This window comes from Capsicum annuum, chromosome 6 (assembly GCF_002878395.1).
Source record: "Capsicum annuum cultivar UCD-10X-F1 chromosome 6, UCD10Xv1.1, whole genome shotgun sequence".
In the NCBI taxonomy this organism is placed as follows: Eukaryota; Viridiplantae; Streptophyta; class Magnoliopsida; order Solanales; family Solanaceae; genus Capsicum; species Capsicum annuum.
The window spans coordinates 227,392,269-227,506,121 of record NC_061116.1 but is presented as its reverse complement, the minus strand read 5'-3'; the positions used below and the strand labels follow the sequence as shown (position 1 = coordinate 227,506,121).

The window sequence follows — 113,853 nt, the reverse complement described above, 5'->3', positions numbered from 1 at the left end:
TGGATTCAAGCTGAACTTGTCTTGGTTCTCCTGAAAAGATCAGGTGTAGATTACCACGTACCAGTACAGAGGTTGAACGTTCTTCTGCCTTTAAAGCTCACTCTGAAAACAGTGCTTTAAATGTGAATTACAGACCCCATCCCTCTCAAGAAGAGTACCGATAAATGAAAGATTATTTCAGCAAAGGGATTTGAAGGAGTCAAAGAACTTCTATCCTCAAGTTATAGTGTTCGTAAAGCAAAAGTAAAAGAGTATAAATACTTATTTTTGGGTATGGACTGTAAACAAGGATTTCTTTATCTTGAGCCGGTTGTCTATGGGAAACAACCTCTCTACCTCTTCGGAAGTAGCGGTATGGGCTGCGTACATTTTACCCTTCCCAGACCCTACCTTGTGGGAATACACTGGGTTTGTGTTTGTTGTTGTTGACTGTAAACAAGGAAGTTCACGAGCCCCATCTATGATACAAAACAGCCCAAGAACACAAGAAAACAAACACCAAAACAGTCCACTAGTTCAAGGAACTATGGACCTTTTTGGTGACCTCTCTCGGATTTAAGAACACAATAAGAAGACCATGTAATGAGGTGTTTAACACCTATTTTCAAGCAGCAAACCAAACTATATTATGACAATAAAACTGAAGAACAACAATGTTACAACAACAATAACCAAACGGCTTGAACAACAACAACACAAACTACAAGATTAGGACAAGACACAAAGATAGATAGTTAGACAAGTGTTGATGTAGTCTTAACAACCCAAGAGCATATTCCACTCCTGGACCTTTAATACTTTATACAACAAACACCTAACTTTTACAATGACACAAGAGGGGCATCCACCTATCAAAGCACCAAAGTCTCAGGCTTTGCAACACACAAGAGAATCCACTCTTATGCTATGCCCTAATTTCAGTTTTGAGAGCTCTCTCTCACAAGAGTAGTGTTCTTCAATATCAAGCATACTCTAACACAATAAACCCTACCATATTATATTTATATTACAATGCAAAATAATAGATAAATGACAAAAGGGCCCTTCCATTAAAAAGGCCTCAAGGCCGCCCCATGGAGTGCATTCAAAAACTGATTTAGGCCTCATCCACACTTGGGCTTGTGCATTCTTTAGTTGGTCTTCAAGTTGCTCAAAAAATATCTAAGGTCATGATCATTCCCGTATCATTCTCTCCATCTTGAGAAGAATTTGTCTACAAATCACGACCTCACCTCTTTAGAAAGGTATTTCATACGGCCCCTCACACGGCCACGCATCTTCTACTTCCTCCTCAACTTGAATCCCAACCTCTTCGTGCTCTCCATCTTGAGGCTTGCCATAAACCTTAGCCGATTCAATCACCACTTCCTCTCCTAGGTAGTATAACTTCCCCTCTCTTAGGATCACATTCCTCCGATTTGGACACTCACTAGCCTTGTGCCCCCATCCTTGACACTTGAAGCATTGAAACCCCTTGGGATTGGAAGTAGAATTCAATTTACCTTCATACCTTGGAGGATGTTTTTGGACAGCCTTGGGGATTTCGGGTTGGGCAACCACGAAAGAGTTCTCTTTGAGCTCCCTCTCCATCTCTAAAGCCGCTTGGAAGATGCCGTCTATGGTGTTGAATTTGTGAAGCGTCATGCGAGTGGAGATGTCCTTGTTTAACCCAACCTTGAACCGGATGATGTCGTTACTCACTTGCTCTCCTCTATGATCAAGTTTCAAGATGAGTTGTTGAAATTCGTCATAGTAGGTTGCCACATTTTTGTTTCCTTGCTTCAAGTTGTACAATTTTGCAAGGAGTTCATGTTGATAGCTTTTGGGAAGGTACCTTTGCCTCATAATATACCTTAACCAACACCAAAGAGGGGGCTGCCCCTCAATCAATATATTGCCAACACGTTTGACATACTCACACCACGTGGTAGCATATCCCTCAAAATGAGCAATGGCGTAGCAGCTCTTCTTCTTCTCTGTGAGATCATTCACTTGAAAGACTCTCTCGTATGCGGATTCCCATGCAAGAAACTCTTCGGGATCACTTTCTCCCTTAAAGATCGGAAGCCCCATTTTTATGGTGTTGAGGCCAACATCCCTTTCCCGAACACCTTGGCTGCCCCTACCTTCAAGACCTCGATTATCCTTAGGTTCTACCCTTCTACCTCTCATCCCATCTTCCACTATATAAGGATCACCATACATTCCATACCCTCCCTTTCGGTTCTCTCTTACAAATCCCTCTTTTGCATTGGTAGGTTTTGGATATTTGGAATTTGGTATGGGGGATTAGCATTTAGTGGTGGAGGTCTTTGGATTGGCTGATTTTGGTTTGGAGGAGTCGGATTTAAGGGTGGAATTTGGGTTCCAAATCCGTCATGTGGGGCTTGGTGATGTGTAGAATGGCTAGGTACTTCAAGGCCTCGGCCTTGTGAATAATAGTGTGCTTGAGGTATGGCATTTAGTAGGTACATTCTTTGGTGTGTGGCTTCGGGGGTAATGGTTGGATATGTGTTTTGGGGAGTTGAGGGACGAGAACTCCGTTGACTTTCTACCCTTTCCATTCGGCCACTAATAGAGGCCACTTCCACTCCCAACGTCTCAACCGTAGCATTCACTCTAGCCACGTCCCGAGACAAGGACTCAAGACTAGCTACAAGGGCATTCATAATATTATGATCCACGGTTTGTGCATTCGAAGTTTCAGGTTCCATGTGTGGTGGTTCCATTTGCAAATGTACCTTACAAGTGTGCAAGTTTGATGGAGTCTCGTACTTGAGAGGTGAACCAAGACTCTACGACGACTCAAGGAAACAATAACAAAAGAACACACGAAGGATAGTAAACACGAAGAATGGTTACAAAACTAACTTACAAACTAGTAGGATATTACTAGGTTGTCGATTAGTGTCGAGTCAACAAACGAAACTATACAATAATAGGAAACTAAGAAAAATCTAAAATTTGAGCTTATTAATGACGTGAACAGTAGCAAATGGGTGATGTGGCAGCATGTAATTGGTCTTGGTCCCACACAATTTAATCACAAATTCTGAAATTTAAATCTCCACACAATTTGGAAAGGATGACAATTTGTTTTGGAGGGAAAACATAAGTCTTGAATCTCTACAAGTCCACTCTCAAAAGGATGACTTTTGTCTTGTACTAGTCCCACAAAATAAGGTTCTTGAAATAAGGAATAATAGCTTGTCCCACAAAACAAGGTTCTTCAAACAAGGAAAATAGCTTGTCCCACAAAACAAAGTTCTTGAAACAAGGAAAGTTAGCTTAAAAGTAGAAGTCAAGTCTAGGGAGTGTTGGGTTAAAGTCTTCTCAAAACAAGCTTTACAACTTTCACCTTCACTTTTTGAATCTATATTGCACCCTTTTTTTTTGGTCTTAAGTTGTAATAAAAGATGAAGAACTAGATGAACACCACAACAACCTTCAAGAACACAACACAACACCAATCGGCCTCCAATCTTCAACAACAAGGCCCAACACACAGCCAACTCAAGTTCACAACAACAATGTCAATATTATATGCTCAACCTTTAGATATAGACACTTGTAGTGTTGGTGAGAAAGAAACCAACACTTGAAACACTCTAGACAAGCAAAATACTACAAGATCTAGTCAAGAAAACAAGAAAATCTCGACCCATACAACAACACAATACAATTTTCGGCCAAGAACACAGAGATGGATAGATTTGACTGTTTCTGGAATTTTTCAGTTTTCAGTTTTTTTTTTTTGTTTGTAGTTTTCAAGTCTCAAGCCCAAGATTGATCTTGTTAGAACAAAATCAAACCTGACTTTGATATCAAATGATACAAAACAGCCCAAGAAAACAAACACCAAAACAGTCCTCCAGTTCAAGGAACTATGGACCTTTTTGGTGACCTCTCTCGGATTCAAGAACACAATAAGAAGACCATGTAATGAGGTGTTTAACACCTATTTTCAAGCAGCAAACCAAACTATATTATGACAATAACACTGAAGAACAACAATGTTACAACAACAATAACCAAATGGCTTGAACAACAACAACACAAACTACAAGATTAGGACAAGAAGCAAAGATAGATAGTTAGACAAGTGTTGATGTAGTCTTAACAACCCAAGAGCATATTCCACTCTTGGACCTTTAACACTTCATACAACAAACACCTAACTCTTACAATGACACAAGAGGGGCATCCACCTATCAAAGTAGCAAAGTCTCAAGCTTTGCAACACACAAGAGAATCCACTCTTATACTATGCCCTAATTTCAGTTTTGAGCTCTCTCTCTCACAAGAGTAGTATTCTTCAATATCATGCATAAACTAAGACAATAAACCCTACCATGTTATATTTATATTACAATGCAAAATAATAGATAAATGACAAAAGGGCCCTTCCATCAAAAAGGCCTCAAGGCCGCCCCATGGAGTGTATTCAAAAACTGATTTGGGCCTCATCCACACTTGGGCTTGTGCATTCTTTAGTTGGTCTTCAAGTTGCTCAAAAAATATCTAAGGTCATGATCATTCCCGCATCAATCTATGAGCATGGTCATTCCTCTACCTCAGGGTGTATTGCTTTGTCGATAAATGTATCCGTTGTGAATGTCATTCCTTGTCGTGTTCACTTAACTGTGTCTCTATACCTGTCTCGTCCCTGCTTTATCATTGTGTCCATTAATCTCCCTCCTTTCTCGCGCAACAGCCCTATATCCGTTGTAAGTTGGTAAGGTGTGTCTGTTTTTAATTACTCAGCCTTGGCTATCTTCTTCGGTCTTGAGATGGTGGTTACCTCTATCTGGAGGTTAAGCGCCTTGCATGCATTCATTTTTCTCTTTTGATCAAAGTTTTGACTATAAGTATGCTGATAGAAGAGCCGTGGAATTAACAATTGATGCTCGTATCACAGTAGGTTGTCTACACCTTATACACCTTTGGGGTGTAGGTGTGTCGCCTTTCCTTGGACCCTGCCTAAACGCAGAATGCTTTATGCATCGAGTTCTCCTTTTCCATATGTTGATGGAAGACTGATTACACTGTTTGCCATTTGAATATTGAACTCGAATTCTTGAAGTTGATAAATTTTTTGTTTCGATCATCTATAGCTCTTTTTATTATGAACATTCAAATTTTGAATTCGTCTCTGCATTTTTGCTTGGAAAGATTAGAATTCGAGCAATGTTAACCATAAAAATACAAAATGGAGGGTGACACAAACTATAATAAGACATTCATTCACATTCAAACCCAGTATATAATATATAACTAGAGAATAAACATGAAAACCAAAGGGCCTTGCAATTCTACTAATTCCAATTGACTGACTGCACAGAGTTTCATTTCACTTCTTCAATTTCATCCAATGCATAGTTGTTGGTTGAAACATTTGCATAATTCACTTTGTTAAATCTTACAACAACTGGGTAACGAGTTTTTGGATCCTGAAACATTAACAACACAATCGAAATCATTAAAAGCTACACACCATTAATAAAATTTGTAATTAGACATAGATTATGTATAATTATTTTTGACCTGATCAACAGCTACAACTGAACCAGTGCCCTTGTACCAGTAAGATTCCTTCCTAAGAATTTTCACCTGTCAAATATTATATCAGTAACATATTAGAGACTTTTCGTTGAAAACATTTTTCTTCCTAGCAAACTCGATTCACATGAGTCAATCAATGCAAAATATCATGATATTCGCTACTATTTTGTTTCTCAGATTCCTAGTGTGCTGATTCGAGAACAAGCTCTCACTTTCGTTCACTTCTAGAGCACTCTAATATTATATCAGTAACATATTACAGATTTTTCATGGAAAATATTTCCCTTTGGAGCAAACACGCCCTCCAACTCGATTGAAATGAGTCAATCAATGCACAATATCAAGATATTCACTACTCCCTCCGTTTCAGAATAAATGAATTGTTGGGGTATTTATTAGTGTTTCATGTTAGGGTTTTTGCTCTGATTTTCTTACCAAAATTAAGTTTTAATTTTTCTTATAAGAAAAATAAAAGTAACCATAAATATTTTTATTTTTTCTTAAAAAAAATATATATTCTTTTCTATATTTGTCTAACCTCTTTCTTGGAGGAAAAGTTTTAGACGTCTATAAACAAAAAACACCCTTCTCATACCATAACAAAAAATAGCAGTTTTAATTTTTCTTGTAAGAAAAATAAAAGTAACCATAAATACTTTTACTATATAATTCTTTTCCATACCTCTTTTTGGGTAAAAGTTTTGAACGTCTATAAATAGAAGACCCCTTCTCATACCATAACAAACAATAGCATCCACAATGTAGTCTTTAAAGAGTCTTTGTTTAGGAGGAGGTTTTCCCAATAAGTTTTAAGATTTTCAATTTTATTTTTAATATGTAGGCCGTTTGGCCAAACCATATCCAATAATTTATTTTTAGTTTAATTTTTCATGTGTCGTCTGATTTATCGTCTTATGATTTGCAAACTAAAAGTTTTCGCATGACGCCCTCTCGATTTCGAATCCAACATTTCAAAATAAGTGAATCATTGAATATCTTTCCAAATTTATCCTTATGATTTAACAACGAATTAACTTTTGAAAATGTAATATAAAGTTAATTTTTTCTTTTTTTGGGTAAAAATAGAAAGTTGTGTTAAATTTATGTCTTTAATGTTTATTTCTTAAAATGTGTGCCAAAATCCAACAATTTATTTATTATGAACAGAGGAAGTACTATTTTATTTCTTGGATTCTTAGTGCGCTGATTTGAGAACAAGACGCTTTTGAAATTCTCCAATTCAGTGGAGTGGGGCTTACCTTTCTCAACATCTATAGAATAATTTCCATCTTGAAAGTTATATGTTTACTTTATAAGATATTTGCAATCTCTTTTTATATCATGTCGGTCCATTCATATTCATTTCGACCTAATATTATTATTTTAAATAAAGCACTTATATAAAATAAACAGACTAACATGACAAGCAATTTATCTCTATCAAATTATAACCCAATACAAAATTCAATAGGATCTCTTTAATCTTAATTACTATATGATGTTGTGTACTATTATATACGTAATTAGAGGCAAGATGATATATTGCGCAACAATATCACACACGTAGTTAGAGTCACTAAATCATTTTTTATAAAGAAAAAACCAAAAAAAACTCAAGTGTCTAAATAAATGGAGTTACCTTGGCTCCTCTCTTGGGACCAATTGGAGGTGGCTTAGCAGCTTTGGTTTCAACAGCTGGTTCAGCAGTAGCCGCGGCCGCTGCTGGTGCTGGGGCAGCCTCTTCCTCGGCCGCCCTTACGACAAGTCTCGGGGTGGTCTTGTTGCAGGAGAAATACAACATATTGGTACGAGAATTGGTTGTGTTATTAGAGACAACATTAGGAGTTGCAACCAAAAAACTTGATGCAGCAGAAGCCATGTTACAACTTGCCATATGGTTTAATATTTTCCCCTTACTTTGTTTTTATGAGAATTATGAGGGTGTTTGATGAAGAAAAAGGCAAGAAAAACAAGAGTGGATTTAGAGTTGATGGGGATATCTTTTTCATGGACAACAAGTGAACTTAGCTATTGCTCCAACCACTAGGAAGATGCCATGTACTTACCATTATCCTCTTCTTTTGGATAACGTTTCATTTGTCTTTTGTTTTTATTTATTTATTTACTCTTTATAAATATTTGAAATGGTGATCATTGTACTTAAATACAGCTTCTAAAGTGGAAAGTAAGTTAAATGATGTTGTAAGGGGTGGTTTGGTGTGAGCTACTAAGGTAAATTATCTCGAGATAAAAAAGTAGTCCCGGAATAAACTTTTTTATATATTGTTTGGTTGGCAATACTCGGGATAACTTATCCCGGGACTAATAATAATCAGAAGCAGGGTCACAGTGAATTTCGTTACTTTGCTTCTCTTGTTTTGAATGGAAAAATGGGATAAGTTATACCACATATTTGGTGGTATAAGTTATTCCAAGTTAATTTATCCTTGGATAAAATTGTAAATATATATATATATATATATATATATATATATGTATAAAACCTAGTTTAGGTGTACGCGCCTCGCGCGTGTACCTCACTATAATGAATTTAAACGCTACACTAAATACGATATTTATTCAAATAGTAAGAGAATTTATTTAATTGGATATATAGTAGTTGTAAATATCAAAGATACAAATGAGGTATGTGTAAAATATATTGACAACCCCTGAAATTACGGTTGGTGTTTTAGAAAGAAAAAATAATCATAATATTTTATATGACTCAAAATTTTGATCATTAATTGTCTAGATCATCATAATCATCATTCATCTTCAAGATACCTACAAAATTGAAAAAAAAAAAAAAAAACTACGAAATCAATGCATCTAAGTAAATTAAATATTACAAAAATATATTTCTTTGACGTATCTTGGCGACCAAAAAGAAGAAGAAAATTCAAATCAAATAATAAAGAATCATTTAAGAACAAAAATAAATATATCTTGTTCCATATGTTCATATTAGATATTATTGTATTTTTCTAAAAGAATTCTCAATTTATAGAAGTTCAAAACTTTTTTCTTCAATAAAGAAATTATATAAATATGATTGATTTTTACTTTTTTCATTAATTATTTATCAATAATAGAATATTTTAAATCCCAAATAAACTAAACTAACACAAATAAGAATAATTTTTTTTTAACCCTTTTTAGTTTTTGATAGACTTTTACTTTTCTTTTATTTAATACAAAATAGAGTTCATGTAAAAAAAAAATACGCATAGTCCTAAAAAAGAACGGGGGGGGGGGGGGGGGGGAGAATTCGATTTTAGTTGGGTTTGAAGTCCTAAAATTAATTAAATATTATTAGGTAAATAGTAAAAAGACGCTTTTATCTAAAGGACAATCTTTTAATGAAGGGCAAAAAGTTCAAATCATTTTTCTAAGGGTCTTCACACTTTTAATATATTATAGATATAGATATAGATTATATATATATATATATATATATATATATATATATATATATGTATGTATGTATATATATAGTGCAGTAAAATTTATGCCGCTTCTGCTTGCTGCTGCTAGACTCTTGATATCTACTAAATTGATATACTGAATCATGGAATCAACAAACCAGTTGAGATAGGCGATGAGAATCAATTGCCATAGTTACGGATGGGAAAAAGAGAAAAAAATATATATATAAATACAAACAATATATTGATGGGAAAAGAGACATGAATTTCTAGTTATGTAAAAGAGACATGAATTTCTAATTTGATGGAAAAAAAAACCCATATAAATACAAACAAAAATCATATAAATACAAACATAAAAATAATTAACTAAAGTGAGGGTTATTTTTGTAAACAAACAATATATTTTTACAAACAATGCACTGTATATTATTTTTAGTACCACAACCAAACAACCACTAAAAAATAATACCAGCATAACTTATCCCAGCATAACTAATCTCGGTATAACTTGTTTTCAAACCAAACGACCCCTAAGTTGTTTATCAAATTAAATTTGAAAATTTTATGATCAACATTGTTTTTCACATAAACTAAAAGCTTATTTTGAAAGAAAGTGAACAATTTTTATGAGCAAATGAAACCTTTATAATTCAATGTTAATTATGTGTGCCGATTACTCCGTTAATTTTGAAATGAAAAATTTCATAAAACCACAACTTTAAGTTACCTGGGGGGTTGGGCCACAGGTGACAAAAGAGTTTTAAAATGAGGTGTAGGTGACACAAGTCTTAATTATTAGGTGGAGGTGACAATTACTTTATTATGAATTAAGAAAGTTGGGGAAGTTTGAAAATAACCTACAAGTTTTTAAATTTACACTTTGATCCAAATGTTAGCCTATATAACGAAAAACGGAGGGGGAAAAAGGTGTTTTTCTCTCTCTTCTCGCCCTTTGTTGATCTCTCTCTCTTAGCGATTTTTGTTGTTCATTGTTGTTGTTGCTTCATTCATCATCTTCTGCTTCATTATCACCATCTTCTACTTCATTATCATCTTCACCTTGTTCTTGTTGACCATTTGTTGTTGTTGTTGTTACCGCTACTGTTGTTATTTGACCAATTTCTTAGGTCAAATTTTGTTTCTAACATCACTTTCCACTCTGGCATTACTTCATAGGAGACATTGGTAAGTCAAATTATGATTTTTAGTTGAATTTGTCATCTGGATAACTGCTATTGTGTTGTTGTTTTCCAACAATGGATAGAACCCAATCATGAATCCAACATAAAATCCATCTGTTTAAACAGATAAATCATCTGTTGCGACAGATAAGACATCTGTTTCAAAGAAAGACTAATATGTTGGATTCATGTTTAAACAAATGGCTCATCTGTTGCAATATTTGACATATATGTTACAACAGATTAGTTACCTGTTGCAACAGAACCTGAACACGATTCCAACATAAGTTACAGCAGATTAATAACCTATTGCATCAGGTAAGTCATCTGTCGCAACAGGTTAATTATCGGTTGCAACTGTCACTCATCTATTGGAATCAGCTTCAAAGGTGATTTAGTTATAACACAATTCCAACAGGCGATTCATCTGTTGCAACAGATATTCAGACCCGTAACATGAATCCCAACAGGTAAGAATCTGTTGCGACTCATCACTTACCTGTTGCAACAGATAACACATCTGTTGGGATTCATTCACAGCACTATGAAATCACTATCAATTTTTTTTAACAAGTGACTTTATTTAGGTACCACTAATGGAGGGATTAATAACAATAGGGATGGAATGCCATGGTCATTAGGTCGAGAAGAGCAATTGATATGTATGACGTTGGAAGGAGGGTGAAATGTTAGAGACGATAGCTATGATAGTCCAAAGTAATGTTTCGTATGATGATTTTGTGAACTTAATCATCAGTTTTTGTGGACTGAATTGTCAACCAGAAAAATTCGCCATCAGCTACATGCATAACTCCTTTGAAAATCAGAGGATACTGTCTTTCAAGATAATCGATCAGGTTTGATTGTGTTCTTATCTAAGTGATTCAACCAGGCCGGTGTTAAGAGTGTACATGGTTGAAAAGACGAGAGAGAATGAGAACCAGAACGTAGAAGACGAAGAAGAAAAAGAAGACTTCTTTGATGATAGGTTGGATGATCTAGACATGAATATTCCAGATGATGATCAAACACTTACGTCCGTTGATGCGACCAATACGATGTGCAGTTCTTCTCAATCGACACAATCTGGAAATCTTCAAGACGACGGGACCGACTTTTTTATTGGAATGTCATTCAAGGACAAGAATGAACTATCTAACACTTTGTTTATTTCTTGCGTGAAAAAAGATTTCAGAATAAAGAAGGTGATTAATTTGAGCAGTGTCTTTTGCTTCAAATGTGCTAATTCGAACTGCAAGTGGTGGTTGAGAGCGGTGAAGTATGCAAGTTCTGACAGATTCGGCATTCATAAACATGAAAAGCATCACACATGTGGTTCGGAGCACATCTCGGGCCAAAATCCTCACGCCACGACAAAGGTCCTCGGTGAATATTTCAGGAGTAGTTTCTTCGATGACAAAGGCCCTTCAATAAGGCTTATGGCCAATCAACTCCTTACGGATTTGGATGTCCTGGTCAGTTATTGGAAGGTATATACGACCATGGGGATTGCCAAGGACCTGGTTCGGGGGACACTCGAGCATGGGTATGAAGTCTTTGATGCTTACCGTTACATGATTGAGTCCACAAATCCCGGAAGTAAGACGACATTGCATCTGGATGAAAACGAAAGGTTCAAGTACTTTTTTGTATCCTATGGTGCTTGGATTCAAGGTTTTCGACATTTGAGAAAAGGCATAGCCGTCGACGGTACCTTCTTGAGGAGCAGGTATAATGGAGTTCTGCTAGCAGCGGTGGCGTAGGATGCGGAGAATCACATCTTTCCTATCGCTTTTTATGTAGCGGACAAGGAATGTGATGCCTCTTATGGATTTTTTTGAACAACTGCGACACTGCGTCGAAGATACCGAAGAGTTGTGTTTTGTATCGGATAGGCATCCAAGTATTCCAAAGATGGGTTCACTTTTCTTCACTTCAGCTTACTTTGGTTGTTGCATCAGGCATCTTGGAGAGAACATTCGAAACAACTATCACAACGAAAGGGTCGTCACCCTTTTTTATAGAACAGCTAAAGCATATAGTAGAGAAGAGTTTTTAGACCATTTCAATCAAATAGCGGATGTGAATCCCAAGGTAGCAGTATTTCTTGCACGTGTCGGTTTTGAAAGATGGAACCGGGCATTCTGTCCAGCAAATAGATACATTCTTATGAATTTAATGTCTTGTTTGATTTACAAGTTTAGTTTGATGTCGTACTAAGTGATTCTTTTCTATAGGTATAATATTATGACATCAAACATAGCTGAATCGGTGAATTCATTGTTTGGCGATTAAAAAGAATTTTCCATCAAGGCTATGTTTGAAAAAATAAGCAAGAAATATAGCAATTTTTTTAACGAAAGGCGTGTTCAGTTCAAGAACCCGATTTGTTTTCGAAATCGAAAAGAAAATATCAACGAACATCAGTTTGGGAATAGGTTATTCTCTCATAAAATAGTAGATTACAAATTCCGTATCACTGGTCATGGTGATGCTGCCACGGTCGATCTTCAAACAAGATCTTGTACGTGTAGAGTTTTTGACTTGGACAAAATACCTTGTCCACATGCTATGGAATCCTTTCGAGCTCAATACGGCCATAAATATGGACCTGAAGTTTATGAGCACTTCTCTCAATATTATTCGGTGAAAAAATATGAAATGGCATATAGTGGGCATATTACTCTGGTGCCTCCCGAAGAATCTTGGGTTGTTCCAGTAGAGCTTATGGGGAGATTAATACCTCCTCCATATATTGATCCGGGCACTATCAAACAGGGAAGAAAGCCATATAAAAGGAGGCGTGGAGTTAGAGAATTATTTTCATCAAGAAGAAACAAGTGCTCCATATCTAAGTACGCTGGCCACAAAAGAACTACATGCCCGAATCATAATCCACCATGATCGTTGTAATTGTAGAAACTTGTGTTTTGTTTGTTTGTTTGTTTATTTGTTATGGACTTTTATATATTTAACTCATTGTTGTGAACCTAATGTTATCATTTATTATATATAAAATGTCTTTTTTTTAAATAACTTGTGCATCAATAAAATGAGGCAAAACATGAACTTAAATAATACAGCACACCACAATTATTCTCAACAGTTGCACAAACAACTGGAATGCTTTCCTCCAGCAGATGAAAATCTGTCGAAACAGATGGATAATCTGTTGAAACCCAACAGATGACCAATCGGTTTCAACTGTTGAAAGAACTCAAAATCCAAAATTGCTAGTGCTACTGGATTCAACATTGCCTCCAACCGTCGACACATTAACATGTATTAGATTAGAAGAAAACAGAATGAAAATTGAATAAGAATTAAAACACCAAAGTCTGACTAAAAGTAAATTTTTCATTAAATGAAAAATAAAATACATTAGGTATAGATCCAATATAGAAAAATTAAAATACATACGCTAAAAGAGAAAACACATTCTAATTATTATTATTATCATCATCATTAATGACAGCCGACCAATCAACTCGCAGCAGCAGGGCTCTCATCGTCCTCTACATCTATCTGAATATTGTCGCTCTCACAGCGACCAACTCGTCTGCAGGTCATTAACCTGCCTTTGAAGTTCCCACACTGTGTATCGTAGAATAGCAATGTCCGAAAAAGGATCAGTCATATCTAGAACACGCATGAATTGACAAATGTAAAGAAAAATGTTCACAATGTAATACAACATATACGACCAACTGGTAAATTTACGCCAGAAAAAAACTTACCTCAATAAGAAAGGAATATGCTCTTTGAAGAGAAGTGGTTGAAGATGTCACACGAAAGGAGAAAATGCAAGAAATAAATAGAGTTGAATGAAGATTGAGGGACCTATAATATAATCTGGACGTGTCAGGCCAAAAGGCAGGACTGTTCAGCTCCATTATATTAATTACATTCAAACTGGTGGCATTTTATTTTCTGTAAAAAGTCGCGGCTTTTTCTTTTACACTAATTACTTCTTATCTTTTCATAGCAGTTTGAGATTCGATAAAAGTCGTTATTATTGAGTTGTTGCAACAGATCGTCCATTATTTTAATAGATTTAGCATCTGTTACAATAGATGGATGAATTGAATGTGCAACAGACGGCTGTCAAAACAGATTTACCATCTGTTGCAATAGATGGTTTGTATATGCAACAAATAAGACATATGATGCAACTTATGTATTATCTGTTGCAACAGATGGACAGTATGTATAAGTTGGAGGAGATGTTTTGATATCTTTTGACAGCTGATTTATTAGTTTCAGTTTCAACGGATGGAGTATTCGATTCATTAGCTGTTTTGAATGTGTGAGATAAAAAGTCTTCACCTCTTTTTAATAGTCCCTCAGTTACGTATTAGTTGGGGCCCCATGGTCTTGGCACACCAATTAATAAAAATATAAATTAGGTGATTGTTTTACCAAATTGACCTTATTAATTATGATTAGAAAGTATCAATGTGAATAATATACTTTATGTAGTCATTTAATAATAGGGGTAATCTTGAAAGAATATAATAAAATTTTCTTGATTTTATAAATAGGAAAACTAAATTGAAACAAACATATTTAGAAAGAAGTAATCACATGCGTGCAGATTAATTAACAAAAAAAGTCAGGTCTATCGCAACAGATTTACCATCTGTTGCAACATATAGACTATCTGTTGCGACAGATGGACCATATGTTTGGAGGAGATGTTTTGATTTCTTCCAACAACTGATTCGTCAGTTGCAACAGATGGAGATTTCGATTCATCGGGTATTTTGAATGTTTTAATATAAAAAGTCACAACTCTTCACACCTCCATTTTAATAGTCATCACATTCGTGCAGATGAATAAACAACACTGACATGTCCTGATGGGGTAGGAAGAATAAGATGCGTGCAATGGATCCCATTTTCATGCATGAGAGTTATGTATATTATTGATCAGGCTGCCGTGAAGACACATAAAGTGCAATGATTTTGTGAATATAGTTTTTTACCGATGATTAGACACTGATCCTTCAAACAAGATCCTGAATTGTACAGTTTAGTTTGATAGGTGCGAACTGATAAGGCCGAAGGGTTCCAAGACGGTGGTTTCGATACCACGTTACAATTTAATGACACAATTCATGCACATGTTTTTGTGTTTGGGGAAGGGTTCAAATTTTTGGCGGCAGTGTAAATATCTAATAGTGATTGGACCAGTTTTAATGACATAATGGACTTCTTGAAAGGCCTCCGAAGCCTTGCAATGCAGCAAACAACGATAGAACCAATAGAAATTTCCTTGGTCCAAATTTATATGGATGGATTGGTAGAGGAGACTATTATACAACAGAAGGTGTTTGGGAGAAAACCTGTGTGGGAAGAGGGAGGTTGAGAAGACCATATATCATCTTAGTACTTGTTTAAGAGGATACACAGGGTCAATTCCTCTTGACCATTCTTCTTTTTTCTTCAACGACTGATGGATTTTCATTTTTGGATACACTTTCACATTCGCATCTCATCCAGTTTTTTCATTTTTATGTCAATTTCATAAGCTAATTTCGCTACACTTTCCTTTCGACGTTGTGTATCCTCTTAAACAAGTACTAAGATGATATATGGCCTTCTCAACCTCCCTCTTCCCGTACAGGTTTTCTCCAAACACTTTCTATTATATAATAGTCTCCTCCAATAACCCATCCATATAAATTTGGACCAGGAGAATTTCTATTGGTTCTATCGTTGTTTGCTGCATTGCGAGGCTTTGGAGGCTTTTCAAGAAGTCCATTGTGTCATTAAAATCGGTCCAATCAGTATTGGATATTTACACTGCCGCCAAAAACTTGAACCCTTCCCCAAACTTGACACAAAAACATGAGCATAAACTATCATTAAATTGTAACAGGATATCGACACCACCGTCTTGGTCCCTCAGCCTTACCAGTTCGAACCTAACAATCTTAAAGGTAAAGAACAAACATTCACAAAATCATTGTACTGGATGTGTGTTTTCATGAAAGGTTGATCAGTAATACATACCTCCCACATATGAAGTGGTTCCATCTGCAAGCAGCTTATTCCTCCTAACCCATCTTTACTTTAGCCTTTAATGCTGGCCGGGCAAAAGTGGATCCAATTTCACTTCCTTTTGTCTGCAAATAAGAGAAATACATTTGATGTCAAATAAGAGAAGAACAAAAAGAATATTACAAAAGGGTAACACAAAATTGAGTGAATCAACAGATGACCAATATGATGCAACAGATTACCCATCTGTTCAACCGATGAAGCATTATTTGCAAAGGATGGATGACATGCTGCAACAGATGGGCCATCTGTTGGAATAAATCAAACCAACCTTGCTACTGGTTTGATTTCTTCAAAAAGTTGCTCCGTCTATTCCAACAGTTGATTCATCAGTTGCAACAATTGAGGAAACGGTTGCAACACCACCACCAACAGCATCAACAACAAAGAAACAAACAAAACAACACCATATGTTCCAACACCTTCCACAACACAAACATCACATGTTCCAACACAACCACCACCCCCAACACCACCACCACCAAAGTACCAAACAAAAGACATAAAAAAAACTATACTGATAACAAGGATTTTTAAGTTCTCCCAACAGATAACTTTTTTTTGCATATTTTAATAAAAACAACGGTTCGTTCACTCAAGACTTAAAAGTCATCTTTCCTTTAATTTTCTCAATAAATAGCAAACTGGTAATGGGTAAATCATTGATAGCAACAGATTTAAATAACTAATTTAAATGACATACAAAGAAGAAGACGAGATGAAAAGAGCAACTTTGAACCATACCTGCAATGTCAAAGTTATACCGAGTAATATTTTTTACTGCCTTAGTATTCTAACTATTTTATCTCGGACAGAAAATATCTAAATTGCTTTATATAAAAAAAAGGATAAAAAAATATTTAAGTGGAAAAGATGACTTAATCTGTTTGATAGTTTACAACAGATTCGTGATCTGTCACAACAAATGACGTAATCTGTTTGATAGTTTACAACAGATGCGTAATATGTTGCAACATATTACCTAATCTGTTTGATTTGATCCAACAGAAAAGACATATATTGCAACAGGTTGAACATTTGTTTATATATAATTTCAATTGAGTTCATATGTTAGACTAAAACCTTAATTGAATGTGAGTTCTCATAGGGTCAGATACAACTTTAATTGAGTCTTTTGGCAATTTCATGATGAGACGGTACTGCGTTCCTCCGACCAGAGTCGTCGATCGATCACTCTGAGCCGAGCCGATTCTTACTACCTCATATGTTAGATAATACCTTCATTGATTAATCTAGGACTAGGGTACTAATACCTTGATTGAATAATCTGGGACTAGGGGTGAGTTCTCATAAGGTCAACTACAACTTCAATTGAGTCTTTTGGAAATTGCATGATGAGACGGTACTGCGTTCCTCCCGACTAGAGTCGTCGATCGATAACTCTGAGTCGAATCGATTCTTATTACCTCATATGTTAGACTAATACCTTAATTGATTAATCTAGGACTAGGGTACCAATATCCTAATTGAATATAGCGTCAACTACAACTTCAATTGAGTCTTTTGTCAATTGCATGATGAGACGGTACTGCGTTCCTCCTGACCAAAGTCGGCGATCAATCACTCTGAGCCGAACCGATTCTTACTACCTCATATGTTAGACTAATACCTTAATTAATTGATCTAGGACTAGGGGTGAGTTCTCATAATGTCAACTACAATAGATGACAACGCCTATTTGATAATTTACAACAGAAGGGTAATCTATTGCAATATATGATTTAATCCATTTGATAATTTACAACAGATGGGTAATTTGTTGCAACAGATTACTTAATCTGTTTGATAGTTTACAACAGATTCGTGATCTATCGCAATAAATGGCTTAATACGTATGATAGTTTACAACAGATGTATAATATGTTGTAACAGATTACATAATCTGTTTGATTTGATCCCACAGAAAAGACATCTGTTGCAACAGGTTGAACATTTGTTTATATATAATTCAATTGAGTTCATATGTTAAACTAATACCTTAATTGAATGTGAGTTCTCATAGGGTCAACTACAACTTTAATTGAGTCTTTTGTCAATTGCATGATAAAACGGTACTGCGTTCCTTCCGACCAGAGTCAGCGATCGATCACTCTGAGCCGAACCGATTCTTACTACCTCATATGTTAGACTAATACCTTAATTGATTAATCTAGGACTAGGGTACTAATACCTTGATTGAATAATCTGGGACTAGGGGTGAGTTTCATAAGGTCAACTATGGATTAATCTAGGACTAGGGGTGAGTTCTCTTAGGGTCAGCCACAACAGATGGCAGCACCTATTTGATAATTTACAACATATGGGTAATCTGTTGCGACATATGACAATTCATTTGATAATTTATAATAGATGGGTAATCTATCGCAACAGATGACTTAATCTATTTGATAATTTACATCAGATTCGTAATCTATTATTACCTAATCTGATTGATAATTTACAACAGATGAGAAATCTGACGCAACATGTTGAACATTTATTTTTTACAATTTCAATTGAGTTCATATGTTAGACTCCTAAATTGATTAATCTAGGACCAGGGGTGAGTTTTCACAAGATCACCTCCTAGAGTACTCGGTCAACTACAACTTCAATTGTTTGTATAAGATTTTAAAAATTACGCATATATTTTATGATTTTAAAAATAATTAAGATCATTTAGGACCAAATTAACATTTTCAAAACTACTTGTCATTCTTTTCCAAAATACAAATCAACTCATACAAAATGTTTCAACATTTCAAATCTCGAGGTCTGACTCTTTCTCTCTCATTCTCACTCAATAATACAGTATAGACAACAACTACTCAACAAATTTGCTCAACCCTCCGCAACAAATCGCTTTTCTTCTCATTTTTGACCACATAGGTGTTATTTTCGACATCATTCTTGCTTGTATCAGTCATTTTCTTTGTCTTCATAGGCAACAAAATTCTAGAAGAGCTCTATATTTGTTTTTTTTTTTCTAAAAAATAAGGGCTTTTAAGTTAATGATGAAACATAAAACTTTTAGTTGTATTATCTTCGAGAATGGGTTTACAATTTTGAGTTTTGATGGTAAAATCGTAGGAAGAACTCGAGAAATTCCTAGTTTTCATCGCAGTGTTATGTTGACTGTCGTGGTATAGTTGGATGGTGTTGGTGGTGGTGGTGGTGGTTTTAGTGGTCGTCGTGGTGGCACCGGTGGTGTCATTGGTTGGTGGTGTTTGTGGAGGTGTCGATATTCTTGGTGTTTGTTTGTTTGTTGGCATTGGTTAGTGGTGTTTGTGGTGGTGGATGTTGGTGTATCGGCATTTGTGGTGTTTGTAATGTATTTCTTAAAATCTATGCATACATCAACTGTAATTTAATTTTTGTTTTTCTTTGTCTGTAGGTAAAACATGTCTCCTAAAAGAAAAGAAAGTGAATGTGGATCAACGTCTGATCACTCAAAAAAAAGGCTACAGTACAAAGGGATTCGGAGGAGCTTCCTAAAAAATCTCAGTCAAGGAAAAGTGAAGCTGAGGAGAGATGTAAAAACAACGTTGAGGGAGGTGGACAAGGGTCCGTAGATGGTGATGAAGAAAATAAAAATGAGAAAGAGGAGGAATTGGAGAGTCAGAAAGAGAAAGAGGATGATCATCCACATGATTATAATGGATCACCGACGGGGCGTGAGTTAATATCGACATCCCAGCATGATCTTGTCAAAACTTTTAGTATTGACAAGTTTGAAGTTGCGATGCCGATAAATGACCAAGAAGGAAAATAACTAACTGGTCAAATTGTACTTAAATGTCAGATGGGGAAATTTTTTGAACATTTTATGAAAATTATGAAGAACGAAAACATAGGCGGACTTTTTAAGAAGAGCTGCTTTGGACGCTTTCTTGAGCTTCCTGAGGGCCCCTCTGCCCATATCCATTTCCCTATATGATAGTATATGGTCTTTTCAAGCGCAGGATCAAGTACATGGGGGATGATGAAGATCTGGAGGAGGGGGGCAAAAAGAAAATGGATGAAATCTGGATCAACTACTATGGCATGCCAGTTTGTTTTGGCTTGCAAGAGTTTGCCATAGTGACGGGCTTGAGATGTCATCGTCCATAAGGACCACCACCCCGCAAAATATCCAAGGCAAGAAAATGCAAGGGAAAAATAGATGGGTTGTTTGACATTGCTCGACGTGGCTACAAAGCATTAGATTTGTTGACAGATCTCGAGGATAAAACCATACCAGAGCTGTACAGGGAGCAATTGTGCTTAGTTTAGATTGCCCATTCGGTTATATTGGTAAGAGACGTCAACAAGGTCCTAGAAGATGATTTGTTGACGCGTGCTGAGGATTTTGATAAATTCAATAATTATTCCTGGGGATATGACAGTTTCTACTTGACTGTCCAATATTTACTGACAAAGCTATCCTCAGGGACGACCACATTATACAGCTTTTCTTGGGCTTTCATGGTAAAATTAATCACTAATTTTACTCATCCATTAATTTATATTGAATATAGTTATTATGATTTATTTATTTTTTTGCTTGCTTCCTGTTTACACTTTTTAGGATTGGGCATTTGAAGTCATTCCTCCCCTCCAAAAGTATTTAATGGATTATTCGGATGAGGTTTCTCATCCAAGGATGTTTAGGTGGTTGGCTACAAAGAGCAACACCAATATTAAGGAGGCTGGTCTCTTTAACCCTCCGGATAATGCAGTACGTCTTCTTCAAGTAAAATATTTCTACTCAAAGATAAGAAAGATATTGAACAGATGTTATATCTGGTGCATGAGATGTTATATCTGTTGTGATGGGGTATATCTTGCATCAGATTACCCATCTGTGGCTTTGGTTCTCTGAACCCGACTCCTAAAAGATTAACCATCTACTGCAAATTATGCAACAGATGTTTAATCTGATAACTTATCGTTCATCTATTGCGATGGACAGATCATCTGTTGCATAATAGATTACCCGTCTTGTGCAGCTGTTGCAACAGATGATTGATATTTTGCATCAGATTTTCCATGTGTTGCTCTGTTTCTCTGAACCAGACTCAAACGGATTTTAACCATATATTGCAAACTATGCAACAGATGGGTCTTTTATTTAAAAAAAATGTAGCCCAACTATGAAAATTATTATATTATATGATTTAAATGCATTTGTCTTTTTTTTCTTTTTTATAGGTTGCGCATCCATGGATTGTGACTACTGAGGAGGAGTCGGTGATGACTTTTTATATTACTCTAGGTCATGTTAATACTATTGCAGACCTAACGGTAGAGTTAATAAAGAAGGAATTGGCTGGAGCAACAGCCATAAGAAGAGCAGTTACACAAGGTCAGCCTAATGTTGAGGCTCTTCATGACCAACCTTTTACTAAGGCAGATCTGGGTGTTTCTTATGGTAGAGTTGTTGGTGTTGGTGGCAGGAATGTTGATGTTGCTACCACTCGTGATGATGAGCATGTTGATGCTCAAGAAAGAATAAATATGTTTGAAAACACCCCTTTTCTCCCTTACACAAGTCCCTTTCACCCCTATTCACCCTCGTGTTCTCGTTGCGAATGCGATGAGTGCAAGGACAGACAGGATAAACTCTATGAAAAAGTAGAGGCTATCTCTAAAGCTATCGAGGAATTCAAATTCAAGAGGTGTGTCATACCATCCAAGAATGTGAGAGAGCCACACACTCCTACAACGTTGGTTAGGAGAAAGAAAAGAGCAATTAGAGACGTACTCTCCGCTCGAAAATCAAAAGAAATTGCAATTCCTTCATCTTCAAAAGCTGTTGAAGTTCAGGGGCCAGTCAAGAAGGTGGACATATACGCGGAACTTGGCGCTGAAGAGAAGAAGGATCTGCGACAGGCCAAGAATGCCAAGCCAGGCGCACCAGATTACCCCAGGCCTCCCTTTCCCCCCCAAGACTTCCAGACTATGACTGATATGCGTATGCCGTACGAGGACAAGGCAAGTTTACTTTTCCTAACCTAGCCCTTCTAATCTACCCCATGAAGAAGAAGCTACGCAACAGATTTCACATCTGTTGCAACAGCTGGGTATACTGATGCAACTGGTTGTGGTTCTGTTGTAACTTATTATCCATCTGTTGCATAAGTTGCGTTAGATTATTGATTCAGAGAACCCTATGTAACAGATGGACCATCCGTTGCATCTTTACAATTACTAACCTATTTAAAAATTGACTTCTTTAAAAATTGACTTCTTATCTCACAGCATGTTGACATAATTCTCTACCTCATAAGGAAAAGGTAACGTACCGGGAAGCTTATGACACTGCCAATAGGATAATGGACCTCGACTTCTGTAAGAAGCTCAAGGATAGGCACGATCAACTCAATAGAGAGGCGTCAACCCTTGGAGGGCTGTTGAGATACTACTCGAGGAGGGAAAAATCAATGTTTATGACTCCAATGTACCTCTCGTCGATGATTTTAAACATTTTCTCATCGTGGAGCCACTGATGGTGTTGTTGCCCATCTTGTTGAGGGAGAGTAAACTGATGAATCCTTTGCCAAAGAAAGTGTTGATGAAGAAATCATGTGATTTTGAAGGTCGAAACAGGGGAATGATCCTTCCAAAAGATGATGCCGCTAAAGCGAGCGGCTCGCACGCTCTTGCGCACATCGAATATTTGCTGACCGGCACAGAAATGGCCGAGCCAATAACTTTTCTGTGCGACAACGCTGTGACAAACCTGCAAGAGGTCCGGGCTTATGGGGTACTAACTGAACGCTTGAAACCTGTGTATATAGAAGAGCCTGTGAAATAGAAGTTTTTAATTTCAAGTCACCCTTTACTTTATTACATGTACATGTAGTGGCAATAATTTTTTTCCGATGAAAACTGAGTTTTTTATAATGCAATAGATTAGATTGTCAATCTGTTGCAACAGTGGGAAGACCTGTTTGAATAATCTAATAATCTAAGTGTAATATGTTGCAATAGTGGGAAGACTTGTTTGATAATTTCTATGAATAATCTAATAATCTAAGTCTAATCTGTTGCAACAGTGGAAAGTCCTGTTTGATAATTTCCACAGATGACCTAAATTTTACAACATATGCCTAAATCTTTTTGATATTTTTCAACAGTTACGCTTGAATATTCATGTGCTCATCGACAACAAACCAGTAGCAAATACACACACCACCATGAAAATTTCAGCAGTTAGGCTTCAATATCCATGTGCCCAACAATACCAAACCAGTAGCAATAACGGCAACAATTTAGTATCTGCTTGCTCAATTTTGTTTCACTTCAGAAGCCTTGACTTTGTTCAACAAACCCCAAATTACACGATTTGCTTGTGAAAGGTGTCGTTCTTCATACCAATCAAAGTAATCGCATCCACTCAATTTCTATAAAAAAGAGAACACAATTACAAAATAATTACAAGTCAATAATTAATCAATTAATTAAATTAAAAAATATTACCTTTGAAAGCTTACAAGTAAAAAACCTATGACCCGGATTTTGTTGAGTCCAAGAAGTCTTTAACAGAGCTTCATGACCGCACTTACAATATCAAAAATCTTTATCACAAAAAACAGTGGAAGATGCACTCGACATTATCAACGTCCGTTGAAAAAAATGAAAGTAATAATTTGAAGAATTTGGATAGATAGAAGAAGAAGATTTGAGAATTTAGGATTAAATTTTAGGAGAAAGATGAATATATAAGACAATAGGGGGGGGGGGGGGATAACCGTTGGGGGCCAAGTGACAGCAAGTCAGCGAAATGTGTCAGGACTGACACTAACACATTTGATGCCTATTTTATTTTACGTGTTTAAAATGAACATTTCTACTTGATGCCTATTTTATTTTAGGTCTTTGAATTGAACACCGTCGATGGGTTGCGCCTTTTTTATTTCAATTCACTTTAACCTTTTTACACGTAGTGGAAATTTTTTATTTCCAACAAAAGTTGAATTTTTATAATGCAACAGATTCTCCATCCATTGTAACAGCTATCCTACCTGTTCTGACATATAGTTTATTTGTTGCAATAGGTTGGTCATATGTTGCATTATCTCGATGTTTTTATCTAAAGTCTATCTGTTGCAATAGTGAGAAGACCTGTTTGATAAATTCCAACAGATAACCTACCTGCTGCAACATATGTATAAATTTGTTCGATTATTCCAATAGATATGTCATCTGTTGCAATAGATAAAGTCTATCTGTTGCAACATATATCTAAATTTGTTCTTTTTTTCTATAGATGTGTCATCTGTTGCATTATCTTGATGTTTTTATCTAAAGTCCATCTGTTGCAACAGTGGAAGGACCTGTTTGATAAATTCCAACAGATCACCTACCTGTTGCAACATATGTCTAAATCTGTTTGAATTTTTCAATAGATATGTCGTCTGTTGCAACAGATACATTATCTGTTGCAATATTTGAATCTAGTATTTCTTTTCAATTAATAAGTTCAAATCTAAAGAATAAATCAAATTCGTAGACAAAATAAAATAAATCGAAGCCTTCATAAATTAGTTGAAATAAGTCAACGCAAAAATGAAATATAAAAAAAAAATTTGGGTACAGATCTCAAAAAATACATCAACAATAATTTAAGTATAATGCCAAGGATTGCTTTGACAGGCTCAAGCTATAAAGATCTACTCAGTATGGACAAGTTTTTTTCATCCGGTGCTATGAAATTCGGCTTTGCTCGTCGTGGATCTTCATTGTCACTTGCGTACGATTTCTGTTCTACGTATTTCGATAAAAAGAGTAGCATATTGTCAATATTGTTCAGCAGTATCTTCTTCTACATCTACCTAGAAAGCCAGAATTGGTCAATGCTAATCACGGAAATACAACAAAATGGAAAAGGATAACTCATCTCTTCTAGAAAATCAAACAGGTCTTTCTCCCATTTTAAATTGTCCCAAACATATTATATTTCTGTTGCAACAATGAATCAACTGTTGGAACAAATTTCTACATGAGGAACACCCTGTGTGATAATTTCTAACGGATGAACCATTCATTGCAACATATGAATTATCTGTTGCAGTAGATAGGTCATCTATTGGTACAAATAAAAGTTGTACGAAGAGCTATTTGATTTGCTAAAATAGACGAGACATATGTTGCACCAGATAAAGTATCTGGTGCAACAGGTTAGTCAACTGTTGCAACAAATGTATATATCTATTTGATAATTTTCAGCAGATGTGTCATATATTGAAATAGATATGTGTTTGTTTGTTTTGTCAGTTGGAAGACATATAATATATTCACCTTCTTCAGCTCGTGCTGTTCTCCTTTGGACATTGTACGTTGCTCAGTGCAACACGCAGACAGAAGAGTTGCAATTTCACTTTTTTGGATGTCTGATAATGCCCTAGAAAACACTCTCCTTCTCCTCGTAGCCCTAATCTCTAATGGAGCATATAGAAATAAAATCCTCTTTGATGGAATGAGACCCCTCTTAGATGTCAATTCTTTCACAGAAGCAGTTAATGCATTAATAGCATTAATCACTACATCATATTTCGCCCTGCAGTCTTGACATTTGCATGCAGAATATTCGCTGGGAGAGGCAAAATTTGTATAACCAGTATGATCATACTCATAATGATTTTCTTTAAATACTGTAAGAGGAGCATCATTAGCACCAACAGCAGTACCACTACCACCACCAACAACTCCATCAACAATAACAAGCCCACCTTCTAAAATTATTTTTTTTGTAATGGTTGTTGCTCCAAACAATTCCATTTTCATTCTGTCGATGATCTTAGGGTCCGATAAAGTTTGTACAGACCGTAAAGTAAGAAAAAATGGCATCTTCAACTCTCGATTGGTCAGAACTAGCGACGGATGCACATTCTAACATAAATCATTACATATATTAGAATGATGATTAGATCATTCAAAAAAAATATTAATTAAAAGAAAAAATTAATCATAATTATACTTATTGCATCCTTTGGGGATTGAAAAGATCAAAAAATTTTGCATTTTTATCAGGTTTGGCAGACAACCATCTCAAGATTCTTGGACAGGGAACTCCTTCCTGGTAGTTCACTTGTTATCTCAAATAAGAAATGGCTTCAGACGCCCAAGCCTATAAAATAACGCTAATAAATCAAAACCATTATTGAGCGAAAAAAATGAATGATATCATAATAGAAGAAAGAAATATTTACCATGAAAGCCCATGACTTATGAATAATATCATAATAGAAGAAAGAAACATTTACCATGAAAGCCCATGGGAAGCCATATAAGTTGACTGTCTTTGGCGCTAACGGAGTCAACAAATATTTGACAGTCATTTTGAAGCTTTCATACTGTAAGACCCCGTAAAAATCGCATGTCAAATTTAGCTCGTAAAGCTCCATGAGAGATTCCAACACTTAGAAAAATTTTTTTGCTAAGTGTTCAAATTCAACACTTACTCTCATTTTAGACCTCCTAACTTCGGGGATTTATTTGATAACCTTCCCGACCTCCGTTTTTAGATTTTCAAGTTGAGTTGTGATGGAGAAAGTCCCTAGTACGTATTGGACACATTCCGGGCGCATTTCAGTGGCTAACTCACTGATTTGAAATGCTCCCGCATTCCGGGCGCATTTCAGGTCAAAAACTTCAGTAAACTTCAAACTATCATAACTTCTTGCATATAATGAACTGCGAGAGATGCTATATATCAATAGAAAGATCTTTGAGTATTCTTTCCAATGCAATTGGTTTAATCCAATTTGAACATTGGAGCAAAAAGTTATTATCAATTTACTTCAGTTTATTAGCCTGAAAACAACAGAGGACAACTGCGTCTTTCTCTCTTTCTCCAGGGGTATTTTAGTCTTTCCCACCTCTATATATATATACACAAACACGAGATTCAGCATAATTTAGTAACATATGCTTGATTTCTCTTAAAATTCATCAAGAACAAGAAGAGGGTTTGCAATTGGGGATTTAATTTCAAGAAATTCTCTCCGTCGATCTTCGTAAAATGAAGAACTAAGGTATCCATAGTGTTCATCCATGGATTCCTTTCATCTATGGAGCTCAAGAATCAAGTTTTAAGTTATGTATCATGAATATTTTGTGGTTGGATGATTATGTTCATGTTGATGATGTTAAATTGAGTTTTTAATTCCATGAGTTATCTCAAGAATCATGAAAACTAATTTATTTTGTAATATTATTCATATGAACTTTATGTTGAGTTCTTGAAATTGCAAGTTGGACGTTGATGATCATGTTGTTGGTGTTGAATGATTCCCAAGTTGGGATTTTTATGTGAAATCATGAAACTATGTTGAAATATAAGTTAAAGTCCATGAATTTGGTGATTTATACTTTGTGAAATTTTATGATTTCACCTATGCCTAAGTAGTGCATGAAAGGTGTTTGATTAAATGTTTAAGAGAATCAAGAAACATGTAGTATGGATTAATATGGTCTAAAAGGTGAATTCATGCCATTAACCTCATGGTTGAATGGCTTACATGTTATTGTTGTACAATGAATATGTTGTTGGAATGTCATGATGTTAGAGTATGAAATTATGATCTTGATTATATACATTCCTACCATGAACAAGATTACGTTAACCATGTACTTCATGAAATCACCAACTTATTTTATTATGAATGGTTGATATTGATCATGTATTCAAGAATGTCAAGAAGTGTCAGTTTCCTTCTATCGAGTCCTGGAGGTACTTGTACCCGAAAAATATAGTTGTGTGCCTAGAGCCATGTCATGTTTTCACGATACTCTCAGTCAAACCATATTCAGTAGACTTCAGTCAGTCTCATGACTCAGGAAAACTCATGTAAAGGCAGTATCAGTTCAGTTTTACTCACTACTCAGTAATCTACGTAATCTCAGTAATATTTCGTCAGTCTATGGAATTTAGTAAATCTCAGTATCAGTACAATTTAGTTCAGTATTCAGTAAACTCAGTCAACTAACAGAACTCAGTAGCATTTAGTCAGTTAACAGAATTCAGTAGTGTTTCGCTAGTCATCGGAACTCAATAAACTCAGTCCATATTCAGTTCATTAAATAGAACAATCAGTAACGGTTCAGTTAATTCTAGTATAAACTAGGAAATTAGTTCAGTATAATCAGTTCAGTGTCATTTATTTGGGAGTAGGATTCAGCACCGAGCGAACCCAAGAATGGGAACTCACATGCCAGTAAAGGGTGTGATTCTTAGAAGCAGTCCTTGCATTCCAGAACTATGTAGCCAGCATAGGTTGAGACATCAATACCTGTCAGTTGAGGATAGATAAGGTGGCTTAACCTGTTAGATGAGGGTTCCCACCGTTCTCATTAGAGTACCTACCAGATGAGGGTCACTCACAGCTTGTCCTTACCAGTGGCGCAGTATTGACACCCTTTCAATTAGGGCAGAGATTGGACCCCAGCTTAGCTATTATAGCATATTTGGGGCATGTTGGTTAGATAACTACTTCCCACAATTTCAGTATCAGTCTCAGTAAAAGAATTTAGATAGTTCTTCAGGATATCAGGACTGTCAGATACAGTCAACTCAGATATAGTACGAAACTCAGCTAGTTCCATCAGATTTAGGGTTGTCAGATACAGTCATTCATGCTATCAGTTATTAGAACTCATGTTATCAGATATATCAGTTATCATTCATAATATGTTATCAGTAAATACATGTCATTAGTATTCATACTCATTAGTCATGTTATCACGAGCTCAGTTTCAGGACTGTTATATACGGTCAATCAAATCAGTTCTTCATAATGAGAACTATCAGAAACAATCATTCCTTTATCAGTAATATAGTATCACTCTCCCAGTATTCAGTAATATAGTATCAGTCTCCCAGTATTCAGTAATACAGTATCAGTTCCTCACTTATTAGTGAATTACATATCAATATCAGTAAACTCAGTCATTCAGTATCTCAATATCAGTAAACTCAGTCACTCAGTATCTCAGCATCAGTAAACTCATGTTGTCAGTATTCAGACTCAGTAGTCAATATCACCACGAGTTTAGTTCCAGTTATGTATGTATGTATTCTCACATTCATATAAGTCAGCATTGTTCATGCATATAAAACCCTTTGCATTTAGCCTACCTCACTCGTATACTCAGTACATTCAGTCGTACTGACGCATTCGTGCTATGGTGTTTTATTTGACACCATAGGTACAGAGGCACGAGTTTCAGAGCAGCAGTAGGATTGCAAATTTCAGCAATCAGTGCTTCTATTCATTCGAGGACAATATTATTATTACTTTATTACAGTATTTCAGATTAGTTTTTCAGTTCATGGAGTTAGTTGGAGACATATTCCTTCAACTTCTTATTCAGTTCAGTTAGAGGCTTTCGGACAAGATATCAAATTAGATGTTCAGACTTTAGTATTTATGTTTTTTTTTGGTATTGTTATACCATTTTTTTCAGATATGTATCAGTATTGAACCTTATGGCCTTACAGTTCATGTTTTTGCATATTTTATGAGATATTATGCAGTTTATAGGTACAGATATCAGTCATGGGTTAGTTTGTCGTCCTTTGGGGTTATGAGCACCGTGTAGCATTTCGGTTCAGATTATTGGGGCGTTACACATACCCCCATGGATAGCTGTTAAATGCCTCAAGATCCTCGAAGAGCTTTAGTAAATCGAGGCTTATGTTGTTGTTAACATCTCTCGCCCAAAGAATATTATGTACAAACCAAACCAAGCATAATGACTTCTTGTGCTTCTTTGAAAGTCCTTTACCTTTCAACGTTTTTATCAAATTTTTATTTTTGAATCTTGGACCAACAATGGACACCAGGTCATCACGATCACATGACTTGCTTTTGCCTTTTTTGGGTGTGCGGGGTGCTTTTTTGGGATTAGAATAGGTATAACTTGAGAAGGAGGATAACATTTTAGTCCAGTAACTATGGCAAACTCCTTCCAACCAAAACAAACAGGCATGCTACAGTAATTTATCCACACCTCATCCATCTTAACTTTGTTTTCATACATAAACCTACACTTGATAAGTTCATATACCATTTTCATTTGGAAACGAGCATTGTTGTCCTCTGTCAAATCAAGATATTTCCTAAAGCATCTGTCCCTGAAATAAGCATCCAATTTTTGTTATCGAAGTATTTTTCTGAAGGTGTCGAAAGATTTTCCAATGGATGGCTTAACCACGAAATCATCCGTTAAATCTACGGCACCATCTCACTGCATTCTCACAGGATAACGATCAATGCTGAAGGCTTTGACCAGCTCTTCGGTGGAAGGGTTATTAGCATCAACATCATCTCTTTTGAAACATTCCTCCTCCCCGTGTTCATCATGTTCTGCTCCCGATTGAGATAACGCTTATAAAGCAAGCTCATAGAGTGGTGGATGTAGTCTAGCTGCTTCACTTGTTCCTTTACTTGAACTTGATTCAGTTTCTGTTCTTTTGGAAACCATATTATCTAAAATTAATAGGAACATAAAATAATATATTACTGTTGATTAATGCATCGTTAAAAAGGATAATAGTAAATCAGACAAGCAAAATAGTAAAATAAAAGTTGCAACAGATCACCGATCTGTTGCACCAGGTAGTATATTTGTTGCATCATATAACCAAACTGTTGCAGTGGATGAGTAATCTATTGCAACAATACAAAATATACCATTCATCTTTTAAGACAGATGAATGGTCTGTTCAACAGATCACACAACTGTTGTGACATCATCTGTTGCAACGTATGAGTGATCTGTTGGAACAGTTAAATAATTCGTAGCAACGGCTGAGTAATCTGTTTTGACAATACAAAACATATCACTCATCTGTTGGGAAAGATAAATGGTTTGTGCAACAGGTCAGATATTTGTTGCAAAACATGAGTGATCTGTTGGAACAATTATCAACGATCAATATTATTTAGATTTCTTCCAACATAGGGTCATCTATCGCGGCAGATAAATAATCAGTTGGAAAAATCAAGTCTTGGACTTTTCCTGTAGGAAGAGTTGGTAGGATTTTATCCAACAGGAGGTTCATCTGTTGTATCAAATCATTAATATGATGGTTCTTCCATTGCACCAGATGGTTAATTAGCTGCATCAGATTTTTTATTCGAAGCCTAATCTGTTGTAACATATGGTAAAGCTGTTGCATCAGATTATTAATTTGTTACATCAGAATTATAATCTGATGGTTCCTCTATTACATCAGATGGTTGATCTGTTGCATCATATGATAAATCTGTTGCATCAGATGGTTAATATGTTGCACCAGATGGGTAATTTGTCGGAGGAAACAGTAGCACGATTTTGTTAAACAAAAAATAGCAATTTCACCATTTTTACCAATAACAAGTACAGAACAAATCAAACCAAATTGTCCTTTTGTTTTTATAAATACAAATAATAAAAATCAAACTTCAAAAAAATGTAATAAACAAAAAATATCATAATTCACTTCGAAAAGAGAAGAGAAGAAATACCAGAAATTAGGATTTTATTCAGACCGCATTTCAAATTAGTTCAACAAATATTGAAATTGTTAACCAATACTATAAGAGAAGTTGGTTCAAGTTCCTCTTTTCTTCAAAACTAAAAAGGCCATAAATTTTTACCTGTGAAAGAAGAAAAGGACCGATGAAGAATTCGAAGCTGTTGTGGTCGGAGAGCAAGGCTGTCACGTCGATTGAATCAAAAAGGAACTCAAAGCCCAACTATTTATAGTCGGATATTAAAGTCGCCAAGGATTGAAATGAGAAATTTGCAGAACAGTTGGTTGGGAGATTGTTGAGAGAAGTTATCGAGAGAGGGATGAGAGACAGGTTGATTGAATTGAAGAGGGGAACTCGAAGCCCAACTATTTTTCGTCGGGGGTTGAAGGGAGAAATTTTACAGAACTGTTGGTTGGGAGAGAGTTGAGAGAAGTTGTCGAGAGAGATGAGAGAGTGGTTGATTTGGATTGAAGAGAGTGTGGGTTGGGTTGATTTGTATTTTTGAAAAGATTAGAAAGTTTTGAAAATATTAATCAAGTCCACAATTAACTTGATCAAGTTTCCTAATAATGTTTGACCCTATCTTGGTAAATGTCACCAATCCTTCATTCAAGACTTAAAAGACACCTATTCTTCAATTTTCTCAAGTTACCTAAAATACTAAAAAATTCTTCACTTAGTAAAACTAATTTACCTTCTCTCTCTTTAAATTTTTAAATGCATAACTTTATCCTAAAAATTAAAATTAGGATATATTAATACCTAATTTACATGTTCTCTCTTCACCAATTTAATATCATTAATATCTACTCTCCTCCTTCAAAGTATTTTCCAAAAAACTTTTTGCCCCCTGTCCTCCCGCCCTCTCTCTCCCCCTTTCTCCATATTTTACGCTTCTTTCTCCTCCTTAACGTTTTCTATAGTTCTTTTGTTAGTTTTTCTTGTATAGAGGTATAAGTTTCATTGTTTAATCTTCTATTTCAACCTCAAACAATGTCAAGAATTTCATTGCTTTTTCTTCTATTTCAATCCCAGACAAGTGAAGTTGTGCCCATGAAAAAAGATATTAGGATTACATCAAATAATTTTTCATCTCATATCTATGTGTATGTTACATAAGTATTTTTATGTATCTCTCTATAGTTATGTTACATCTCAGATCTGTGCATATGTTAAGTGCATCAAACACATTTTCATCTTAAATCTCTACATATGTTATATAAGTATTTTTACATATATCTTGATCGCCAACTCTGGTAGGTTGGTAAAATATTCTATTTCTTTCAATAATTATTAGGTTTGTGTTTAATGTTTTAATTTAATGTCTTTTTCTTTTTCCGATCGAAGTTTTAATTAACTAAAAATTACATAAACACACAACTTATATTTTCAATATTATAAAAAATCTCAACTCCCTAAACATATTACAAAAATCCCAACATATACACAAAATGCTATGTATATGTTGGCTATATTATCTATAATATATTAAAAGTGTGAAGACCCTTAGAAAAGTGGTTTGAACTTTTTGCCCTTCATCAAAATACCCCCACAATAGACAAAATTGTCTTTTCACTTTTTTAAAAAAAATAATTATTATTAAATTATTATTTAAATATCTAGGATAGATGAAAAAAAATGGAAGAATCCCATATCTAAAAGGAATCAAATATAGTGTGTCAAATTTTTGGTTAGAAATCCTACACAATATTTTAGGAAAAGAAAAAAAAATTAAGAACCACATTAAAAAAATGCAGGAGAGAAAAAGATTCCTAAGCAAGTTTCTAAGGAAAATTTTTAGGAACCAAAATATATTTTTTTAAAAATATACATAGAAAAAAAAATATTTATGTAAAAAATTATAATATTTAATATTTCTAAATCAAAAGATTTTTACCTTATATAACAAAAAAGAAAAACAAAAAAAAAAGTAAGAACCAAATTTAAAAAATGCAGGAAAAAAAAAAAGGATTCCTAAGCAAGTTTCTAAGGAAAAGTTTTAGGAACCAAAATATATTTTTTTAAAAATATGCATAAAAATAAAAAATATATTTTATTTAGCTAAAAATTATAATATTTAATACTTCTAAATCAATTAGATTCTTACCTTATATAAAAAAGGAATATCTACAATTCTATTTAAGTTATTATTTGATCAAATTTTACTAGAAAAACTTGTGTATTTCTTCTACTTCTACATTTTCTTCTTATTCTTCTTATTTTTATTTTTTATTTTGATTGATGATTAATTAAAATTTTCTTCTTGGATTCTTTGGGGTTTGCTAGCTTTCTTCGTTATATGAATTTTCTTTTAAATTTTTGTTGATAACAATTATCTTAATTGTGAATAAATCATGAGATTTAGCATATCATCGTTATGTTTATTAATAGACTTTAATGATTTTTTTTGAAACAGGCTCTAATGGTTGTCGCACATACAAAATATGATGAAATAGTCTTTCTAGAGGTAATTTTAATTTCTATTATCAATTTAAATAACTTTATCTGATATATGATGCTCTGTAAATTGTAAGCATGTTTTTTCATTCAAAGTAATAGTTCAAATTGGGACATACCTTATTCAAACAACGATTATTTTTACAGATAGATGAAAAGTTTAATTTTTGCCAAAGGATACTAGGTGTATATACTATTAGATCACTATAAAATCTGAACTACATTAGTATACCAGGGGTGGTGTTCTTAAATATAAAGTAAATTGAATTTTGATTTTAAGGTTAAATCATTTGACTACCCAATTGTTCTGTTATGTAATATATCCATATTATACTAATGAGGATTTTGTCGTCTCAAGGTAAGTTATTTGGATTCGGGTGCAGATATCCAGTAGAATCTAGATGTTGAATCCTTCATGATCTCAATTTTAAGATTCGAAAATATGAATTCAGATGCGTAATTCGACTCACAATAATTCAAATATCTAAAATACAATTACAAAATCAAAATTATAAATCTGAGTTTTTCGTTTTCGTAATTTTACAAAAAATATAATCAAAATATCATGAAGTATCCAAAAATTCAAATGTGTATTTTGATTATATAAATTTTGTTTATATATAAGTTTTTCGTTACAAAATCAAAATTATAAATTATTAATTTTGATAAATATCCAAATTACATATTATTTTAACGTCAATTGTTATTTTTTAAAATGTTATTCTTTTATGTGAGACACATGCGCAAAACATGTATACTAAACTAATGTATATTAATAGGGAGAGAGAGTAAAGTAATTAAAAAAATGGGAGAGAGTGTAATTACTTTGAAAAGGATTGATATTTATGTTAACTAATGTCAAAGACACTTACGTAACCAAAAGCCCAAAACATTTATACTTCCTCCGTCACAAATTATATGTCGCTATTTTTTTTTTGGTCTGTCCCAAAAAGAATGTTGCCTTTCCTTATTTGGTAAGTTTTTAAAACACAATTACAAGTTTACCCTTAGTGATCCCACTTGATTTTAAACACTATTACTCCTTTATTTATTTATTTTTTCAATTAAAAGTGGTTCCACTTGATTTTACATACTATTACTCATTTTGTAAGAAGGGTAATTTTATAACTTTAACAAAGTAATACTTATTGCTTAAATATCGTGTCCGATCAAATGATGATATATAATTTAGAATGGAGGGAGTAACATTTATTTGCCCAACAACTAGCACTAGTACTATGACATGTGCTTAACATATACTCCAGCAGTGTATATCTTTACTGAAATTGACCTCCAGTTTTCTTTCTTCAATTGTATACTCCTTTTGTTTTTTTTAATTGTTTTTCTCAATTTTTATGAGTCAATTTGATTAAGTTTTAAAATTAAATTAAATTTGATTTATTTAATTTTTTAAAAATTAAAATTTAAATATACAATAACTACATGAAAAGTATTATAAATTATAATTTTCATTTTTTTTTCAATTTGATTAAGAAATATATCCTAAAATACTGATCAAAATTTATATTATTTGACTATTAAAACAAAAAAAAGAGAAATTAAAAAAGAATTGAGGAATTATTTTTAAAGCATTTAATTGTTATCTTAGCCATTATATTTGTCTCCATTCTTGTCAATCCTATACTTGTCACTTTTTTTTTTGTTTCCCATCTGGTGTCTGGTGTCCGGTGTCCGCATTGGAGTCCCAACTAATTCGGATCGCGCGTTGCAGGGCCCATTAAGGTAACAACGCTCCCAACAGAGTTTTCTCCATACCCAGGGTCGAACCTGTTGAATAAATTGTTGTTCACAATTTATTTGACCAAGTCTTTTGTTTGTTCTAGTCTTTGGGTTAGTTGCTGATTATCAGCAGATTTTTTTAGTCATTCGGTTAGTTCCTATTTTACTGTTATTTCTTCGTTGTAATCTAGCTATTTAAGCAAGTCATCTTCTTTGCTTCATATATCTTATTTTTGGTGTATTTAATTTTTACTATCAGTGGTACCAGAGCAAGGTTAGGAGAATTAAACATGTGGGGTTTGAACAAAACACGTAAGGGAGAGAATTTGAGAGCGAAATACGTAAGGGAGAATCTCCATGTATATACCATACACATGCATATACAAATATATAAAATATAAAGAAACATATTAAACATATTTATATATTTATGGTATATGATATAATATAGAGAAAAGACATGATTTCCTTCCTGAATTTGTCCGCTCAATTCACTTTAGCACTTAAACTAAACTTCTATTTATTTATCCCCTTAATATCTTTAAAGTGTATTATTTTTAGTGTATTATTTTTACCCCTCAAAACTGAATATCACTCTCACAACGGAGAGTGTGTTACCTCCACATCAACGCCACGTCAATGCCACGTCATTGCCACGTAAGAAATTACTATTTTTCTAAAAAAAAATTAATCCCCCATACATTATTTTTATATATATATTTTTTTAAAAAAAAAATATATATGTACTATTTTATTTAGGAACGAAAAATAAAGGAAATAAATTAAATAAATTCCTGAAAAAATAAATTTATTTGAAAGATAATAGTTGTTATATAAAAAATAGAAAGCAGTGATCTATTAATATAACATTCATATTTAAAATTTTTAAATATGAGAAAACGGCTATTAATGTAAATACTATATATGTCATAATTAAAATTCATTAAATATGACCATGTATATGTAATTATTTTTATAAAAGTGGTTAATTGTGTTTTTTTCCGTTAATAGGTAAATTTTAGTTCGATAATTTTAATAGTTTGTAAAAGTTGAGGCATAAAATTATATTTAAATATTTTTTTCAAAAGTCAAAAAAAAAAAGGCATGCCCAACTCCAACTCCAACTCTAAAAATTTTTAATTTTCATGGCCATAGCACTGCTAAATCTAACAAACTCAGTGTAGTTTTTTTTTGGTCAATTAATTATTACTCCATTAGTATATTAACTTAAAGACATGGAATCTTTATAGAAAGTAGAAACCAAGAGACGAAGCATTAATTGAAGTAGTGATGAATGTACATTGATTAGGAAGTTTCACTTTTTGCCTACACTAAATTAGTTCACTAGCTGTCATGATCTAGTTTTCTTTATGACAGATTTGTTATATTAGGATACACTTTTACTTCATACCAGGAAAAGAAAATGTTCTATTTTAAAAAGAATGAAAATGATTTACTTTTTAGAAAGAATGATCTTTTTTCATTTTTTTGGTAATAATTTAATTTCAACTTTCCACGTGATATATTTAAAACTACAAGATTAAAATTTTTTTTAATACATTTGACATAACTTTAATTTAAGACCACACAATTTAAAAGTTTATTTATTTTTTTGAACTACGTGTCAAGTCAAACTAGACGATTCTTTTTAAAACGAAGCGAGTAGTTTTATGAAATATGTAGTTTAACGTGATGATTAATAGCATCTTTATTATTCCCTCCGTCCCAAATTTTCTAATTTAATGTCTCATTTTACTTGTTATTTTTTACTTATTAAGACTAGACAATTTTTTTTCCATTATACCCTTAGTTTAATTGATTAGTCCTTGTTATTAACATTCTTGAAAAATGTTATTTAAGAGGATTACCATTAAGAGTACACCATTAAGAATATAAATGGTGCTTTGGTATTAGCCATCAATCAATATTGGAACTAATAATAAGACACAATTAAGAAGGGCAAAATGACAAAGTTACATCACTAATCATTGTTTTCTTAATTGCTGTGTCATCCCAATTGGAACGGGTAAAATAAAATGGAAGGAGTACTTATTAGGCTATCAATTGATGTTTAATTCTTTACTATAAATATTTATATGTAATTACCTTACAAGTAATGATATGATTGAGTAAATTTATTTTTCATCGTCAGTACATAGAATCCAACTCTACATTTGTGCAACAGGTGCATGAGAGCACACTTCGCATTGTTGCTACCTTGGCCTATCATTACTTGTAAGGTACTTAATCAGTTGCAGAAAATTTTAGGGTTTAGTGATTTGGCTATGGAGGCTTCAAAAATTTCATTGAAAAGATTTGGGAATACATCAAGTAGCTCGATTTGGTACATATTGGCTTATGTAGAGGCTAAGGGAAGAGTCAAGAAAGGTGATAAAATTTGGCAAATGGCTTGCCATAAAGAATGTTGATAGCAATGACATGAAAAATCCATGGAATGAAGAGAGTGAGGCTCTAATTGATCTCAATTTGGACAACAATACGCCATCCCATGACTATTTTAAAATGGGAAAATTTCAGAAATAGCAACTCTTTAACCTTAATTATAACTTTTATAGCAACAGTTTTATAATTACAAAAAGTAGTAAATTGTATTTTGTATTTTAAGTAAAATGTTGCTATATAAATACATATACAAATATATATATATATATATATGTATTACTCATAAATACATATGCACAACTGAAAAATACATATTCTTCCATTACTATGAAGTGGGTAAAATATTACTACTTTTGCTATAGGCTGTAATTTTTAAAAAGTGTTGCTATTTATTGTAATTATAGTTTTAAGGATGCTAGTTTCTGTAATTTTTCCTTTTAAAATTTGAGCCAGAATTATTGAGTTCCACAAACTGTAGTCGAACTTTATTTTATCTTGTATTTTAGTCAAGATTTATAAGTTTAATTTAATTGCATTTTAGCTAAGGTTGTCAACCGGGCCGGTCAGGCTCAACCCGACACCGGCCCAATTTTTTTCATTACCGAGCCCGGGTTCGATCAACTTACTTAATGGGTCGGTCCGTTTCGAACCTAACAGTAAAATAATTACTGACGGTCCAGCACCATCCCAATTGAGGTTTTGATCGGTCTAACCAGTCCTAACCCTAATCAACCTGGTCTGGTTTGTTTAATGATCTGGTTACCGATTCAAATATGAAAAAAAAGAAGGTCTAATTCAATTTTTCATGTTTTTTTTTAATATAAACTATTTAAAATGCTAGTTTACGGATTATGCACACATACATTCAATAGTTGACTAGAAATTAGTTAGAACAACTTAATTTGTTGTTTTAATCTGTGCTTATGTTATACTACTTTTGAAAATATGCACACACATATATACATACAATGTATACTACTAAAAATACTACTTTAATCAATATACCTACAATATATATACATTACATATTATATTAATTTTAAAAATATACACATATATATACACTGCATATTTACTACTTTAAACAATATGCATACAACATATATAGATTACATATTATACTACTTTTAAAAATATACATAAAACATATATACATTACAAATTATACTACTTTTGAAAACAAACATATATATATACACACAATATATACTACTTTAATCAATATACATACAATATATATACATAACTATTTATGAAAATACACACACATATATGCATACAATACTTAAAATACTACATTAATCAATATACATACAATATCTATACATTACATATTATTATACTACTTTTGAAAACACAAATATATACATTCAATATATATTATACACATTTTGATAAATTGAACAAGGCATATACCTTTCAGAGCTCAAAGCATTTTTGGTCCTCATTTATTGGGTTTTTTCAATTTGAGTTTTAATGATATTTTATTAAATACATTTAATTTTTAATTAATTGGAATATACACTTTTGATTCTTTTTTACTACAATAATACGCTAGTGTAATTCACAATAAAACTTAAACAAAACAGTGTGTACACAACTCATCTTTACCTTACGAGGGCAGATAGATTGTTGATAAGATACTTAGCTCAAGTAAAATTGTAAAATGTAAATTAGGAACAATAAATAATTGTGGTTATAAGGTGTTCCAAATTGGAAAAATAACATAAACATACACCTTAACTTATCATATTTACACAATTTCTTACCCTTGCAAAGTAATTTACAAAAATCTCAACTAATTATGTATCTTCGTTGAATGTATTGGGAAGCTAATTATGTATCTCGACAGACCCATAACAACAACAACAACAACAAATCCAGTGAATTCCCACCAAGTGGGGTTTGTGGAGGGTAAAATGTACGCAGTCCATACCGCTACTTCTGAAAAAGTAGAGAGGTTGTTTCCGTATCTCGACAAACCCAAAATCAAAAAAATTGTATCTTCGATGGATATATCAGGAGCTAATTATGTATCTCGACGGATCCAAAATCAGATTTTTCAATAATTATGCAAAATATCAGGATTTTCTGTAATTAAGTTTCAAACTGTCTGGATTTATGCTGTTTTCCCATTCCTTTCTTTTTCTTTCATTTTAGAAAGAAATAACTGGGCTTGAATTAACATGGTCCAAGTCCAATCCACAGGCCCAAGTCCCAACCGCGCAAATTGAACCAATTTGGCGCCCACCTTTTCTTCTTTTCTTCTTCTTTATAAATCAAAGGGTTTCAAATTTGAAAAGCTTGGTCAAATTTGACTTTTAGCAGAACAATCAGCTCAACGTAATGAGGCGAAGATTCAAATCCGCTGTTAAAAGTCCACCTAAAACCCTAAATTCTTCAGCTGGAGGCTTCAATGATGATGACCGATTTGGTACTGACAATGAACTTAATTGTTTCCGTTTTTTTTTTTTTAAAAAAATATCATTGATTGTGTTTCTCGTTTGGATCTTCTGCAATTTTAGTTTCAGCTACTGGTTTATAATGTGTTGATCCACCTTATAAATATTGGCGCGATTGATTGTGAAATGGTATGCGTATGATGATCTGCTACTGCAGAAATGTTGGCAAATGGATCTGTTTCTGAATCAAACACTAGTAATATAGTTACAACTTATGTCTCTGCATGAATTGAAATAATAATGACTGTGTTTGTCTTTTGGTTCTTCTACAATTTTATTTTCAGCTACCGGTTTATAATGTGTTGATTCACCTTATAAATATCGGCGTGATTGATTGTGAAATGGCATGCGTATGATGATCTGCTACTGCAGATAATGCTGGCAAATGGACCTGTTGCAATTGCAATAATAATTTCTTACGAGCTAAGTTGCTTGTACTCTTCACGTTTGGTGCGGCATCGGTGACGTGGGTATGGGTGCGGCATCCGCAACGAATTTGGTCAACTGATTTTGGGTGCTTTTAGCAAAATCAACAGGGAAATTCGGGACGGATACATATGATTATCTGGTATCAAAACAAAAGCTAAGATGAAATTGAAGAAAATGAAATAAGCTTGTATATAGAAATTTATGTATCAGACTTTTTCCTTTTGGAATTCTCCTCTGATCAATATTTTTGCCTTGGAATACCTTTTGTAACTTTCCCACACAATGTCCCATAATCTGGATATATTTGAATTATTTTTAGCCAAATCTTCCTACTTGCATCCATACCTGGATCTGTGCCCAGAATCTTAAAATTTAGGTCATGGACGATCCAACCAGTAGATTCATACCTGTATCGGACACACGAGTCCGAGCGAATTAGCTTACGAGAGGCGGGTTATTGTGGACTTTTCAAATCACAAAATAGGTTATACATATTGAACAGAATGACTTTGGTTGAGTCCCATTGAAGTTTTCAATTTTAACTGTTTAACTCAAGGCTACCTCAATTGATCATAGTCCAACCATGTATGAAGAAGGTCTTAGATTCTACCTTTTTCCTTATTCTTGCTGCATTTTGCTTGCACTTTCAGAATTGATACGTTGCTGCAATATGTTAAGCGGAACATCGAGATACTAAGAATGTGAACAATATGAGGTCCTTCAGCACCATGAGTCTGAGTTGTTTTTCAGCAATGATGTATTGATATGTATATGTCATATTGCATGTGTAGCTTCACCTATTTGTTGGATTTTATTTGTTTCATTTTTTGAGATGGTTTGGGCATGTGAAGAGAGGAGAAGTGTAGATGCCCCAGTGAGGAGGTGCGAGAGGTTGGATACAGTAGGTACGAGGAGAGGTAGAGGTTGGCCGAAATGTATTGGGGAGAGGTGATTAGATTGGACATGGAGCAACTTCAGCTTATCAAGGACATGACCTTAGGGAGGGTATGGAGGTCACATATTAGGGTAGACGGTTAGCAGGTAGTGGAGTATTGTATTGCTTTTCGACGGGCATAGGCTTGGCGGCGGCTGTTGTACTGTTATCCTTATTCTTGTAGTGTCTTGCTTTTGATTTCGATTAGTATCTAGTGTTTCAGTTATTGCACTATTTTGTAGTGGTTACTGTTTCCTTATTAGTTGCTGTTTTTTCTATGACGTTTTCCTTTTCATACCTTCTATGATTTGCTATACTCGAGCCGAGGGTCTTTCAGAAGCAACCTCTCTACCTCTAAAAGGTAGTGGTAAGGTCTGCATACACTCCACCCTCCCTAGACTCCACTTGTGGGATTTCACTGGGTATGTTGTTGTTGGCTCCGTATAAGCTTCAGTATCTTACTCTTAATAGCAGTAGAAATGTGTCTTGAAGCAAGATTTCTAAGAAGAAAGTAGCTTATTTCCTCTGCCAAACCAGATGAATATTGGATATAATTGATTTGTAGGTGATTACAATAAATTTCTCTGATTACCCTCAATTGATTGAAGTTCTGATGTAAGCACAGGAGATTTTATAAAACTTCTTCCTTATTCATGAAGTCTCTTTTTTGCCCTTTTTTATATTGATGTGTTTCATGTGGACGGTATTTTACTAGCAGTAAGATGATATGAACCTAAACCATTTGAGATCCTGGCAAGTATCTGCACTCAGCATCCACATATGAGTTTTGCTTTTGGATTAAATGGAGAGAGCCAGACTTACCATGGATATATTATTAATTCATTGTCTTTGTATAAGATATTGTATGTCTTCGTTAGTTTCTTGCATTTTGATTTGATTTGTTTGGACATTTTTTCCTATATCTTATTTATTATCATGTTAACATTTTGTGCTTGATATTTGACCTGTACCCACCCTTTGCCCCCCTTACTATTCATAACATTTGTAGTACTTCACTGTTAGATGTGATCAAGGAGAAAAAGGTCACATCCCCAGATAACGAAGCAGATCCTCTTCCAAATGCTGGAAGAGTTGCATTATCCAAAAAATATCGGACAGCTCGCAACCCCAATTGTAAGATTGTTCTTTTCTTGACGATCCCCTTTTATTACTACCCATGTCCTAATCAGTTTATTATTTCAGAAGATGTTAACTGCTTCATCTTTATCCCTCTAAATTCTGTAAGAAATAATAGTATCGTTAGTGCAGCTGATACACCCAAAACTTCAGAGTATGCTTTCTTCAAGAAGTTGAAAAAGAACATTGGCCCTAGCAATCCAGATCTTCTCCATAGAGGGAGTAAACTTCCAAAGATCTCTCAACCTAGTAATTGTATCTCAGGTGGTTTGCATTTTGATTTGTAAATAGTAAACTTTCTTGTTCCCCAAAAACTCTAAGCAAATTCAACTTTCTTTATTTTATTTAGGAACCACCTTCTATTTGAAGGGTTTAACTAATTATGCTGAATATGCAGACACAACAAGCATATACAACGTGCTGAAGTACCCAAATAAGGACCTTAAAATCCCAATTCAAGCAGAAAAGAAATATCAGAGTAATGAATGCCTGTCCTTTTCACCTGTTGATGGTGTCATAGGTAGGAAGCAGATTATACCACATACAAGTAGTACAAGCATCTGACTCTGTATGGTCAATTACTAATTTTGACGATCTTCGCAGTACACCAAAATGCAGGCATATCAAAGGAGACAAAACTTAAGTACTTTTCACTCCCAACTGCAGTGACTCGTGTAGATTCAGATTTGCAGCTGTCACCCCTTGCGGGTCCATCAAATCATTCAGGTTTTCAATTCTTTCTGAAAAAATGATACTGAATGCATAATTACACTATCATCCCTCACCTCTCACTTTCCATGGGTAAATATCGCCTTATGAGGTGGATTGGGGAAGAACTAGAATGGCTGCTTCATTACTGAACATTTATATTTATCCAAGAAAAGAAGGAAAATGAAGCACTAGGGAACTATCTTGCATGGACTCTCTGAAAATGGTGCCGCACCCATGTCGGATCCTCCAAAAATACTACTTTTGGAGGATCCAACACACGCTTTATGACATTTTTAAGAGTTCGAGCAACATAGCCAGGGAATGATATTACTGAATCCTTGACACTAAGACCAGAATCTTGCTGTTATTCTTTCTTTCTCAACATAGTCTTTAAGTCGTTCGAGCTAGATTAAGGTCAATCTACCACGTTCCTTATGTTAGCACTCTTATGGCCATAGTTTTTTGCACAGCAGCAAGACCTCAAGAGGAGGCTTTTTTATCCATGATGAAACAAGAATGCGAGCTTGTCTGTTTGAATATGTGCTCCATTGTTTTTATAAGGTGGGGAATCATATCTGTGTCTTGTTTTGTCTGTGTTCTGTTGTTATGTTATTGTTAGCTGACTGTTTTTGTTAAACTCAGTCAACTGGTTATGGTGCTTTCTTTTTATCAGTTAACGGGCATTTGATTAGACTTAGACGAAAACATAAACATCTGTTCAGAGACATTTACATCTTATCATTCTTAGGGACTCAGTACTCTGGTAATGGGATTTTTGCAGCAAAGAGGCAGAAACTTTGTCAGCGAGCAAATGAATTGTTTCTTAACGTCGAAAAACTCAATTCTGAAAGGTCATCCATATTAAGGTTTTCAGTTGCTTTTGTATCTTGATAAGTTCCATCTCAAGTTGACTTAGGTTTCCAGGTTTGATTTGGTTTCTGCACTTCTCAAGCGGCTGTTCCCTGGAAGGAAGGAGGATGAAGTATGATCTCTTAGCTTTTTCAGCAACCATATAAGTTTAAGTTATTTTCTTTTTCTTGACTTCTGTTGAAATTTCAGGGTTTCTGGGATTCACAGGTCAGGAAAGGGGAAAATGCAAGTACTAGCTCACTTGCATATGCTAAGCCAGATCATGCAAACTCACGACCTCTTTCAAGGCACATAGAAGATGTTACAGCACCAGAATATAGGATGAGCGAGGATGATTGCTGTCCCAGTAATTTCTTTGGTAGGCCAGAGGAGAGAGTTACCCCAGAGTTGGATGACTTCACTTCTTCTTTTCATCCCATTGGCTTTGATTTGGAAGCTGGTTTGCACTATGAAGATGCAGATAATAGTCAAATTTCAAACAACAAAATAACTATAAATTTGTGGGATCAGAGTGATTCATCGCCTTCCTTATCCTTTGAGCGTCATGGGCTTGCTGATCATTTCCTACCAGATAGACTTCATAGTGCATATGTACCTGTAAGTAGAGGAGCGCAAAACTATTTCTTGGATTGGGATTTCAATGAAGAGGACAATGATCCTGTATTAGCCATTTCTACTATCAGAGGGAATAAATTGTATTCACCAATAGCCACCTCACGGCAAGTTGATTACCAGCAGAGTACAGAAAAGAAGCTTGATGCGCTGGCATTGTGTTCATCCTCTTTATTTACAAACTCTGAATATTCTGATGTGCAGCCATATTTTTGTTCAACAAGCTTTCAGCAGAAATTCTTTCCAACTGATGTCTGCTCCAAGGATTTTGGAATGATTCTTGAGCATGAGGACTATGCAGTTGCAAGAATGGACCGGTTTGATCTACCCTTGCTATGTTACTCAGAGGAGCAAGGTCTTCTGGAATATTGCAATACTGAGGATCCATTTGCAAGCGGCACTGCTATCGTCCCATATCTCAGTCATCATGAGAAGAATCATTGTGATTCTGATGCCCTCTTGCCAATGGCCTTGGATACTTTTGGCTGGAAGTTCTTGTCAGCAACCAGTTCCCCGTTGCAGAGGGGTTTATCTACTTATCAATCTTTAAGACTGCCTCATAGAGAAGATACAATTGGTCTAACACAAGAGGAGATCAAAAACAGCTTGTATAGTTTAAACCCAAGAGAACTTGCTCCGCAATCAGTTGACCATGCATTAAACACTGACATCTGGTTCTCTTGCAACTCTGAAGTATCTTGTGACAAAGCTGGTGGCAGATCGCTATTACTTGCTAATGCAAGCTGGATTACATCTGTGGAAGAAATTTCCCCTGATCATTGTGATGAATGGACATGGAGCTGAAGATTCTCATATATTTCTGCAGGTCTTATAATCATAGTAAATAATCATATGATGGAATAGCAGGGTTGCCCCCTATCCCACTAAAGGTATGTTCTGTCTCCGTGATCATCCTTCGTGTGGCCCTGTTATACTTACGTCGTATTTGAGATTCAGGACCATGTAAATACATTTAGTTCAAAACCAAATAGAGTTTCTTCTTTTTTCCCAACAGAATGGAATTCCACCTAGGAAAACATTGTTGATATCGGGGCGTTTCTTGCACTATCTTGAAATTAACTACTATGTGCAAGCCACCATTTTCTGGAAGCATTCAACGCCATATACACAGTGCTTTATGGTAACATATGACTTTCCTGGCTTGGGACCAGGCAATTCCCCAAATTAAGGTATGTAGCTGGACCTGTAGTAGTACATTGTTTTTTGAGGTTGCAAATAGAAAATTTAGTAGTTCTGGTATTTTGATGTCCCATATTTCATTCACTAAGTAAACAAATGTCAGATAGGTATCTATACATTCATCCCCAAGATTTCGGTCTTGAGATAAAAAACGCAACGCATGATGTGCAGGCAAGGCGCACATTACGGGTTTGAAACCTGCCATGGACAAAAGCCTAGTATTTTAGTGGAGAAGGATATAGGGGCAGGTCCATTATCCACTAAGTCTCGTACCGTGTGATACTAGACCTCGTTGAATTCTTGATTCCTTTTAAAAAAGGTATCCATTATATACAGTATTTGCTGATGGCACTTTCTGAACAACATTGCTGCAAGACCCCATTAGTTTTCTTTTTTCCATATAACGTGACACTGCATAGTGCATACCATGTAGCTGGGAAAAGGCAAGGATAGCGAAAGCTAAGAATAATTATATCCAAGTTTAGAGGGTTGGCAATCTCTTATGACAGTACTGTTTGTATAGGGAAACTGTTAGGAGACTTCGAGTTTGTTTCTATACCATTTCACACAAATAGTTGTACTCTTACTTCTCAAAAACATTTTTGTCTTTTCTTGAATTCGTATTCCTTATTCCCATAGTAGGACACTAATATCTAGCAATAGAATAGTCAAATATCTTGAATTATCATGCAAGGGTAGCGAAAGTTACGAGTAGTGTTATCCGATTTGGAGGTTCCTAATGATAAATTTATATTGGGAAATGATTAGAAGCCTTCCAACTTTTTTTGGTTTCCCACCCGGCATGAGGTACCTGCTTTGGAGCCTGAGACATCTAGATTTGTGCCAAAAAGTTCCACTTTGAAGGTAGAATGCTCTCTATCAAAGACGACTTCATGCGTGGAGTTAAAACCCAAGATCTCTCGTTAAGCCTTCAATATATACACCACTTCATAAATTAGTGACACCTTTTCGGTTCTCAAAATCCTATTTGTCTTTGCTTGAAATCCTTGTTGCTGACTCCTGATGGGGTACTAGCTTGCACATAGCAAATGAATAGTCAAGTGTGTGATATCATCCTGTAGTGTGCTTTTTGTTCGTTTTCCTTCGTAAAAAGTTTGTACAAGTACCGAAGGCGTGACCTAGTGGTCAATAAAGTGTGTTGGAAACCGTGAGGTCTCAAGTTAAGATGGAAAAAACACTAGGGTGATTTCTTCACATTTGTGACATGTCTAAGCCTTGGTGGATAGAGTGAGAGGTAGCAAGGTAGCGAATATCTCGTAGAATTAATCGAGGCATTGATAGAAGATAGTAGATACCTTGTAAAATTAATCAATATGCATGCAAACTAACTTGAACATCACGATTATTAAAAATAGTTAGAAGCCTTCCAATTTGATTATCCACCTTCCCATAAATTTGTGACTCCTTGTTGGGGCAGTAGCTAGTATATAGCAAAAGAATAATCAAATGTTGAATATTATCTTGCAGTGCGCTTTTTGTTCGTTTTCCTTTCCAAAAGCTGAAGGTCATCAGTGAAATGTCAATTACTACAAGGAATATAAGCATACCCCTCAAAAAATAAACAATAAGAATGTGTATAGACAAAAAAAGATGTGTAAGAACATTTGTGGAGTCTTACAATGGTCCCCTTATACAATGTCTGTCAATCTCATTTGTCGAACTTATCAACTCTTATTAATTTTGGCTCTTGGCATTTAAAGAATCTTTTCTCAAAATGACTCCTATCACTGTGCCTAAACATATCTTTAGTCAGTATTAATCCTAGTGCCTCGTTTAAAGCATGTGAACAAGCTGGACCTTTATACTTACTATTCTTTAACAATGAACTCTTTTATTCAAATTTCTCTTCAGTTCCTAGCAGTGCATCAAAAGGTGTTTTTAGCTTTGCCATTTTTTGAGCTTAAACTGTGATTTTTAAAAATTTAGGCATGTCTTTCTGCCTATTTCGTTTTCGTCCTTCGAAGAAATAAAGCTTTAAGCTCTAGAGGATAATAAAACTTTTACAACTTCCTCTACTCCACTATACCAACAACACACTATGTTTATGAGTTCCCAATTTATAATTCTTATACTAGATTTCTTTATATAAATACTAGATCCGCACGAAAGTTATTGGATTTCCGGGAACTCCCACCCAGTACCATGGATCCGCCCTGCCTGCTTAGTGCGAGAAGGTCAAGGAAGCTGGTGCCCTGATGACTGGGAGCTGGCGGGCGGAGCATCGGAGAACGGTGGTTGTATAAATAATGATCCTAAGGTAGGGAAATTCCTTGTTGGGTAAGTTTTTATCCGCATGAAAACCATAACGATCTGAGCACAGTGTCGGAAAGAGGCTCGGTCAAATTCCTTGCTATTTAGGCCCGTGAGTGATATATTTGTTCATTATAGTCACCTCTTAAGATTCTTTCCACTTGGATAGCATCAAGATCCTTGTGCCCCTTGGCTCCTTTTGCTGTTTGAACTATGTTAATTAGTTCTTCAAATAGCATGGGTGTCAAAATGGACTGAACCAAACTGATGTGTATAAAATTAGAAAATCACTCATATGGGACCAAAAGGCCCTAATTCTTTTTGAAATGCAATTAATTTATTGCATTAGCTAACATCATCTCTATTTAGGAAAATATTTAACGTCATTAGTTGCATGCGGCAACACGTATTAATAGGAAAATACGAATTGTTAATTTGCATTAAGAAAAAGTCACGGCTAATCCGTGACAAAGGGACACACATATCTTTTGGCCTTAATTTTCCACTAAAGATAAGAGAAAATTAAATATTACCTTAATGCAAATTATTAAAAGTTAGCTAGCAGAAAAGACAGTAATGCAATTGTTTCACTTGCTCGTGCGTTCTGTAATCAGTAGGTACTCAACTACCTAAGGTAAAGTTAATTTACCCATAATTTGCACACTCAATGGTATTTTTCGTCGAAATAGTAAAGAAAGGGTTTGGACATTATTAAACACGGGAATATAGAAAGTAGAAATACATTAACATCACCGAGGACATGACCCTAGATAGGAAGGTCTGGAGGACGCGAATTACGGCAGAGGATTAGGGCCAGTTTGGGTCGCTAGTGTAGGGAATTACTTGGTGGGTGTTTTGTTCCTATTATGATTCCGTGTTCCGTGTTCCATGTTTTATTACGAATCTGGGTGCTTTCGTCTACTTTTCTCTGTTTTATATTACTTATGGGTGCCGTATTTATGTTATGTAATCTGCTTTTGTGCTTTACTATGTGTTTGTGTGGTATCTCGTGCCTTGAGCCGGGGGTCTATCGGAAACAGCCTTTCTACTTCATCAGAGGTAGAGGTATGGACTGCGTACATCTTACCCCCCAGACCCCACTAGGTGAGAATACACTGGGTTTGTTGTTGTTGTTGTAGAAATATATTAACACATCAAAAAAGAGGATTTGATTGAGTATTGAGGAGTCGAGGAATTTAGGTCAAAATACCAAATGAAAGTAAATTGTTTTTTTCTTTTTTTCATTCTTGAAAAAGTGCATATCTTGGTCGAATCTACTTCCATAACGGTGCTCAACAATATTATCATTATGGTAGATACACAAATCACCTAAACACTACTCAAAGCGAAGCATAATTGATTCTAATCAAATAGTCGAACAATAACAACATAACCAGTATATTCTCACAAAATGGGGCCTAGGGAGGATAAGTGTACGCAGTCTATATCACTACCTCAGATGTGAGATAGAAAGGTTATTTCCGATAGATCTCAGGCTCAAAATAAAACAGTCTAGACAAGGAATAGTAAAATGCCAAGATACAATAGAAATCAACACATTCGATAATACCATATACAAGCTACACATACTATATTTTGCATCAGGATAGTATCAGAGGCGTTAAACTATTTACGCATTTAGATAACTTTGAACTGGAATAGCAAGTAGCTATTATCTCTAATATGAATTAATTGGAACCTTGTTAAATGAAAATTGCTAAATCACAATAGGTTAAAAATTTTAATTAATGGAATAAAAAAAAATTCTTATACCTCTTGTCTTGCTTATACATCTTGAATTAAAAAGAAAACATTTACCAATATTTTATGTCGCATTGGGAACACTCCACACCCTATCATAGACAAAACATGCGCAATAGTGGTATGAATTAAAAAAAAAATGCTCATGAACGCTAAGTGGAGCTAAGAAATCAATCCTCATTATTATACTATGATTATATATAATTATATACATATATGGTGAAAGGTGAAAAATCCTATGATCGTATACGTTAAGAGAAGAGGTTATAAGGTGAAAAATCAAATTCTCATTAATAAGGTTAACATTTATTAAAAATTACACAAATACAGTTTTCAATATTACAAAAAATTTCAACTCCCTAAACATATTACAAAAATCCTAATATATACACAGAATGTTATGTATATGTCGGTTATACTATGTATATTAATAGAAAGAGAGAGTAAAGTAATTTAAAAAGTAGGAGAGAGTGTAATTACTTCCAAAAGGTTGTATTTATGTTATTTATTAAAATTTAAATAGTTAACTAATTGAGTTGTTAAGATTTTTAAAGTTCATATAGCTCGTTAGTATATGAAATTTTTATACTATTAAATCATCTTTTTAACTTATTAGTCACATATTTAAGGACTGTTTGGTTCGCACGTAATTGTTTTTCAAAAACTTGAGATAGAAAATTTTGGTTGGCTTACTAAAAATGTTAAATTCCATATTATTATGGAGAGTGATCTCATATAGGAGTAACATTTTAGAATGGAGGTGTCATAAATGCTTGGATAGGGTCCATTTTTCCTTTTTTATTTTTCAATATGTGGTCATAAGTCCCTTTTTGAGATTTATAGAGAATTACATGGTCATCATTTATCTGGACCTACAAGTAAAGCTACCATTTATTTTGGAAATTAGCCTAAAAGCCAATTTATTTGGTTGAGTAAAGCGTCTTTTTCTCTTTATTTGGTACTATAATAATAATGCTTCAAAAAGCTGTCATGAATAGTAAATGTAAGATTTTGCAAGCAAGTTGACAAAGTCAAACGACAAATGAACCAAGAGTTTCATTATGAAACTAATCATAAGAAAAAGCTTGTTTATTATATGCATTCAATTATTTTATACTATGCCCTTAATATTTTACTATTTTATAATTGCACTACAACTATTGATCCCTCACCTTTGCATTGGAGATCTTTTTGTTCTTTTGTGTTAAAGATTCTCTTGATTGTTGAATAAACAAATGTACAAATCCTCATCCTGTTTTTTTGCCTTTAAAAATAAAGTTGAGGGGACGTTAAGATATGTCATAAAAGACAAAAACATATAAGGAGGAAAAAAAAGACAAATCTTGAATAATTTCATAATTTTCATTTTTAGAAAGATTGGTTATGATTAAGATTGTGCAAAATTGGAAATGTAATTAAGACATTTCCTTATGATTCAAATCAAAAAATGGATCTTTTCAACTAAAAGAAGAAAAAAAAATAAGGAGTCAGTGTTTCAAATAAATGAATAAATATTACGTTAATATCAAAGTTTTGAATATATAAAAATAATATATCAAGTATAATTTCACCAAGTAAGATTTAAAAAGGATATAATATACGTAAAATATATCACTACTAAAACATAAATAGTGTCAATATATTATTAAATCAATATGTCATTAATCATATTTTTGAGTTAAATTAAAACTTCTATATTGTGCAAATGTGAAAGCTATCTCATAATCATACATATACCTACAATATCAATCTCAATGCATATGCATTAAATTGATGGATTCACTTACCTAAACTCTAAACGTTGATGTTATGGTATTGGTCACAACATTAAATTCAAAATATAATTAAATTGATGATGCAATAAGTATGACTTTACAAACTTCAACAACCCACACCCATTAAAAAATAAATGTCAATTAAAAATTTAAGATGATAATTAGTTGTTATTTTTTTTTTAGAAACATATATGGCAATTTAGTAAAATAAAATGCAAGATAATATCGCATATAATAAATTTTATAGTTATTTTTTTTTCGTACCACACATATAGTGTGAGCTTAAGGCGTATTGGAGTGTTCTTTTATTTTTATAAACGCGAAAAGAGCTAAAACGGTATTTATTTTAAGGCGGAGAAGTGTGATTAGAAAATCATGGCTGGGTGTAAACAAAGCCGCGTTTTATGTGGGGGCAATTTCGATGAAAGAAATAAATAGTGGGGTCGAAATATAAAAATCCGAAACCATAAGGATCTTTACTTGTCAGGTCAATTTATTGTAATTACTAATATAGTACACCTTTTTTCATTTTGTGTTCTTACTAATCCACAAACTTTTTTCACTTCTCTCTCTCTCTCTGCTCTCTCTATCAACATGATCGGTGCAAACAAATGCAACCTCTCCGGCGAGTTCCCATCGGAATGTTAATTTTCAATTTCCGGCTACTGAAAATCACCGGTAGCTTACTTACCGGACGTTTATCTAAGTCTACATTTTGAGCTTTTCTAAGTATTTTTTTCACGCACTTTTTCACCTTACTGTGTGAAAACTGCGGAGGTTGGCGGTGGCATTGTCAAGTGGAGCTGCATTTTATCTGATTGAAGTTAATTTTTTAGCAGAAGTGGAAGTTTTATTTTTCATCTTCAGTTGCCGTTTTTATAATCTCTTCCGATCTCGCTTCTCTAAGGTAATTCGATTTAGATTTTCTTTGTTTTTTTCTCTTTCTCGTAATTTCATTTTCTCTTTTGTTTTTTTTCTGATTTTAGCTTTTAGGTTTCTTTGTAAAATTTTCTGTTTTTTTTTTTTTTAGGTTCACTATTTGAATTCGTCTAATTAGTTTGTTAGTTATTTTTGTAAAAAAAAAATCCTTTTTTCTGAGTTTTTTTTTTCCTTGACTGGTTGATCTGAAGTTTCATATGGACTTTTGTGTATTTTCTAGCTGCTAATCTTGGTTTAAACGGTGTAATATATGCAACAAATTGTTGAATAAGCTAATTATTTGTGTAATATATGGACCTTGTTTATTTTCTAGCTGCATAATCTAGGTCTAAACAGTGTAATATATGCTACAAATTGTTGAATAAGCTAATTAAATTGTGTAATATATGGACTTTTGTTTATTTTAATCTAGGTCTAAACAGTGTAATGGAATATATGCAACAAATTGTTTAAGCCTTTTTTGTGTGTCTTGGTTTGTCTTGGTCAATTCATTGACATACCATCTATGGAAAAATTATGTATCTCCAAAATAATCGATAGAAATGCAGCAATAAGGCCATTTTAGCATCATAAAGGAGTAGTTCCCCACCCGGGAGCTACTTCTCCATATTCCTATTTAATGGTTGTTTGAAAAAATGCATCTTTTGTAGCTTCACTTATGGGATCCTTAGCATAAAGATCTATGTCTCCTTTTACAGGTAGCAAAATGAGGGTGCAAATTGTCTGATATTTGATTTTCTCTATGATTTTAAAGCTATAGTTTGTAATCTTGTCCTTTTAAGTTCAGGTACTTGCTACTTATGGCTTCGATGTTGTATGGTTGTATTATGTGTGCTGACTTGAACACATGCCTATTTTTTTGGCTGTTTGGCGTATGGAAAATTGAAATTATTTGGGATTTGATCTCTACTCTTTGGGTATTAGTGTTGTGTGTTTACATGGATTGATGAACACTATGGATTACATGGTTAATTGTGTGTGTCTCAGGTGGTGAGATGAATGGGTTTGAGAATGGTAAAAATTGCAATCTTGATAAACCTTTTCCAGGATGCTTGGGACGAATGGTGAACCTTTTCGATTTAAATTCTGGGGTGGCAGGAAACAAGCTTCTTACTGATAAACCACATGGTGATAATGATCTTCTTTGCTATATATTTTTCTATATTATGTTCCGTCATTTTTTTTTGAATGCTTTGTTGAGAACCACATTAACAAGAAACTCTGGGCTAATGATAAAGAGTGACTATTGAAGTTTTTTTGTGGAGTTGATTCTTCAAACTTGGAAATGGTGCATAAAATAGTATTGTTTGCAGACGACTAGTCGGCTACCAAGTTCAGAAAAAGATATTTTGGATGTATGGTATACCGGTATATGAAATGTGACTTCCATCTGGAGCTTTTTTTCATCTTGCACTTAAAAAAAGCTCCTGCAAGAACTGTTGGATCTAGTTTGAATTCATATGGATGATATTTGAGTATTTGGCTGTATTGTTTTTGCATCCGCTAACTGTGAAATTGAATCTTTGTGTTGACTTGGTCCGTCTTAATGCAGGCTCTCTTTCGAGGAGCCAATCAGATGTTGTCAGGATGTATCCATCTGGGGATCAAATAGAGGAAAAAATGGTATATCGTCAGACTTTCGCTAGATGATATTAATTAAGGAAGCAAGATGAGCTGGTTTTTACAGACTTTGGCTTCAATACTAACGCTCAGATATGGTGCATGCAGATTGTTTCAGATTTGAAGAGAAACAGTTCAAACGGGAAATCAAATGGAACACCAATGAAGATGCTTATAGCCCAAGAGATGTCCAAGGAAATTGATTCTTGCCAGAATCCACCTAGTGTTGTTGCCAAGTTGATGGGCCTTGATGCTTTTCCAACTCGGGGATCTGTTTCAGCTACGAGAAGTCATTTTGGAGGTCATTCTCGATGTCATACCGATTCCTCTTTCAGTTATTGCCAGCATGAAGACAGATCCTTGATGGAAGAAATGCATCAGGAATTTCATCAATGTCCAGAACAGGATGAATATAAAGATGTGTATGAAGTTTGGCAGCAACCCACTAAGATACACTGTGTGAGAAGCAAATCTCCCCAAAAGGCAAGACATGAAGAAACCAGTATTGACAAGAAGGTAGCTTTTGTTCGTCAGAAGTTCATTGAAGCTAAATGCCTATCTATAGATGGAAATCTTCGCCAGTCTAAGGAATTCCAAGAAGCATTGGACGTTTTAAGTTCCAACACAGATTTATTCCTCAAGTTTCTGCAAGAACCCAATCCAATGTTTTCTCAGCAGTTACAAAAGTTGAAGTCCGTACCTCCTCCTCCTGAGACAAAACGGATAACTGTTCTTAGACCAACAAAGATGGTGGATAATATTAGATTTGGTGAATCAGGAAACAAAAATGAAAAAGAGGTGAAGCGAGCCACCCAGGTGGTTCAGGGAAACGGGGTAGATGAAAGCCATTGTGCTATTTCCCCTCTTGCGCCAGGTTGGAATATTGATGAAAATCCCCCTCAGTCGACAAGGATAGTGGTGTTGAAACCCAACCTTAGCAAGACACCCAACTGCAGAGCTGCAAGTTCTCCATCTTCAGCATCACCGAGAGCATCAGAAGCTCAAATGAAGTATGTAAACGTAGAGGATAATGAAGTTCAGGATTTGGGAGAAGTGGCCATGGGCATAACACAGAAGATGCGAGAAAACCTTGGTGGACACAGAAGAGATGAAACCTTGCTTTCTTCTGTGTCTTCCAATGGCTACATTGGTGATGAAAGTTCATTTAACAAGTCTGAAAATGAGTATGCAGCAGGAAATCTCAGTGATTCAGAAGTCGCATCACCCGTTTTTAGGCACTCCTGGGATTACATTAATAGATTTGTCGAGCCCTACTCTTGCTCCTCCTTGAGCCGTGCATCTTATTCCCCGGAATCTTCAGTTTCCAGGGAAGCCAAGAAGCGACTTTCAGAGAGATGGGCAATGGTGGCATCTAATGGAAGTTGTCCAGAACAAAGACATCTGCGAAGAAGGTCCAGTACATTAGGTGAGATGCTTGCCCTTTCTGACACGAAGAATTCTGGAGAAATGGAGCAGGAGATTAGCAAAGAAGAGCCCGGAACTTCAAATTCCAACTTGATGAACAATTCCAGTAGTGCTGAAGGCATTGATGAGTCACCAAGGAACCTCTTGCGTTCTAAATCTGTTCCTGTATCTTCGACTGAATTTGGTACGCTGTTGAATGTGAATGCTCAAGGTCCTGAGGCAGGAAAACCCAACCTGCCCGAAGAGACAACAAAGCCAAGAAGCACAAAATTGTCACTGAAAAATCTGTTGTTCCCAAGGAACAAAAAACCAAGCAAAGACAGTGGGAGCCATCTGCAATCCAACAATGAAGTGCAGTCTGGTGTTAAGTCTTCACATTGTGCTGCAAAAGTTGATCCGGGGCGTGAGTTCTCGTCAGCCGATCTTCACAAATCATCAGGCAAACTAGCTTCCCAGTATTTGTTTGGGGAGAAAGGCATAATTTCTCCTGAGGTAATGTACTCATCTCTCTCAAAAAACACTTTCCGGGTGATAACTTAGTGTGATTTTATGGGTCAACTAATGGGAAATTAGTACAGTTCAATTTTTCCCTCATTCCTTTAATATGATGGTTACTGAAACAAACATCAATTCATTTTACTTTTTGGTTCTTTTGTTTGATGGCTATCATCTGTGTTCTTCGAAAAAGTAGGCAACAGGAGTTCTCTCACTTTTTGATTCATCTCCTTGTAATTTCTTTGCATACCTTTTTCTTAAATCTCATTTTTGGATTCTGTTCAAAGAGGTTTTGTCAGTGTATAGGGACTTTCTATCTCACCAACTGTAATATGATTGATATGACTGTTTCACGAATTGACTGCTTACAAAGAAATTCAAAGCTCATTTATGTTACACTTTTAGCAGGTTGGCCTATTTGTATCGAAATCTTTTCCTTTGGAAAACCAAGGTGAGAGTCAGGACCAACCAAGTCCAGTATCTGTTTTGGATACAACATTTGAAGAGGATGAACATCCAATATCCTCTAGCAGGACGAAGCCAGATCATCATGGTAAATCATGTGACCTGTAACACTTAAATCTCTATTTTTTCCTTTTGCTTTTGATACATGTGCTATATGTGCAACTTCTAGTTTGACCTTTCTTTGTTTGGATCAAATCTAGCAGGTGGTAAGTTGTCTGTTGACCCTATAAGGTGCAATCTCATTGACAAATCTCCTCCAATAGGATCAATTTCTCGTACTCTGTCATGGAACGATTCCTGCTTAGATACGGCCAGTTCAGTTCCTTTAAGACCATCCTTTTCCACTTGGCAGACAGAGGAAGAAGAAAAAGAATGCTTCTCTTTTGTTCAAACATTATTAACGGTGGCTGGCCTTGATGAAGTACAATCTGATGCATTCTTATTGATGTGGCATTCGCGTGAAAGCCCTTTGGATCCATCAATAAGAGAAAAGTATGTTGATCTGAACGAGAAGGATATACTACACGTGGCCAGGCGAAGACAAAGGAGATCAACCCGAAAACTTGTGTTTGATTGTGTAAATGCAGCGCTGATGGAAATTGCAGGATATGGGCCAGACACTTGCCAAAGAGCCGTGCCTCATAGTGGGGTCGGTAATAATCTCCCAGGAGGAGCTAAATTGATATTGGTGGACCAGGTCTGGACCCGAATGAAAGAATGGTTTTCTAGTGACGTGAAATGTCTCTTTGGTGATGATGAGGACGGTAACAGCCTGGTGGTGGATGGAATGGTGAGGAAAGAGGTTGTAGGGAAGGGGTGGCTTCAATATTTGAGATTAGAATTAGACAATGTAGGAACGGAAATTGAAAGGGAGTTGCTGGAAGAGCTTGTGCATGAATCGGTCATTGAATTGACAGGTAGAGTGTGACGAGCCTTTTCCATTTTATTTTTGTATCCCTTGATATTCTTGTCTCTAATTTACCTTGTATAAGAACATTATCTCCTGTATTATTGTGTTTGCCAACAATGCTGCAAACATTGTTTATATTGCAAATCTGTTCTGTTTACATCTGGAATTGTTTTGAATTGTATGCCTTTACTATGGTCTATTTGTCATTTGTACAGTCTAATAAGCCAGCCGACACAAATGCAGTTTTTAACACTTGCCATTTGACCTTAGCTTGTGTTATAGATTGGTCTCATTTTTCCTTTTCACCCATCCAAAATATAAACCCCCACAAGTCATCATGCATTTTCGACTGTGGCTTAATGGTCAATGACATAAGCAAGAACTTAGAGAGATTAGAGTTCATCAGTATTTCTTTTATTTATTGTCTTTAAGCTTCATAAGATATTTCATAAAAGACTAAATAGTTGAGGTGCATATAAGTTGGTCTTATCAGTATTTCTTTTATTTATTGTCTTTAAGCTTCCTAAGATATTTCATCAAGAACTAAATAGTGGAGGTGTGCGTAAGTTGGTCTTACAGTTTAGTTTATTTATTGTCTTTAAGCTTCATAAGATCTTTCTGACCCCTCCCTCTCCCTCCTCAGCTTCACCAACCCACCAATTATCTCTTGTGATTTTGGGTAGCAAATGTGATCACAAGCACGTGTCATCCCCAACTTATGTTTTGTCTTGTCTGACTGCCAATAGTCATTATTAGTCCATTGAAGAATCCATTCTTAGGCGGAAGTGCCAAGTTAGTAGGATATTTTTTACTGGACCATAAATAGAACTAGAGGAGGAGAAATCTCTCGTGACTTGTAGGGGCAACGCTTTGAATATCCCATGCATCTATTTATTCCGAGTCTGGAGCCTAATGGGCAACTCTTTTTATCGAAAATTTTGAAGTAGCAATGAAAATGATAAAATGCCAAAGGGTTGGCGGGGAAGGCATCCCCGCCTTACCTTTAAACATTTAATGATGTCAGTTAAATGGTTAAAGGTGATGTGGGATGGCTTCCTCGCCTTTGCCCCTTCGAAATTTTGGAAAAAAAAAGTTGTCCTTTAGACTCCGGATCCAGCGGCGGACCTAAGTTCAAAAATGTAGTGCTGCAACACCCATTAAAGTCGATGCAGAACATGTATAATTATATAAGAAATGTATAAAATTTGGTATAAGATGGAAAAAAGCACCCATGAAACCATGAAGATAGTTGGGTCATGGGTGTTTTGATTTCCAAGCAGATCCTTAAAGCTTTGAGTGTTAACATTTGTGTTTGAACCTCCCGAGCACCCACGACCCTTAAATCTTGGATCCGTCACTGTCTGGATCCTATTTATTCTTCTTCAAGCTGCCTATATAGAGAATTGAGAAAGCAAAAAATCTATAATAACGACAATATAATATCTACCCATTGATTTTAATGGGCTGTACAGCAAATAAAATGAAAATGTCAGTGTACAAGCATAGCCAAAAGATTCACATGCCCGACATGCGCTAGAAAAAGTGTAGGATTCAAGGCTTGAAGTTTATGAGTTCTGCGTTCTTGCTAATAATAGTAATATGTACCTGATATTTGCGCCAAATAGTAAAATGATACCTATATATTATTACGTACTTTGAGATGCAATGTTAAAGGTTATATTGCTAAGTAATTTGATGTAAACACCAGTTCAGAGTAAGAATTTTTTTCAACATACTACTAGGGACCCTAATGGTAAAAAGCCCCTGCTGAAAGTGCTGCAACAGCAGGTTAATTTGTCCTTGAAAGAGTCAGTCAGATTCACTAGAATTTGATTGAGCCTGCATATTTATGAAGAGGAAAAAGACTTACTAGTACTCAGTGTATGCACCAAATCATGTTAATCTATCACCACTGAACGATGAATTGATAGTAAGATTAGGTAATAAAACCTTATAAAACGAACGTTGTATGCATAGTCAAATTTTGTTTATGCAGACGATGAACCACTTTGGTGAAAATTTTGCATCCGTGCTAGTGCAGGTAAGTATTTTTGTCCCTCAAAATATGGAGAAACCTTAATTTATTTATTACTGTGTGAAAACCAAAAACAAGGCAATGGCAAAAAATTTGATTGTTGGAGTTTGGACCACCCATTTGTTTTGGCAAGACAAGAGTAGGACCAGAAATGCATTGATTGCACATGTGTTTTATGGGTATATTGTAAAATGGCTTGTTCAATCACACCTAATTGCTGACCTCTATTGGTACAATACCACTCAAAGTTGCCACTATATCTACCTAATTCAATTATATATCAAGATCCCAATTTTTATGTGCAAAACATTTCAACCTCTTAAATAGGTGCAACAAATGCTATAGCACAAGCATATCTTGGGTCATTAAAACTTATTAATGTTCTGTTCATGTATATGTTTGTATTCGTGCGCAAGCGAAATACACTGCATCCGTGGAGATAATAATAAGTGTATTCGCTTATAGTATCCATGCAAGGAAAAGTAATGTATCTTTGTGCATAACAATAGTAAAATACGTTGTTTTAGTGAGGGTAATGAGTGCATCTACACGTATATAATCTTTGTCTACCTGTATCCGCGTAGATAATAAGCATACCCATGCGTATCTACTATAAAAAAACTCAAACTATTCTCATGTTATCCATTTTTTCTTAAACTACTGCTATTTCGGATAAATATATGGCATTAGCTTGTTTTATCGCGTAATTTTCCATTGTTTAAATGCGTATAAAGTGAATCGAACACTTAAGAGACAAAATAAATAAATAATTTTTTTTAAAAAAAACATGGGCCTCTGCCTGACATGATACCGGACCACGCCAATAGGGTGTATTTGGTGTGAAGAAGAAGGTGGGCCTGGTTTGGGCCGTCGTGTGATATAATTGGGCCAGCTGATTGTTCGACCTGTAGTAGCTATTCTACCTACACAAATTGGTCCATCTTTGGCCCAAACATTTTTTCCTAATACAGAGGTTGGGCCTGGATTGGGCCGTCGGGTGATATAATTGGGCCTACTGATTGTTGGGCCTGTAGTAACTATTCTACCTACAGCAATTGGTCCATCTTTGGCCCAAACATCTATCTATATCTCATAAGAGAGGAAAAATGCCACATGTCAACACCATAAAAAAGTATTTTTTATTAAAAATTAAATATGAAAATAATAATTTAAAAAACAATAACCATCACCTTTATGTAAATTGCACATTAAGAAAAGGAAAAAAAAATATATAAACTGCAACGTAAAGATAAATCCTCTTTTTTTATAGCAACTACTTCTATATTTTACTGCAAATAAATTACCCTTTTTGCTCCTTTTTTATAGGAACTACTCCTAAATTTCAACTACAAGTCAGTTCCTCTTTCAAAATCTTCTTATCTGTATATATCTATATGATCGATTATGAATTCATTTTAATTTCTTCTCCAATAGAAAACAAATTGTCAGTTCTTTTTCTTCCCACTTCCACTGATAATCTCTTTTTCTTTCTGTCTTATTCCTTTTTTCACTATATACTCATCAAGATAAATATCTTCTATCACACTTATTTTAAAATTAATTTTATGATTGATATTTTAGTCACCAAAAAAAACTGTACTATACCAATTAAAGTTTATCCGATGATGAAATGAAAAAAAAAAAAATGATGAGATGAAGAGAGAATAGGAGGCCTTCAAATGAACGTGATAGCCAATAGTTTTATCCTTAACTGAGCATATAGATGACTAATATATTGTCAGATTATTTTGATTTCATTTATCTTTACACATCAAATGGTTTCACCTTTTATTGTAAGATTTTGTTTGGAGCCCTTTTATATTTGGTTCGGTTCTCAAGATTCATCAGAAAAAATAAATTTCAACGTCGAAAGGTAGGTTGTTTTGTAGTGTAATATTAATTGTATTAGTATTGAAATTTTTGTTTCACTAATGGCTACATTACAGAATGTTTGATGTTCTTGGTGGAATTTTTCAGTTATATTTTGATGTTGAGCCATAAAAAAATAACAACATGAAGTAATATTGGTAAGATATACTTTAAATTACAGCATCACTATCATCTTCTTACAAATAAATATTCTCAAAAATAATAAATGAAAAAATTTCAACTTCTCAAACAAATGCATAAGATGTTTGAGAATTTTTTCTTATTGAAAGTAAATATATAGTTGACTCTTAGGAAGAAAATCAAGATTGTTAATTTTATAAAACAATGCATGCATGTAGGCTATCTATAATTTACAACGATTTTTAGATATCTTTTCTATTTAAATTTTTTATTATCTTATATTTAAGTATTTGTATCTTATTAGAGAAGCAAAATTCTCATAGAATGCAATTGTGCTTTATATTTTTTCTTTTTTCAAATTCAGTGTTGATGAATTTATGTGTGATTATTTTCCAAATTTTTTGTTATTTTCTTTTTACTTTTCATTATATTTGTATCATCTAACATAAAATTTCATGTCTGTATTAACTAAATATATGTAAATTTAACGTGTTTTTCATGAAAAAAATCCTCTATAAAATTATGATGTTTTATTATTAGTTGACTCAAATCTCGTGTATTACATGTTTTTAGGCTAACTGAAAATAATCGCCACTATTAATTTTTCTTCTTTAGCATTTTTGTCATCTGATGATAGTAATGACATGTATATTTTTGCCATAGTGCCTTCATGAAGAAGTAAAAATACCTGAAAATAAAATGGAGATGTGATATTTACTTTAAAATTATAGATAATAATGTATAGTATTTAATATTTCATATCACATTAGATAAATAAATATAATTATATATTTTGATATGTACATTTGACTCTCTTAACTCTTTCAGAATTTATATTACATAAACTGTAGATCTTTTAATTTTAAAATAAATTAACAAAAATATTGAATTCAAAGTTGACAAAAGGCTGTACATATTTTTTCTAAAAAAAATGATTGGATACAATTTTAATCTTACTTTAATTTCTGTTCTTGAATTGAAGTAGATTGAATTAAAAAAAATGAAAAAAGATACATCTAAAAAAAATCCTTTTCGTAATTGTAGGACTTCTCATAACAATTTTCTATCTGTAATTTCCCACTTATCTAATTGTAAGAGTTTTTAAATTCAAAATTACTTTTTATAACTGCTCATGGTAATGTTGCTAAAATTTGGGATAAAAATTTTATAAATTAAAAACACAGGTTCACAAATTAGTTTTAAGGCCAATTTTTGTGAAATTTTATTTTCACATAATACTCCTAAGAGACAGTTACATTTACAATTATACTATGCCAAAATATAGGACTTAGGAAGTTCTAAAATTTAAAATACAGTTCGAAACACAAATTAGGTTTGGATAAAAATTTTCTTTAGGTAAAATCATATTTCTATAAAATACTACTAGGTTGACAATTGTCAACATCAGAAAAATACAATTTAAAAATAAAATTAATTCAAGTATTAAAAAAAGATAACTAAAATGAAAAAATATATACTAATCTGCACATTTGCTATCCTTATATATATATTGCATATACAAAAAAAAACAAAAAGAAATAAAAATCTTCATAACATGCATATTAACTTCCACGTCCATTCTGAAATGAAATATGAATTTCGCAAAATAAGTTTCGCTTTGTATATTTAGTTATATGAATAGGAGCATATAAATTTATTTATGCTTTTAAAGAATATTAAAATTTTTACTAATTTTATCTTGATTTAGTAAGTGGATAAGTAATTGTGACATGTATTTATAATAAGGCGGACAACTAAAATGAGCCGGAAAGAGTATAAAAGTGCATACAAAGCTTATTTGGCTTAAAAATACTTAAAATAAGTCAATTTAAACTTTCTCAGAGAATCTCACATTCTCAATTTCAGCGACACCAACCATTAACTCGACAATATATATATATAGCCACTTTTTGTTATCCTGAATTTCTTAATGATTGAATTGATTTAGATTCAACTTTGTAGACGATGTAATGTTGGTTTATATAGGTGTGAGTTTTACATATTTAAAAAGTAGTAGTTTCATGAAGTCGATTAAGTTCCTAGAGTCGCAAGGGCGTTTGCAATTTTATGTGCGCAGATGCAAGTGGAAGTAAATAAGATTAGTGTAAGAGACTTCAATTGTAAAATCTAATTCATGGGATGAGAGACTAAAAATAATTTTATATGTAAATCTTTACACTAGAGAAGTAAAGTCAACAAATGAATAGGATATGTGGTAATCTTAGTATGTATGATTATATATTTGTTGAAGTTTGCAACTTGAATCTAGATTGATATTTTAATGATGTAATGGTTTAATAGTTTTAAAAATTTGTGGGGTTTTAATGTCTACAAGAAACGCATATAACTTAAAGAGTCCAAATAAAACTGCAACTTCATCTCAAATAATTTCATATCATGATTTGAAATTGTTATTTCATATCGTATGGTCAAATGGACCCTAAACGATGAACGGCAATAGTGTTGATTGACGTTGTAGATAAAGATGATGAACATAAAAAAAGTGAAGAAAAATTCTTTCATAAATTTGATAACACAATCTTAGAAATAGAGAACAAGATCATTGTGGAAGAGGGAAATGTGAAAGTTTAAGAGCAAGAATTGAAACGACTAAACCTATATTATCTATTAGGATAACTATATGATTTAATATCAAATCTTCAAAAAAAAAAATATGCAACTTGGAGTTCTCGTATCTTCTTATTCAATAATTTATATGATTTTATTTTTATTTTATTGTGTATAAAATGGTTTGAACTTCACAAGTGATAAAATAACCAAAAAATAAATAAATTGCAGTATGATCAACTAAATAAGATATACTTTTTTATAATTTATTTTCTCTAAAATACCCGCACATCGCGTGGATACATATACTAATTTTTTCCTAATACAGAGGTTGGAGCTTAGATATATAAATAAAACTTATGTTTTTCCCCTTTTAACCAAAAATTAATGAAACATATTTTTGTGCACGGGTGTAAAGAGAAAGATATTTCATTAATTATGATGTTGTGACCACAAAAAGTTATAGAAAAATCAGTATAGATACTACATTAATCAAATGCACATGATCTATTTGTGACATTTAGTCCCATTTAATCCTAATTTTGTATATATTTTTTCTTTTGTAAAGATATATAATTAACTTTCGATATATTTTTTATGATTTTGGATCTATCGAGATATATAATTAGCTCACGATACATCTAATAAAGATCTATAATTAGTTGGGATTTTTGTAATTACTTTATAAGAGTGGGATTCCTATAAATATGGTAAGTTAGTGTATGTTTATGTTACTTTCTAAATAAACAAAAATTAATGAAAGATATTTTTGTGCACAGGGTGTAAATGGAAAGATATTTCATTAATTATGATGCACAAAAAGTTATAGAAATATCAGTGTCGATACTACATTAATCAAATGCACAGGATCTAATTGTGACATTTAATCTCATTAATTATAATTGAGATGTTTTATTCCATTAATTATGGTGTCGTCGAGTATAAGAATTTAATCACGACGTCTTATTCCATTAGTTATATTTATTCAAAATATAAATTAATCCAAGAATTACAGACACAAGACTATAATCTCAAAATAATTTAACTAAAAATTACATATATACAAAAGTTAAGGTTACATAATTATATTAAATCCCAAATTGGTAAAGTATTTACACAAATTCCAAAATAATTACAAAAATTTCTTTATTTGGTAATTTCTCTCTCCTTAATATTATACATCTAAAAAAGCCACCTTTTCCTTCCTCTTTTACTCTCCCATTACAAATCAGTTTATCCTCCATTATTCAATCCCTTTTTGCACGCCTAAAATCAAGCAATCATACTTTTAGAGTTTACCATTGCAAGTTTTCAAACATTAATTGAACTTATTGATTTCATTCATTAATTTTTTTAATTTTTTTTTTAACTTCATCAAATCAGAAAGTCATGGACTTGTTTGAGAAAACAAAGGCAAAAAAATGGCGACGAATTATCAGAAACTTCAAAAAATCTTAATTGGGCCATCATCATCAGGAGAGCACAACGGAGTGAAACATGCCACGAAAAATAAATCCCCTGAACAGATCACAACGAAGTTTATTCAAATGATTGAATCAACGAAATCACTTACTCAATCTTCTGTATGAATCTAAATCCTAATTATTTGATGATTTAATGTTTGTTTATATTATTCTCTTTCTGAAAAGGAATTATCTTGCTCTGTTTTATATTTTTTAATACTCTTTCAAAGATTCTATTTTGTAATATCAAATTCTTCCAATATTTTTGGATGTAACTTTATGTTTCAAAGATTCTATATTTTATATGTTTCAGTATTTTGTCTAACTTTATATTTATTTTTTTGTTGAAACAAGCTAGCTTTGTGGTTGCAAAAATAACTGCAATTTATGCACCGAGGCTACTCAAAAGAATAAGTGATTTGCTACGATGGAAAAAAATTACTTGTCATCGCATTCAAAGATATAGATTTTATACATTATACATTACTTTATTTAACACACTTATGTATAATATAAATTTTTGTATATATAGAAGAGATTGTTTTTGTATTTAGTTGAATTATACAATTATTCTGACAAATAATGTTAATATCTTATATGTATGGTGTAACGTTATACATTCTTGAAATTTTTATTTGAAAGTATAAGATATAATATATCAAGCATTATACATTAATTATTTTGGAAGACTAATGTATAATATAAGTCTAATGATATATATTTTCAATATGTTATACATTAGAAGTTCTTATTACATTAGTTGTGTTTTATGTTGTTTTTTACAGTTAAAAAGTCTTATTTTTATATAATTTTTCATTATACCTTCTGTCAAACTTATAGATCATACATGTTTAAAGTGAAAATTTTAGATGTGTAATATGACATTATACATTACTGCAGTTTATTTTTAAAATGTATAAGTTGCCCTTATACTTATTCTAATGTATAATATAAGCCTAAAGATATAATATGTTATACATTAAAAGTCCTTATAGGATGCATTTTATCCTTTTATGTGGTATTGTACTGTTAAAAAGTCTTATTTTTATATAAATTTTCATTATATCTTCTGTCAAGATATATAGGTCATACATGTTTAAGGTGAAAATTTTAGATGTGTAGTATGACATTATACATTACTGCAGTTTATTTTTTAAATGTACAAGTTGCCCTCATACATGTGAAATTGTTGTTTGTTTACGAACTTCGCCAATATTCAATTCCATCGCGATCATAGCAATCAATTTCAAAAAGTTAATACTTTCCGAAATAATAATTGCATCACTTTTATGGAATTGACAAATGATTTTCAACTCCCAAATTCCGAAATGACGCAACAATATGAGGATGTTCATATTTTTTTTTCGAGAATTGAAGAACGGCGAAGACGTTTTTTTTTTTTTCAAAAACGTCATTAAAAATGAGAAAAACTAACAGTGATGTTTAAGAGTTTTTTTGAATTTAAATTTCAATTATTTTATTTAATCATACAAAACATAATTATAGGTAATTAATGGTTTTATTTAACGGAATGAAAGATTTTATTTGATTACTCTTTCCATGAATGTAGAAGATTATGTTTTATCATCTTACCTTAAATATAGGGTTAACTGTTTTATCATACATTTGAGCTATGTATGATGGACAGTCGAATGTATGAGTATATTTACAAAATTTAGGAGAGAAAAAACTAGAGGAAATTTTATGTAATTAGTTTCAATAAGTAGGAAATTTATGTTATTTACGCATAATTTAATTCGCAGATCAAATTACTGGAATTGTTTACTGGAAATGTAGGGGGAGGGAATTAAATGGCCGCAAAAGCAAACGATGAATAAATGAATCTGAAATGCAGATCAACTAATCTGTTGCTTTGTGGGGCTTCAGTACTTGCACTTGCAGGCAGAGATTGTACATTTGCCCTAAAATATTTGACTTCGACTGCGTTTCAAGTTCATGACGCGTATTGTCGATTTTGGTCTAACGAACTGCATAAATGTGTCTCTTATTCGAGCTTAAAAAACATGTGTACTATGTGAATATTAGTCAAAACTGTGTTCAAAACAGTAAATAAAAAAAGTAGAAGATGCCAAGGCTTATGGATTAGTTTCTCGCAGGATAATTGTAACATAAATAATATTTACGCATAATAACTTTTAATACGTTGAATTTGTATTTGCCGGAACGTAACCATCTTTGACTTGGTGGATTATATATATATTTTTTCCTCTTACCTACTCGATGTTTATTAGAATCTGACTAATTCAAATTTACATCAAAAAGTTCCACTTTTAAGATAAATCACTTTCTACTCAACAAAGGCAATTGCATGTTCAAATAAGTTTGAACTCCAACTTGTTAAAAATGAAGAGATAGTTGTCACTCATCACAACTTTTAGTGACCATATATGATTAGGAGGCAGCTAGCTACTACTATATACTTATCTATCACTCTTTTCTAGTTAGTGATTGGTCATTAAGTAGATTTGTTCCCATAAAGAGCCAATGAATTTTATTTGTCCCCTAATTAAGGCACTGTCGTTTGGAGCAGGTCTCTTAATTAGCTCATTTGCTTCAGCTAATTGGCTAATTTTGCCTAATAGAACAGATTAAGAAAGTGAGAAATCAACTCAACTCAACATTTTCTCTTAATTTTCCAAAAACATTCCAAGTGTGTGTTTGTGTATTCTTTTTTTTTTTTTTTTTTTTGCAAAAAACATGTACTATAACCTTTCTGCTTTTTTAGCTTAATATTTTGTGCAAATTGTTAGTTAAATTTAAAGTCCCAGAAGAAAAATTTTCGATAGTCTTTCCACATGAAGGTGGTGTCTGGCTATCTCGGGCATGTATCTCGACTAATTTTATTAGAAATCTGTTATCTTCTATCAATACATGTAACGGGTAATATAGTTATATGCTCAATAAATTTAGAAAGATGAGTAGAAATCACCTAACTTTTGCCTTCACCAAAATTTGAACTTGAGACGTCATCATTCGCCTCTCATTTCCACGTCCCTATTGTGAAAATGATCTATTATGATCACATACAATTTGAATAGAAGAAAAGTAATTTTTTTTCTTCAGATTCCTTACATAGAAAAAAGAGCAGTCTGGTGTACTAAAGCTACCGCTATGCGCGGTGTTCAGGGAAGGGCTTCACCACAAGGGTGTATCGTACGCAGCCTTACCTTGCATTTCTGCCAGAGACTGTTATAAAAACTTGAACCCGTGACCTCCTGATCACACGGCAGCAACTTTACCGGTTAGTCGTGTATGGCTCTTATCATTCTTAATTGTGAGTGGCCACAGCCTCAACTGCTAAAAAGCGACAGGAAGAATAGGCTATATTTTCAACAAGTCTCATTAATCAACTGTTTGTCAAGTGTCTCCCTCTGCTAAATCATAGTTACAGGCCCCTCTTTTCTATCTGTTCTCTCCTGTCAGCAGCTGTCTACCACTTAGTTCTATGCATGCAGTGTGCTCTATAGCTAGAATTTTGTTAATTAACTTTAATTAAGAACACTACTCCTCTATATACCATTCATTTATTACTAGCTAGTAGAAACTAGAAACCTGAATTAAGTGATAATAATATATAGTCATGAGCTCTATAGCTACGATGGATGTGTGAGTGTACTAAGAAAGATAGGAGTAGAAATGAGGTTATTTAAAGTAAAGTGGGACTGACTTTGGAGGAAGTCAAGATGAGGGAAGCGAGGTTGAGATGGTTCGGATATATGATGAGGAGGGGCATGCATAACCCAGTGTGGAAGTGTGAGAGGTTGGCTAGGGATGAATTCAAGTGAGGTAGAGGTAGATCGAAGAAATATTGGAAGGAGGTAATCAGACATGACATGGAGCAGGTTCAGCTTACCGAGGACATAACCCTAGATAAGAAGGTGTAGAGGAGACGGATTAGGATAGAAGGATAGTAGGAGTAAGTGCGCCAGTGCTAGTAATTAGTAGGAGGACCTTGTTATCCGTATTAGTAGCTATAGTACTAGTATCATTTCGGAATCTTGTATCGTTTGTTGTATTACTTGGTGAATATTGTCTATGGTACTATTGGATGTTGTAATCTCTATTGTATCTTGTTTTTTGCTATTCCTTGTCTTGATTCTCTTATCTTGAGCCGGGGGTCTATTCGAAAACAGTCTCTCTATCTCACCTCTGAAGTAGTGTTATTGACTGCATACATTTACCCTCTCCAGACCTCTCTTAGCGAGAATATACTGGATATGTTGTTGTTGTTGTTGTTTACTATTAGATCCGATCCAACGAATGACATCTAGGACTATAACATGTCGTGAAAAGAAGCACACCGGGTATACATGCTTCGACCGTAATTATCAATGAATATTCATTTGAATCCACCATGAAAATTTAAATTAATGCTGAAATTTGCAGTATAGAAACTAAATTGGACTAAGTCATTGCTATCATTGTCCATTACTATTCGACTCTTGTGAGCTAGCTAGCTTGAACTAATAATGGATTCGATTGAATCAACCTTCATTCAAAAATTATACCGCATTATTAATAGGATAAGAGCTAGTTTTTCCATTATATGCCGGGGCAGACCTAGGTTGAAAATATTGGTGTCCCGGCACTCATTAAACCCGACGTAAATAGGTATAATTATATATATAAGTATATAAAAATTAGTATAAGATGGAAAAAAACACCCGTGAAACCAAAAAGATAGTTGAGTGTTTTAATTTCTAAGCGGAACCTTAAACCTTTGGTGTCAATATATGTGTTTAAACTTTCCGAGCACACATGACTTCTAAATTCTTGATTTTAAGGCTTACCAATGTTTTTTTCACACAAGTACTTTAATGTTCGAGTTTAATTATATTCATCATCAACTTAATTATTGAACTCACACTAAACTCTCCTCCCTAACATGACTATAAATGAACGGCTTAATTTGAAGCACGTATAACATATATATATAACATTTTAACCCAATCCCTTTTTATCTAAACTTTTTAGAAAAATCTAGTTTGTATAGCTAAGTTGGCCCCCATTTTTACTCACTTTCATGCTTTTTGAAAGCCGCCTATTAAATACATTCCAACTAACCAAGAACAATTAATAATCCATACTCATCCCCTTTCCTATATAAATAAATGATGCCTCATCACTTAATACTAAAGCCAAAAAAGACCAGTAATCTTTAATTTTTAGTCTAGTATATTTCAATATGCCTAGTCCATTTTTTGCTACTACTACTACTACTATTTTCCTAGTAGTGTTATTTATTATTGGAACATTTGTAAGTTGTAGTGAGGGTGCTCCTCGTGCTTTCTTTGTGTTTGGTGACTCTCTTGTTGACAATGGCAACAATAATTATCTACTAACTTCAGCAAGGGCTGATTCTCCACCTTATGGCATTGATTATCCTACTCATCGTCCTACTGGCCGTTTTTCCAATGGTTTCAATATACCCGATCTTATAAGTAAGACATAACTTTTTTTTACGTCCATCTCTCTTTAGTTATACGAGAGATCAGGAGGATCTAGAGCTAGTTCAGTGGGTTCCGAAAGTATTTTCTGTGAAAAACAATTTTTGTTGCTCCTCAAAAGTATTTACTATTTTTTTTTTTCTTTCTAAAACTTCAGCCAAACGCCTCAATTCTCTAAATAAACACTTACATTTTGAAGAAAAAACGAAATTACTTTTGAAAAATTTAATTAAAATAGTGGGGAAAAGGTCAATTGTGCAAATTATGCAAATGCCTCCCACAGAAGTGAATCTTATTTAGTAGTTTCTTGTATGCATGGACAGGCCAAGCTCTTGGTGCTGAGGCAACATTGCCATACTTGGACCCTGAGCTTACTGGAGATAAATTACTTGTTGGAGCAAATTTTGCTTCTGCTGGAATTGGAATTCTGAACGACACTGGAATTCAGTTTGTAAGTCCAATTCTGTTATTATAAGTAACCTAATTGTGTTGAAAAAAAAATTGAACTATGAACGTATAGAACTTAATTACAACGAAAAATGATGGTAAAAGGAAATTGTCACATAGAGCACTATACATTATACTATCAATTGTCTAAGGAAAGTAATGTTTTTAATCAGTGAGAGAATCCTCAACATCTAAGTTGCTCGGACTCTTCAAAAATGTCATGGCGTGCAGATCAGATCCTTCAAGAATAGTACATTTTTCGGAGGATCCAACACAAGTGCGACAATATTTTTGACGAGTCCGAACAACTAAGCTCAACATCCTCTGTGGAAGGCAAGGAGCTAACCAAATAAGCAATAGTTTAACAAGATGTCAAGGTCACATTTTTATCCAATTACGACTGATGCTCGTCATAGAGGATTTACATTTACTCATGATTACCTTATAATCCAGTTGCGTAAATAGTACATATATACATAATAATAATAATAAGTAGGGGTGTGCATCGGTCGGTTCCGTTTGTTTTTTTTTTATACTAAACCAATAATTAAACTAATAAAATATTTTTTATCGATTTTTAATCCTTAACGATTCGATTTTCGGTTTAACCGATAAGAAAATACTAGAAATAAAAAGAAATTGAATCTTAGTTGCAACAAAAATCCTAGATGATGTGTTTTAATTTACAGAATCTTAAAGTTTAAACTAAATATTGTTAGGAGAAATTAAGAGCTTGTATAATTGAAATAATAGGTTTGTTAGAGAAATGAAGAGAAATATATAATAAGTGATACATATATATATATATATAATCAATATTCTTATTGGGTTATCGGTTTACCCAATAACCTAATAAGAAAAAATCAAAACCGAACTAATAACCCAATAATTTTTTTTTGTAAAACCATTAAAACCCCGTTAACCTAATAATCCAATAATAATAACATCTTTATCAATTCAATTTATTGATGGATTTGATTTTGCACACCCCTTCATATTAGTCTGTAAAGTTTTACATTTTATTGTTGTGTTTGTTGGTAGGCAAGCATAATAAGAATAGCGAGGCAACTACAGAACTTCCAACAGTACCAAGCACGAGTTAGTGCTCTTATAGGAGAAGAACAGACAGAGAGGCTAGTAAATGGTGCACTTGTTCTTATTACTTTGGGAGGCAATGACTATGTCAACAACTATTTTCTCACACCATTTTCAGCTAGAAGACTTCAGTACAACCTTGAAGATTTCTCTGTTTACATCATCTCAGAATATCGAAAGATCTTGATGGTACAAATTAAATTAACCAGATTAAATTTTGATTCAACATGTTTAATCGGAAATGACGACTCATCAAATTATTAGGTCAAAACTAACAAAAAAACGCTAATAACTAATGTTTGGTGTGAATTTAGGTATAGAATCGTCAATTCTTTTGAAATAAAATTTACTACATGAAGAATATTATATGTCGTCACAATACTCAAGTATCTAAAATATATTTAGAAAGTATTTGAAAAAATTATAGTAGTAAAAAAATATCTTTTAACTGTGCTAAGTATCCGTTTGAATAGGATTACAATCCGGTCAAATTCATTTTTAATCTCTTTTTAGCCTTTTTTAAGTGTTTGGTAAAATAAAAAAGTACTTTAAAAAAACTAAAAACGGATTTAAAAAAAAATTAAAAGTGAGAAGCTGAGTACCGCCATTTTTTTACTTTTTAGATCAAAATTCTTTTAAGTTTGACCAAGACATTTACATTTTTATCTCTTGTATTTTCCTCCAATTTCAACAATACCCTGAATTTATAGCCCTTAAATATGTTATTTTTCTTTCTTTTTCTCTTTGCCGTTCTCTCCGACTCTTTCCTCAAGTTTCCTCTTCATCTTTGTCCTTTGTTTTTGAATTCTTAGAATTAAAATTATATAATATAATTCAATTTATTTATGGAGTTAACAGCAAGGACGATATTTAAGTTATTTTGACAAGAAAAAAGTGTTTAACAACATACACTTGTGTACAAAACACATCTAACAATTTTTTTTTCCAGCTTCAACACTTATATCCAAACTTATAATTTGTTGAGTAACAATTGCAATAAAAACATCAAATTGTTTGCAGAGATTGTATGAATTGGGAGCTAGAAGAGTTTTGGTGACAGGATCAGGTCCATTAGGCTGTGTGCCATCAAGTCTAGCCTCAAGAAGCACCAATGGAGAATGTGCTGAGGAACCTCAAAGAGCTTCTGCTATTTTCAACCCTCTTCTCATTCAAATGCTTAAAGGCCTCAATCAAGAACTTGGCTCTGATGTCTTTGTTGCTGCAAATGCTGTGGAAATGCAACACAACTTCATCAATAATCCCCAAGCTTATGGTATCACTTCTTTATTTATATAATATTAAAAGAAGCTCTTTCATATAATTTGATTTTTCTAATAGGTGTTAACTAGCATCTTATAGTACTACTAGTCGATATGGTTTCTCATCCGACGTTTGGTTCGATTAATTTATAGTACTAAGTATTCTTTACTAAAAACAACTCAATTTTCGAGACACAAATCCAAGATCTTTGATTTAAAAATGGAAGGGGAGTGAGGGGTACTTACCACCCTACCCTACTTATAACGCCTTTCATTATAATAATAAGTAGTTCATAAGTGTTGTAACAAACAAGATACATATGATAACTTGGAAAATAAAATAAAAAAACATCTTATAAAATGTTACATTACATTGATAAATGTAAAAAAAAATCTTTACACCATTAATGTATGCATATAAATTTCAACTCAACTTTAATGTTAAATCGTCTTTTTACATTATTACTATATTTTAAAAAATACTAATATTTTACTTGTTTTATCTTTTATGTTACTGGTCTCATCACTTGTTATAGACAATTACTTGAACATATGTGTTTGGAGACCCAATAATCTAATTCTTTTTTTTAAGTCCAGATGAAAAAGTTAATCAATGTGTGTGTATGTGTTTTAAATTCTTTTAAATTTACCTTCAATTGAATGGCACCATCAAGCAAGCGCCATTATTAATTATTTTTAAAATTATTTAACAGGTTTTGTTACATCAAAGATGGCATGTTGTGGACAAGGACCATATAATGGAGTTGGTATTTGTACTCCTGCTTCAAATTTATGCCCAAATAGAGATGTATATGCATTTTGGGATCCTTTTCATCCTACTGAACGTGCCAACAAAATTATTGTCCAAACAATTTTTACTGGTTCAGACAAATACATGATACCAATGAATTTGAGCACCATTATGGCTATTGACTCTCTCTAAATCCAATTATATAATATGTATCCTTTTAAAAAAAAAAAAAATGGGAGTAGGGGAAGGGAAAATGGGGAGAGATTACGACGTGAGGAATCGAACTCTCACCAATAAGTTGGAAGTTTAGGTAGCCAACCGATGGAGCTATTAAGATTCCTCCAATTATATAGTATGTATTTCAAGTTCCAATTTTATAATTGTAATTTTGTTATATATAAAATGTATGTGTATGATGATTGAAAAAGAGATGTAATATGTTTTTGTTTAATATATATAATTATTTAGTTGGTGATGTATATAAGCTAAATCATTCTGATCATATATATATATATATATATATATTTCTTTTGTTATCCAGCCTTCTTTCTAAAATAACAAGAATATCTTTTACTACTCAAAGAAGTAAGCAGAAAATGAAAGAAGAAAAAAAGAGCAAAATTTGGTTGCTAATTTAACAGTACTTTGGTTTGGATTGGAACAATGCATAAATTATTAACAATTTCTTTTTGGTCATTTTTTTTTGTGGTATGATTAAAATTTAAATAATTACATTTTAAATTTAATCTCAATAATTAGTTTTTAGGGTGTGATTCTCCTTGGATAATACCATATACTAGTTAATTTTTATGTTTCTAGACATCACCTTCCTTAATGAACCGGGGGATATGGAATCGGAATTTGGATACTGATAAAGGAAAAATAATTTGTGCCTTTATTTTTGAGAAACCGCTTTGTGTAACTTAAATTAACTAATTTCCACCATCCCCGAAGCACCCTTAAATTCATTGTTCTATTAAGTGGAAACGTTACCATTACAGTACTGAACCTCCAAAATAGTTGGCAAGGATTTGCTCTGAGAATTTTGAAATTCTGAAATAAATAAATAAGAAACTTAGACCCAAGATACAACATATTAGAGAGACAAATTTAATTTTACCTTTTCTATATATATTTTTAAAATTATTTGTTTCGGGTTGAAAAGTTTCTTTCACATTAATTAGATTTTAAAAGCATTTAAATAATTATCCATGATGCAACGTGCATTAATCTTGAGTTAAGACTGTCAACGTAGATTCGACTATTCGTTATAATTTGTTTAGTTTTATGATCTTTTATAAGCAATTTTTATTTTTGTACATAATATTCTTACACATAATTAAAAGATTTGAAAATAAATATATTTTCTTCTCTTTATTTTCTAAGTGACTAAGAAATTTTAATTCCTCTATAGGATTATGACTAATTGATTTAAATCTAAGATTATAGATAATGATTTATATTTTTACTCAAGCTATTTTGTGATGAGCTTCAGAATTTCCATCTCAATATTAGTTCTACCTATTATTGAAATTGGCAAACAAATAAATATTTAAGTTGATATTTATATACTTGCAGTTGCATTGTGAAAGTGTTTATTTTGGCTTAGAAGCACTTCAATAATTAAAAAGTAACTCTATAATACTAAAAAGATGCAACGGGAAGATTTCTCAAGCATTGGCTGATATAAATCTTTCATTTACATTATATGATATGTATTTATAGTATGATGTCATTGTGGTCATAAACAAATTAAGCAACTTAAAGTAAATGAATCAGTCGTCAATAGAAAGTGAATAGGAAGATAACAACATGAAAAGGAAAAGGGCATTAAAAACTATGAAGGCATCCACAATATTTAAGTTAGAAGCAAACACCATAAAGAATAACAAAGACCAAATATACTAACGTATCGATCATGTCGAATGTTTCTTCTTTAACGAATTTACACTTTTTTTGAAGATACACAAATGTCTTTTATTTCCTTTTGGTAAAAAATAGATGAAAATTTAAAGAATGAAAATTGTAAACAATACATAATGAAAGAAATAGCCTTAATCTTGATGATGAACGAAAAAAAAATACTTATAATGCCTCTATTTATAAGATAAAAATATAAAATATCAAAGGATATCATGAATATTACTTAATATAATTTAGGAGTTATGATCATCAAAAGTTATGGAAGTAATGAAAATAAAGACCATTAAATTTGTATAGTAAATAATACGAACAAATGAAATAGTAATTGATATATTCATTTTAATTGTTAAACAAATTAATTGATCCATGAAAAGAATAAAGGAAACAAAAAATTCAAAAAAGGGAGAAAAAAGATAAATAGAAATGGAGGTCATAGAGAGGTGTCACATCACATTGTCTATGTTCCCCCTTTATTATTATATATTGATTTGGTACATAATGAGGAAAATTGTCCTCAACCTCAAAAGTCTAGCTTTGATACCATGATAAAAAAATGAATCTTGGGCCTAACTCAACCTCAAAAGTTAGCTCATGAGGGGAGGATTGCACAACATCATGTAAGAAGACTAAAGACCTTTTGACCCATCGATGTAAGACTCCAATATTTTGTCAACCTATCGATTAAGGGGTTATTTGGTCATTTCATACAAGATTTGACAAGCATCTTTCAATTGTTTTGTCAGCCTACCGACAAAGGGGTTCTTTGATCATTTCAAACAAAACTTGGTAAGCATCTTTCGGTTGTTTTATCAGACTACCGACCAAAGATTTTTTTGATCATTTCAAACAAGACTTGGCAAGCATCTTTCGGTTGTTTTGTCAGCTCACCGACCAAGGGGCTCTTTGATCATTTTAAACAACACACTATAACGTGTGCTACATCCTCATGACAGCCGTGTCACATGTAACTTCAATCACACCGTCAAAATGAGTATAAAAAGTGCACTCCAATTTATATCGAATGCTTTGTTTTAATTCTCTGTTTGGCTGATTCTTATCATAAGTTTTTTCTTTCATCATTTAGTTGATCTTCATTTTAGGCGCGCATACAATCTATTGATGCCATTTTATTGTTGTTGTTATTTGTTTATGCTTCGTTACAACTTTGTTCATGCGTTAATTAATTGATTGTGAAGTAGAAAGAATTTTTTTTTAATCACCATGTGAATAGCTTTTTTATTAGTGGAGTTTTTATTTCACATGCACTAAAAATAAGTAAAACTGTTGTGAAATGGATTTGGTCTAAATTAATTGAACGTACTTAATAATTAAAGAGGAGTAACAAAAAAACACTATTAAAATACACAACAAAATCGATTGACTTGATTGAGTTGATCTCAGCTGAAAAAAATAGATCGAGCTCGGTCAATTTTAGCACCGAAAATAGGAAGATAGAAAATCAATCTAGTTTAGACATTAAATATTTTGCAAAGATATCTTTAATATAGCCAATAGGGTTCGATCGGTTTTATTTAAAAATAATAAAAATAAAATTGAAAAATCAATCAAACTCAGTTGATCTTTTGTTTTTTCATTTTTTGTATAAAAAAATGTTCGAGCTCATTTTTTTTTTTCCTATTTTAAATTTAGGATCCGATTCGATTTTTTTTTTTTTTTTTTAAAATTTGTTGTGCTTTTTAGTAGCCACCCTCTGTTTTTAAATTCATTTTCATAATAATTAGAGCTTGACCAAAAATACTTTACTTTAGCAAACTTATTAAAGAATTAATATGCTTAAGATTTATATTTACTCAAAATAAACCTAGAAGCTTAGATTTTGGATAATTTTAGCTAAAACCTCATCATTTTCCCTTATATAAATTCTTGCTATAATTTTTTAATTAATTATTTATTACGTTTTCCCATTTTGTATATAAAATTTTGCAGCTTTATGGAGTATTAATCTCGGGGTGTTGAAAAAATGGGGGAAGTTAAAGTTCCATCATTGGTTGCCTTATGCATATACTCAATCAGAGATGAGCTTATTAAAGGTAACACCTTTTCTTCTTTATTCTAATCTCAATTTTTTTTCTGATGACGTGACACATATCGATAGATTTAGTCGAGTTGTGCAAAAGTTGATCCGGACACCAGGATTATTAATGAGAAAAAGAAAATCTGATTTTTTTTTGGTTTTATTGAATGAGTAACACCCAATTTTTGCTATTGATTGACATTTTTGTTTTTGTTTTTCAGTTGATAATGTTGAACTATCATCAGTATTGTATCAACTACCTACTGAGTTGCTTGAGCAGTTGGCGCAGCAGCTGCCTCCATTGGCTTTGGAGAAACTACATAAAGGGTTTTTAGCTAAACATTCTCATTATAGATTATTTATTTGTGTGTTTAGATTCCTAACATCTTGTTGTGTTTTGCTGGGTGGAGGGCAATTTGCCCCGAGTCTCATCAATGTGAGCACCTAGTGTAATCCCACAAAGTGGAGTCTGGGGAGGGCAGGATGTATGCAGTCCGTATCACTACCTTAGAGGTAGAGAGGCAGCTCATGAATAAAACTCTAAAGCAATATATATAGAGAAACAAAAAAAAATCACGGCAAAATACTATAGACAACCTAACAAATCACTCGAAAGATTAGTCATGACCGAAGTGTAAAAGAAACCACAGATAATAACTAAATACAAAAGACAAGCAACTATACGAGTAATGCGCGACTAATAGTAGGCTAGTCGATGTATGAACCACCGTAGGGCCAGAGGTAAGGTTTATGTCCCCTCGTTGTATTTTCTGCTTTGTTTAGTTATAATAAGGCTTGGAGGCGTGCAGCTCAACCCCTAGCGGACTCTAGCCCCATCCCAAATCTTTGTTCACCAATGTTGGGCCCCCATATTATATTGTCCGCGCTCCAGTTAATGAGGCTTGGGCGTGTGGGGAGTGTTAAGTATCCCACATCGGAAAAGGGATGGGTAATTGGTCTCCTTATATGGACTTGGGCAATCCGTCCTTCATGAGCTAGCTTCTGAGGTTGAGTTAGGCCCAAGATCCACTTTACAAAAACAACTTTGACTTAATTATCCATGTTTTGCATTTAAAAGCATGAATATAAGTATTTATCTCCTCTTTGATAGGCTTTTCCTTGTGCTGAGGGTCTATCTGAAACAATCTCTCTACCTCCCAAGGTAGGGGTAAGCTGTGCATACACTCTACCCTCCCTAAACATCACTTATGTTACTGTCGTTGTTGTTGTCAGAGAGTAACAACAACAAACCCAGTGTATTCCCACCTAGTGGGGTCTGGGGTAAGATGTACGCAGTCCATACCTCTACCTCTAGAGAAGTAGAAAGGCTGTTTCCGATAGACTCCCGGCTCAAGGCACGAGATACCATACAAACACATAGTAAAGCACAGAAGCAGATTACATAACATAAATACGTCACCCATAGGTAATATAAAACAGAGGAAAGCAGAGGAAAGCACACAGATTCGTAATAAAACATGGAACACGGAATACGGAATCATAACAGGAATAAAACCCCCACCAAGTAATTCCCTACACTAGCGACCCAAACTGACCCTAGTCCTCTGCCCTAATTCGCGTCCTCCAGACCTTCCTATCTAGGGTCATGTCCTCGGTGAGCTGTAACTGCTCCATGTCCCGCCTAATCACCTCACCCCAGTACTTCTTCGGCCTATCCCTACCCCGCCTAAAACCATCCAACGCTAGCCTCTCACACCTACGGACCAGGGCATCCATGCCCCTCCTCTTCACGTGTCCGAACCATCTCAATCGGGCTTCCCGCATCTTGCACTCCACTGAAGTCACACCAACCTTCTCCCGTATAGTCTCATTCCGAACTCTATCCCCTCTATTCAGCCCACACATCCAGCGCAATATCCGCATTTCTGCCACCTTCATTTTTTGGATGTGGGAGTTCTTAACTGGCCAACACTCCGCTCCATACAACAAGGCCGGACGGACTACCACCCTGTAGAATTTGCCTTTAAGCTTGGGCGGCACCTTCTTATCACACAGCACCCCGGACGCGAGCTTCCACTTCATCCACCCCGCCCCAATACGGTGCGAGACATCCTCGTCAATCCCACCGTTACTCTGGATCACGGACCCAAGATACTTGAAATTATCCCTCTTACATACCTCCTGTGCTTCCAGCTTCACTACTACCTCATTCTCCCGCCTCAAGTCATTAAACTTGCATTCCACATACTCTGTCTTGCTTCTGCTCACCCTGAACCCTTTAGACTCAAGGGTTTGCCTCCACACCTCTAATTTGTCATTCACACCCCCTCGAGTCTCATCTATCAGAACTACATCGTCTGCAAAAAGCATACACCACGGCACCTCCCCTTGAATACGCCGCGTCAACACATCCATCAGCAACGCAAACAAAAAGGGACTAAGAGTAGATCCCTGGTGTAATCCTGTCCGGACAGTGAAATGCTCTGAGTCTCCTCCCGCCGTCCGCACCTGGGTTTTCGCTCCATCATACATATCCTTAATTGCTCTGATATATGCCAGCGGTACTCCACTCACCTCCAAGCATTTCCAAAGCACCTCCCTGGGGACTTTGTCGTAAGCCTTCTCCAGGTCGATAAACACCATATGCAGATCCTTCTTCCTTTCCCTATACTGTTCCACCAATCTCCGTACCAGGTGGATTGCCTCCGTCGTCGAGCGGCCGGGCATAAATCTGAATTGGTTTTCCGAAATAGACACTATCCGTCTCAGCCTCACCTCGACCACTCTCTCCCAGATCTTCATAGAGTGACTCAATAACTTAATCCCCCTATAGTTATTGCAACTCTGAATGCCCCCCTTATTCTTATAGAGAGGGATCATGGTACTCCACCTCCAAGCCTCGGGCATCTTTGCCGTCCTGAAGATTTCATTAAACAATCCAGTCAACCACCTTACACCAGCCTCTCCAACGAACTTCCAAAACTCCACCGGTATCTCATCCGGCCCCGTCGCCCTACCCCTTCGCATCCTGCGAACAGCCTGTCTAACCTCTTCTACCTTAAAACGTCTACAATAGCTAAAATCCCGACACTCCTCTGAGTGCACCAGTTCTCCTAACACAATAGCTCTATCCCCTTCGTCATTCAAGAGCCTATGAAAGTACGACTGCCATCTATTCTTAATGTGGCCGTCCTCCACCAACACTCTACCGTCCTCCCCTTAATGCACCTCACCTGATCGAGGTCACGACCCTTCCTCTCCCTAGCCTTAGGGAGTCTAAACAACTTTTTCTCCCCTCCTTTCCCCTGTACTACGTGCTAATACTATTAGTAGTTTGTCACCATCAGAATACAAGCATCACTCTTGTTATATAACATATAGTATCGTTCACCTCAAAATCTGGCCACATTTTCTCTGGAACTAGATACCAACAAGCTATTTGGCAATGCACTTGGAAAGAAATACAAGAATTTCATATAGCAAAGATTATATCTGCTTCTTAGCCGTATGTGTCATTTGCATCTCGGTTCCACTTCTGTTCTCAAAAATCTATCATCTCTTTTAGTCTACTGAAAGTTCATTTGTCGCTACTGCGAAGCCAAAAGGATATCAATAATGGTGTATCGTTTGAAACTTTTGGTGCATCTGACTGAGGAAGTGGTTTGGAATTAATAGTTATGAAGCTAGTAAACATGAGTCATATGTATAACTGATATAGTTGATATTATTTAGTTTTTTTCACATGGATATGTAGTGGTAGGGGTGCATAATAACGCCTGAACTTTAACCAAAAAATCTTGTGTTGCAGGAAATCTGACATCTTGGATGATTATGAGCTTTTGACTGACGGTGTTGATAATAAGAGAAAGCGTAAAAGGTCTGCATTTGTAGTTTCATATAGGAAATTGAGCGTGTTTTCTTTCTTCAGTTTCCTGGTCATAAAGAAAGAGTATATTACATCACAGGTAATATTTGTAGAGAGAGAGAGAGAGAGGTTACTCGGATATACAGTGAACTTGGTATATGGTTCCTGCAGATATCTGAATTTTGAGGAAGAGTGGAAAAATCTCTATGAAGCTCGGTGGCCTCCTTGCTGTCGGTTTTGTAAGAATTTCAAGAGTAAGTCATTTACCGGATCAGCAAAAGGAAAAGAAGTAGAGTGTGAATCCACAAATGACTGGCAACAGATGTACTGGGAAGCACATTTGCAGAGGTACGAACATCAATGATCTACTTATTGGTGGTGACCACTATTTTATATGGCTTCAGTTCACCTGTCATTTTAAATTTCCACATTTTTTAATGAACAGTTGCCTGGACAATACAGCAGAGCTTGCTATATTCCCATCTTTTGATAGTCAGATTAGTGAAATAGAAGTTCCAGGTAAGAGATTCATGTTGATTGATGTCTCTTATCATCAATTGCACCACTTATCTTGATGCAATTTTAGATACAATTGGGGTTCTGCACTGGCTTGGTAGAAGCATTTATAAAAATAAAATTGCACCACTTTCTGGCAAGTCAATTTATGGCAGCCATGCCCAGATCCTTCTTTATGCATATTCTTTTAGATGCCGTCTTGGGTTAAAATAAAAAATTTCTATCAAACATTCAAATCCTCTTGTGGGGTTAACTTTTCTTTCTTCCTTTTCCTCTTTGAGTCTTGTCTAGTTGGGTAAGGAATATTTTATACACACTCTACACAAAAGCTATGTTTTGTACAAAGGGTTTAAAGAGGATTCCGAAGGAGGTTGAATCTTTACAGATGCCTATATTTTCTTCCATTTTGGTGTCACAAGTAGTACCTTTATGCTGATGTGTTTTCCTGTTCTGGAAAAATTATAGCTCAAGAAAGTTCTACAAAGATACTTCTAAAAAATAAGTTCTGCAAAGATGCCCTAAACTAGCCGCGTAAGATATAGTTGATACTGGCTTCTTTTGTTTGTGCAGGTTCAATCCTTAAGTATATTGATCATAGGGGACACATCAGTAGACTCACCTATGACTATTCCAAGTTTGCTTATCACTGCCAACAATTTGGAGCGTATGCCAGGTCTATTTTTACAATTTTTTTTTTAAATCTGCAGGTGTTAGCTATTTCAGAGGACATTAAGCTTCATGACAAAAATATCTTTAAATGCCATATGCAAATAAATATTCCTATTATTACTAGTCATCATCTGAACACTGCATACGTGAAGTATCAGTGAAGGTTGGAGCTGGGATTCTCCTCTGCAGTTTTTTACTTTCTCTTCCTCCTTGAAACAGGGGGTGTGCAGAATAAATGGTTGTTTTTGAACACGCAAAGTCTAAATTTGGAGCCTTCATGTGCATGTAGATCCATCATTATTGCATATCATTTGTGCATCATGCCACATATTGTATTTCAACTACCGTTCTTGATGTTCTCAAATATAGCTCATTTTGAATTACATTTGTTTTGATTGCAGACACCTGAGATTGCCAAATGTTCTGTGTGTGGAAGAAACTTGTGTAAGTTGTACTGTTGTACATACCGTGCACTATATGTTCTCTGTTTTAAATTGAATGTCTAATTTACTTTCTAATATCAAGCAGAACATTTTAAATTGAAATCACATATAGATGTTTAACTACTTGATGCAGATAAACATTAGCTTCCAACTGATAGTACTAGTGTGAAATTTCATTTTCTAATTTTTTTGTCAAACAGAAAAAGAACAACATATAAAGTAAGTTAGAAATGCTGGTTTAACGAATATTCAGACATTACATTTAATATGCAGAGAAGAGAATAATTGGTTCAATGACCTATAAGGCTTCCGTTAGTTTTTCTATGTTATTACCTTATATTTCTTTGTTGCAGCTTTTACTTAGAAATGCAAGGTTGGAGAGTTTGGACTTACACTGGATTAAGTCTGATGAACATGTAAGTTTAGTTCTCTTATATATGTTCTGTACATCTTAGCTTTCAGGATAAAGCAAAATTTACAAGTAACGAAACTAAGAAGAGGAAAGATTAACCCCTAAGAAACTGTTTGAAATAAGATATAAGACATCCCACTGGCTTCAGATCTTAATATATACTTTGACATACATTTATTTCTGGAATTCAAATCAGAACTAAATGTGTGAAGCATATTTGTTTCGATCTGATAATATTACCAATGGTATTCACATTATCTCCTATAGGATGTATCCGCAACACAACCATCATTATTTTAATACCCGCTAGTCTAGCTCTGCAGTCATCTGTAAAACTGTTCTCCCCGTAGGATATATCTTTGACAGTAGTAGTATCAGATTCGTGATAGAGTTATTTTTGTTCCTTAAGATTTTATGCCATGTTGTCTCAACTGCTTGTGCATTTTCTATTTGGGTATGTAGTAAAAAGGAAAATTGCCAAAAAAAATCTTTGTATTGAATTCTTATATGCTGGAGTAGAACTTGTTATGCTGAAGAGTTAACTATTACAATGCTTTTCCTTTGTCTTTCAACCTTACAGGTCGAGGGGTTATGCAAACTCATCAGCCAGAACTATCGATCCCTAAAGTCTATTAAATTCATGCATTGCAAGTTTACAGTTGCTTCCCTTAATGCAATTTGTGACTTGCTATGCATGCACTCTCCTCAAGCACTTGGAATACAACATTTCTCAATCAAGACATCAAGCTTCCTAGAGAACGATTTTCCTACCTTGCCTGCTGGACTGGTATCTTTGCTATCATCAGGGAGGTATAGCGGATTCCACTGCAGCTTTCGTCAGCTCCTTTCTCTAACTTTTCTATGCTTTATACTCATAATCGCTAAGGCTAGGGAGAGGAAGGGTCGTGACCTCGATCAGGTGAGGTGCATTAAGGGGGAGGACGGTAGAGTGTTGGTGGAGGACGGTCACATAAAGAAGAGATGGCAGTCGTACTTTCATACGCTCTTGAATGACGAGGGGGACAGAGCTATTGTGTTAGGGGAACTGGAGCACTCAGGGGAGTGTCGGGATTTTAGCTATTGTAGACGTTTTAAGGTAGACGAGGTTAGACAGGCAGTCCGCAGGATGCGAAGGGGTAGGGCGACGGGGCCGGATGAGATACCGGTGGAATTTTGGAAGTTCGTTGGAGAGGCTGGTGTAAGGTGGTTGACTGCATTGTTCAATGAAATTTCCAGGACGGCAAAGATGCCCGAGGCGTGGAGGTGGAGTACCATGATCCCCCTCTATAAGAATAAGGGGGACATTCAGTGTTGCAATAACTATAGGGGGATTAAGTTACTGAGTCACTCTATGAAGATATGGGAGAGAGTGGTCGAGGTGAGGCTGAGACGGATAGTGTCTATTTCGGAAAACCAGTTCGGATTTATGCCCGGCCGCTCGACGACGGAGGCAATCCACCTGGTACGGAGGTTGGTGGAGCAGTATAGGGAGAGGAAGAAGGATCTGCACATGGTGTTCATCGACCTGGAAAAGGCGTACGACAAAGTCCCCAGGGAAGTGCTTTGGAGATGCTTGGAGGTGAGTGGAGTACCGCAGGCATATATACGAGTAATTAAGGATATGTATGAGGGAGCGAAAACCCAGGTGAGGACGGCGGGAGGAGACTCAGAGCATTTCACTGTCCTGACAGGATTGCATCAGGGATCTACTCTTAGTCCCTTTTTGTTTGCGTTAGTAATGGATGTGTTGATGCGGCGTATCCAAGGGGAGGTGCCGTGGTGTATGCTTTTTGCAGACGATGTAGTCCTGATAGATGAGACTCGACGGGGTGTGAATGACAAATTAGAGTTGTGGAGGCAAACTCTGGAGTCTAAAGGGTTCAGGGTGAGCAGAACCAAGACAGAGTATGTGGAATGTAAGATTAATGACGTGAGGCGGGAGAATGAGGTAGTAGTGAGGCTAGAAGCACAGGAGGTAGGGAAGAGGGATAAGTTCAAGTATCTCGGGTCCGTGATCCAGAGTAACGGTGAGATTGACGAGGATGTCTCGCACCGTATTGGGGCGGGATGGATGAAGTGGAAACTCGCATCGGGGGTGCTGTGTGATAAGAAGGTGCCGCCCAAGCTTAAAGGCAAATTCTATAGGGTGGTAGTCCGTCCGGCCTTGCTGTATGGAGCGGAGTGTTGGCCAGTTAAGAACTCCCACATCCAAAAAATGAAGGTGGCAGAAATGCGGATGTTGCGCTGGATGTGTGGACTGACCCGAGGGGATAGAGTTCGGAATGAGACTATCCGGGAGAAGGTTGGTGTGACTTCAGTGGAGTGTAAGATGCGGGAAGCACGATTGAGATGGTTCGGACACGTGAAGAGGAGGGGCATGGATGCCCCGGTCCGTAGGTGTGAGAGGCTAGCGTTGGATGGTTTTAGACGGGGTAGAGGTAGACCGAAGAAGTACTGGGGTGAGGTGATTAGGCGGGACATGGAACAGTTACAGCTCACCGAGGACATGACCCTAGATAGGAAGGGCTGGAAGATGCGAATTACGGCAGAGGTTTAGGGCCAGTTCGGGTCGCTAGTGTAGGGAATTAATTGGTGGGGGTGTATTCCTGTTATGATTCTGTATTCAGTTTTCGTGTTCCGTGTTCCATGTTTATTACGAATCTGTGTGCTTTCCTCTGCTTTATTATTCCTGCATTCCTGCTTTACTCTGTTTTATATTCCCTATGGGTGCCGTATCTATGTTATGTCATCTGCTGCTGTGCTGTACTATGTGTTTGTGTGATATCTCGTGACTTGAGCCGGGGGTCTTTCGGAAACAGCCTTTCTACTTCATCAGAGGTAGAGGTATGGACTGCGTACATCTTACCCCCCCCAGACCCCACTAAGTGGGAATACACTGGGTTTGTTGTTGTTGTTGTTGTATGTTCAATCTGACAACTTACAAGTGCAATCAATGACAGTATTTAAGTGGACTGAAGATCCATCTATGTAATATTTCCTTAAATTATATTTTATACTTTTTAGTTTTTGAATATAGTTTCCTGGTTGATTCTGGGTAATTTGGTTATTTTAAATCTATATATCTGCAATAATCTCATTTCTTTCAAGCCGAATTTGGTAACAGTATGGGATTTAGTAACAGTTCAAAGATTTCAAACTTGGCTCATAGTTTCTCTTCCGTTGGAGACAAATTTCATGCCTGTCAATTTAGTTCCTAAATGGAAGAAAATTCTATTTAAGCTTGTAATTGATGCTCATCTTAGAGATACGGAGACTGTCATGTGATAGTTATGATCTGAGTACTTTAGTGCAGTTCATTACTGTATCCCACTAAATGATTCCATAGACTTACATTTGTGGATCATGTTTCTGCTAGGTCCTTGTCTTCATTATGCTTATCAGACAACCATCTTCCTCGACATTTTGCGAGGATGGTTTTTGATACCCTCGTTGAAGCTTCATCTAGTATTATCGTTCTGGACCTGTCAGAAAACAATGTGAGTAATGATATGTGCTCTGCTCCTTTTATACCATACTGATGTAATCATCGATCGGCCTATAGAGAATTTCACATTGCAGATCACGGGATGGCTTTCTCATTTTAAATGGAAGAATAGTATCACAGAGCCATCTGGGACATATAATTCATTGACGTCATTAAAGGAACTTAATTTAAGGTATGTTTTGACTTTTCAATTCATTCCTCAAAGAAGTCTCCTCCCATACTCAACTTCCTTAGCATAAGCAGTTCCATAAAATTTTAATCACAGCTGACTTAATGAGTTTTCACAGAAGATGTATTTGTATTATCTTTATTGCAATACAAAGTTTACTTGGTTCTTCAACCTCAGGAACTGCAATCTACAGACGGATGATGTGGATTGTCTAAGATATGCTCTAGTCCACATACCTAATCTGGAGCAACTTGATCTTAGTGACAATCCTATTGAGAATTCTGGAATCAGGTTTGTTGAATTTAGCCATCTGTGTACAGTGATCAACTTGCTAAGGTCTCACAAGTGCGTCTTAATTTCAGGTGTCTAATCCCCTACTTCAAAGAGATGTCCCGTAGAGATTTCCCGCTTGTTGAATTGAAGTTGGAGAGTTGTGAGCTTACATACGTTGGAGTTTCTGAACTTCTAGAAACTCTTTCAACTTGGAGAAAACCACTGAATTCACTCTCTATTGGAGGCAATTCTCTTGGCCGGTTCGTAAAAGGGATGCAATTAGACGATTTTCTTCGATCTCCGTAATTCTTCTCCTAAATAGATGTTATTTTCTGAGGAAAAACCACATATTACCTGGAGAGTTAGTTTATCAGTTGGCCTTCACAGGCTTTCTTTGTGCTTTAAGTTCGTAAGAGTTTACTGTTCGATGTTATCAACTAAAGTTGTGATGTGAAACAAGAAAATAAACAAGATAGGAATTAAAAGATAGAAATTAAAGTGAGATAGACACAACTAAATTCATACAATTAAAATATGTAATGGTGAAACTAACCAAAACACCACTTAGTTGAGAATTAGGAGCACCTAATCAGGCCTCCTTGAAGTAGTGCCACTTTGATCTACATCAAGTTGGGAGACATTTTAAGCCTTGTTCTCAGTTATATTGATGCCATGTTAAACTGTTTCGACTGATAAGGTGAATGCCATCATGGAAAATTTGCTGCATATCTAATCTTTTCTTTTTGTCTCTTGAGTTGTTCATCAGGTCATTTCATTGTTTGGTGCTTTGATAGTTTTCCCGTTGTTGTGAAGTTCTCTCTAATTGGATCACCAAAATCTGAGAACCTGTTGCATTTGATTTCTCGGTGACTTTAAGACATCAGATCTCCTTTTAATCTTTGCTAAATTTCTTCTCATTTGACACTTTTCATACTGCAGAAGCTCGTCTGTGCCATATTACCCTTTATTATCCTCATTTGACACTTGCAACCTTTCTCTCAAAGTTGACGCTTCCAGCCTTTCCCATGGGAACAATTCTTTGATATTCTCATTAACCAACTTTTTTGTAGTGACATAGGAACACCATTAGGGAAGTTTATATGTGGAGGTATTCAAGTTCTTGATATTGAAGACATTGGACTAGGTTCTATAGGCTTTGCGAAAGCAGGCGGGGAGTTGGTAAAGGAATCAAAGCTCCAGTCCCTCAACATAAGGTTAAAGGGATTTTTTCATTGAACTTTTGCTTATGGATTTTGAACTGAGAGTTAACATTTTCATTAAACTTATGCAGCAAGAATCGAGGTGGAACTGAAACTGCAATATTTTTGGCGAAGCTTTTCTCTTGTGCCCCAGATCTTACAACAGTAAATGCAAAATACAATTTTATGCCAGCAGAATCTTTGTCAATACTTTCCAGTGCTGTAAAAGCTACAAAAGGTACAACCTTCTAATGCTCTGTTTCTTCTCTCGCTGTGGTTTCTCTCTGTTGCCAAAGTTTAAATTGTCAAAATAATATTGACAACAGGTTACGAATATAAATTGATATTTAAGCGTTCCAATCATGTCAATCTTTTAGAAAAAAAAAAAATTAAAAAATTAAAATTGGCTTTTCATTGATATTAGTAAAAGTACATGATTTGGAGACTGGTATACCAAACTTATATTTGGTGCTTGATAAGTACTTAGCAAAAGAGTAAGCCTAAATAAAAGCCAGTGAAAAGCTGCTGACCAAGCTGTCTAAGGGGGTTCAAAAATAACGATAGCATCTTTTGTTCTTTTTGATCTAAAGGTGTCCAAATCCATTCTATCTAGATTTACAAGGCCTCGAACCTGTCCGGGAAGGTTAGAAAAGGAGTTGAAGACATGGTTTGCATCAGTTGTGTGATTGATTGCGGCAAGCTTTTCAGCTGGTTGATTAGCTTCTCTAAGACAATGTTGGGTCGTAATCGTAAAACCATGCTCTTCAACTAATTTCTGTATCTTTACAGGAATATACATTTTCAAAGGGATGATCCAGTTATCATCAATGATAGCCTTGGCTTAGAAGCATGTAGTCTGTTTCTCCAATCACTAGGTTGATTCCTCTCTGTATGCATAATTCTAGTTCATGTAGCATAGACGTTGCCTCTGCCCAATTGCTGGTTCCTTCTCCAAGCGTGACAGTGTATGCCATGATAACGTGATCTTTTGAGTCTCTCAAACTCCACCATCACCGCACCTGCCATTTAAACAAGATCCATCAATATTTAGCTTACCAAAAGGAATAGGTGGTTTAATCCATCAATATAATTTTAGGAAGAATAGGTTCTCGAATGCTGATCAAAGGTAAATTATAATGTTGTTTGAACATGGCAAGTCTCTCAAGAGATCCCATGGATCCAATACCCCTAATATTCCAAAATATTGTTCTAAACATCAGAAACATTAGGTTCTAAATCCTTTGAGCAATCTTGATCTTTGTTGTTGTCACCTCTGGTGTAGGAGGTATCAAGTGCCCCCATGTCATTATGTGTTCCTCTTGTTGATAAATTATTAAAGTAGGTCACATCTTGTTGGATTTGATGGGGTTTATCAATATCCTCAAAATCCATTGTTTTGTCATATCCCCGGGCTAGGTCGTCATTTCATTTGGAGCCTTCAACCACAGCTTGTGTCATCTCCAGGTCTTCACTCCAGTTTAGATTCTCAGGTCCCTCTCTTACATCTCCAGGATCTATTACTAGGTTGCTCACATTAGGATTGTAGTTGATATCCTCACAATTTTTCTCCTTTGCCTTCTTTCCTGCTACTTTCTTTGCCAGGTTTGGATTGAGCCCAAAATTAGGCGTTATCATGTTTTTAGTATCCATTTGCTTGATAATTCCATCGCTTCCCATCTGTTCATTCATTAGGATCATATAGTCTGGGATATTCGTGAGCCCACCCCCGAAACCGTGGGCGAAACTAGACTTTTCAACTTGGATGTGGTACTCGGCCTCTTTGTGTTGATTCTCATCAAGGTTGGACAGGTCTGGAGCTTTCTCCTTCTTGTTTTTCTTTGGTCCTATTCTTTTCTTTTGCTTTACGGATTTTTGTTGCTTTGTTCTTTCCACTTTGTCATTTCTGGCCTTGATATGGTTCAGAACAGTACTTGTGGTCACCTTCTCCTCGACACCATCTGCTTGGGCTTCTGAAGATTCCATAACTTCATCCCTTTCGTTGTTTTCTTTACTGTCATTTTCTTTTGGGAAGGGCATTGAGTTTTGTCCAGGGTTTTTGTTCTCCCGGGCAGCATTGTTTTTAGCCTTTCCTCTTCCTTATTTTCGTTCGATAACTTGCCAACCTTCTTCATCGTTGTGCTTCTCATTGCTCTGTTGACCTGGCCCTTGGCTCCCTTGTTTATTTTCCTCCATTCTTCTCATTAGTTGCTGTTGATTTGCTTGTATTTGTCCTGTTTCCCCTTTCTTCCATTTCTTTCACGACTATCTCTATCCTCCTTGGTAGCTTGGTTCCTTTGTAGTAGGAGTCTGCATTTATCCTCAGAATGGCCTTGGATGTTGCAGGTTCTGCAATACTCCGGAAAGTCTTCATATTCTACTTTTTGGGTGAACGTTTCCAACTTCCCTTCAGCATTTCTGATTTCCACTAGAACTTCTGTAATTCTGGGCTTAGCCAAATCTATATCAACTCGGAGTTTAGCGGTAGTGGGTCTGCTTTTAGTAGAAGTAGCTTTGTCCATGGTAAATGGAAACCCAATTGGATCAGCTATTCTACATAGAGCATCCCACCCAAAAAATTGCCATGATAAACCTGGTAAGGTGATCCGAACCGGTACTATAGATGGTCTTTTATCTTGTTTAAAGAAAGATGTCCATTTTTGGAGTTGCATAGTATAATCTCCTTGTAGAGTGATGTAGTTTTTTGAAGATAAGTTTTCATAATCCTCAAGGTTTTCTACATCTATGCAAACACGCTTCGGATCAAAAGCCCCAATTTTTGCCATACCTTTCAGTTTCACGACATTGTTGAACTCTGTTCTTATAATGTCTATTGAAGGTCGTATCCTCGAGAATTTCCCAACAAAGGTCCACCGGCAGGTCTCTGTGAGGATGTCATGTTCTTCCTCAGTGAAGGCCACTACTGGTTTGCCTTGGACAATTTCATGTGCTCTCGGAGCCAACTCGTCTTTCGATTTTTGAACTCTCTGCTTTTGGTTTCGGATAGCTCCTGCATAATTTTGTTTGGATGATTCTGCGTCTTTGTTGTGTTGGCCAATTTGGTCCATTTCGTTTTGTTTTGGGTTGTACATATTAGTTGGGGTTTTCTGGTGATTAGAGTGGACGATTTGGGTGTTACTGGTGGGAAGAGTAATCCACTGTAAGGCTCATATTCCGGTGGAAAGTGGGAAGAGTAATCCACTGTAAGGCTCATATTCCGGTGGGTGATTTGGCATACAGGTGGCTAAAGAGCCGTTACCACCACCGTTAGTAGTCGTTACGTGAAAACAAGGTCACAACCTTCTATTTAGCATGTCATATATCTCTTTTGCTGATTCTTTTGGTTAGGTGAATGTAAACTTTAATCAGAAAATAGCACTAAAAATGAGTTTGCTCTCAACTTAGTAACCTTTCCTTTTTTTTTTTTTCTTTTAGCCCCTCTACTGCACTTTCCAGTTTCCCATTCAAGTTTTAGCATAATATTTGAGAAACTAGAAGGGAGCATGTGAGTTGATGTCAAAAGCATTTTCGAATTCATTGACCTTTTTCTTTGCTATTGGTTAGGTAAACTGGAGAAATTGGACTTGAGTGGAAATGTCCTGTGTGGAGAAGCACTTGATTTATCTTTTCTGGCCGAGTTTAAAGTCAACGGATATTCTGTTTTGGAACTCTCGCCTCCACGAGCTTTAAATGAACCTTATGATGATGATCCTTAGTTGCCCCAGGATCTGGTTCAGAAATTGTATTAACGTTGTTCAATGTATGTATGAAAAACAATTTGCTACCATACTATACTACTTTGTATTATTTTCTATGTATTGCTGTATAATGTTTCGATCATCTTTCACGCCACTGGGTTCAAAAGCATGTTGTGAATCGTGTTTGGTAGTTAAGTGGAGAGAGACAGTCAGAAATGCTTGCTTGTGTGAAGGCTTAGAGCCCTTTTCGCTAGGTCCAAAAGCTTCCGAAAAGATATGAAACATGTGATTATGTTATGTACTCCGATAATGAAAGAGAAATTGAAGGGGAATTTTTATTGCTAATCCAAATTCAATACAAACTAGCTATTACAATTGATAAATTGAATTGGATACTACGAGAGATAAGTCGCCATGGAAGCTTCAATCGTCACCTTCAATGGCGATTAGAGATAGAATTAGTCGAGAGGAGGAAGAAGTAGTTAGGAAGAAGAGAGAAATGAGAGAATGAGAGGAAAAGATCGTTGGGATTTTACCAAAATAATCCATTCCCTCCTTCACAATAGTTCATTGTGTTTATATTGAAGTGGACTGTCCGTGCCTCTCACGTGACCCTAATGTATGTCTCTCACGCGACCATATACTACAGGTCATGACAATCCTTCCCGCTTAAAATCAACCTTGTCCTCAAGGTCATTGTTGAATACTTGACTAGCAGTTGATGATTTGGTTTGTTCCTTAGGAAATATAGAGCACCCACAAAAATACCAATGCCAATAACCAATTTGCAGGTGAACGATTTGTTCAATTGAAGCAATCCAGAGCTGCCTATTATCGTGGACAATTGTCGATGAAAGAAATGAAGTCCGTGCCTTTAGAAAAAGTTCTAGCCAGTATTCAACAACTGAAGCAACTTCAAACGGTAGAGATGCAACTGTATACCCTTCTTGTTTGAATTGGAGTTTTGAGGCAGGGGAAGATTTCAATTTTCCTCTCTCAAATTGCAAAAGCCCATGAATATGTTTACACGAGTAGAACACAGACTTAATCACTCTTTCGAGGAAGTTTTCTGAAGTAAGCTTTGGTAAAATAAGCAATGCCGACTGAGCTAACCAATTTGTCGCAAAAATATGTCCATTTGCTTTGCTGTCACTCAACCGTCCTCGTAAGTTGTAATTAGTTATTTCCTCAGAATTACTCAACTTGATATGTTTGGTGTGCAAACAATTGCAAATGAACCTCCGGATTCATGAAAATGTCGACATTTCACATCTCATTTGATCTTTATCTGCCACAACATCCAAAATTGGCGAAAACCACACTTGGACAATCAATACATATTTGAATGCATCATACAAAAGATGTAATTCATTCATATTCACAGGTGTACCCGTCACGCTTCTATATAGTTTGATTATCTTCAAAGGAGAAGTCCTGAGAGGAAGCACACGGTAAGTGTTTAAATGCGGCAAGAGTAACACAAGAAGTTCATTCCTCTCAATGGAGACTGCAAAATGATACTTCCTTTCTTTCTTTTGGACATAGACTACAGTAGCAGTAGCTCCATCAAACAACTGATATGACCGAAACAACAAGGGAAGAACCTCCACTGTATCACAACTTAATAGACGTAATCGAGCAATAGTGCGTAGTAATGATAACTTGAACTTAATAGGCTTCATATAATTGATATCAATCACATCCAAGATAGTATCTCCAGGGGCAAAAACTATAATAGTTCCATTATTTTCCTTCTCAAAACCATAAGAGAAGAAGTCAGCAGTGAGTTTATTAATTAGCCCGTCAGAATAAGCAGTGAGCACATGTAGGAATGAAGACATACCCAACTCTACCCCATCAAGGAAAGTCCATAGAACCTGTCCAATATCAAACCAATTGCAAATGTGTAAGTCGAAGGTACTTCCAAGCCATGAATTGATTTGGGTCATCTCATTCATTTGTCCGTACTTTCGCATCTCATCAAGGAGTGTGCTCCGAATGGTAATGTGAAGTTGAAATTTTATCGCAACAAAAAACAGATGGACTACAACACCAAATATAGAGTCCACATGCCACAGAAAATAACCACTCCTTTGAGGCAACACAGAGAGTCTAGAGGCACTTGATCCAGTGGCCATGAACTCACAACTAATTCCTGGAACCCAACGCTGAAATATGTCCTTCACAGGTAATAAAGTGTGTACAAATGGCCCAAGTTGCAATTGTAGAATTTGGAGGTATCCACCAGGGGTTACTATAAACAAGTTTGCTCCAGGGTCAAAGGGAAATTAATTCAAAATACTTTGATTATTGGGCGTGGAATCAATGTGATAACATATGAATGATCTTCTTGAAATCATCCACAACAATAATTGAATAATGTCTTGTAGTGCCAAGAAATATGGTAAGCAAACTACAAGTGAATGAATACATACCCAACTTTACCCTATCAAGGAAAACCCAGAAAGCTGCCCTGTGTCAACCCAATTATAACTGTATAAACCCAAAGCATGTGGAAGCAAACCAGTAATTTTATATTGAATAGCTTGTCACCAAACTCTACGTAAAGTTTATTTCCCTTGCATGGAAAATCATTGAGACACATCAATTTCGATATTGTATCCTCAACATCAAGAACATAAAGTCGTGAATTCAAACATAAGCCCACGATTTCGATCTCTGTGGTATTTGTATTGTGGATGGAGTGAAGTTCAACTAGAATTTCATCTTCTGCCCATTGAGGAAATTCGCCAAACACCTGATCCGCATTGTATTCTAAATTGACCTCACTGTTATTTTCCACTTTCAACAGTTCAACAATAGCCTGGTTGCAAGAACCCACCTCAGATTGGTTGTCCCCTTCATTCATTTCCACCGAATAGACATTAAGACAAAAACCGCATAGGCAGTCAATATTACATAAACACCCATAAACGCATGAGTTGCATTGACAGTCAACACTACATATGCAATCCTCACCCCAACTCTGAAATTGTTTTAAATCCACAATTATGCCTGAAATTCCATCCACAAAGGCCCTTCTATTGGTATTATTTTGTTCAACTAATTCAGTCAAAGTCGATGATTTCGCAAACATCTTCTTCGAATTACTACCCACAGTCGAGACAGGTTCGTGCTCTGATACCAATTGTTATGTACTTCGATAATGAAAGAGAAATTGAAATCGCGAAAGGGAATTTTTTATTGCAAATCCAAATTCAATACAAACTAGCTATTATAATTGATAAATTGAATTGGATACTATGAGAGATAAGTCGCCATGGAAGCTCCAATCGCCACCTTCAATGGCGATTAGGGATAGAATTAGTCGAGAGGAGGAAGAAGAAGTAGTTAGGAAGAAGAGAGAGAAATGAGAGAATGAGAGGAAAAGATCGTTGGGATTTTACCAAAATAATTCGTTCCCTCCTTCACAATATTTCATTGTGTTTATATTAAAGTGGACTGTCCGTGCCTCTCACGTGACCCAAATGTATGTCTCTCACGCGACCATTAATACTACAGGTCATGACAGATTAACCCTCGAAGCTCCAAATTTTTAACCCCAACAAATCAAATTATGTTTGGGAAAAGGTTCTCTCTAACAAGGATCGCGATCTGTAAAATTTTCAGATTTTCATGTGTTATTTTTTTTTTTTTTGGATTGAAATGCTCGATCAAATTAGGTGTATGTCACGAGTTTGAATTCTACTAAGTATGATTTTCACTAGGGTTAGTGTTCTCTTAAGAAGGAATACTCAACTTTTGGGGTCAGCTTCGCTCATGAAGAAAGAAGAGCGGACCGTTGTAGTCTCGATTCCTATCAGCCAAAGAGTTCGATTTCAAGTTCAACAATTTATTGACCTATTTGGTTAAATACCGAGCGACAAGCACCTATTTTCCTTCTTCTTTTTTTTTACCGTATTTTTGAACAAGTTTCTGGAGAACACATTAGTAGAGAAGGGTGGAGGGACAAGCCTGTCGTCCATGAAAGTTTGAAGTTGGAACAAAAGAACATGCTCCATCTGAATTTGTGTGATACTATTTTATAGTCGGTCTAAAAAAGAATGATACCTTTTTATATTAGTAATAATTTATGTTTAATACTATTTTATAGTCGGTCTTTCATTGATCTTCATTGCTTTCTTAAGTTTGTACATTTGTTTTTGAAAAATAAGTTCAACACTTATACGTACCCAAAATACTTTTCTTGCATTAATTAATTTGATGATAATACCCAGTAATGACATTACAAATAAATATTTGACTTTCATTGATAATTGTTAGAATTGAACAAAAATTTGGAAAGAGACTGCGGAAAAATTAAAATAGAATTGAATGAGTAATTGGAATGAATAATTGAATTGAATAAATGAATGAACGAATAATAATTGAATTGATGAATTACTGGATTAAATATAATTGATGTATATTGAACATATAAGAATGAATATTGGATAAATGTTTTGAATGAAGGAATGATTGAATTGAATTCAATACTCTTGAATTGATTGTGTTTATTGATGAATATTGAATTTTGATTGATTCAATAATGAAACTGAATACTTGTTGAATTATTGAATGAATACAACAATTGATGTACAATGCCCTATTTATACAATTAAATAAATGAAATTAACCAAAACTAAAGGCAACACTAAATCAACTTTAAAATTCTAAATATGGTAAAGTCTAATTACGGTATAAAATAATATAGAGATGTACTTTTAAATAAGGTAAGATACACTCCTAAATGAGTTATAAGATATTAAAAATTTATACTACAGATTTAGTTGTACAAAAGGAATAAAATAATATATAAAATTTTTCTAAATTTGGACCGAAATCAACATGTTGAGGCGGCTGAAAGCTTGTCCAAGCTATGTACTGCAATTGATGAATATACAGTGAGATAAAACGGTTAATCAACCTGATCTATGAATATACAGTGAGAACAGGTGAATCAACCCGGTCTGTTGAACACATACAACAACATTCTAATAAATAATGATATAAATATTTATTTGATATGATCGAGAATAGTTCTAAAAAATTGACTCTCAAGTTGAAAGCGGAAAGAAGTTTATAAGTTGTCCGATTTGCTTTTACTCCAACAAGATAAATCTTCTATAATATATTAAAAGTGTGTGAAGACTCTTAGAAAAGTGATTTGAACTTTTTGTGCTTCATTAAACGACTCTTTAATAAATTAAATTGTCTTTTCACTTTTTAAAAAAATTTATTATTTAACTATTTTCATAATATTGACTCCTAGTATATGGGATAGGACTTTAATAAATATATCAAAAAATATATTTTTACAAAAACAATTCGACTACTGTGAATTTTTTTGATAAAAAATACATAAAGATATGCAACTTTTCCCTAAATAGAAAAGGACTCCAATTAAGTTTTGGAGTCTTCCATTATTCTCATTTCTCTGCATTTATAAAATTAATATAATATTAATCATTGTATTCTAACTTATGTTTTGACTTAAGGAGAAAGTCTATTTCGATTTCTATTTTTGAGGTAAATTAACTTTAATTCATGCTTTTCTTTTTTATGTGGATACTTATGCAATTATACATCATATTTTATGGACGCACATTATACTAAATTTTATTTTCTTGGTCTTTTGCATACTGATTTTACGTTTCTTTTTTCTTTTGAGATTATTATATTATTTGTCGTAGATTTGCTATTTTTTTTTTTTTTGTTGCTAAATACATGTAATAGATGAATATTCAATTTGTATAAAGATTAGGTACGAGTAAACCTATTTTGTCAATTTAATATTTATTTGTCATGAATAGTACCTAATTTTACATGATAATTAATTTATTATTGATCCTTAAATTAGAGTACAATTATATATAACTAAAATAACATTAAGTTTACAAGAATATTTAACTTAAATTAAGAGTTGTTACTTTTTTATATTGTTCTGATTTCTATTTTGTAAAAATATATGTATCATTTAAAATATATCTTTTACCAATTCAAGTTTTATATTAAATAACTTGGGATAATCTCTAATCCCTAATTTTTCTCTAATCTCTAATCTATAACTATATCTAAATCTATAATTTATATCTATATAATATATTAAAAGTGTGACCTTAGTAATAGTGTTTGAACTTCTTACCATTCATTATAAGTTTTTGTTTTAGACAAAATCATTATTTTACTATTTTTTCTAATATTTAAGAGTTGAAAATTAATTAAATATATTTATGGTAAACTTTTCCTTATTAGAAGCCATTAGAATTAATGAAAGCTAATTCTTTTTTCATTAGTTTAAGAATTCTAAATCAATTAAATTTGATTTTAAGAAGTTTTGAAAAATTTAGAAATAAATATAAAAACGTTAGATAATACCTCCACAGTGAATAAAATTATTTAATTTTAAATTATCAAAAGTTAGCTAAACTAGTATTTAATAAATGAACAACTAATCATTTCTCGATTTATCGTTGATTTAATGATAAGAGCACAATAAATGCTATACGAGTTAAATTCAAGTAAAAAAAAAAAAGTATAAATAACATAAATACCAACCCTTTTGGTAGTACCTATATTCTCTCCCACTTTTTTAATTAATTACTCTCTCTCCTTATTAATATACATAACATAGCTGATATATACATAGTATTCTGTGTATATGTTGGGATTTTTATAATATGTTTAGGGAATTGAAATTTTTTGTAATATTGAAAATATAAGTTGTGTATTTATGTAATTTTTAGAAAAAAAATTATGAGCGAATTTAAAAACTATCTACCACCACTACGAAATTTCTCGGTTATTGGAAAAAAAGGAAAAAAAAAAAAAAGGGGGGGGAGTTCAGTGGGTCGGCCTGTAATATACGGGCCTACCCCGACCCGACCCGACCCGACTAATAACTTAGACGTGTGAAATCTGGAGTAAATAGAGTTGTAACTGTAAACTCAGGCAATCTTCCAAAATTCTTCTGCAAACTTTGCTTCCATCTCAGTTTAAATCTCTGTAAGTCTTCTATTCCGTCTTTTTTTTTCCGACCTCTGAGAATTTATTGTGTAGTAGCCTTTACAGATCTCCATTTTTAGTTCGTAGTTCGTTTGCTCCCTTCCTCAACAGTCAACAACACAGGATCTATATTTGTTCGCACTTTTTTTTTTTTTTTCTTTTTGCATTTTCCTGGTAATTTAAGCTATTAATTTTGATTTTCGATTTGTCGCCTGGATTTTTTTTATTCCTGTTTGGTATGTAAATCGTAGTGATTTGTGATTTGTGAATTGGAATTATTGATTGATGAATGTTTTTGATCTTTTTTCATGATGAATTGCAACTTTTTTAATACGAAAATCTCTTTTTTTGAGTGATCTGTCAAAAATATACTGAAAGTATTCGGGTTTTTTGAGTTTGAATTTCAAACCTGAACTATCAGGCGAGTGAGTTTTGTACTTGAACTATCATCAACTGTTTATCAAAATGCACCTCAGCTATTAATGGTTCACTTTTTCTACCTGAATGATGGTGAAAATTCAGGCACAAAAAGTTAATAATTGATAGTTGAGGTGTGTTTTAATAAGTAGTTGGTTATAGACTTATAGTTCAGGTATGGAACTCAAAAAAATGAGAATGCTTTAGGTGTGCTTATGACCATTAGCTCATTTTTTTAACAACAAAGGAGTTGTAAAAGGTATGTGTAACCTAAGGAATTCTCCTAGTTTTAGTGCTGTAGGTACAAATAAGTGATGAATTAATTCTTATCTGGCAGAAAAAGTTAGTCAATGGAAGTAATTGTAAGAAGATAAATTTGCATGGGAATCTGGGCAGTCGAAACTAGATATGATGAAAAGATAAAATTTAAGTGTGATCTGATTGAAACAAAGCGATTGAATCGTTTTCTGGCTCTACATACTTTCTGGGCTACTAGTTCTTTGCCTGTCCTTTCTCCGGATATCTTTATATTGAGGTTATGAACTTATTGGGATGTCCTAGGGGTAGCATTTACTGATGAAATTGGCTAAAAAATGTTGGATGAGAAAAGTGAAGTTTCTGAATTGAGCTGAACAATTATCTTTGGTATGTGTTAGCTAATAGCAAGATGAGATACTGGGAAAGTATGTTTCTCAGACTCTTCAAAAATGTCGTCAGGTGCGTGTTGGATTCTCCAAAAGCAGTGCATCTTTGGAGGATCCAACACAGGTGAGGCAACATTTTTGAGAGAATCCAAGAAACATATCCTGGAGTAAGTGGGCTGCAGGCTAAAGTTGTTTGTGATGTTAGAAAATCGAGTTGGCCCTGTTTGGTAGTTTTACACCTCAGAATACTATCTTTTTTGCCTTTGGGTACCTAGGCACTTGCTGGCTTATAATCCTAGACTCAATCAAGCAGTGCGAAAAATGAATTATGCTTATGCTGAGTTACTAACAGTTGTCTTGATTAAAGAAAAATCCTCCTGCAGAAATGTATGATAACCTGGGAGCACAGCCTGGGGTGCCAAGACCTCCTGGTAATACACAGGCAAATCCTTTTGGGAATGCCTTCTCTGGTGGTAGCTCAGGGTTCATCAGAAGCGGACTAGGGGCTTATGGAGAAAAATTCCTTGGTTCCAGTTCTGAATATGTTCAAAGCAATGTAAGTTGCTACACACAGACTACTTTCCATAATATCTTGATCAAAAAGTAGTGTAAGTTGCTTTCATGGACTGGTCATACTTCTACGTTTTGCCACTTACCGTAAAAAGTATTTTTCTATAGATCGTTCTGTTAGAAAGCTTCCTAAATGTTTCTCTGAAGCTGTACACGATTTAACATTATTGTCCAAATCATTTTTCCTGTACACGATTTAACATTATTGTCCAAATCATTTTTCCATTCTGTCTAGATATTTTTTATTGCTGGATGACATTGATAAAGTAGTCCAGCTTTTCCGATGGCAATAAAATTGACAACTTTTCAATTGAACAGATAAGTAGGTATTTTTCCGATCCTCAGTACTACTTCCAAGTGAATGACCAGTATGTGAGAAACAAATTGAAAGTTGTGCTTTTCCCATTTCTACACAGAGTAAGCTCATGAAACCCTTGATCTCTCTCATTGTTGCATTACGATCTTGATATATTTTTTGATTCAATTTCTTACCTTTTGACCCCGCTTGTGGGATCACACTGGGTATGTTGTTATTGTTCTGATTGGTTACCTTTTCATTTGTCTGCAGGGTCATTGGACAAGAATCACAGAGCCTGTAGGTGGCAGGCTGTCCTACAAGCCCCCTATCTTTGATATAAATGCTCCAGATTTGTACATTCCTTTCATGGCATTTGGTACTTACCTCGTTCTTGCTGGTTTATCTTTGGGTCTCCAGGGAAGGTAAGCAGTGTTTCTCAAGCTTTCTTAATTCTGGTTTCTTTGTGCCCAATAATGATAAGTTCGTTGATTTTTGATGACCATAATGAGAAGTTCTTTGATTCCTTATTGTCAAATTTCTGCACGGAATTTTGTTGGTGGTTGCTTACCTCTTTCTTTTGTATAAAGTGCCAATAAATGTACACATGCTCATATAGAAGACAAAATGCTGCTTAAACTGAAGTACTGAACAACAACAAAAACATACCCATTATAATCCCAGGAGTTGGGGTCTTGGGAGGGTAGAGTTTACACAGACCTTACCTTTACCTTGTCATTGTCAGGTTGAGAAGTAGTTTCCGAAAGACTCGGCTCAAAGAAAGCAAAAACACGACTTTTGAGAAGACATGAGCAATAGCAGGACAGTAAGAAAGTAGAGGCATACAAGACAATAAGCAGTAATAGATAAATAACAAAAATGCCAAAGTTAGTGAACTAATAAAAATAATAAACATACCAAAAATAATACTAATAGTACTAACTGGAGAAACCAAACACAAAACTAACTATTTCTAGCCTTCTACCCGAATTCTTGACCTCCACACCCTCCTATCAAGGTCATTGTCATGTCCTGCCTGATTTCTCCCCAATATTTCTTTGGCCTACTCCTACCTCTCCGAAGCCCCTCCAGCTTCAACCTCCCAAACCTCCTCACTAAGGTGTCTGTGCATCTTCTCTTGATATGCCCGAACCATTTAAGTGCTTAAACTGACCTTATTAGAATTGTTAGCATACGTACTTGTTGCATGTAGCTATCTGCTCTTCCTCTTAAATTTAGATGTCCTAGTATGGCTACGCATGGCTGTTGAGGTACCAATTAAATTTTATTATATTTAAAATAAGTGTGGATTCAAAAGTGAACATAAGGTTAATTTCAAAGAATTTGAATAACTTCTTTTGATAAAGTGGGTTCCATAGTACTGTATGATATGGCCTATGAGTTTGAAAAAGAGTTGGAGAATATGGAGAATCTATTCGACCCTTCTAAGATGGTGCAAACCTTCTAAGATGGTGCAAACCAAATAGAAACTATCCAAATTAAAAAATTAGGACAATAAGTTGGGCAGTCGGAGTGATATTTTGTATTAATGGTGGGCTACAGTTGGTAATATACTTTGACTTCAACGTACACCTGAACCCTTCTTTTGCATGTTGTATACTGTTGGAGTATGGAATAATTTCCTCCATTTGTGTTGATTCGGAATCTTTTTTTCTGTCGCCAGATTTACCCCAGAAGCTCTAAATTGGTTGTTCATCAAAGGGCTAGTTGGTTGGTGTTTAGAGGTTTCTTTGCTGAAGATGACATTGTATTCACTGGGCAGTGGAGAGGCTCCTCTCCTTGACATCGTGTCATACGCTGGATATGCGTTTGCAGGATTGTCTATAGCTCTTCTTGGAACAATTATATGGAGCCATTCTTACTACTTCTTGATGCCATGGACAAGCTTATGCATGGGAATATTCTTAGTGAAGACGATGAAGAGAGTTCTTTTCGCAGAGGTGAGAACTTATGATTCAAGCCGGCACCATTACCTCCTCATCTTCATCGCCCTAGCTCAGTTCCCACTACTTTTTTGGCTTGGAAAGATAAGTCTTAATTGGTTCTTTTGAGAAACAATAGTTTTATCTCCAGCACTAAAATGGTTCAGCACCTGTGTTCTGTGAAGTAATGTGAACAATTTTGTGTAGGATTTCCATGTACCTGCAATTGAATCACATATTACAGGCGGAGTTAAAGTGTAATTCATCCTAAACATTATACTATTAGAACTTTCTGATGGTGCTTTGAATTTTTCTTTTAGATAGTGCACTTTTATGTCGTATGAAGTTTTAAATGAGAGAAGTTTTTCAAGTCAAGATGCTGACAATTAGATTTATTTCATCTGAAACTTTGTTTCATGTAGTGCACTGATGTTGGAAGTAACCATGCAGTGCTGGTAACCATTTAGACATGTTATTATGTTAATACTAGCTCTGATTTTCGAAGTATAATACAAACTTGTGTTCCTTACGTCATTTTCAATACACTGACATTGCAATGTTTACATTTACTAAGATTTTTGCTTAGGGTTGGTTGTCTCTATCACACTGTGGTTCTTCTCCGGATTCTGATAATGCATGATGCTTTATGCATCGAGGAGACGTCCTTTTTTTTTTTTTGGGCCCTTACAAGTTCTGTTTCAATTGACTCAGAGACGTCCTTTTTTTTAATCTTTTGACCCTTACAAGTTCTTTTCAATTGACTCAAAAATATTCACACAAATAATGAGAAATGAGGAGAAGGTAACAAGTCTATGTTAGAAACTTGTAAAAGATTATGTAACACCCTTTACAGCCTGTTTGGATTGTGGTTTCCCATGGTATGGTATCGTATGGTTACCATGGGAACCATGTTTGTTTCCATGAGTTTCTAAAAATAGTGGTATGGTATGTTACTATTCCATGGTTTGATAACCATGGAATGAAGCAGTTTATTGAACCACCAAATTGGTGGTGTGTCATGGTTTTCATTTTTCTTTTCCAACTATACCGTTATATAATTTTCTTTAATCCTATTTTAATCTTATCAACAAAATACATGCTAAGACTATGCATTTGTTAATAAGATCGAAGATTGCAAGACTTCCTGTTAGCAATATAAAAATTCAAAGAGTGAGAAAAACGATCACAGTTATTTAGTAGTAGTAATTTTTAATGCCAATAAAAACTCAATTCAATCAAAAAAAATTGAAAATTGAAATGGAGGGAAATAGAGTGAATGCACAAAAAGCATATACATGGAAAGTGATTGTTGAACTCTAAGATACATACATGTATACCAATTGTTTTCTTGATTGGGAAGTGCTTCCCGATTGCATTAGTTTGCGTTCGTCAAACTTTTGTTTAGCAAATACCCTTGTGAATTTGGCGTCTTAAAAGGATCATCGGGTAGCTATGAGAAGCATCAAGAAAGAAAGGACAACTGGTTACGCTAGCACTGATATGGATAAAAGAGTTGATAATTCAAATGTATTACAATTAGAGACATTTTAGTAAATTTACCTGTTATCATACCGTATCATACCATCAAACCAAACAAAAAATCTATTATTAAACCGCAGTGAACAATACAGTCCATCCAAACATGGTACTGTACCATACCATACTACACTATACTATATATTATGAAACCATGACAAACCACCATCCAAACAGGTTGTTACTATATTGTATGGTAAATTGAATACAATCAATATTTTTCAACTTTAATTTGAAAATGTTTGCTCTCGCAATCTGCTACTCAAACATCTTCTATATAAATAGAATTATGTTAAAATGAAGAAGAAGAAGTGGGTAATTTATCTACTCAACCCCAATTCAATTGCAAACTCATGAACCATTCGTTTGAACTGCTTAAATATATCATATTTACAAACTCAGTATTTTTAAGTCCTTCAAATAGTTTATATGTTTAAACCTGTAGTACAACTATCACTTAAATCATAAATCATTAATGTGTTCTTCGCTTCACTAAACTTGTGTTTGCCTTGTCCAATAAAAGTTAATGTCGTAGGTTTTATTTTACAAGGCAAATAAAGTCACTTATCTATTCTTTGACTTATAAAGTGGGGAATAAATTCCCCTTTACTTATAAGTCGAATATGGACTCTCACCTTGTAACGTAGAATTTCATGTTTGCCTTGTAAGGTTGGATCCCATGTTTGCTTTGTAACAACTTCAAAATTTGTTGCATGATACTATATGGAGAGTGTAGATTTCTTTCATTTGTATCAATCCTAAAAACTTTTATCAAAGTGCATGACTTAAAATATTTGTTGAACCTTATTCATTTCTTACTCTGAGATGAATGATAATAAGGTAAGAGTAAATTTACATTGGGGTGGTGTTTGGATGTTAGGAGTAAAATTGATATTGCTAATCTGAAAGATGATGTGGTTATTTTTTATCGATATTTAAATTATTTTACGTCCAACGGACAACCAAATACCCAATTTGGAATGATGATTCTTTATCTTTATTTCTTCATACCATTAAAATTTTTGGTAATCGTCTTAAGCTACAAACTCTTGACATAGTATGCGTCTGTTGAACATTCTTCTATTGTTGAAGGACCTATGGATAGTAATTTTAATCTTCGAGTGAGTCAAAATTCTTCGAATTTGAATATTGATTCCCAAACATGCAAAACATCACCCCCAACGTAAATTTATTCTTATCTTATTATCATTCATTTTAAAGTAAAAAATAAATAAGGTTCAATAAATATTTTGAGTTGCACTTTTGACAAAAAATTTTACAATCGAGGCAAGTGAAAAAACCTAAACTTTTTATAATAGCACCATGCAGCAACTTTTGAAGCTGTTACAAGGCAAATATGAGAATTGAGATCCTACCTTACAAGGTGACAATGCAGACTCGACTTACAAGTAGGTCCAATTAGCCAAATAGGGGGATTTATTTCCGCTTTATCAGTCAAAGGGTAAGATAAATGATTTTATTTATCTTGTAAGATAAATCGTACTTTCGTCTTGCACTTTATTAAATAACCGACGATGTTAATTTTTAATGAACAATATGAACATATTGTTCGTTTTAAAACTTTTTCATTTTCATATGCCCCGGACTCTCTTTAAATAACTCCTTAGTTTCTCCATCTAACTTTAGCTAATCCCTTCGTAAGAATACTAACAAAATATGAAGTAATATGTTTTTTTAATGAAAATATAACTAAAATATATTCTCTCCGTTCATTTTTACTTGACTCATTTTAACTTAACATATTCATTAAAAGAAATAATCATTAACGTGACTATTTTACCATAATATCCTATTAATTGATGATTATTATTGTATCTTAAAATTAGTTTAGAGCATAAATAATTAATCTTAAGAATAAATAATTTTTTTAATATATTAAAAATGATAATTAAAAATAAAATTCAATTAAAAAATTTATGACAAGTAATTACGAACGAAAGGAGTATTTATTAATTCAAACTTTTTCTTTTTATAATCATGAAATTTAAATCAACTTATACGTACTTCAACTTATTAAACGGACATCAAGAGTAGGACACATGAAAAAAATATTTTAATGTCTTTTGGATTTAATATGATTTAACTTATATATGAAAAAAATATTATTTTTTTTTGATAATCTAAACAAATTTTATCTTACTAGTGAAATTTTATTTAATGTATTAAAATTATTTTTGACACCCCAGAATATCTTTTATATATATCTTGGAGAGGAAGAAAAGCATAACTCAGAAATCCCAATCCTATTTCCAAACCCCTTTCTCTTCTCACTCCATACTACAAAAAAACTCAATGGGTCAAGGAACACCCGGCGGACTTAACCGGCAACTCCCAGGCGACCGGAAAAACGACGGCGACAAAAAGGAGAAAAAGTTCGAACCATCAGCTCCGCCGGCACGTGTAGGTCGGAAACAACGGAAGCAAAAAGGTCCCGAAGCAGCAGCACGGTTACCAACCGTAACGCCGTTAACTAAATGCAAGCTGCGGCTATTAAAGCTAGAGAGAATTAAGGATTATTTGTTAATGGAAGAAGAGTTTGTTGCGAATCAGGAAAGGTTAAAGCCACAGGAAGAGAAAACGGAAGAGGATAGATCTAAAGTTGATGATTTACGTGGATCTCCGATGAGCGTTGGGAATTTGGAAGAGCTTATTGATGAAAATCATGCTATTGTTTCCAGTTCTGTTGGACCGGAGTATTATGTTGGGATTTTGTCGTTTGTTGATAAGGATCAACTTGAACCTGGATGTGCTATTTTGATGCATAATAAGGTATTCAATTTTTATTTTCTGTTTGTAGTTATTCAGAAATATTTGATAGATTCTTAGCTTTAGGGTTTCAATAAGGCCAAGGCCTTTTTGCTTATTACTACAATTTGGACCTAGTTTTGAGTAATTTTGAGATTCGTATGCATTTGAATTATGGTTCCATTTATCAAATTGTGATTTACTTGTTCAGATTTTAGCGAGTTAACAATTTATATAGTGGAAGTAGTATTTTAGGTGACTGATTATTTATAATGCTAAAAGAATGATCTTTTAATTGGGAGCTGAGTAATTTAGACCTAATACTGTGTAATTTTGAGATCCGTTTGCATTTGAATTCGAAAATTTGGGTAGGATTATGGTTCAATTTATCAGATTGTGATTTACTACTTGAGATTTTGGTGAGTTAGGCATTTGGATCGTGGAAGTAGTATGTAAAAGGAAGTCGACTGGGATTATTTTTGGAATCGTAGTATTTTAGGTGGCTGATTATTTATAGTGCTAAAAGCATGATCTTTTAGTGTCACAGAGAGCTTTTTAGTGTGTGATTGATTAAGAGCTGTCTATATTATGTATTTAGTTCACTTACAGCTGTTCTTTGTCGTTGGTAGCTATAATCCTTCAGCTATGTCAAACCAGCTAAGTGGTTAATCTGCTATTTCTGTTCATTGGTTAATAAGTGCTTCATAGCAGGTTGGTAGTCTTATCGGCTCTTTCAGGACTTCCTCACTATTATCATTTACGTTGTATGCTGAGGATACATTTGGAGATTCTTTTCTTCCTTTTGGATTATATTCTCTTTGCGTAGTGGAAACTAGGGGTGGCTGTTAGAGTATAGCAGAAATCAGCATGAAAGTGGGACAAATTTAAAGGCTTAAATTTATATGGAATGACAGGTTGCATTCTATCATTTTCTTCATCTGAATTTTTGAAAGTTTCAAAGTGCTAGTGCGATGGTCATTTGAATACTTCAGGAATGAATTGAAGATCTGATTAAAACAATAAAATAGCCACAATAAAGTAGAAGAAAAGAAGTATAGTTTAGAGAGTCGATTTGTTAAATAGAAAGACATTATCCTATAACCAGTAGATTTGAACCCCTTCTGGAAACCAGATTCTCATATTTACAAATATGGAACAACCCTAATTTGTCGATGCACAATCACTCTTTGCCTTAGAGCCCTGAAATTGGTTCTATGGATATTGTGATAACAGCTAGGCAGAAACATAATTTGATTCACACCTGTTGAAGATTTTGTGAGATTCATGATTTAATTTTGGACAATATTAATGCCATTGACTAGTTAAGTTTTATTGTTGTAGCAAGCCGTGTTTAACAATCACTCTTCCATAATATTCTTTTTTGTCATCTATTTTGGGTTGTTATCTTTTGTTTGTTCGGTAGTAATTTGTCTGCAAATGTCTTCCTTTATTCCTTTGAAGTAGTGGTGAAACCGTGTAAGTATCTTTGTCAAAAAAAAATGTGCAAGTCTGAGTGGTTAATTTTGACATTATGATTTCCTCAATTCAGATTCTATCTGTTGTTGGTCAATTTTGACAATCTGATTTCCTCAAAAATCAGGTTCTATCTGTTGTTGGTCTTCTACAAGACGACGTCGATCCAATGGTTTCTGTCATGAAGGTTGAGAAAGCTCCTTTGGAATCATATGCTGACATTGGTGGATTAGATGCCCAGATTCAGGAGATTAAAGAAGCAGTTGAGCTTCCCTTGACTCACCCTGAGTTGTATGAAGATATTGGTATTAAACCTCCTAAAGGCGTCATTCTGTATGGAGAGCCTGGGACTGGCAAAACCTTACTTGCCAAGGTTTGTGAAATTTCCAATTGTGTATGCTGTGCTTAGAATAGGCTTATTTCTATTTTGACTTCCCTAGTTGGAATCAGCAAGTCTATAATGCGAGTAAACCAAGTTTTTGAAGTACAGTTTGCAGTGTTTCTGCTACAGCTTTAAAATGATAAAAAAGGGAGTAAATGATTCAAAGCATACATGCCTCTTAAGAGGCTATCAGTTGGGTGGAAATATGTAGCCAAGTTCGATTTTAGTTAGGTGGTTTGGGCACCTTACAGTTTGATGAATAGTTTCCGACAAATCTTGTGCTACAGTATATCTTGACGGATGCCATCCCTGTGATTTCTTTGTCCTTGTGTGTACATGTGCAGACAGTTATAATCAACTAGTTATAGAGTGCTGTTCATCTACTTTCAGAACATAATTTCCCTCTAGCCCGTAATAAGATAATACTCAAAGCTTTATTAAACCTTTTTGTTCAGGCAGTTGCAAACTCTACTTCAGCAACTTTCCTGCGTGTTGTGGGAAGTGAACTGATTCAGAAGTATTTGGGAGATGGGCCTAAATTGGTCAGGGAGCTCTTCAGAGTTGCTGATGATCTCTCACCTTCCATTGTCTTTATTGATGAAATCGATGCAGTCGGTACAAAGAGGTATGCATCTGGAATCTGTTCCTGAGGTTGGTATACATGATGTGTGTTAATAATTAATATGTTTCTTCCTCAGGTATGATGCACATTCTGGTGGTGAACGAGAAATTCAGAGGACTATGTTGGAACTGCTGAACCAGTTAGATGGTTTTGATTCCAGAGGAGATGTGAAGGTGATTCTTGCAACAAATAAAATTGAGAGTTTGGATCCTGCCCTGCTTCGACCTGGTAGGATAGACAGGAAAATTGAGTTCCCTCTTCCTGATATTAAAACAAGGAGGCGCATTTTCCAGGTTTGTGCATTACATTATGAAATATACAATGTGTGATGCTTTAGGTGTGCATCCTGTTACATGAACCATCTTATTTTTGGTATGCAGATACACACAGCAAGGATGACTTTGGCTGATGATGTCAATTTAGAAGAATTTGTTATGACTAAGGATGAATTTTCGGGTGCTGATATCAAGGCAATATGTACTGAGGCTGGATTGCTCGCTTTAAGAGAGCGGCGTATGAAGGTGAGACTTGAAAATGGGGGAAGTCATTTTGATTTATTCATGATGTCTAGGCATATCGTAGAATATGTCTGAGAAAAAGCCAGGCGGAGCGGCAATGCATGTTTGATTTGACTGATTTTTGCTTTGGATGACATCTTTTTTTAACAATGGCACGTAGCTGAACTTACATATATGAAAATGAAGGGATCTGATCTTTACAATTATCTAATGTTTTTGTGGAAGGGAGAGATGGAGTTTGATCTTATTTGCTTGGAATAAATACCCTCCATCGTAATATATCTCCTTTTGTGCTCCAATAAATGCAATGCCCATCTTATTTTACTTATGCAGTTAGACTTTGCAGAAATATGAAGATGGCCTGGATGGACAATGCAGAAACATGTTCAGGATGTTAGAAACTGGAAATATATTTGATTTTTTGAAATTTCCTCAATTTGGGCCATTGATTTTCTCCGACACATAAGTATATCGAATATCTAGTCTGAAAAAGTAAAAGATCATGGGAAATAGAAGATCAAATATATATATATATCTGTAGTTCATTTCTGCACTGTTCTTTTGCTGGCAAAATATTTTCCTGGGGTGGTTGCTTAAAATTTCTATTCCTGTTATCGTGACTCTTGGAACTTTTGGACTGATAGTCTACCTGGTACTATAGATATTAACAATACTATTTTTATATCTGCAGGTTACTCATGCAGATTTCAAGAAGGCGAAGGATAAGGTCATGTTCAAGAAGAAAGAGGGAGTCCCAGAAGGGCTTTACATGTAATCAATCATGATGTATCATTTCTGTTCCTGTTTGTTCTTGACTTGAATACTCCGTTTTCAGTTAAAACATTAGTTCTCTTTATTTGTGTTGACGTCCTGGGGAAAACAACATATTATATTGAGCTTAATCTGTTTTCCGCATTTGCTTATTACCCTTTGCCTTAGTCACTTTCATTTCTGTTGAATCTTATTTTCGACATCTGGTTGGTGCATTTCTTTTCATTTCTTGGGGAATTTCAATTGCTTCAGTGGAAAAGGTGCATAGCGCCTCTCAAGTGACTGACTCATTTTTGTGCATAAAAGCTAGCGCTATGCGTGGGGTTCGGGGTAGCCCGGACACAAGGGCCTATTGTATGCAGCCCTACCCCGCATATCACGGCTTGAACCCGTGATCTCATGGTCTCTTATTTAACCTTGGTTCTTTTAAAGAAACTTGGTCTCTTATTAACCTTGGTTCTTTTAAAGAAACTTGCTTACTGCGTGTTGTGCATAAATGTGAAAGAAAGTGAAAATGATTTGTTGAACTTGTTAATTACAACTTACTGGTGTTGTGCATTAAGACATCATACTCATCGTCGAAGAGCAATAAGGCAGTGCTCTTGACCATTCAAATAGCAAAAATATACATCATACTTGACCATCCAGCTGTTTCTGGACCTGTCGTGTTTTTTCCTAATTGGTTGTTAAAATGTTTAGTGGAAAAAATACCTTTGCCTTATAAGTGGTTTTGAGTTTTGATGCAAGTAAGATAAGCTATACATGGTTCGATCACTTTAAAAAAAGAAAATCTT

The 113,853-nt window shown here is 34.5% G+C and overlaps 7 protein-coding genes across 20 annotated transcripts; 6 read left to right on the top strand and 1 right to left on the bottom strand.

Annotated features, from left to right (window-relative positions):
- Positions 1 to 5,217: 5,217 nt before the first annotated feature.
- LOC107875316 (photosystem I reaction center subunit IV A, chloroplastic) lies at positions 5,218 to 7,662 on the bottom strand. The gene is made up of 3 exons (XM_016721980.2): positions 7,202 to 7,662; positions 5,545 to 5,610; positions 5,218 to 5,450 (listed from the first exon to the last, which is right to left on the bottom strand). Exons 1-3 carry the CDS (start codon positions 7,454 to 7,456, stop codon positions 5,346 to 5,348), a joined length of 426 nt encoding a protein of 141 aa, XP_016577466.1. The 5' UTR covers positions 7,457 to 7,662; the 3' UTR covers positions 5,218 to 5,345.
- Positions 7,663 to 40,637: 32,975 nt separating this feature from the next.
- Positions 40,638 to 46,541, top strand: LOC107875318. 6 transcript variants are annotated; one of them, XR_007056882.1, is made up of 8 exons: positions 40,638 to 40,774; positions 43,189 to 43,566; positions 43,700 to 43,822; positions 43,906 to 44,028; positions 44,762 to 44,864; positions 44,938 to 44,995; positions 45,073 to 46,385; positions 46,511 to 46,541. XR_007056882.1 is itself a non-coding variant. In XM_047414285.1 (8 exons), exons 1-8 carry the CDS (start codon positions 40,687 to 40,689, stop codon positions 46,297 to 46,299), a joined length of 1,932 nt encoding a protein of 643 aa, XP_047270241.1. In that variant the 5' UTR covers positions 40,638 to 40,686; the 3' UTR covers positions 46,300 to 46,541. The 6 variants fall into 6 exon arrangements, 5 of the variants coding, with proteins under 5 accessions (XP_047270241.1, XP_016577470.2, XP_047270240.1 ...); XM_047414285.1 differs by having other exon boundaries at positions 43,189 to 43,299; positions 43,435 to 43,566; positions 44,795 to 44,864; positions 45,073 to 46,541; XM_016721984.2 differs by having other exon boundaries at positions 43,189 to 43,299; positions 43,435 to 43,566; positions 45,073 to 46,541.
- A 6,437-nt stretch (positions 46,542 to 52,978) lies between these two features.
- On the top strand, positions 52,979 to 58,513 carry LOC107875319. Of its 7 annotated transcripts, none has more exons than XM_047414279.1 (6): positions 52,979 to 53,409; positions 54,429 to 54,569; positions 54,994 to 55,064; positions 55,170 to 56,978; positions 57,390 to 57,534; positions 57,650 to 58,513. In XM_047414279.1, exons 2-6 carry the CDS (start codon positions 54,437 to 54,439, stop codon positions 58,372 to 58,374), a joined length of 2,883 nt encoding a protein of 960 aa, XP_047270235.1. In that variant the 5' UTR covers positions 52,979 to 53,409; positions 54,429 to 54,436; the 3' UTR covers positions 58,375 to 58,513. The 7 variants fall into 7 exon arrangements, with proteins under 7 accessions (XP_047270235.1, XP_047270238.1, XP_047270237.1 ...); XM_047414282.1 differs by having other exon boundaries at positions 52,986 to 53,409; positions 54,489 to 54,569; XM_047414281.1 differs by having other exon boundaries at positions 52,986 to 53,409; positions 54,489 to 54,569; positions 57,647 to 58,513.
- Positions 58,514 to 71,578: 13,065 nt separating this feature from the next.
- On the top strand, positions 71,579 to 75,931 carry LOC107875320 (GDSL esterase/lipase LTL1). Its single transcript, XM_016721989.2, has 5 exons — positions 71,579 to 71,894; positions 72,224 to 72,351; positions 73,389 to 73,631; positions 74,463 to 74,715; positions 75,415 to 75,931. The coding sequence occupies exons 1-5, from the start codon at positions 71,639 to 71,641 to the stop codon at positions 75,642 to 75,644; spliced, it is 1,110 nt and encodes a 369-aa protein (XP_016577475.2). The 5' UTR covers positions 71,579 to 71,638; the 3' UTR covers positions 75,645 to 75,931.
- Positions 75,932 to 79,045: 3,114 nt separating this feature from the next.
- On the top strand, positions 79,046 to 94,271 carry LOC107875321. Of its 2 annotated transcripts, none has more exons than XM_016721991.2 (16): positions 79,046 to 79,426; positions 79,632 to 79,737; positions 83,180 to 83,248; positions 83,408 to 83,584; positions 83,682 to 83,755; positions 84,323 to 84,425; positions 84,823 to 84,865; positions 85,218 to 85,280; positions 85,857 to 86,086; positions 88,653 to 88,773; positions 88,856 to 88,953; positions 89,128 to 89,241; positions 89,313 to 89,483; positions 90,294 to 90,437; positions 90,515 to 90,660; positions 93,984 to 94,271. In XM_016721991.2, the coding sequence occupies exons 1-16, from the start codon at positions 79,357 to 79,359 to the stop codon at positions 94,133 to 94,135; spliced, it is 1,881 nt and encodes a 626-aa protein (XP_016577477.1). In that variant the 5' UTR covers positions 79,046 to 79,356; the 3' UTR covers positions 94,136 to 94,271. The 2 variants fall into 2 exon arrangements, with proteins under 2 accessions (XP_016577477.1, XP_016577476.1); XM_016721990.2 differs by having other exon boundaries at positions 89,313 to 89,525.
- Positions 94,272 to 100,879: 6,608 nt separating this feature from the next.
- LOC107875322 (protein YIF1B) lies at positions 100,880 to 105,366 on the top strand. 2 transcript variants are annotated; one of them, XM_016721993.2, is made up of 5 exons: positions 100,880 to 101,122; positions 102,551 to 102,739; positions 103,072 to 103,170; positions 103,322 to 103,473; positions 104,733 to 105,366. In XM_016721993.2, the coding sequence occupies exons 2-5, from the start codon at positions 102,569 to 102,571 to the stop codon at positions 105,118 to 105,120; spliced, it is 810 nt and encodes a 269-aa protein (XP_016577479.1). In that variant the 5' UTR covers positions 100,880 to 101,122; positions 102,551 to 102,568; the 3' UTR covers positions 105,121 to 105,366. The 2 variants fall into 2 exon arrangements, with proteins under 2 accessions (XP_016577479.1, XP_016577478.1); XM_016721992.2 differs by having other exon boundaries at positions 100,903 to 101,122; positions 102,567 to 102,739.
- A 3,343-nt stretch (positions 105,367 to 108,709) lies between these two features.
- LOC107875323 (26S proteasome regulatory subunit 4 homolog A) lies at positions 108,710 to 113,214 on the top strand. Its single transcript, XM_016721994.2, has 6 exons — positions 108,710 to 109,317; positions 110,894 to 111,139; positions 111,604 to 111,773; positions 111,847 to 112,063; positions 112,151 to 112,291; positions 112,980 to 113,214. Exons 1-6 carry the CDS (start codon positions 108,841 to 108,843, stop codon positions 113,061 to 113,063), a joined length of 1,335 nt encoding a protein of 444 aa, XP_016577480.2. The 5' UTR covers positions 108,710 to 108,840; the 3' UTR covers positions 113,064 to 113,214.
- The last annotated feature ends 639 nt before the right edge of the window (positions 113,215 to 113,853 follow it).

Bases quoted from the DNA above. Each gene is read 5' to 3' on its own strand.
- LOC107875319 (XM_047414276.1), top strand. From the start codon at position 54,437: ATGAATGGGTTTGAGAATGGTAAAAATTGCAATCTTGATAAACCTTTT. The intron at 55,065-55,169 runs GTATATCGTCAG...TGGTGCATGCAG, and splicing joins ATCAAATAGAGGAAAAAATG to ATTGTTTCAGATTTGAAGAG. The intron at 56,979-57,386 runs GTAATGTACTCA...TTACACTTTTAG, and splicing joins AAGGCATAATTTCTCCTGAG to CAGGTTGGCCTATTTGTATC.
- LOC107875323 (XM_016721994.2), top strand. From the start codon at position 108,841: ATGGGTCAAGGAACACCCGGCGGACTTAACCGGCAACTCCCAGGCGAC. The intron at 111,774-111,846 runs GTATGCATCTGG...TTTCTTCCTCAG, and splicing joins GATGCAGTCGGTACAAAGAG to GTATGATGCACATTCTGGTG. The intron at 112,064-112,150 runs GTTTGTGCATTA...TTTGGTATGCAG, and splicing joins CAAGGAGGCGCATTTTCCAG to ATACACACAGCAAGGATGAC.
- LOC107875320 (XM_016721989.2), top strand. From the start codon at position 71,639: ATGCCTAGTCCATTTTTTGCTACTACTACTACTACTATTTTCCTAGTA. The intron at 71,895-72,223 runs GTAAGACATAAC...ATGCATGGACAG, and splicing joins CAATATACCCGATCTTATAA to GCCAAGCTCTTGGTGCTGAG. The intron at 74,716-75,414 runs GTATCACTTCTT...ATTATTTAACAG, and splicing joins CAATAATCCCCAAGCTTATG to GTTTTGTTACATCAAAGATG.
- LOC107875316 (XM_016721980.2), bottom strand. From the start codon at position 7,456: ATGGCAAGTTGTAACATGGCTTCTGCTGCATCAAGTTTTTTGGTTGCA. The intron at 5,611-7,201 runs GTAACTCCATTT...AATATTTGACAG, and splicing joins GTCCCAAGAGAGGAGCCAAG to GTGAAAATTCTTAGGAAGGA. The intron at 5,451-5,544 runs GTCAAAAATAAT...TTAATGTTTCAG, and splicing joins CAGTTGTAGCTGTTGATCAG to GATCCAAAAACTCGTTACCC.
- LOC107875322 (XM_016721993.2), top strand. From the start codon at position 102,569: ATGTATGATAACCTGGGAGCACAGCCTGGGGTGCCAAGACCTCCTGGT. The intron at 103,171-103,321 runs GTAAGCTCATGA...ATTTGTCTGCAG, and splicing joins TTTTCCCATTTCTACACAGA to GGTCATTGGACAAGAATCAC. The intron at 103,474-104,732 runs GTAAGCAGTGTT...TTCTGTCGCCAG, and splicing joins TCTTTGGGTCTCCAGGGAAG to ATTTACCCCAGAAGCTCTAA.
- LOC107875318 (XM_016721982.2), top strand. From the start codon at position 40,687: ATGAGGCGAAGATTCAAATCCGCTGTTAAAAGTCCACCTAAAACCCTA. The intron at 43,823-43,905 runs GTAGGAAGCAGA...CGATCTTCGCAG, and splicing joins ACCTGTTGATGGTGTCATAG to TACACCAAAATGCAGGCATA. The intron at 44,029-44,761 runs GTTTTCAATTCT...TATCATTCTTAG, and splicing joins GGGTCCATCAAATCATTCAG to GGACTCAGTACTCTGGTAAT.
- LOC107875321 (XM_016721990.2), top strand. From the start codon at position 79,357: ATGGGGGAAGTTAAAGTTCCATCATTGGTTGCCTTATGCATATACTCA. The intron at 79,738-83,179 runs GTTTTTAGCTAA...CTTGTGTTGCAG, and splicing joins TTGGAGAAACTACATAAAGG to GAAATCTGACATCTTGGATG. The intron at 88,774-88,855 runs GTGAGTAATGAT...TTCACATTGCAG, and splicing joins TGGACCTGTCAGAAAACAAT to ATCACGGGATGGCTTTCTCA.